The sequence below is a fragment of the Aquarana catesbeiana genome, linkage group LG02 (genome assembly GCF_042186555.1).
Source record: "Aquarana catesbeiana isolate 2022-GZ linkage group LG02, ASM4218655v1, whole genome shotgun sequence".
Classification (NCBI taxonomy): domain Eukaryota; kingdom Metazoa; phylum Chordata; class Amphibia; order Anura; family Ranidae; genus Aquarana; species Aquarana catesbeiana.
This window is the reverse complement of record NC_133325.1, coordinates 500,270,909-500,415,087: the sequence shown is the minus strand read 5'-3', so window position 1 is coordinate 500,415,087 and position 144,179 is coordinate 500,270,909. Positions and strand designations below refer to the sequence as shown.

At 44.6% G+C, this 144,179-nt stretch overlaps 1 protein-coding gene and 2 pseudogenes across 1 annotated transcript; all 3 read left to right on the top strand.

Moving 5' to 3' along the window:
* The first annotated feature begins 37,328 nt into the window (after positions 1-37,328).
* Positions 37,329-139,714, top strand: DDX20 (DEAD-box helicase 20). The gene is made up of 12 exons (XM_073615737.1): positions 37,329-37,403; positions 63,276-63,504; positions 89,071-89,165; positions 89,263-89,431; positions 107,962-108,076; positions 108,158-108,300; positions 108,379-108,517; positions 112,738-112,796; positions 120,310-120,392; positions 131,188-131,293; positions 136,171-136,272; positions 138,406-139,714. Exons 2-12 carry the CDS (start codon positions 63,321-63,323, stop codon positions 139,578-139,580), a joined length of 2,370 nt encoding a protein of 789 aa, XP_073471838.1. The 5' UTR covers positions 37,329-37,403; positions 63,276-63,320; the 3' UTR covers positions 139,581-139,714.
* LOC141130775 (5S ribosomal RNA) lies at positions 71,168-71,287 on the top strand (annotated as a pseudogene).
* Positions 103,011-103,129, top strand: LOC141131066 (5S ribosomal RNA; annotated as a pseudogene).
* Positions 139,715-144,179: the final 4,465 nt, after the last annotated feature.

Below are 144,179 nucleotides of genomic sequence, written 5' to 3'. Positions count from 1 at the left end.
ACATGTGTGAGACTTTTACCCAGCCTGACCACATACAAAGGCCCAACATTGAAGTAGCACTTTCAGACATTCTACAAGCATAAATTGCACATATCCTTTCTTAACCACCTATTACACTTTTGAAGACCCTGGAGCACCAGGACATTGGAATTATCCACAAAATAACCCCATTTTGGGAATCACACACCCCAACGTATAATCTATAAGGCATAATGAGTCTTTTGAATGGTTCATTTCTTGAGACGCTAACAAGCCAGGAAAGTACAAATACCCCCCAAATGACCCCTTTTTGGAAAGTAGACAGTCCAAGGTATTTAAAAACAGTGTAGCGCTGGATAAAAATAAGAGTTACTCTAAAAATGTGTTAAGCTCAACCGCTAATATCACCAGATGCCTAGTGAGTTAGGTATCGGCAATGAAAAATGATGATAAATACACAGTGAATAAACAACGTGACATTAAATAAATGACTAAATAAATAAATAAATAAAACAGTGCAGATAAACAATATAAGCACACCTGGTTTACTTATCAAAAACTATGTAAAAATAAAATCCATATAAGCAATAATGACCATTAATTGTGAAATTATACCCACAGGGTATATATGAAAAGAAACACAAAATATGTGAAAAAATGTTGTGAAATTGATATTAAGTTCATAAGTGTCCCAAATAAGGAATACGTGATAATTCCAAAGAAATCCAGAAGATCCACAGGGTTCAGGATTGTTTGGTACACCTCGAGTGCGGCCCGCCACCAGATGTAAGAATTAAAGGCTTACCAGAAAGCCAGCGACCACCCTTACTCAGGGGGGTCAGGTCAGGCTTAGTAGTGGAAGGTAACCAGGGATGGTAAACCTCTGGACTCACAACACACTTTGTTCATCCGACCGGTAGTCCACAGCGATAAGGGCTCCAGTGTGGAAAAAACCTGGGGTTCCTTCAACTCTCCATCCCAGGAGGCCAAAGCCACGGGTTCCAAAAAAACACAAGAGGGAACTCCAATAGTGCAGATTGAAAACGGAGATTCAATTTATTAAACTTAATATGCCAAAGCAGCACTTACAGCAAAATGACAGTAAAAAATTCCTAAATTGTTTTAAAAGCGGTTCGCGCATGCGCGATGCGTGACAACGTTGTGACTTTTACCAAGCCTGACCACATACAAAGGCCCAACATTGAAGTAGCACTTTCAGGCATTCTACAAGCATAAATTGCACATATCCTTTCTCAACCACCTATTACACTTTTGAAGACCCTGGAGCACCAGGACATTGGAATTATCCACAAAATGACCCCATTTTGGAAATCACACACCCCAACGTATAATCTATAAGGCATAATGAGTCTTTTGAATGGTTCATTTTTTTCCAGAAGGTTTTAGAAAACGTGGAAAAAAAATGAAAATGCATTTTTTTTACACAAAGTTGTCCATTTATAAGATATTCCTAACACATAGCATGTACGTAGCAAAAATGACACCCCAAAATGCATTCCTCTACTCCTCCTGAGTATGGTGATACCACATGTGTGAGACTTTTACACAGTCTGGCCACATACAAATGGTAATGAAATATGAGTGGTGTATCCGCGCAACGAAACAGAAAATTAAAAAAGTGGAGAAAATGGAAAAAAAATGGAAAAAAATGGACACAATGGAAGAAATCGCATAAAGGACTGCTGCCTCCACAGATGTGATTTCCACCTAGGTGGAAAAAACAGAAGGTAAGTGAAGGGTTAGTGTGTGGGTGTGGCGCTGTCCTAATTTATAGAAATACTTGGTAAATTGTGTGTAGCCAAATCCCATATGTAAAGTCGCATAAACCAAAATTGCAAATAAAAAATTCAACGAAAATAAAACCAAACATAAAACAGCAAAGTGACCCCCTTTGGTGTGTGTAGGTGTAACGTGGTCCTAGTGGAGAAAAAAGTGTAGAAAATGAAAAAAAATGGAAACAATGGAAGAAATCGCATAAAGGACTGCTGCCTCCACAAATGTGATTTCCACCAAGGTGGAAAAAACAGAAGGTAAGTGAAGGGTTAGTGTGTGGGTGTGGCGCAGTCCTAATTCATAGAAATACTTGGTAAATCGTGTGTAGCCAAATCCCATATGTAAAGTCGCATATAAAGTATAACCCAAAATTGCAAATAAAAAATTCAACGAAAATAAAACCAAACATAAAACAGCAAAGTGACCCCCTTTGGAGTGTGTAGATGTAACGTTGTCCTAGTTTAAAAAATACTTTGTAAATCGTGTGTAGCCAGATCCCACATGTAAAATCGCATGTAAATTATAAACAAAATATAAACAAAATCGCATATAGCAAATATAACGGCTAGGTTGGCCCCCTTTGAATTGGGGGAGGGGGAACAGGGGATGAAATCAAAAAATGACTTTAGCCAAAGCTATTCCATCCGCATAAAAACCCCATATAGTGATTGACAAACATAACATTGCTGAATGATTACATAGGTTAAATCGTGACTAGTGCTCAGTGCAGTTTAAGTGAAAAACTTGACATCTTTGTAAAACAAGGCAGGTATTTGTATTAATCTTGGTGACCAGGTGCTCGTGTCTTGTGATCATGCGGACACTCACCAGCTTCTTTAACCCCTGCGGGGGTAATGCGCAGTCACAGTGTATGCCACTGTGCGGCAATCCACAGGCTGTTTCTGGGTCACGGTGACGTTTTAGGCAGCTTCTTTACCCCCTGCGGGGGTAATGCGCAGTCACAGTGTATGCCACTGTGCGGCAATCCACAGGCTGTTTCTGGGTCATGGTAACGTTTTAGGCATAAGAGAAGAAAGAGGAGATTCCATAGCGTAAAACCATAAAACTCTCTTTATTGAATGCAGATGACAGAATGGTACTCACATTTAAGCAGTTTATAATAGGCAACCAAATGTCATCAAAACAGGAGAGCGTCAGATTTAAGTTGGTGATCCTCTGGGAGATGATGCAAAAGCATCAGAATAGGCCACGCCCTATGCGTTTCGTCATAGGGACGTCAACTGGAGCGTGCCCCTTTGCGTCACCTCCCCTCCTTTTATACTGTGCGATGTGCTGCATGCCTGCACACCGGAAACCTCCGGCGGCCATTTTCCCTTAGGTTTTTGCGCGGCCATCTTGCATGTGGCTATTGCAGACCGGAGCCATGTGTATAAACCTTTAGTGGAATATCCCTAGTGTTGTAAAAACAGGAAATGGCCCTAGTGTTGTAAAAACAGGAAATGAACCAAAGGGAAATCCGTGGCCATTTTGTGAGAGATTTTGCAGGATTGCTGCACAGTGGCATACACTGTGACTGCGCATTACCCCCGCAGGGGTTAAAGAAGCTGGTGAGTGTCCGCATGATCACAAGACACGAGCACCTGGTCACCAAGATTAATACAAATACCTGCCTTGTTTTACAAAGATGTCAAGTTTTTCACTTAAACTGCACTGAGCACTAGTCACGATTTAACCTATGTAATCATTCAGCAATGTTATGTTTGTCAATCACTATATGGGGTTTTTATGCGGATGGAATAGCTTTGGCTAAAGTCATTTTTTGATTTCATCCCCTGTTCCCCTTCCCCCTCCCCCAATTCAAAGGGGGCCAACCTAGCCGTTATATTTGCTATATGCGATTTTGTTTATATTTTGTTTATAATTTACATGCGATTTTACATGTGGTATCTGGCTACACATGATTTACAAAGTATTTTTTAAACTAGGACAACATTACACCTACACACTCCAAAGGGGGTCACTTTGCTGTTTTATGTTTGGTTTTATTTTCGTTGAATTTTGTATTTGCAATTTTGGGTTATACTTTATATGCGACTTTACATATGGGATTTGACTACACACGATTTACCAAGTATTTCTATGAATTAGGACTGCACCACACCCACACACTAACCCTTCACTTACCTTCTGTTTTTTCCACCTTGGTGGAAATCACATTTGTGGAGGCAGCAGTCCTTTATGCGATTTCTTCCATTGTTTCCATTTTTTTCATTTTCTCCACTTTTTTCTCCACTAGGACAACGTTACACCTACACACTCCAAAGGGGGTCACTTTGCTGTTTTATGTTTGGTTTTATTTTTGTTGAATTTTTTATTTGCAATTTTGGTTTATGCGACTTTACATATGGGATCTGGCTACACACAATTTACCAAGTATGTCTATAAATTAGGACAGCACCACACCCAAACACTAACCCTTCACTGGCCACATACAAAGGCCCAACATTGAAGTAGCACTTTCAGGCGTTCTACAAGCATAAATTGCACATCTCATTTCTCACCCACCTATTACATTTTTGAAGGCCCTGGAGCACCAGGACAATAGAATTGTCCACAAAATGATAACATTCTGCTACTCCTCCTTAGTATGGCGATACCACATGTTTGAGACTTGGCCACAGCCTGGCCACATACAGAGGCCCAACATCCAAGGAGCACCTCCAGGCATTCTAGCATCATTAATTACACATATCATTTTCTGACTACCAATCACATTTTTGAAGGCCCTTCATATTTCTAACACATAGCAGGTACATACCAAATAACAAAAGATTACCTGTGGTTTTAGAAGTGCAGTGGTCCACAGAGGAGAGCATCGGTCCAGGCAGCAGGCAGGAATGAGGTCAGCGACAGCAAAAGCAATCATCCAGGCAGCAGGCAGGAATACTGTCCATAGTTCGTACAGGCAGAGATACTGTCAGCACAGCCAGAGCACAGTCAGAGCACAGGTCCAGGTAGCAGGCAGAGGTGTCCCGGCAGAAATACTGTCCAAAGTCAGTAGAGGCAGCAGGCAGATATATGGTCAGCACAGCCAAAGTATTGGTCCAAACAGCAGGAAGAAATGTGGTTCATAATGTCATGGGTCATTACAGGCAGCAATATGGTCAGCACAGCCAAAGTAGTGGTCCAGGCAGCAGGATAGACCATCAAGCTTAGGGCCAGGGGGACAGGGGTAGAGGCTTCTCCCACCCAAATTGCTTTGAAGCCTCTGGGCAACCAGACCCTGTTCTGGGAGCACAGAAAATGAAAAACTGGTTTTCTCTACTCAGAACGCTATTCTGAAGCCCCTCACATATGTGAGACCCCTGTGTACTAAAGTAGATGGCCAAAAGATCAGTCCAAGTGGCAGGCAAAAACATGGTCGATTAACAAGCCAAAGTCGGTGCATGTGGAAGTCAGAAATGTGGTTTAAATCTGCAGGCAGAGGCATCGTCGGTAAACAGGTTGAGGTTGGTGCACGTGGAAGTCAGAAACGTGGTTTAAATCGGCAAGCAAAGACATCGTCGGTAAACAGGCCAGGGTCAGTTAATTAACATGGTAGCAGGCAAATGGGGAAATGGCAGTCTGTTAATAATAAGGGGAACTAATATTGGATGGATGTATGATAATTTTTGAAGCAATCTCCGATGCACAGGCCAGGTTGGGAGGGACATTGGGGACAATAATAGCTGGTATCTCTTCTTACTCCTCCTCTGCTGCATACACGGCATTTCTTTTGGCGTCTTCTTCCAGATTCTGTGGGGGGGAATGCTATAGGGAAAGTGTTGGTTGTGAAGTCGACTCTATCAGAGCGATTGCTTCCTGGAGCGGGACCTTGTTGGTAAATGAGGGCAGTGACGATATCTTCAATATACTTGAGGTAGGTGATTTGTTGGTTTTGAGTTGCTTTTTGGTAGCAGACAAACAAATTAAAAAGGGCTATGTGAAACAGGTGAAACGCACATTTCTTGTACCAATAACGGGACTTTCTGGTTGATAAATAGGGCTGTAGCATCTGATCGTTTTAATCCACCCCCCCATATACATATTGTAGTCGTGGACACATTCGGGCTTTACGATGGGGCCGTGTCTTCTTTGGATCTCCACCACAGTGTCATTGTGGATGGTGGAGAGGATGTGGACATCTTTCTTGTCCCTCCACTTCATGGCCAATACCTCCTTGTTCCTCATGAATGCCTATTCTCCGTTTTGCATTTTTTTTTGCCAACAGATTTTGTGTACTTTTTTTTTTTAAGGTACCGCAGGCCGGGGTTTTTTACTGTAAAGATGATGAAAAAGGAGCAGGCTGGTATTATAGTTGTCGACATATAAATAGTATCCTTTTTCAAACAGGGGGTACGCTAGCTCCCAGACAATTTTCCCACTGGTTCCAATATATGTGGGGCAGTCACGGGGCTGGAGCTGGGAGTCTTTACCTTCGTAGATCCGGAATGTGAAGACATATCCAGTGGCTCGATCACATAATTTATTTAATTTCAGCCCATACCTGGCTCTCTTGTTTGCTATATACTGCTTGAAGTGCAGTCGGCCAGTGAAATGTATGAGGGACTTGTCCACACAAATTTTTTTGCACTAATAAAGTTACAAAAAGTGCATAGAAACTGTGAACATAAATTAAAACAGTGTCAAATCCAGATTAAACTGGAATTCAATATAAATGAACTCAAAAATACAGTGGCATCCAGGGTTAACCACCCATGCAACCTAGAAGTCCATAAATAGGTGAACTGAATAATAGTCTTAAATAGTGGCAACTAAATAAAACCACCCATATGAAAGAAGGATCCAAGTAAATATATGATATTTCTCAGTGAAAAGCAGTCCACCACCAAGAATGGAAGGGGTTACTCCTTATCAGAAAGCCATGATCCCCCACTACAGAGGATCATAACTAGCAAAACAGCTGAAACTTGAAACTTGGAACTTGCATCGGTATCCACTACGAGGTCATCAAATCATCAAGGGTTATGATATATGTAATGATATATAACCCCAGCTGGATCCTGTAGAAATAGTCTGTGCAGGGATGCCCTTCCTTTTGCTGCTACTGAACTTCCTGGAATTGCACATGTTGTAGAGACATGAGACAGAGTCAATGTCTCTACAACATGTGCAATTCCAGGAAGTTGCAAATGTGCAATTTTAATTTATGTTCACAGTTTCTATGCACTTTTTGTAACTTTATTAGCGCGATTCTTCTGTTTTCTTATTTTTAGAGCTATATGGGTGTCATATTGTCAGAATCTCTGCTTTTTCACTATGCTATGTAATTGATACATTATCACATTATTTAGGTGTTTTATTTACAAATGTATTATTTAGCGCAGTTTTTCTCGCCTTTTTTTCTTACACAAATTTTTTGGTCTAGGATGGAAAATTCTCTAAATCGCTGGGAAAAGAAATTGATAGGGGGCGTATCTTGTACAATTTGTTGTGGTTGGGATAATCTCGGGGAGGGCACTGTGAGTTGTCACTGAAGTGGAGAAAACGCATAATCATTTCGTATCTTGTCCTCGACATGACAGCGGAATATATGGACATGTGTTGGATGGGGTTGGTGAACCAATATGCATGGACTTCTTTCTTTTTTGTAAGCCCCATATTGAAAGTAAGGCCCAAAAACAATTTAAATTCATCCAGTGTGACACATCGCCACTGGAACATGCAGGCGTAGGAAGAATTGGGGTTGGCAGCAATAAATTGGGATGCATACAAATTTGTTTGATCTACTATATTCTGCAGAAAATCTTGTGGGAAAAATAATGGAATTTAGAAAAATTTGTAGTGTCGGGCTGCAAACCTGGCTGTGCGGTGAAAGGGGGGATGATAGCGGATCCTGAGTTGGCAGGCAACCATAAGGGGTTTGCCAGGGCATCGGGAAGGTAGGACTGGGGCTGGATTCTTTGGGTTGGGCGTGTATTTCCAGTACTTGTACTGGGCTCCTCTTCCTGGGGCCTGGCGCTGCTGGTGGTGGGCAGATCTCTTGATCTTGGTCCTGATCTTGGTCCTGATCTGTCTTTTGGGAGGGACGGTTTCCTCCGCAGACTCGGACTCTGATCCACTATCCTTCACTGGCTCGTATTCCGAATCAGAATCGGATAATGGGAGCTCCCCGCTGCTCTCATCATCTGACATGGCAAGAATCTCATATGCCTCCTCAGGTGTGTAAACCCTTTGGGACATTATGGCAGTGCTTATTGGCGGGCCTCTGTAATGGTACTGCTGGTGGTAGTGGTACCGATGGAGGTATTAGTGACGGGCCAGTGTGGTGGTACAGATGGTGGTATGGGTAGTGGTGGTACCAATGGCGGTACGGTTGGTGGCTGTACCGGTGGCGGTACGTGTGGTAGTGGTACCGATGGCGGTACAGGTGGTGGTACCGATGGCGGTACGGATGGTGGTGGTGGCGGTACAGGTGGTGATGGCGGTACAGGTGGCGGTAAGGGTGGTGGTGGTACCGATGGCGGTACGGGTGGCGGTACCGGTGGCGGTATGTGTGGTAGTGGTGCCGATGGCGGTACAGGTGGTGGTACCGATGGCGGTATGGATGGTGGTGGTGGCAGTACAGGTGGTGATGGCGGTACAGTTGGCAGTACGAGTGGTGGTGGTACCGATGGCAGTACGGGTGGTGGTGGTACCGATGGCGGCACTAGTGGCAATACTGGTAGTGGCCTGTGTGGCAGTATAGATGGTGGGCCTGATGGCGGAACTAGTGGCAGTACTGGTGGTGGTATCGATGGTGGTACTGGTAGCCTGTGTGGCGGTACCGATGGCGGTGGGCCTGTGACAAATGGACTGATTGACAGATGGGCTTATTGATAGATGGGCTGATTGACAGATGGGCTGATTGACAGGTTCTCTTTATTGGGGGGGGCGTGTTGTGCACAGTAAAACAGTTAAAAAGTAAAAGATAAGACTAATCTCACTTACTGATCCCTGCTCTCTCCTCACACGATCGGTGTGTGAGAGAAGAGAGCAGGGATTAGATAGTAACTGCTGCTTTGTTGACATTTGTGACTAGCTGTGATTGGACACAGCCGGTCACGTGGTAAACAGCCAATTTCAAATTGGCTGTTTACCATGATCGGGGAAGCGCTGTGTCCGAGGGACACACACCGTCCCCAATCCCCACTCTGCACGCCTCCGGCGGCGCGCACAGAGCTCGCCCCTGTGAATCGTGTGACATGTGATCGGCTGTCATTTTGACACGGCCGATCAAGTGGTAAACAGCCAATTAAATTGGCTATTTACCGTGATTGGGGAAGCCCTGTGTCCGAGGGACACACGCCGTCCCCGATCGCCGCGCTGCGCGTCGGCATGTTATCCTGCTGGACGTCATATAATGCCCAGTCAGGATAACGCAACCACTTCCCGGACGTCAATATGCTATTGACCGGGTGGGAAGTGGTTAAGGTTAATCAAAAATATCACATTCTAAAGAGAAAGGTATAACAAGGGGGAGGTGGAGTATGGGAGAGGGAGAGATGGAGCAAAGGGGAGGAGGGGAGGTTGGGGGTAAGGAAGGAGTGTGGGGGTTCCCCCCTACTCTCACCCCCTTCTTCCTCCAACCTTCCCTTCGCTTTCCCTTTTCCTGCCTCTCTCCCTCTTCCATACCCCCCCCCTTGTTCTACCTTTCACTTTACAATGTGATATTTTTGATTAACCTTAAAGCTTAATGTCTACATTTACACTCTTGGCAACTTTTGGATATGAGGCAGATTTTGGAGGACTTGGTTCAGTTCCCCCCGTGCCTAGCAGGCTGTTTACCACCAACATCTCAGGTACTTTTTTACAGGTGATTATGTTTAGGTGATGTATTGATGAAACCTTAAAGCTTCTGCAGAAGCTGCAGAAAGGTAACTAGAGGGCTGATGGGAAGACCCTCCGGTTACTGGAGTGGCAGCCACCACCAGTGAAGGGACCTGTGTTGGTACAGCCGTACCTGGTCCCTGGGAGGGTTCCTCAGACTTTTTGTTGAGTTTTCTTCTAGGAACAGCCAATTTTCTTGTTTGTCCAGCTACATTGATGGTGATTCAGAAGCTCCAAAAATGAAAATGGAGAGCTGATGAAAAGACCCTCAGGTTACTGCAGTGGCAGCCACCACCGGTGTAGGGACCTGTGTTGGTACAGCCATACCTGGTCCCTAGGAGGGTTCCTCAGACTTTTTTGTTGAGTCTTCTTCTAGGAAAAAGCCAATTATCTTCTTTGTCCAACTACATTGATAGTTGGTGATTCAGAAGCTACAGAAAGGGAAATATAGAGCTGATGGGAAGACCCTCCAGTTACTGAAGCAGCAGCCGCCACCAGTGTAGGACCCTGTGTTGGTACAGCCATACCTGGTCCCTGGGAGGGTTCCTCAAACTTTCTATTGAGTCTTCTTCTAGGAACAGCCAATTGTCTTGTTTGTCCAGCTACATTAATGGTGATTCAGAAGCTCCAAAAACAAAAATGGAGGGCTGATACCTGTGTATTGTCTTGAGTACCTGTGTATTGTCTTGTTGAGTATAAGTGTCAGGAAGCTAGTTGTTAGGTAATTTGGACAGGGTATAATCCCCAATCCTCATTAAATTAATAGGTACAATGCGAGGCGGGTATGAAGAGGCGACTCGCTGTACATCTTGCGAAATGTATGGGTTCCTTAATCATCCGATTGAGGGTGAATACTGCTGTGCAAAATGTAAGCACATTGTTTCCCTGGAAGCCCAGGTTCTGAATCTGAGGAAGCAACTGTCAGCACTGAGAAGTCCCTCCATACTAAAGGAGAGCCAGGAATGTACACAACAGGTGCCGGCAGGGGCCAGCACAGAGGCGGGTGGAGACAAAGAGGTGCAGGCACTAGGAAAGAGTGGATAGGTTACAGTCAGGAAGGGTAGAGGGTGGAGTGCCAGGGAGGCCGATCCAGGGCTGGAGCATCCCAATAAGTATGCTCCATTGAGTGACATTGGTGAAACCAGTCAGGGACCAGCACTGCTGGAGCTGAGGGACTCTCCTAGCTGCCGGGGAAGAACTTTCCCCAGTGAGAGTGGGGGGGAAGCGAAGGGAAAGGAAAGACAGATTCTGGTGGTAGGGGACTCAATTCTTAGAAGGACACAGAATCCAATCTGTAACAAAGACCTGCAGCGCCAAACTGTATGTTGTCTACCGGGCACTCAGGTTCGGCACATCACTGATTCTGTGGACAGATTACTGGGAGGGGCTGGGGAAGACCCAGCTGTCGTGGTGCACGTTGGCACCAATGACAAAGTCAGAGGCTGATGGAGTGTCCTAAAGAACAATTTTAGGGACTTGGGAGCTAAATTGAGGAAAAGGACCTCCAAGGTAGTATTCTCAGGAATACTACCGGTACATCGAGCCAAACCATAAAAGCAGAGGGAGATTAGGGAAGTAAACAAGTGGCTGAAGAACTGGTGTAATAAGGAGGGGTTTGGGTTCCTGGAGGACTGGGCCAATTTCTCAGTTGATAAACAGTACTATAGAAGGGATGGACTGCACCTAAATGAGGAGGGTGCAGATCAGCTGGGAATGAAGATGGCCAAAAAGTTAGAGGGGTTTTTAAACTAGGCGACGGGGGGAGGGTCCACAGGTAGAGAAAGTCAGCACGGAACATATTCCAGAGGGTAGTATTGGGGGCATTAGTGATAGGTTGACCAAAGCACTTAAACCCAAGGTAAGTATAGTAGCAAGTCCTCATCCCCTGATGAAGTCACGTGCGGTGTGACGTCACGCGTAGGGACGGGACAGGCTGTACATGCTGCGAGAGGTCTACGAGCTCGCAGCCCGTTGGAGATAGGATCGTTTTTATGTTGTTCTATGTGAGTACCCTGTTTTACTTAATAAAAAGCTGCTGGTTTAAACTCTATTACACTATTGGGACTCCCCTTGTCTTTATCCTCCTTACCATCGAGGGACCTACCCCCTGTGATTAGGACCGTGAGGATAACGTTCTACATCTATAGAAGGACCACCCAAAAAAAGATCTTTGGTCAATGCGTTTGCCCCATTACCCTAAGGTAAGGGGCCACTTCTCACATATGTGTTTAGACACGAAGATGTGCACCCTGTAATCTACCTTGAGCACTGCACTGTTATTACTGCATGCTAGGACGCTGCTACCACGTTTCAAAAAGAAGGACTTTTTTGCTGATACTCTTCACACTATTATTACCGTGCATGTTAGGATATTTTAATCACGCTAGATCTAATAGCTTTTACGTTTAACACCCGCTCAATTTTGGACACTTTATTACTGTTTGTGATTACACTGTTGCACATATGTCACTTTATGTGTTGCATGGTTGATTTACATTATGAGTCACTTTTGATTGCAATATGCACGTTATTATTATTAATTGTCATTATATATTACTGTTAATTTATCTATGGACATGATGCGATTTATTCACTGATTATTTATTCGTGACAATTTTTTAAATATTTATATTATTTGCTTATCCACACTGATGAGATATAGCTATCTATTATTATTATCACACATGTTTATTATTATTTTCACTACTCAGAGCTGCTGCCTTATTTATTAAGAGTGCCTTCACGGTTGATATTATCACCTTCTAATTGGTACTATATCTCTAATTGCACACTCTTATTTTGTTATATTTGAGTTATTCAGCTAATTCACCCAGGATTAGCGCGGCACCACATAGTCTTATAATTGTCTTGTTTGTCCAACTGCATTTATAGTTGGTGATTCAGAAGCTGGAGGGGCAGCCGCCACCAGTGTAGGGACCTGTGTTGGTACAGCTATACCTGTTCTCTGGGAGAGTTCCTCAAACTTTTCGTTGAGTCTTCTAGGAACAGCCATTTGTCTTGTTTCACCAACTACATTGATAGTTGGTGATTCAGAAGCTCCAAAAATGAAAATGGTGGGCTTATGGGAAGACCCTCCGGTTACTGGAGTGGCAGCTGCCACCAGTGTAGGGACCTGTGTTGGTACAGTCGTACCTGGTCCCTGGGAGGGTTCCTCAGACTTTTTGTTGAGCTGTCTTCTAGGATCAGCCAATTGTTTTGTTTGTCCAACTACATTGATAGTTAGTGATTCAGAAGTTCCAAAAATGAAAATGGAGGGCTGATGGGAAGACCCTCCGGTTACTGGAGTGGCAGTCGCCACCAGTGTAGGGACCTGTGTTGGTACAGCCAGCCGTACCTGGTCCCTGGGAGGGTTCCTCAGACTTTTTGTTGAATCTTCTTCTAGGAAAAAGCCAATTGTCTTGTTTGTCCAACTACATTGATAGTTTGTGATTCAGAAGCTGCTGATGAGAATCTTTCAAGAGATTAATGACGTAGTGGATTCCGATGATGGCTTGAATTGAAGATTCTCTCCCTCACATTCACTAGCAAATCATCCTCTAATCCCTCCTCCTCATCACCTAGTTTAAATTTTCTTCCAACATTTTGGCCATCTTCAATCCCAAAAAAGCTGAACCCCTCCCATTTAATTGCAATCCGTCACTACTATAAAGATGGTAACTGCCTGAAAAGTCAGCCCAGTTTGCCATGAAGCCAAACCCCTCCTCCCTGCACCAGTTCCTCAGCCACTTGTTAAGTACCCTAAGCTCCTGTTGCCTCTCTGGTGTGGCTCGAGGTACCGGCAGTATTTCTGAAAATATTGCCTTGGGGGACTTTTTCTTTAATATAGCCCCTAAGTCCCTGAAATAATTTTGTAGGGTGCTTCATCTTTCTCTAACTTTGTCATTGGTACCAATGTATACCATGACAGCTGGGTCCTCTCCAGTGCCATCCAACAATCTGTCCATGCAATCTGCAATGTTCCGAACCCGAGCGCCCGGTAAACAACATACTGTTTGGTGATAATGGTCTTTGTGACAGATTTCCCTCTGTACCTTTCCAATAACTAAATCCCCTACCACTAGTGTGTGCCTATCCTTTCTTGTAAACTTGCCCCCATCTTTGTCACATTCTGGTGGAGTCTCGGTGTGAATGTCACATGCTGGTGGAGTCTTGGTGTGAACGTCACATGCTGGTGGAGTCTCAGTGTGAAAGTCACATGCTGGTGGAGTCTCAGTGTGAACGTCACATGCTGGTGAATTCTTCATGTGAATGTCACATTCTGGAGGAGTCTCATTGTGAATGTCACATTCTGGAGGAGTCTCATTATGGATGTCACATTCTGGAGGAGACTCATTGTGATCGTGAAATTCTGGAGTAGTCTCATTGTGAACATCGCATTCTGGAGGGTTCTCATTATGAACATCACATTCTGGAGGAGACTCATTGTGAACGTCATATTCTGCCAGAGTCTCAGTGGTAACGTCACAATCTGCCAGAGTCTGAGTGGGAATGTTACATTCTGCCCGAGCCTCAACAGAATCGTTGCATGCTGGAGGATTCTTGATGTGAATGACACGTGGTTGATTTAACTTTTTGGTTATTTTCTTTCCCAACAGAGCTGCACCCTGCTCATTTAAGTGCAGTCCATCCCTGCTGTAGAGCAAGTAACCAATTGAAAAGTCAGTCCAGGTCTCCATGAAGCCAAACCCCTCCTTTCTGCACCAGCTCTTCAGCCACTTGCAAAGCTCCCTAAGCTCCTGCTGCCTCCTTGGTGTGGCTTGAGGTACAGGCAGTATTTCTGAAAATGCTGCCTTGAAGGTCCTTTTCTTTAATATAGCCCCTAAGTCCCTGAAATCATTTTGTAGGGTGCTCCATTTTCTTCTAATGTTGTCATTGGTTCCCATATGTACCATGACAGCTGGGTCTTCCCCAGCCTCATCCAACAATCCACCAATGCCCGCCCGCCCCAGTGTGAAAGTAGCCAAAGTAACACTTTTGATGGACTTTTTTGGGGACCAGTGACACCAATACAGTGATCAGTGCTAAAAATATGCACTGTCACCAGTGGCGGAACTACCGCCATAGCGACCCACACGGGCTCTATGGGGCCCGCAGCCGAGTGGGACCCGGTAAGTCGGCGTGCAAGTGACTGCGGTGCGGTGGGTGAGCCGCCGAGCTGCCCATCCACTCGGTGCTCGCACAGTCACGGTGACTGTGTGAGTGGACACAGCTGGGTGGCTCGGTGGGTGAGAGAGCGGACGGGAAGCTGCCAGCTGGGAAGCTCGGTGGGTGGACTGGCCAATCAGCGGGTGGTGGAGCAGAGAGATGACATCATCTCTCACCACCCTGCACCCGCCCTGCATCCTGGCAGTTCCGCCCTCACTGCGCAGGCAGCAGAGAGATTACATCATCACTCTGCTGCCTGGCTCAGATTGGGACACAGGAAGTGACAATCCCCATTCCCCACCTTAGCAGGAAAATGACAATCCGCAACTTGTGTCAGGTGACATGGCAAGTGGACAATCCACAACTTGTGGCAGGTGATGTGGCGAGTGGACAATCCGCAACTTGTGGCAAGTGACAATCCACAACTTGTGGCAGGTGACATGGCATGTGGACAATCCGCAATGTGTGGCAGGTGACGTGGCAAGTGGACAATCCGCAATGTTTGGCAGGTGACGTGGCAAGTGGACAATCCGAAATGTGTTGCAGGTGATGTGGCAAGTGGACAATCCACAATGTGTGGCAGGTAACATGGCAAGTGGACAATCCGCAACTTGTGGCAGGTGAGGTGGCAAGTGGACAATCCACAACTTGTGGCAGGTGACGTGGCAAGTGGGCAATTTGCAACGTGTGGCAGGTGACATGGCAAGTGACAATCCGCAACTTGTGGCAAGTGACAATCTGCAACTTGTGGCAGGTGACGTGGCAAGTGGACAATCCACAACTTGTGGCAAGTGACAATCCGCAACTTGTGGCAGGTGAAATGGCGAGTGATATCCGCAACTTGTGGCAAGTGACAATTCGCAACTTGAGGCAGATGATGTGGCAAGTGACAATCTGCAACGTGCGGCAGGTGATGTGGCAAGTGACAATCATGCAGGCGACGTGCAAGTGACACGCTCAGGGCTCCCACTGATTCTGCATTATGGTGAGTTGAACTATTTCATTTTCTATAACAATCTAAAAATAGAAATAATACGCTACAATCATCCTGACACATAACAACCATGGTTCCGGGATGATTGAAGCATTAACACCAGCCATTTCCCAAATAAATTGCCACCAAAAAAACGTATTTTCTGGCAGTGCCCCTCCCGAGACTAGACTCTGGATCCGCCCCTGCGGTGAGGAATGTAAGTTTACTGTTAAGCCTCCCAGGCCCCGTGAGTCTGGCCCTGTCCCGACACACGCAGCCGCATACAGCAGGAGGCAGGAGCAGAGAGCAGAGTGGGCGGGGCAGAATGCTCGGGCGCGCCTGTGAAGGGACATTGTTTTCGGCACTGGGTCACTGTTCATCAGTGCTGTCTTATTTCTCCCCTATTTGTCTTCTATTTACACAAACAAGTTTAATCAGAACAGAAATTGGTTAGAAGGCATGGAGGTCAGCAACGTGTGTCCTTCAGGGGCTGCATACAGTATACTGCATACTTTATTGTTCGAAATTAATATAAGCTGTTTCCTGGGTACTGTGCCACATGGGTGTGGTAATCTGTTGTTCAATGGCATTAGTTAATTTTTTTTGCGGGGGGGGCTGTTTGCAGGGGTGGGGCCCATACAACATTTTGCTATGGGGCCCTGTGATTTCTAGTTACACCCCTGACTGTCACTGTACTAATGACACTGGCTGAGAAGAGGTTAATATCAGGGGTGATCAATTGGTTAAATGTGTGTCTAGTGGGTGCTTGCTAACTGTTTGGAGGTGCTGTGGGAAGACAGAGATCCGTGTTCCTGCTTAGTAGAAACACAGAATCTTTGTCTTCTCTACTAGCAGAACGGCGATCTTTCTTGTTTACATAGATCGCTGTTCCACCTCTGATAGAAGCGATCTGCAGGTCCCGGCGGACATCATGTGCGTTGGAGAGCCAGAAGTGCAGAATCATATACTTTTTTTTTGGGTAGAGGGGGGCAGGATTAGAACCCTTGTCAGGTTTTATTGCAGTCTGTGTCCCCAGTAGGGAGAGTCACCCTCTCTATTTGTCCTATTTATCATTATCATAGCAAGTGAAAGTAAAAGAAAATCCCAAATGTAGGGTTGTCACCAGAAAAGTAATAGAGGGGAAGTCTTCCAATGGGGACACTAGTTGTGGTGACCTGGGGGCCCCCCGGGGCTTTCCTTAATTTGCAGGGATTTCCTCTCACTTCCTGTTTGGTTATGGGACAGGAAGTGAAGGGCGATCTCCGCAGTGGGACACAGATGGCTAAAGATAAACTGACGGGTTATGACCGTCCCTCATTTTTACTAGGGGGCCTGCAAAGCATTACACCCGCAATGAGCAGATTGTGGGAGCAATGCCGGGCTCCTGCAGACTGTCAGTGTAAGCTATCTGCTCATACCTCATACACACTGAGAGGAAGCATCAATCACCTACCTAGAGTGTTCAACAGTGCCCTGGTAGTTCATTGAGCACTACAAGCTAACAACCGCAAAGGCTGCTGTTACTTGTAGTTCATTCATTCACAGATTTCTGAATGAATGATGCTGCCGGGTAGACAGAGCCCCTCTCGGGTGTGTCTTTTAAAATAAAATTCTGATAGTGGGTGAAGATTCCCCACTTGCTGTCACAACAGGGGATGGGAGGTATGCGGGGGGCCACTGTCACAACAGGGGATGGGAGGGGTGCGGGGGCCACTGTCACAACAGGGGATGGGAGGGGTGCGGGGGCCACTGTCACAACAGGGGATGGGAGGGGTGCGGGGGCCACTGCCACAACAGGGGAGGGGTGTGGGGGCTGCTATCACAACAGGGGATGGGAGAGGTGCGGGAGCCACTGTAACAGCAGGGGATGGGAGGGGTGCGGGGGCCACTGTCACAACAGGGGATATAACATAAAATAAATCACAAAATCAGTGTACAATGAATGACAAAAAGGAAATGAATACAAAATAAAAAACATAAAAGTTTTTGTGGACAAAAAAAACAATATAACGTCCGTGAAAAAATATAATTTCAACTGCAAAGCTCCTCTATAGAATTTGGTATAGTCCCATGTGGGGCAAATATTAGAGTGATGTCCCTTCCACAGAAGACGGGTGAAAATGCATAGGCTTCTCCATATGTCATTTGCAAATATGCATGTGAAAGAAAGGAAGATTAGGTACGCTTACCAAAAAAAGATGGACACACACGCCATATGGCTGTGGGTCAGACAGGCATTTAGACCATTCAATCCAGCAGGTCTTTATTGGAGGAAACGAATGATGTGATGTTGTACTTCAATGGTTACAACCAAGACGATGAAGGGTAGATGATACACACCAGGAATTCCAATAGACTGACGTGCCTGTCACAGGCAGGCAGCTACAGTATTTACAGTTAGTGTACTATGTCCTCTGCACAGTGTGCACCTAAAGCTACCTAAACAAAATTAGTGGTGTTCTTCTGATCCTATTAGTACAGTACTGCAGGCAGCTGCAGTATTTACAAGTTAGTGTAGTGCGTCCTCTGCACAGTGTGCACCTAAAGCTACCTGAAGAAAATTAGTGGTGTTTTTCTGATTCTATTAGTACAGTACCACAGGCAGCTGTAGTATTTACAAGTTAGTGTAGTGTGTCCTCTGCACAGTGTGCACCTAAAGCTATCTGAAGAAAATTAGTGGTGTTCTTCTGATCCTATTAATACCACAGGCAGGCAGCTACAGTATTTACAGTTAGTGTAGTGCGTCCCCTGCACAGTGTGCACCTAAAGCTACCTGGAGACAATTGCTGTTGTTCTGCTCCTATTAATACCACAGGCAGGCAACTACTGTATTTACAGTTAGGTGCACACTGTGCAGAGGACACAGTGCACTAAAGCTACCTGAATGAAATTGGTGGTGTTCTTCTAATCCTATATTAATACCACAGGCAGGCAGCTACAGTATTTACAGTTAGTGTACTGTGTCCTCTGCACAGTGTGCACCTAAAGCTACCTGAAGAAAATTGGTGGTGTTCTTCTATTCCTATATTAATACCACAGGCAGGCAGCTACAGTATTTACAGTTAGTGTACTGCGTCCTCTGCACAGTGTGCACCTAAAGCTACCTGAAGAAAATTGATATTGTTCTGCTCCTATTAATACCACAGGCAGGCAGCTACAGTATTTACAGTTAATGTACTGTGTCCTCTGCGCAGTGTGCACCTAAAGCTACCTGAATAAAATTGGTGGTGTTCTTCTGATCCTATTAATACCACAGGCAGGCAGCTACAGTATTTACAGTTAGTGTACTGCGTCCTCTGCACAGTGTGCACCTAAAGCTACCTGAAGAAAATTGATATTGTTCTGCTCCTATTAATACCACAGGCAGGCAGCTACAGTATTTACAGTTAGTGTACTGTGTCCTCTGCGCAGTGTGCACCTAAAGCTACCTGAATAAAATTGGTGGTGTTCTTCTGATCCTATTAATACCACAGGCAGGCAGCTACAGTATTTACAGTTAGTGTACTGCGTCCTCTGCACAGTGTGCACCTAAAGCTACCTGAAGACAATTGCTGTTGTTCTGTTCCTATTAATACCACAGGCAGGCAGTTACAGTATTTACAGTTAGTGTACTGCGTCCTCTGCACAGTGTGTACCTAAAGCTACCTGAAGACAATTGCTGGTGTTCTCATACTAATAGCACTACAGGCAGGCAGTTGATTCTGCTAGCTGCAGTATCAGTATATATATATACATCCCAGCTTTGTGCAGCTACATCTCACTGCAGCCCATTAGTATGTCTGGAAGGCCATCAAGGAGAGGCAGAAAGTCACAAGCCCATAAAAGAGGGCAAGCAGGCTCTGTGTCTAGAGGCAACAGTGCTGGTCATGGAGACGGTGCATCCTCATCAGCACGTGGCCGTGGGACACACTTGTCCTTTTTTTCGGCAGCTGGCCCTGTTGAGCTGCAACATGCGGAAGACTTGGTCGAGTGGATGACCAAGCCGTCCTCATCCTCCTCATCCTCTCTCACCCACGCTCAGGGTACTTTGTCTGGCAAAGCAGCTGCCAACGCAGCCTCTTCCCTCGGTTCAATGGCATCAGTCACTCCTTCCCTAGCCCCACCATGTCCTCCTGAGGAGTCCCCCGAACTGTTTGACCACAGTGTTGGGTACATGCTCCAGGAGGATGCCCAGCGTTTTGAAGGCTCCGATGTTGGTACCTAGTTGAGGAAGGCAGTAACGTGAGCCCAGAGAGAGGGGGTGCCCAAGAAGGACAGCAATTTGGCAGTCATGTTCCCCCAGCTGCAGCATACTGCCAGCTTTGCTCTAGTGATAAGGAGGGAGGGGATGAAGAGGTCACTGACCCCACATGGGTATCTGATAGGAGAGAGGAGGAGGCACATTACCAACGAGGCAGGATGCCCTCCAGGGGCCAGCTTAAGGGCAGTACACCGACTGCATCACACCTCAGAGCTCCGCATGTGCAGGGCGCTGCTGTCTCTGTGCGTTATTCCAAAAGTTCTTTGGTGTGGGCCTTTTTTGAGACGAGTGCATCAGATCCCACCGCTGCTATTTGCAACATATGTCTCAAGCGTATCTCTCTTGGCCAAAACATCTCCCGCTTGGGCACCACATGCTTGACCAGACATATGTTGACCTGCCATGCAGTTCGTTGGCAAGTGTACCTAAAAGACCCACACCAAAGAACAAAGAGGACTTCTCCTTGCTCCTCACCAGCTGGGATCTCCAACCCCACTATACCTTCAGTCCTCTCTGAGATGAATGAAGGTGTAGAATTAGGTGTATCACAGCCAAGAACTTGGGGGCAATCTGCTATCGGTACACTGACGTCAGATTGTACCAGGCAAATTTCCCTGCCCCAGCTGCTGCACTGCCAAAAGAAGTTCACTCCCAGCCATCCACATGCCCAGCGGTTGAATACTAGCTTGGCTAAATTGCTAGTACTTCAACTGCTGCCTTTTCAGTTGGAAGACTCTGCCCCCTTCTGCGAGTTTGTGGAATGTGCGGTTCCTCAGTGGCAGGTTCCCAAACGCCACTTTTTCTCACGGAAGGCGATTCCGGCTCTCTACCGGCATGTGGCAGGCAATGTCTTGGCCTCGCTGGACAGGGCGGTCAGTGGTAAGGTGCATATTACCACTGACTCATGGTCCAGCAGGCATGGACAGGGACGTTACCTGTCTTTCTCCGCGTACTGGGTGACTCTTCTGGCAGCTGGGAAGGATGCAGGACAGGGTGCAGTAGTGTTGGAGGTTGTTCTGCCACCACGCCTCCAAAATACTACTAGTGGTGATTCTGCCACACCTCTCTCCTCTACCCCCTCCTCTTCTTCTTCCTCCATGGCCTCTTCCTGTGCTGATTTGACTTCAGAACCAGCGGTGCTCCGTAGGCGTTCAAGGGGCTACGCAAGCACGCAGGCCAAAAGATGCCATGCGGTGCTTGAGCTGGTGTGCTTGGGGGACAGGAGCCACACTGGGGCAGAGATTCTGTCAGCTCTGCAGGGGCAGGTTCAGAGGTGGTTGACGCCACACTAGCTTAAGGCAGGTATGGTGGTTTGTGACAATGGCACCAACCTCCTCTCCGCCCTCTGACAGGGACAACTGACCCATGTGCCCTGTTTGGCTCACGTCCTTAACTTGGTGGTGCAGCGGTTCTTGGGCAGTTACCCGGGCTTACAGGATGTCCTGAGGCAGGCCAGAAAAGTCTGTGTGCATTTCCACAGGTCATATAATGCCAGTGCTCTGCTGGCTGACCTCCAAAAGGAATTTAACCTGCCCAAGAACCGCCTAATCTGTGACATGCCCACCAGGTGGAACTCAACGTTGGCCATGCTGCAGCGGCTGCACACACAGCAGAGGGCCATCAATGAGTACCTGTGCGACTATGGCACCAGGACAGGGTCAGGGGAGCTTGTTTTTTTTTTCCCCACGCCAGTGGGCCATGATCAGGGATGCATGCACTGTCCTGTCACCATTTGAAGAGGCCACAAGGATGGTGAGCAGTTACAGTGCCTGCATCAGTGACACTGTCCCCCTTGTCCACCTGTTGGAGCACACGCTGCATGGAATAATGGACAGGGCACTTGAGGCAGAACAGAGGCAGGAAGAGGAGGACTTCCTTAGCTCTCAAGGCCCCCTTTATCCAGACAGTGTTCCTGCGTGCCCACCGATCACACAGGAAGAGGTCGAGGAGGAGGAGGAAGAGGAGGATTGTGTCAGCATGGAGATGGAGCCTGGCACTCAGCATCAGCAGCAGTCTTTAAGGGATCATTTACAGTCCCAAGAAACCCATGGACTTGTACGTGGCTGGGAGGAGGTGGCTGCGGATCATGTCGTCCTTAGTGACCCAGAGGACTCTGGACCGAATGCCTCAGCAAACCTACGTTGCATGGCCTCCCTGATCCTGCAAAGCCTGCGGAAGGATCCTCGTATTCGTGGTATCAAGGAGAGGGATCAATACTGGCTGGCAACCCTCCTTGATCCACGTTACAAGGGTAAGGTTGCGGACCTTTTCTTGCCGTCGCAGAGGGAGCAGAGGATGAAACATCTTTGGGAGGCCTTGCAGAAAGGTATGTGCAACGCGTTCCCAGAGACTGGAAGGTTACAAACTCCTGTTCCTGGACAATGTGTTGCTGAGGCTTTGGATAGTCAAAGAAGGAGCGGTGGAGAAGGTGGCCATCTGACCAATGCGTTCAGACAATTTTTTAGTCCGCAGCCCCAAGGTATGATCGGTTCCAGCAACCATCGCCAGCCTCTGTTTTACATGGTGCAGGAATACCTAGGGGCAAGATCTGACTTGGACACCTTTCCCACCGAAAATCCTCTGGGTTACTGGGTCTTGAGGATGGATCACTGGCCAGAGCTTGCACAGTATGCAATTAAGCTACTGGCCTGTCCTGCATACAGCGTTTCTTTCGGAACGCACATTCAGTGCTGCTGGAGGTTTTGTAACTGATCACAGGGTGCGCCTTGACCACAGACTCGGTCGATCGACTGACCTTCATAAAAATGAATCAGTCTTGGATCACCACCAACTACCAAGCACCTGATGCTGATCTAACTGAATAATTTTTTTTGAAAGATCCCTTCAAGACTGCCTATGCTGATGCTGAGTGACTATCCTCTTATGCTGAGTGACTATCCTCTTCCTCCTCAATGATCATGCTGATAGCATGTAAGAATATTTTTGGTTCTGGGCGCCACCACCAGTGGCTAAGGCCCAATTTTTCCAGCCCCTGTTTAACAGGGGCGTGTAATTACAATTTTTGATGCAATATTTTGCAATGAGGGTTCGTTGCTGCACTCAACTAGAGTATTTGTGAGGGGTTGCAGTGTTGTGGCACCAGCACCAGTGCCTAAGGCCCAATTTTTCAGCCCCTGTTTAACAGGAGCATGTAATTACAATTTTTGATGCAATACTTTGTAGCAGGGCTCGTTCCTGCACTCCAACTAGAGTATCTGTGAGGGGTTGCAGTGTTGTGGCACCAGCACCAGTGCCTAAGGCCCAATTTTTCAGCCCCTGTTTAACAGGGGTGTGTGATTACAATTTTTGATGCAATATTTTGCAGGTGGGCTCATTCCTGCGCTCCAACTAGAGTATCTGTGAGGGGTTGCAGTGTTGTGGCACCAGTGCCTAAGGCCCAATTTTTTTGCCCCTGTTCAACAGGGACATGTAATTACAATTCTTGATCTAATATTTCACAGAAGGGCCCGTTTCTGCACCCACCAAGAGTAACTGTGATGACTTACAGTGTTGTGGCACCAGCACCACCACCACCACCAAAGGCCCAATTTTTCTGGCCCTGTTCAACAGGTGCATGTAATTACAATTCTTGATCTAATATTTCACAGCAGGGCCCGTTCCAGCTCCCACCAAGAGTAAATGTGAGGACTTACAGTGTTGTGGCAACACCACCACCACCACCAAAGGCCCAATTTTTCTGCCCCTGTTCAACAGGTGCATGTAATTACAATTCTTGATCTAATATTTCACAGCAGGGCCTGTTTCTGCTCCCACCAAAAGTAACTGTGAGGATTTACAGTGTTGTGGCACCAGCACCACCACCACCACCACCAAAGGCCCAATTTTTCTGACCCTGTTCAACAGGGGCATGTAATTACAGTTCTCAATCTAATATTTCTAATATTTCACAGCAGAGCCCGTTCCTGCGCCCACCAAGAGTAACTGTGAGGGCTTACAGTGTTGTGGCAACACCAACACCTAAGGCCCCAATTTCTGCAGAGTATATAGGGCAGGCCCCTACTTTCAAACATCCAACTTACAAACGACTCCTACTTGCAAACAGAAGGAGACAACAGGAAGTGAGATGAAATCTACCCCTAGGAAGGGAAATTCTCTCCTGTAAGTGTTAATATGGGAAAAACGTGTCTCCTTTCCACTGATGCTTTATCACCAATCCTTGTTTCACTAAAAACCCCAAATTGTCAAAAAAAATTGTCATTGGGACAGAAAGTGAGGTAAAATCTTCTGAAGAGGTGCACAGACAGCAAAACAAATGTCACAGGGGTGATAACCCTTCCCTATGTTTTCCAAAAAGCGTAAAAATAGATTTTTTTGGCTGGAGCTACACTTTAAAAATGTATCAGTTCAAAATTACAAACAGATTCTACTTAACAACAAACCTGCTGTTCAGAGGGCCTGGGGCCCCATACCTTTCCTTTTTTTAATTTGGGTGCGGGGTTCCCCTTAATATCCATACAAGACCCAAAGGGCCTGGTAATGGACTGGGGGGGGTACCCATGCCGTTTGTCTCACTGATTTTCATCCATATTACCGGGACCGGACATTACATTAAAGCTGTAAGCAGTTTTAAATGACTTTTATTACTTTAAAAATGTCATTTTGTGCAGGGACTGTTCTAAGCACGGGAAACACGCGCCACTTTACAGGTATACTATAGACACACCCCAGGTACGATATTTAAAGGAATATTTGATGCAATATTTTGCCCACACGGAGTTCTACAGGCGTCTCCAGAATGGCAGCTTGTGCTTGCCACCTCCAGAAGACAATGCAGAAGGACTCCCATTCGTCTTCATTGCGGATGAAGCGTTTGCGCTGGGGGACCATCTTATGCGGCCATTCCCTATGAGGACCCTCACCTCGGACCAGAGGGTTTTTATTTACCAGCTGGCCAGAGCCAGAAGAGTGGTGAAGAACACGTTTGGAATAATGGCCAGCCGGTTCCGTCTATTTCTTACACCCATACACATGGCGGAATATAAACTGAATCACATCATCCTGTGTTGCTGTGTTCTCCACAACTTTTTAAGGAGAAATTCTTGGAACTATGCTGGCTCAGTTGGGCCTGAGGCCGGAATTAATATTAATGAACCAACCCTGACGACGCTTGAAGCTGGCCGTCCTGGCTTGCCCCCCAGAGTGCCCGCGAGGTCCGTATAAGATACATGGAATACTTTGCAGGTAGGAGGGCCATCGATATGCCAGACAATGTCTGAAACATTTTTTAAATAAAAATACATTTTAAACTGAACAAATATTTGCTCTGATTTCCTGCTTGGCTTTCTTTTAGCTGTCTCCTCTGTTATCTTTTTTTAATGGTCTAATTTTTTGGGCTTTTTCTTCAACAGTGCAAATGAAATTTCTTTGATACACGAGGTGACAATCTCTTCTTTGTCTAACTATTAATTATTATGTTGTGGGTCTGCTACACACACACCCTGTTTTTATTGTGAATGTATGTAGTGCATTACTGACAAAAATAATAATAATTTTCAACACCATGCCCTAAATTTGTGGAGTCCTGAAAATGGTGTGATTGTGTAAAATTAGAAAGCACTGTTGGGTGTTATTTACCAAAGGAAAATACACTTTGCACTACAAGTGCACTTGAGACTGCACTGAAACTGCACTTGTAGTGCAAAGTGGATTTGCCTTTAGTAAATAACCACCATTGCCACTGAAAACACCAACTTTACTGCAAAAATGCTTTTGAGCATTGAAAGAAGAAGCCACACATTGTTGATTATCAATCTTTTTAATCAAAGCACAATCACATGTGCGTTTCTAAAAGGTTTTTTGAACAAACCAACATGTTTGTTGTATAACAATTTTTGGGTCACATTAAAATAAGTAGAAATTGCCTTTTATTAAGGTAAAACAGGCATGTTTAAAACCATAAAAAAATACACAACTCTGGAACTTACAAAGTTCAACTTTTCAAGAAAGTGAAGGCAATATCAGACATGAGTATTTATAAACTGTGTTTGATATTGCGTTCAGCAGATGGGGTGATGTCACCCCTGGAAAAGCCAAATTTTGAAGATGCACACAAATTGCCTAATGTCAACATGTGCTAGCTGCCATCATGGGGGATCAAGGGACGTGTTTTGTGGGTGCAACCCCTTCCTCTCAGTTACTTTATTATTGAGGAAGGGGTTGCACCCACAAAACGCGTACATTGATCTCCCGTGATGGCAGATAGCACATGTTGACACACTGTGTGCATCTTGAAAATTTGGCTTTTCTATAATATGTCAAAAATTTGTCATAAACATAACAATAATAAAGCTGCAATAAGTTAGGGATTTCTGGGTGTTTTAAATTCTCCCTAAAACATCAATGATGTTCTTCATTTTGTTTTGAACATCATTGGTTTTTTGCTTGATGTTTTCCAAATCCCTATTACACCCCATTATCTCCCCGATGAGGATCTGGGCACTTTCACTGGTGAAGTGACATTCCTCTTCCACAACATCACGATCACCTAAAATATAAAAAAAAAAAACACACCATGTATTATAAATATACAGGCATCCATCTCTTACCTGAGGCTGTGGTCGCAGACACTCACCTGTTGTGGTGACAATTTCCACAACATCTCCCTTCTTCTCCTCTGGTTGGGTTTGGGGGATTTCCCCTTCTTCCTGAGGTGGGGCGTGCTCTCCTCTGTTGAGTGGTGTCCTCTGAGTCTTTTCTCCCCTATGTGAACAAAATAGGTATACTTAGCACACAGATATTTGATGGCAGAAATAGGAATATGAAACATTGCTTGGAAGTGAGGTACAATTGTCTGTTTTGGCAGAGTTCCAAGATGAAGAAATATTGTTGTCTTTTGTCAAGCTGGAATACTTACCTGTTTTGTACAAGCTTCACAGATGGAGACACCCCTATAGTATCCACTGGAGCACCTGTGTGGGGCCCCTAATAAAAAGGGTGTTCTGGTGTCCCACACTAGTGCTCCAGCATCCAGATGTGTAAACAGCTGCTGAGTGTCCTCTCCTTACACAGAATCTAGTTTGCATTTCATTGTAGTTACAAACCCATCTAGACAACAAACTTATTTTAAGAGAAGTAGGGCATAAAAAATGTATTGCACTGCATCTTGACAAAACATGGTGTTTTATTGACTGAACGAACAAAGTTTCCTACGAACTAATAATGTGTCCACGAACATGAAAGTTGCCATTTTAAAATGTACAACACTAAAGAAAAGCACATGGAGCAGCACGAGCGTTAGAAAAATAAAGAATAGGAACACAGGACAACTACTTACTTTTTTGCAGCACTCTCCTGATCCTTCTATACTGATCGTGCTCCCTGATTTTGAGGTCTGACCACCGCTTCCTCAGTTGATCCTTGGATCGCCGTACCCCAAAATTTCTGTGTAGACTCTTCACAACTTTCGCTATGATCTTGGCCTTTCTCACATTTGGGTTGGGGTAAGGTCCATACTTCCCATCATAGTCGGCCCTTTTCAATATGTCCACCATCTCCACCATCTCTACAAAGGACATATTTGAGGCCTTAAATCATCTCCTCTAGGATTGTGACGTTTCTGGCTCCGGGCTTTCCTCCTCGTTGCTGTAATTATCACACACCTGCTCGGTCTCCGCCATGTCCTCTTCCCCACTGCGCCAAAAGAGAAGGGGCATAGACTATAAAGAACGTCAGGGGCGGGCTGAGTTTCACGCATGCGCATTATAACAATAAACCAAAGAGGAAGGCATCGCTGGATCAGTTACTGGAATTTGTGAAGCCAGTGATCCCAATGGCAGACATCCCCTATTTGAAGGCCCTAATTGGTGGCATGAGGAGCACTTATCTAAGGGAGCACAAGAAGGTCCAGGATTCCCTGAGATCAGGAGCAGCAGATGACATTTATGTCCCCAGGCTGTGGTACTATGACAGACTGCATTTTCTGGCAGGCCATACTGAACCCAGGCCAGCACTCTCCAATCTTCCTTCTATGTTTCCTTCCCCCTCAGCTGAGGCTTCTGACGCCCAGCCTGGGCCTTCCAGGCAGCAACATGTGGAGGAGCCCAGCTTGAGCCAGGTATAGCATTCTTCTAAATATTTCTGTTGGTCAAATTAATGATGTTAAATATATGTTACTTTGGATTCCTAATTTCTGATTTCACAAAGTGTTTTACATATTAATAGACAGTAGTGGCCACAAATGATTGTGACAAGAATGAAAAATGCTGGGGTCAGAATGATAGTCTTTTCTATGTATTAACATTCAATATGCAACAGTCATGAGATGAAAATTGTGTGTGATTGATGAACCAAAAACTAAAATGATGTCCCTTTTTCATACACAGGAAAGTCTCAGCCAGGAGGTGGCCAGGCCCAGTAGCCTGCCCAATACCCAGGTCCTTCCCCTCCGCCTTCAACCAAAAAGTGTCAAGAAGAGGAGTAACATGAAGGGGGCAGCAATTGGCCTATTTTGGAAGGCTACTGCGGCCCTCAGAACCTCCCACAGTGTTCAAGAGGACTTTGCATATATAACAGCCTGCAAAATGCTGGAAATGGAGGAAGGCCAACGCCTAATATGTGAGTATCTCATCTTACAAGCCCTAAATAAGGGGTTGAGGGGCCAACTCACAAGCCAAAGCCACGTTTGGGAGTTGAACCATGGTCCTCCTCCTCCTCTACCAGGTCCTCCTCCTCCTCCTGCCACACCTCCAACACCAGAGCCACAGCCTGGAAGGAAGCATCTAAGGAAGACCAGAGAGTGATGGCCTGGGTTCAGTCTGGTCTGACAAAAGATGCAGGCTCTTGTATGACCACAGCCTGGGGACAGATATGTCATCTGCTGCTGTTCATGATCTCTTGGACTTCTGGACCAGATTGTACTCCCTTATATATGGACTCCTCAGGCCACCAATTTTGCATTAAAATAGTTGATGTGTGCCCTGGGGGCCAAAGGCTTCACCAATTTCTACAGTTTCTCCAGCGTTGCTTCCCTCTTTCTTTGGTTATGACCCCTTAATAAAGGAATTTTTTTTTGTATTATACTCGCCTATGTGTTTTCCTTCAAAAAGGACAGTTTGTTTGTGAGTAGGCAGGTACATTTCAAAAATACAATGTCGAATTTACAAGAGACACCAACACCAAGCAATCTCCTTGAGATTAAATAATACATGATAATAATGGTGTTGTGGTAACTTGACACACAAAACACACCCAAAACTATTCTGGAGTAAAAAAAAAAATTAATTAAAAAAATAACAGGAGATCAGGATTTAACAAACTAAAACAAAATAATACAAAATCTAAAAACATAAAAAAAAATTCTTTTCGGGAGATGTGACTAATCAAAATATTATATTCATGAAATCATGATAAATAATAAGGGAAGAAGTTTGTGAGAACTCTGTGTGAATATGAGCAGCAAAACAACTTCATTCTTCTAGCATTTTAAAGAAGAAGAGAGTGCGCTGCATTAAACAATTTAAAACATTGCAGCGCGACGGAAGTGCTATATCCATTATGAACGCTAATTTTACCAGACCGAGCAGTTCCATCTTGGAATTTATTCTGAGCATGCGTGGCACTTTGTGCGTCGGAATTGTCCACACACGGTCGGAATTTACGCGAACGGATTTTGTTGTCGGAAAATTTTATAGCCTGCTCTCAAACTTTGTATGTCGGAAATTCCGATGGAAAAAGTCCGATGGAGCCCACACACGGTCCGAATTTCCGACAACAAGCTCCGATCGCACATTTTCCGTCGGAAAATCCGACCAAGGCAGGGATCACATGTCCCCTATGGTAGATCACATGGACCCTATGTTAGGTTCATAGTGATCTCCGACCAGGACATAGCCAGGCAGGGATCACATGTCTCCTATGGTAGATTCATAGTGATCTCCGACCAGGACATAGACAGGAATTGATCACATGGCCCCTTTGTTAGGTCCATAGTGATTTCCGACCAGGACATAGCCAGGAAGGGATCACATGGCCCCTATGGTAGGTTCATAGTAATCTCTGACCAGAACATAACCAGGCAGGGATTACATGGACGCTATGGTAGGTTCATAGTGATCCCTGACCAGGACATAGCCAGGAAGGGATCACACGGACCCAATGGTAGGTTCAAAGTGATCTCAGACCAGGACATAGACAGGAAGGGATCACATGGCCCCTATGTTAGGTCCATAGTGATTTCCGACCAGGACATAGATAGGAAGCGATCACATGGCCCCTATGGTAGGTTCATAGTAATCTCCGACAGGGATCACATGGCCCCTATGGTAGGTTCATAGTAATCTCCGACAGGGATCACATGGCCCCTATAGTAGGTTCATAGTGATCTCCAACCTGGCCATAGACAAGAAGGGATCACATGGCCCCTATGGTAGGTTCATAGTGATTTCTGACCAGGACATAGCCAGGCAGGGGTCATATGGACCCTAAGGTAGGTTCATAGTGATCTCCAACCAGGCCATGGCAAGGCAGGGATTACATGACCCCTATGGTAGGTTCATAGTAATCTAAGACCAGGACATAGCCAGGAAGGGATCACATGGCCCATATGGTAGGTTCATAGTGATCTCCTACTAGGCCATAGACAGGCAGGGATCACATGACCCCTATGGTAGGGTCATAGTGATCTCCGACCTGGCCATAGACAGGAAAGGATCACATGGCCCCTATGGTAGATTCACAGTGATTTCTGACCAGGACATAGCCCAGACATCCCAACCTGCAAAAACTAATTTCAGGGAGGTGGCGCTTCACGCCCGCAAACGCCACCCCCCGCGGCAAAATATTATTTAAATCACTTTCTCAATATTTTTTCGCAGTGCTTCTGGGGAAGTGGGTGGGGGGTTGGTGGCAGTGGATAGTGTCAGTAGTTTTTTTACTTTTAATAATTGATTTTTACATTTTAATTTGTTTTAATTTTTTTTCACAATGCTTTTTTTTATTTTTTTACACTTTTTCATTTTTTAGAATTTTTTTACAATATTTTATTTTTTATTTTTGGGGGGGCTTTGGTGAGATGTCAGGGGTCTAAACAGGCAGGACACATTCCCCAGTCCCTTTCTCAGCACTAAAGATGAATGAACAGGAGACAGAGGCTCCTGTCCATTCAAAAACTGAGCAGAGTAAACACAGTTTACACTGCTCATTTATCACAGGACACAGGAGCGATCTCGCTCACTGTGTCCAATTACTAGTCTCCCCCACAGCCAGCGGGAGAGGAGAGGAGGGGAGCCGGTTATGGGGGACGAGGGGGGGTGGAGAAGGACACGGAGGGGGATGGGGGAGGAGTACACAGAGAAGCTGGGGATGATCGGTGCGCAGCAGGAGGGACAGCCGCCACACCGATCGTTCCCGGGAGATGGGGAGGCACTTGCGGGTGTGCGGGAGCCACCTCAGAAATGCGGGAGTCTCCGGCACCTTCCGGGAGACTTGTGATGTCTGCATAGCCAGGCAGGGGTTATATGGACCCTATGGTAGGTTCATAGTGATCTCTGACCAGGCCATAGCAAGGCAGGGATCACATGACACCTATGGTAGGTTCATAGTAATCTAAGACCAGGACATAGCCAGGAAGGGATCACATGGAACCTATGGTAGGTTCATAGTGATCTCTGAATAGGCCATAGCCAGGCAGAGATCACATGACCCCTATGGTAGGTACATAGTGATCTCCAACTAGACCAAAGCCCGGAAGGGATCACATGGACCCTATGGTAGATTCATGGTGATTTCCGACCAGGTTATAGCCAGGCAGGGATCATATGGACCCTATGGTAGGTTCATAGTGATCCCTGACCAGGACATAGACAGGAAGGGATCACATGGCTCCTATGGCAGGTTCATGGTAATCTCCGACCAGGAAATAGCCAGGCAGGGATCACATGGACCCTATGGTAGGGTTCATAATGATCCCTGACCAGGACATAGCCAGGAAGGGATCACATGACCCCTATGGTAGGTTCATAGTGATCTCCAACCAGACCATAGCCAGGAAGGGATCACATGGACCCTATGGTAGGTTCATAGTGATCTCCGACCAAGACATAGACTGGAAGGGATCACTGTCCTATATATATATATATATATATATATATATATATATATATATATATATATATACCCAGATATAGAGGTGTGACATGTGTACTCTCTGTATATACTATATATCCACTGTCCTATATATCTCTATATACTATTTCCACCATATATACTCAGATATAGAGGTGTATCATGTGTAATCTCTGTATATACTATATATGCACTGTCCTATATATCTCTATATACTATATCCCCCGTATATACCCAGATATAGAGGTGTGACATGTGCACTCTCTGTATATACTATATATAGAGGTGTGACGTGTGTACTCTCTCTATATACTATATATCCACTGTTCTATATATTTATCTATATACTATATCACTGTATATACCCAGATATAGAGGTGCGACATGTGCACTCTCTGTATATACTATATATCCACTATATACCCAGATATAGAGGTGTGACGTATACTCTCTGTATATACTATATAGCCACTGTCCTATTTATCTCTATATACTATATCCACCATATATACCCAGATATAGAGGTGTTATATGTGTACTCTCTGTATATACTATATACCCCGTATATACCCAGATATAGAGGTGTGACTTGTGTACTCTCTGTATATACTATAGCCCGTATATACCCAGATATAGAGGTGTGACATGTGTACTCTCTGTATATACTATATCCTTGTATACACCCACATATTGAGGTGTGACATGTGTACTCTCTGTATATACTATATATCCACTGTCCTATATATCTCTATATACTATATCCCCCATATATACCCAGATATAGAGGTGTGACATGTGTGCTCTCTGTATATACTATATATCCACTATCCTATATACATCTCTATATACTATATCCCCTGTATATACCCAGATATAGAGGTGTGATGTGTGTACTCTCTGTATATACTATATATCCACTGTCCTATATATCTCTATATACTATATCCCCCATATATTCCCAGATATAGAGGTGTGACGTGTGTACTCTCTGTATATACTATATATCTGTATATACTATATCCCCCGTATATACCCAGATATAGAGGTGTGACATGTGTACTCTCTATATATACTATATATGCACTGTCCTATAAATATATCTATATACTATATCCCCCCATATATACCCAGATATAGAGGTGTGACATGTGTACTCTCTGTATATACTATATATTCACTATATACTATATACCCAGATATAGAGGTGTGACATGTGTATATACCCAGATATAGAGGTGTGACATGTGTACTCTCTGTATATAGTGTATATCCACTATCCTATATATCTTTATATACTATATCCCCCGTATATACCCAGATATAGAGGTGTGACATGTGTACTTTCTGTATATGCTAAATATCCACTATCCTATATATATATATATCTATATATAATATATCCCCCATATATACCCAGATATAGAGGTGTGACATGTGTACTCTGTATATACTATATATCCACTGTCCTATATACCTCCTTTATACTATATTCCCCGTATATACCCAGATATAGAGGTGTGACAGCTGTACTCTCTGTATATACTATATATCCACTATCCTATATATATCTCTATATACTATATCCCCCATATATACCCAGATATAGAGGTGTGACGTGTGTACTCTCTGTATATACTATATATCCACTGTCCTATATACCGCTATATACTATATTCCCCGTATATACCCAGATATAGAGTTGTGAGATGTGTACTCTCTGTATATATTATATATCCACTGTCCAATATATCTCTATATACTATATCCCCTGTATATACCCAGATATAGAGGTGTGACATGTGTACTCTCTGTATATACTATATATCAACTATATAGTATATACATTTTAATGAATTTCAGTGCACACAAAGATAATATAATACCCACATTTTTATTATAATTTTGGCGCCAGGTAGCTAAACATCAAAAATGTCAAGCTTGAAAATTGTGCACGCTTGTGAAATGGTGCCAAACTTTGGTATTTAACCACTTCCCGCCCGGCCTATAGCAGAATGACGGCCGGGCGGTGGTTCATTTATCCTGACTGGGCGTCATGTGACGCTCTGCATGATAACAACTGCCGCGCGCCCGTGGGGGCACGCATAACGGGGATCGGTGGTGCGGTGTGTCAGTCTGACACACCGCTACACCGATCTCGGTAAAGAGCCTCTGACGAAGGCTCTTTACCACGTGATCAGCCGTGTCCAATCATGGCTGTTCATGATGTAAACAGGAAGAGCCGTTGATTGGCTTTTCCTCACTCGCGTCTAAAAGACGCGAGTAGAGGAGAGCTGATCGGCGGCTCTCCTGACAGGGGGGTCTGTGCTGATTGTTTATCAGCACAGCCCCCCTCGGATGCCCACTTCAGACAACCAGGGAAGCCGCCAGGACCACCAGGGAAGCACATAACATGTGGATGGCCAGGTACATCCCCCATAGCCATCCACATGTGCGAACATATGCCCAATCAATGACAATCAGTGCCCACAAATGGGCACTGACTGGCAGCATTATGAAAACAAAAAAATTCAGTGATGCCCAGCAATGCCACCCATCAGTGTCATTAGTGCCCATCCGTGCCACCCATAAGTACCCATCAGTGCCACCTATGAGTGCCCATCAGTGCCACCTATCAGTGCCGCCTATCAATGCCCATCATCAGTGCCCATCAGTGCCACTTCATCGGTGCCCATCAGTGCCGCCTTATCAGTGCCAGTCAATGCAGCCATATCAGTGCCTGTCATTGAAGAAGAAAACTTACTTATTTACTAAAAATTTTAACAGAAACAAAGAAAAACTTTTTTTTTTCAAAATTTCTGGGTTTTTTTATTTGTTGCGCAAAAAATAAAAATCGCAGAGGTGATCAAATACCACCAAAAGAAAGCTCTATTTGTGGGAACAAAATGATAAAAAATTTGTTTGGGTACAGTGTAGCATGACCGCGCAATTGCCATTCAAATTGCGACAGCGCTGAAAGCTGAAAATTGGCTTGGGCAGGAAGGTGTATAAGTGCCTGGTATTGAAGTGGTTAGGAATCACCATAGGTGACGATTTATAAGCTTTTATTGGTTACCAGCTTAGAGTTACACAGGAGGTCTGGTGCTAGAATTATTGCTCTCGCTCTGACGTTCGCTGCAATACCTCACACGTGTGGTGCGACCGTGGTTTACGCATGCATATGGTACCAACATGTGCGTTCACCTTTTCATGCTACCATGGGAATGCTTTACATTTTTTATTTATATATTGGTAGGACACTGACAGATGTTTTTGTGCACTTGTACACTATGACAGATGTTGATCGTCCACCGGTGGACACTGACAGATGTTTATTTTGCAATGGAAAACTATTGCAGATGTTTTTGGGACACTTTGATAGATGTTTTGTGCACTGGTACAGATGTTCATGGAACAGTGGTGTTTGGGGATGGCTGCAGTTTGTGTGATCTGTGACAGCTCTCTATTTAAAATCATTCTTTACACAGAGAGTTGTCAGCAAAGGCTGCAGCATCCCCCACACTGAGCTTTCACTGAGCTCAGCGTGGGAGCTGACACAGAGACACTAGTTTTTGTTTACACTGTGAAGGTTGTGATTGGGCACAGCCATCACGTGATCAGGAGGGCCAATCACAGCGCCCATATCCTGATCTCTGATGGGCTGTATCCGAAGATAACAGCCATCACGAGATCGCGCTGCTACGCAGCCGTTCATTCTGCGCAACGTACAGGTACATCCACTCGGAACAGAGAAGCTCCCACCCAGCCATTTATGTACAGTGGCTGGGTGGAAAGCGGTTAAAGCACCCCTTAAAGTGGTTGTAAAGTCAGAAGGTTTTTTTTATCTAAATGCATTCTATGCATTTAGATAAAAAAACCTTCAGTGTTCAGCAGCCCCCCTAATACTTACCTGAGCCCCTGCTTGATCCAGTGGTGTCTAGGAGTGCCTTGTCCATCCGGGACTCTCGCTCCTGATTGGCTGAGACACAGCAGAGGTGCCAACGGCTCCCACTGCTGGCTATCAAAGTCAGTTAGCCAATGAGGAGAGAGGGGGTGGGGGCCGAACCATAGCTCCATGTGTGAATGGACACAGAGCTGTGGCTCGGCTTAGGTACCCCCATAGCAAGTTGCTTGCTGTGGGGGCACTATACGGGAGGGAGGAGCCAGGAGCACAGAAGTGGGACCCAAGAAGAGGAGGATCTGAACACCTGTGCAAAACCACTGCACAGATTTTTTTGTTTACCAAAAATATGTAGCAGAAAACATATGATGAAGAAATTAAATTTTTTATTGGGTATGTTTTATAGCAGAAAGTAAAAATAAAATGTTTTTTCAAAATTGTCAGTCTTTGTTTATAGTGCAAAAAATTAAAACTGCAGAGGAAAGCTCTATTTGTGGTAAAAAAAAAGACATCAATTTTATTTGGATACAACGTCGCACGACGTATAGCTAAAAATCGCCTGGTCAGGAAGAGCAGGTAAAACCTCCCGGAGCTGAAGTGGTTAAGGTACTGTAGTTTGTCGTGATCCACGGGTGTGCCCAGTTTAAAAGTGTGACATGTTCGGTATTGATTTACTCAGCGTAACATATTTTATATTTTGCCCAAAAAACAAAAATGGGTATTATATTGTGTGCACTAAAATTCATCAATGTAGCTTGTCCAAAAAAAAGAAATTGCGTTTGAAAAACCGCTGCACAAATATTGCAAGTCAAGGGGTTAAATATTTGAACCGGTCTTCACACAGCCAACCAATCACAATGCCGGTGTCTTGCCGAGAAAGTTCCCCCGGCGGATAAGGACCCCCCTGTACTGCGCAGGCGCAGCGCTTGCGCAGTACGAACGACTAGGAGCCGCCGAAAATAGCCGAAGCTGAAAAACTTCAATCAGCTGTACACAGCGCCTGCGCCCTGGGTCCAGGTTGAAGCCCCACCATCCAGGTGGACCTAGAGGGAGAATAAAAAAGTGCCGAGCGAAGCGAGGGGCCCTCTTACAGGCGCCGCTGATTTCTACTGTATTCGGCTTCGGCTATTTCTGCCGGCTCCTACTGCACAAGCGCTGCGCAGTAGAGGGGGGTCCTTATCCGCCGAGGGGAACTTTCTCGGCAGAACACCGGGATTGAGAGACACCCCGTCCCTCCTTCCTGCTCGCTGCACTCTCAAACCCTCCCTGAGTCCCATCGGCACAAGCGTAGCGCTGAGAATACGGCGCGCGCACTCTCTTTTTTTCTCTCTCCCGTCAAGCCCCGCCCACTGTGCAGTTTCACATTTGTCCTTTCCCATGCTGCACCGGTTCGCAGACTTCCGGTTCAGTGAGGAGGAGGAAGTGTAGAGCTGCTGTCAGTGGTGAGCGGGGCAGGGATGAGGGAGTAATAACTTGTGTACCGAGACAAGGAAGGTGCTTTATACTTGCAACCTGAGCAGCTCTGATGTGTGCTGAAGTATGGCACATGAGTAGATAGCTGTGTGATAAGCGATGACTGTGATACGGCTGCACGTGGCTCATGTTCTACATACAATTCCACAACGTTTTATATCTGCATGATATTCTCACTTTGTTTTCCTGAACGTGTCAGTGAACTATGTTCTATACAGGGTAGTGGAGTGATATTGGATTACCTCAACAGTAATCTTTTATCCATGAGTAGAGCCTTATAGTGGAAATACACGTTCCTGCGTGTGTTGTTTTGTGCATAGGTCACCCCTTTTTACTTGAGTGGACTGCTTTATGCCTGACTAATGCACAAAAGAAGCTCCCTTTTCAGGTGTTGACCCTGATGTATGTGTTTTTTTTTTTTTTCCCCAATGCGCTTTGCTGCGGCTGTTGTGTGATAAAATGCACATCTTTGACACCCCGTTTGGGGTGTCATTAACTCTTAATGGCACCGCAAGCATGATGTGCTCTTGCGTTTCTGCGCACAGGTTTGAAGTGAGACCTTAAAGTGATTTTATTTTTTGCGCTATAAACAAAGACTGACAATTTTGAAGAAAAAAAAAAAAACAACTTTCTGCTATAATACATATTAATGGTGCACTGAATGGAAGTTTTGGCGCTGCAACCGAAAATACAGGATGCACTTTGCCGAAAATGACAGTTTTTAAAAAATGTTAATATTTTGATATATAATTGTATTTAACTTTTTAAAATTAATATCATCAATTTAAATTAATTAATATGAATTTATTGTTGGCCATCAATGGCACCTTTTAGTGCAAGAAAAGCTCAAGAAAAGTCTCTAACCATCTCTTGTAGCATGTCTGCAATCTCTTACTTAAACACATTGCTAATAGTATTAGCAACATTTCCATTTGGTGCACCTCTAGCAGACATCATACAGGAGATGGTCAGAGACTGAAGACATGATACAAAAGATAGATGCAGCCTGTCTGAATCAGAGCGGTGATCTCCTGCTGTGTCACAGAGCTGGATTTGAATTGCCCGGGCTGCAATAACAATGCCCCGCCTCCTGTGATCACGTCACACTGATGTCCCGCAATTGGATCAGTGTGCCGTCTATCACAGGAGGCAGGACATTGTTAGCCCCGGTTCACACAGGGGCGGCACGACTTGCAGGTCGCCTCAGCGAGGCCACCTGCAAACGACTTCCGCGGCGACTTGCAAAACGACTTCTGTATAGAAGTCTATGCAAGTCGCCCCAAGTCGCCCCCAAAGTAGTACAGGAACCTTTTTCTAAGTCGGAGCGACTTGCGTCGCTCCTATTAGAACGGTTCCATTGTACAGAACGGGAGGCGACTTGAACCGGCTCTTAGTGTGGCCTGGGCAGTTCGGCTCCCTGACACAGGGAGATAGCTGCTCTGCAAGGTTAGGAGGACAGTACAGGACAGGACCTTGAGCCGCCAGGATGGTACCCGGCGGTGCGGCCACCGCGCATGCGCAATTATCTGCACTCTTTTCTTTCGGCAATATGCCGAAAACACAATTTTCGGCCGACATGTTTCGCGCGGCTCCATAGAGGCACAGGTCGGAAGTGAGCGTGCACCCTTTGTCCCCATAGCAACGGCATGCTATGGTGATACAAAAAAGAAGAGGTAGTGCCAAAATTGTTGCCAGGGACCCGAGAAGAGGAGGAAGAGTAGCGTACCAGTCTGCGCTTTGCCTACAATGGCCGCTTGTCTGCAGTACAGTGCGGGCAGGCAATTGCTAAGTGGTTAAACACTTAAGCCTTGTACACATGGTCAGATTATTGGACGAATTTTTGTCAGTTTTTGTTGGATGCTAGTCTCAAATCGAAAGTGAAGAGGGTACTAACCAGTGTTACCAACCTTCCGAGGCAAAATTTACTGGCAGGATACCAAAAATTTACAAACGGCACCAATTTTTTACTGGCACTGCAAAAAAGTACCTATAATTACAGTTTTCAGTGCTAAACAGTGCAAATATGAATATTTAAACTATAAACATATATCTAGTGCTATTAGCAATGTGTTTAAGTTTAACAAAAGTAAAAAACATATTTCTGCATTGACACGAAGGTCAGGTTACTATAACCCGGCCAGCACAGAGTTCCCCCTTACATCAGAGTCTGCAGGATTCCCTCTTGCAGTGAAATGAAACTCTTATGTAAAGGGAAATGCTGCAAATCATGATCTAAGGTGGAACTCTGATGTAGAGGGGGGCTCTGGTGACCAGAGACCACCTTATATCAGAGTCCACTTTGTTCTCTTTACATCAGAGTTCCCAATTACATCAGGATCCTCAGATTGAGTTCCTTGTTGCACTGTAAGGGGGAATCCTGCAGACTCTGATGTAAAGGGGAACGCCAGGAACTCTGATGTGGGGCGCACTCTGGTGACAAGAGACCACCTTCCGTACAGTGAATACACTAAGGTAAGGGGGTTTACTAATATAGGGGGGAAACCTTTATATCGGTGCCCCCTTACATCAGTGACTCCCCCTCAGATTGGCCTGGCGGCGCTGTCACTGACCTCCTCTCAGATGCACCGTGCAGGGCTCAGTCAAATGGCTCCAGCTTGGTGGCTCTGGGTTTTATTCTACAAGAGACGGTCAGAGACTGCGGACATGCTACAGGAGACGGTCAGAGACTGCGGACATGCTACAGGAGACGGTCAGAGACTGCGGACATGCTACAGGAGACGGTCAGAGACTGTGGACATGCTACAGGAGACGGTCAGAGACTGCGGACATGCTACAGGAGACGGTCAGAGACTGCGGACATGCTACAGGAGACGGTCAGAGACTGCGGACATGCTACAGGAGACGGTCATAGGCTGCGGACATGCTACAGGAGACGGTCATAGGCTGCGGACATGCTACAGGAGACGGTCATAGGCTGCGGACATGCTACAGGAGACGGTCATAGGCTGCGGACATGCTACAGGAGACGGTCATAGGCTGCGGACATGCTACAGGAGACGGTCATAGGCTGCGGACATGCTACAGGAGACGGTCATAGGCTGCGGACATGCTACAGGAGACGGTCATAGGCTGCGGACATGCTACAGGAGACGGTCATAGGCTGCGGACATGCTACAGGAGACGGTCATAGGCTGCGGACATGCTACAGGAGACGGTCATAGGCTGCGGACATGCTACAGGAGACGGTCATAGGCTGCGGACATGCTACAGGAGACGGTCATAGGCTGCGGACATGCTACAGGAGACGGTCATAGGCTGCGGACATGCTACAGGAGACGGTCATAGGCTGCGGACATGCTACAGGAGACGGTCATAGGCTGCGGACATGCTACAGGAGACGGTCATAGGCTGCGGACATGCTACAGGAGACGGTCATAGGCTGCGGACATGCTACAGGAGACGGTCATAGGCTGCGGACATGCTACAGGAGACGGTCATAGGCTGCGGACATGCTACAGGAGACCAAATGTGCTCACTACTTACTCAGATAAAAAAAATATATATAAATAAACACCTCAAGACCATCAAGCAGATTACATAATTATATTATCACCATACAGTACAAACACAATATACAGCAGCACTTTTTCATCAGAAAATACCAGCCAAATCATATTGCTGCTGCCTCCCCTCTCCTGGCATGCTTGGATTTGTAGTGCCACTGTGCCACAGACACATGAGTTGCTAACTCTGGGGAGGACTGACGTGGCTGTGCCTGTACTGGTGGTGAGCACTGCAGGTAATAGGAGATTGGGGAGAAAACCTCCTCCCTTTAGAAGAAAAGCAGATCTGACACACACAAAAAAACATCTGCACAGTGCACACAAGCCTGCTACAGAAGCCTGCAACACAGCCCATCCTCTGCCCCCCTCCTCCTGCCCATTAACACAAGTAAAGACACAACTGCATTTAGCTAATTGCTAGGCTAGATAAGCTTACCCCCTGCTAGGCTGAAGTCCGTCCGGGCGGGCGCTTCACTGCAGGCTCGCTCACTCCACTCCTCTCCTCCCCCACCTCCCAGCATCTCCCAGAATCAAATAAGGCGCGCTGTCGGAGGAAGGGGGAGGGTACAAGACAAGTAGCAGCAGTCACAGGGATGATCGGAGACTCTCGGCAATGCTTCGGGATGCTTCGGGACTGCACATGCGCAGTTCCGAGCCGGGACCGTCATTTTTACGGGCATGAAATTTTCTTTACGGGTTTTCACTGACATGAAAAAATAGCCCCGTTTTTACGGGCTGCCCGTAAAAACACGGGCGGTTGGCAACACTGGTACTAACCATCAGAAAATTTTCGGACAACAGAATTCAACGTCAGAAGTGACGTAAGGTGTTGAATTGTTTTGTATGTGTTCTTTCATTTCTGAGCATACCTATTCTTGCTCTTGAGATTTTTTTTTTTTTTGGCAGAAAACCATACTAATGAAAATAAAATTGGACGTTGTCATATCAGACAAAACATTTTGGTGCCTGCACATCCAGTTTTTGTCTGTTGAAAATTTTGTAATCTGCTGTCAAAAGCAGCATACTAATAATCAGGAGATCGTTCATCGGACGAAATGTAACTTCAGATTTTCTGACCGTGTACGCGCCTTTACTTTGGACTATTTTGGCGCAAACAAATTATCCAGATGTCCCTTCCCTATGGCAGAAGCTGTAATTCTCTGTAGTAGTAAAGTATTCAGCATTCTCTTCCCTGGGGTGCTCCAGTGACTTCCCCTCTGTTTACTAAACAGCGTTGCTTGCTGTGGTGCCTCTACTACTTAGAAGCCCTGCATTTTTTCAATGAATACAAGGCACTCTCTAATGGTCCAAGAGGGAGCTCATGATGTCATCCGCCGCTCCACCTCAGAACTCCTTGTATTCATTGAAACAAATATAAGGAATCTCCTGAGTGGTGAAGGTGCAGGAGACTGTATATTTAGTGCACACAAATGAAACCACTCATCCACCCACCTGAAAAGAGAAACTGAGAATTACAGCTTTGCCATCGGCCACACAGTTGTGGCATAAGTATAACTCAGTTGGGCCAAGTCAGAGGAAAGTAAGTGTTTTTCAAGAGGTTTTAACCCAAAAAAAAGAGATTCTGTTCCCTTCTAGCAGGTTAAACCGCATAGTGCTTATGTCTAATCTGTCCCTTTCTATGCTGTAAAAAACCTGGTTGATCCTGTCTGTTCTTGTGGCCCCCTATGTAAACTGACCACGGTAATCATGGCTGCTGATCCATGATACGGTGGTCAGTTTATGTGCCTCCATCATCCCACTGCTCTCCTCTAGCCCCCGACCCCCCCCCCCCCCCCCCCCCCGTCAGCCACTCTGTTCTACCAGGCTATACTACAAAGTGTAAATGTATGCCTCTGCCTTATTTCAGATTGTTTCTGTTCGGTCATGTGACTTCTGTCCGCTCTCCTCCCCTGATCTAAGGGTCACAGCAGGAGGGGCTGAGCCGACAGCACACGTATTCATGTGACTTCCCGGGTGACGTCAGTGGGGGATCTTAGATCGGGGGAGGAAAGTGGCCGAAGGTCTTGTGACTAAACAGGAACGTTCTGAAATAAGGTATAAGAGGCATCATTTTATACAAAAATTTACACAGTGTTTTAGAGCTGAACTATTAATTGTTAAAAATTGTGATCTCGATTCAACCCCCCCTGACAATCTCTATTGCAGAGTTTGCCAATTCTTTCATATAACAAGTGGAGAGACTTATCTGCACACTCAGCTGTCAAAAGAAAACATCCTGGCAGTCCCAAGTTTTTAACATGGAACATTGTAACTAACTCTTCCTTCTTAGATCAAAGGGATAAACTTCTGTGTGTAAAGAAAAAATCCAGGCAGTCTGCCAAGTTTTTAACAACATGTAAATGCAGGAAGTTTAACCACTTAAAGTCTAAATCTTTTTCTGACACTTGTTAAGTTAAAATCAATATTTTTTGCTAGAAAATTACTTGGAACCCCCAAACATTATATATCTTTTAGCAGAGACCCTAGGGAATAAAATGTCAATTGCTGCAATATTTTATGTCGCACTGTATTTGCCCAGCCGTCTTTCAAACGCAATTTTTTGGGAAAAAATACACTTCAAAGAATAAAAAAAAAAAAACGAAACAGTAAAGTTTGCCCAATTTTTTTGTTTTAATGTGAAAGATGATGTTACGCTGTAAGAATTGTGAGAGAATCGTGATCTATCTTTTAAGCAAAAAAATTGTGATTCTTATTTTTTCTTATATCGTGCAGCTCTACAGTGTCTTATGGCTTGGTAGAACAGAGGGGCTGGCAGTAATCATTCTTTGACTTTACAACTACTTTAAAGTTATGTGATTTCTGGAGTTATTTTATTAAAGCCCAACTCCAGCTTGAGACAAGGTTACATTACAGTTGCTTAGACCTTTTTCACGCTGCGGCAGTTTTCAGGCGTTTTAGCACTAGAAAAAGCACCTGAAAACTGCTTCCCATGCCACCCGAGTGCTTTCACACCCGGGCGGTGCGCTTGCAGGACGTTAGAAAAAGTCCTGCAAGCAGCATCATTGGGACGGTTTGCAATGAATATGCAGCGCTTCCGGAAGCGCCGCACCACAAGCATTTTTAACCCCTACTTTGAGGTCAAAAGTGCTGCTTAAACAGCGGTAAAGCGACGCTAAAATGAGCAGCGCTTTACTGCTAACGCACGGGCAGCCCCAGTGGGAAAAGGGGTCCTAGTGGTTAGCACTTCTGTCTTTTAGCACTAGGGTCCTGGGTTCAAATCCCCCAAGAAAAGGAGAAGAAACTACAGCATGGAATTTGCATGTTCTGCCTGTACTTGTGTGGGTTTCCACCAGATATTCTGTTTTTCTCCTCTACTCATGCTGGTGCGTTAATGGCTCCTGTCCTAATTGGTACACTTACATGTGTATATGCATGTGAAATGGGGACCTTAGATTACAATCCCCTTGAGTGTAGGGAAGGATGTAAATGTACAATATGTAAAGTGCTGCGTAATTTGTTGGCCCTGTATAAAATACCTGTAGTGAATAAAAAAACAAGTCACCTGCTCCCCAGCTGAAAATAAAAAGGCAGCTCTAGCTTTTATGCGCACCTCTTCTGTAGAGCAATTCAATTCATTTACAATCATTGGTGTTCCTGGGGGGTGGGGAAATAGTGCCCCATCATTTGTAGTCCGGGGGGATAGTGCCCCATCATTGGTGTTCCTGGGGAGGAAATGGTGCCCCATCAATGGTGTTTCTGGGGAGGGGTAATAGTGCCCCATGATTGGTGTTTCTGGAGGAGAGTGGGAATAATACCCCATCATTGGTGTTCCTGGGGGGAAAATAGTGCCCCATAATTGGTTTTCCTGGGGGGGGGGAATATTGCCCCATCATTGGTGTTCCTGGGGGGAAATAGTGCCTCATCAATGGTGTTTCTGGGGGGTGGGAATAGTGCCTCATTATTGGTGTTCCTGGGGGGGGGATAGTGCCCCATCATTGGTGTTCTTTAGGGAGGGGGGATAGTGCCCCATCATTGGTGTTCTTTAGGGAGGGGGGATAGTGCCCCATCATTGGTGTTCTTTAGGGAGGGGGGATAGTGCCCCATCATTGGTGTTCTTTAGGGAGGGGGGATAGTGCCCCATCATTGGTGTTCTTTAGGGAGGGGGGATAGTGCCCCATCATTGGTGTTCTTTAGGGAGGGGGGATAGTGCCCCATCATTGGTGTTCCTGGGGGAGGGGGGATAGTGCCCCATCAATGGTGTTCTTTGGGGAGGGGGGATAGTGCCCCATCATTGGTGTTCCTGGGGGAGGGGGGATAGTGCCCCATCATTGGTGTTCCTGGGGGAGGGGGTATAATGCCCCATCATTGGTGTTGGGGGGGTGGTGCCCCATCATTGGTGTTCCTGGAGGGGAATGATGCCCCATCATTGGTGTTCCTGGAGGGGAATGGTGCCCCATCATTGGTGTTCCTGGGAGGGGGGGAATAGTGCCCCATCATTAGTGTTCCGGGGGGAAATAGTGCCCCATCATTGGTGTTCCTGGGGGGAATAATGCCCCATCATTGGTGTTCCTGGGGGGGAATAATGCCCCATCATTGGTGTTCCTGGGGGGAGGGAATAGTGCCCCATCATTGGTGTTCCTGGGGGGAGGGAATAGTGCCCCATCATTGGTGTTCCTGGGGGGGAATAATGCCCCATCATTGGTGTTCCTGGGGGGGAATAATGCCCCATCATTGGTGTTCCTGGGGGGGAATAATGCCCCATCATTGGTGTTCCTGGGGGGGAATAATGCCCCATCATTGGTGTTCCTGGGGGGGAATAATGCCCCATCATTGGTGTTCCTGGGGGGGAATAATGCCCCATCATTGGTGTTCCTGGGGGGAGGGAATAGTGCCCCATCATTGGTGTTCCTGGGGGGAGGGAATAGTGCCCCATCATTGGTGTTCCTGGGGGGAGGGAATAGTGCCCCATCATTGGTGTTCTGGGGGGAATAGTGCCCCATCGGTGTTCTGGGGGGAATAGTGCCCCATCATTGGTTTTCCTGGGGGGAAATAGTGCCCCATAATTGGCGTTTCTGGGGGGGGGGAGAATAGTGACCAATCATTGGTGTTCCTGGGCGGGAAATAGTGACCAATCATTGGTGTTCCTGGGCGGGAAATAGTGACCCATCATTGGTGTTCCTGGGCGGGAAATAGTGACCCATCATTGGTGTTTCCGGGGGGAGGGGAAATAGTGCCCCATCATTGGTGTTCTTGGGGAGGAATAGTGCTCCATCATTGGTTTTCCTGGGGGGGAATTAGTGCCCCATCATTGGTGTTCCTGGGCGGGAAATAGTGCCCCATCATTGGTGTTCCTGTGGGGGGGAAATAGTGCCCCATCATTGGTGTTCCTGGGGGGGGGAAATAGTGCCCCATCATTGGTGTTCCTGGGGGGGGAAATAGTGCCCCATCATTGGTGTTCCTGGGGGGGGGGGGAAATAGTGCCCCATCATTGATGTTCCTGGGGGGAAATAGTGCCCTATTATTGGTGTTCCGGGGTGGGGGGGATAGTGCCTCATTATTTGTGGTCCGGGGTGGGGGGGGATAGTGCCCCATTATTCGTGTTCGCGCGCGGGGGATAGGGCCCAGTTATTGGTGTTCCCGGGAGGGATAGTGCCCCATCATTGGTGTTCAGGGGGGAATCGTGCCCCATCATTGGTGTTCCTGGGGGGGTGGGGAAATAGTGCCCCATCATTGGTGTTCCTGGGGGGGTGGGGAAATAGTGCCCCATCATTGGTGTTCCTGGGGGGGTGGGGAAATAGTGCCCCATCATTGGTGTTCCTGGGGGGGTGGGGAAATAGTGCCCCATCATTGGTGTTCCTGGGGGGTGGGGAAATAGTGCCCCATCATTGGTGTTCCTGGGGGGTGGGGAAATAGTGCCCCATCATTGGTGTTCCTGGGGGGCGGGGAAATAGTGCCCCATCATTGGTGTTCTTGGGAGGAGGGGAATAGTGCCCCATCATTGGTGTTCCTGGGGGGGAATAATGCCCCATCATTGGTGTTCCTGGGGGGGAATAATGCCCCATCATTGGTGTTCCTGGGGGGGAATAATGCCCCATCATTGGTGTTCCTGGGGGGGAATAATGCCCCATCATTGGTGTTCCTGGGGGGGAATAATGCCCCATCATTGGTGTTCCTGGGGGGGAATAATGCCCCATCATTGGTGTTCCTGGGGGGGAATAATGCCCCATCATTGGTGTTCCTGGGGGGGAATAATGCCCCATCATTGGTGTTCCTGGGGGGAGGGAATAGTGCCCCATCATTGGTGTTCCTGGGGGGAGGGAATAGTGCCCCATCATTGGTGTTCTGGGGGGAATAGTGCCCCATCGGTGTTCTGGGGGGAATAGTGCCCCATCATTGGTGTTCTGGGGGGAATAGTGCCCCATCGGTGTTCTGGGGGGAATAGTGCCCCATCATTGGTTTTCCTGGGGGGAAATAGTGCCCCATAATTGGCGTTTCTGGGGGGGGGAGAATAGTGCCCCATCATTGGTGTTCCTGGGCGGGAAATAGTGACCAATCATTGGTGTTCCTGGGCGGGAAATAGTGACCCATCATTGGTGTTCCTGGGCGGGAAATAGTGACCCATCATTGGTGTTTCCGGGGGGAGGGGAAATAGTGCCCCATCATTGGTGTTCTTGGGGAGGAATAGTGCTCCATCATTGGTTTTCCTGGGGGGGAATTAGTGCCCCATCATTGGTGTTCCTGGGCGGGAAATAGTGCCCCATCATTGGTGTTCCTGTGGGGGGGAAATAGTGCCCCATCATTGGTGTTCCTGGGGGGGGGAAATAGTGCCCCATCATTGGTGTTCCTGGGGGGGGAAATAGTGCCCCATCATTGGTGTTCCTGGGGGGGGGGGGAAATAGTGCCCCATCATTGATGTTCCTGGGGGGAAATAGTGCCCTATTATTGGTGTTCCGGGGTGGGGGGGATAGTGCCTCATTATTTGTGGTCCGGGGTGGGGGGGGATAGTGCCCCATTATTCGTGTTCGCGCGCGGGGGATAGGGCCCAGTTATTGGTGTTCCCGGGAGGGATAGTGCCCCATCATTGGTGTTCAGGGGGGAATCGTGCCCCATCATTGGTGTTCCTGGGGGGGTGGGGAAATAGTGCCCCATCATTGGTGTTCCTGGGGGGGTGGGGAAATAGTGCCCCATCATTGGTGTTCCTGGGGGGGTGGGGAAATAGTGCCCCATCATTGGTGTTCCTGGGGGGGTGGGGAAATAGTGCCCCATCATTGGTGTTCCTGGGGGGTGGGGAAATAGTGCCCCATCATTGGTGTTCCTGGGGGCGGGGAAATAGTGCCCCATCATTGGTGTTCTTGGGAGGAGGGGAATAGTGCCCCATCATTGGTGTTCCTTAGAGGGGGGGGATAGTGCCCCATCGGTGTTCCTGGGAGGGGGGATAGTGCCCCATCATTGGTGTTCCTGGGAGGGGGGAATAGTGCCCCATCATTGGTGTTCCTGGGAGGGGGGAGAGTGCCGCACCATTGGTGTTCCCGGGAAGGGGAAGAGTGCCGCCCCATTGGTGTTCCCGGGAGGGGGAAGAGTGCCGCCCCATTGGTGTTCCCGGGAAGGGGAAGAGTGCCGCCCCATTGGTGTTCCCGGGAAGGGGAAGAGTGCCGCCCCATTGGTGTTCCCGGGAAGGGGAAGAGTGCCGCCCCATTGGTGTTCCCGGGAAGGGGAAGAGTGCCGCCCCATTGGTGTTCCCGGGAAGGGGAAGAGTGCCGCCCCATTGGTGTTCCCGGGAAGGGGAAAAGTGCCGCCCCATTGGTGTTCCCGGGAGGGGGAAGAGTGCCGCCCCATTGGTGTTCCCGGGAAGGGGAAGAGTGCCGCCCCATTGGTGTTCCCGGGAAGGGGAAGAGTGCCGCCCCATTGGTGTTCCCGGGAAGGGGAAGAGTGCCGCCCCATTGGTGTTCCCGGGAAGGGGAAGAGTGCCGCCCCATTGGTGTTCCCGGGAAGGGGAAGAGTGCCGCCCCATTGGTGTTCCCGGGAAGGGGAAAAGTGCCGCCCCATTGGTGTTCCCGGGAAGGGGAAGAGTGCCGCCCCATTGGTGTTCCCGGGAAGGGGAAGAGTGCCGCCCCATTGGTGTTCCCGGGAAGGGGAAGAGTGCCGCCCCATTGGTGTTCCCGGGAAGGGGAAGAGTGCCGCCCCATTGGTGTTCCCGGGAAGGGGAAGAGTGCCGCCCCATTGGTGTTCCCGGGAGGGGGAAGAGTGCCGCCCCATTGGTGTTTTTTCATTATTATTTTAAAGTGGATGTAAACCCAATGTCATCCTTTCTAAACTACAGCCATAGGGGTTATCTATAAGGATATACATGCCTCCTGCATGTATCTTTACCTGTCAAATATCTCCCCTCTGTCTGTTATTAGACCTGAAAAACTGCATATTCTGTGGGTGGGTCTGTTGTCTGGAGCTCGGTGGGTGGAGTCGTGATGTCAGTAGACTCCCCGCCCACCTCTACACTCCCCTTGTCAATATGCATTTTCTCCTGTGTATTTCTAACACTGAACTTCTGCTATGATCTCTAACATCCAGTGAAAAGACAGGAAAGTAACCACATGACTTCAGCATGCCAAATCATGCTGAGGTGTGGAACAGCCAATCCTTGCAGAGCTGTTGAAGAAAGGAGTGGGGGTGGGAATTAAAAAATAATGTCTTAGGCTAGTGCAGGTGATATATAAATCACCTGTCACTCACAGCAAGGGGGAGGATTTGACAAAGTTTTTCTCTGTCAAGATTTATCAATAAAAGAGGATTGCTCAGAGCTGGATTAACTCTTTGTGGCAAGACTGGGCTAAAACGATAGGAAATCTTATACTCTACATTATGACATCAAAAAAAAAAAAAATTCGGGTTTACATCCACTTTAAATAAACAAAAAAATGGCATATTACGTTTTTTTATCTTTTTTTATTTTGTCCGATATATCGATCAAAACAATAATCAGACAACTAATCGATTATGAAAATAAGGATGTAAAGCCAGCCATACGTGAATCAAAATTTGTCTGGTTCAGCGCGGACCGGAAGAATTTCGATTCATGTATGGGCGGAAAGGTTGTACAGAAGTAAATTTACTGATTGACTGCTGTACAGCCATCCTGTCTGATTTTTCCCGCCCAATCAGTGCCGCTGGCTATTGCCGGCAGCCCTGATCAATGTGCTCTGGCGGCAGGGAAGTCTCTTCCACTGTCAGAATCCGTGAGAAGAATTTGCCCATCCACATCGAATGTGTCGATGGAGGAATCAAGTCAGTTCAATTCACCCAACCTTCTGATGGAAATAATAAACTGACCCATCTGTAGACTGCCTAAGGGAAAGTATAAAAAAAAAAATTGGTACATAGACCGCAAGTAGGAGGCTCTTCCCCACAGATCCTCAGGGTACTTGGTAATACTTGGTATTCCTAGCCGAAAACTTCTTGTGTTTATTTTGCACATTTTTGTGCATACGGACATAAACTTGTGAAATAAATTCTAGCTCTCAGAATGGGGTTTTAACTTCTTCAAATAAACATTTATGTATGTATGTGCGTATTTGCGTGCATTCATGCGTACATGTGTAAAATACTGACTGGCAAAACAGATTTCTGTGTTTTTTTTTTTTTAACTCCTCTATACACAGTGCAAGTTTATGCACCTGTGTGTACAGGCACATTGCAAACAATGAGTTGCATTTAGATCAGTAAAAAAATAAAATCTGTATCCTAAAAATGCTAAGTTTATTTGCAGGAAAGTGCAAGCAGCCTTAGGTCACTTTCACACTGAGTCTTTTTTCAGGCGCTTTTGGGCTGAAAATAGCACCTGTAATGCACCTGAAAAACGCCTCCCCTGCAGCCCCAGTGTGATAGCCTGAGTGCTTTCACACTAGAGCGGTGCGTTTGCAGGACGGGGAAAAAAAGTCCTGCAAGCAGCATCTTTGGGCCGTTGCGAGAGCAGTGAACACACCGCTCCTAAAATGCCCCTGTCATTGAAATCAATCGCCAGTGCTTCGGCAGCGACGCTTTGAACCCTTTTTCGGCCGCTAGCGGGGGATAAAAGCGCCCCACTAGTGGCCAAAAAGTGCAGCTAAATCTAGCGGCGCTTTACCGCTAATGCCCCCCCGCCCCAGTGTGAAAGTAGCCTTAGTGTTTCCTCCAGCATTGCAAGAGCACTGCAGGAACTGTGTGGGAGCTGTACTTTTTCAGACTTGTCCAGATTGTGTGGTTCCTTTACCTTATGCTTCGATAGGCAGGGGTGTTTCTGATCTTCCACCCTTCTTCCATGCTTGGGAAGAGCCGGGTACTGCCAGGTGAGTCCTGCCCTGTTTTTTACAGTGGTATATAAAAGAACCACTCCCCTTTTTAAAATCACATTTTGTTGCTTCGCAGCCTGAAATTACGACAGACGCAGTTCAGGATCAATATCTGATCTGATCAGATCTATACTAGCGTCCCCAGCAGTTTAGGGTTCCCAAAAACGCAGTGTTAGTGGGATCAGCCCAGATACCTGCTAGCACCTGCGTTTTGTCCCTCCGCCCGGCCCACCCAAGTGCAGTATCGATCGATCACTGTCACTTACAAAACACTAAACGCATAACTGCAGCGTTTGCAGAGTCAGGCCTGATCCCTGCGATCGCTAACAGTTTTTTTGGAAGCTTTTTATTGAACTGGCAAGCACCAGCGGCCTAGTACACTCCGGTCGTAGTCAAACCAGCGCTGCAGTAACACTTGGTGACATGGCGAGTCCCATAAGTGCAGTTCAAGCTGGTGAGGTGGCAAGCACAAGTAGTGTCCCGCTGCCACCAAAAAGACAAACACAGGCCCGTCATGCCCATAGTGCCCTTCCTGCTGCATTCGCCAATCCTAATTGGGAACACACCGCTTCTGCAGCGCCCGTACTTCCCCCATTCACATCCCCAACCAAATGCAGTCGGCTGCATGAGAGGCATTTTTATGTCCTCCCGAGTACCCCTACCCAACGAACCCCCCCAAAAAGATGTCGTGTCTGCAGCAAGCGCGGATATAGGCGTGACACCCTCTATTATTGTCCCTCCTGTCCTGACAATCCTGGTCTTTGCATTGGTGAATGTTTTGAACGCTACCATGCACTAGTTATTAGCATAGGGTACAGCATTGCACAGACTAGGCACACTTTCACAGGGTCTCCCAAGATGCCATCGCATTTTGAGAGACCCGAACCTGGAACCGGTTACAGTTATAAAAGTTAGTTACAAAAAAAGTGTAAAAAAAATATATATATATATAAAATAAAAAAAAATAGTTGTCGTTTTATTGTTCTCTCTCTCTCTATTGTTCTGCTCTTTTTTTACTGTATTCTATTCTGCAATGTTTTATTGTTATTGTTATTATGTTTTATCATGTTTGTTTTTCAGGTATGTAATTATTTATACTTTACTGTTTACTGTGCTTTATTGTTAACCATTGTTAACCATTTTTTTGTCTTCAGGTACGCCATTCACGACTTTGAATGGTTATACCAGAATGATGCCTGCAGGTTTAGGTATCATCTTGGTATCATTCTTTTCAGCCAGCGGTCGGCTTTCATGTAAAAGCAATCCTAGTGGCTAATTAGCCTCTAGACTGCTTTTACAAGCCGTGGGAGGGAATGCCCCCCCCACACCGTCTTCCGTGTTTTTCTCTGGCTCTCCTGTCTCAACAGGGAACCTGAGAATGCAGCCGGTGATTCAGCCAGCTGACCATAGAGCTGATCAGAGACCAGAGTGGCTCCAAACATCTCTGTGGCCTAAGAAACCGGAAGCTACGATCATTTTATGACTTAGATTTCGCCGGATGTAAATAGCGCCATTGGGAAATTGGGGAAGCATTTTATCACACCGATCTTGGTGTCATCAGATGCTTTGAGGGCAGAGGAGAGATCTAGGGTCTAATAGACCCCAATTTTTTCAAAAAAGAGTACCTGTCACTACCTATTGCTATCATAGGGGATATTTGCATTCCCCGAGATGACAATAAAAATGATTAAAAAAAAAAAAAAATTAAAGGAACAGTTTAAAAATAAGATAAAAAAGCAAAAAAATAATAAAGGGAAAAAAAAAAAAAAAAAAAAAAGCACCCCTGTCGCCCCCTGCTCTCCGGCTAAGGCGAACGCAAACGGCGGTCTGTCGTCAAACGTAAACAGCAATTGCACCATGCATGTGAGGTATCGCCGCGAAGGTCAGATCGAGGGCAGTAATTTTTGCAGTAGACCTCCTCTGTAAATCTAAAGTGGTAACCTGTAAAGGCTTTTAAAGGCTTTTAAAAATGCATTTATTTTGTTGCCACTGCACGTTTGTGCACAATTTTAAAGCATGTCATGTTTGGTATCCATGTACTCGGCCTAAGATCATCTTTTTTATTTCATCAAACATTTGGGCAATATAGTGTGTTTTAGTGCATTAAAATTTAAAAAAGTGTGTTTTTTCCCCAAAAAATGCGTTTGAAAAATCTCTGCGCAAATACTGTGTGAAAAAAAAAAATGAAACACCCACCATTTTAATCTGTAGGGCATTTGCTTTAAAAAAATATATAATGTTTGGGGGTTCAAAGTAATTTTTTTGCAAAAAAAAATAACTTTTTCATGTAAACAATGAGTGTCAGAAAGGGCTTTGTCTTCAAGTGGTTAGAAGAGTTGGTGATGTGTGACATAAGCTTCTAAATGTTGTGCATAAAATGCCAGGACAGTTCAAAACCCCCCCAAATGACCCCATTTTGGAAAGTAGACACCCCAAGCTATTTGCTGAGAGGCATGTCGAGTCCATGGAATATTTTATATTGCGACACAAGTTGCGGGAAAGAGACAAATTTTTTTTTTTTTTTTTGCACAAAGTTGTCACTAAATGATATATTGCTCAAACATGCCATGGGAATATGTGAAATTACACCCCAAAATACATTCTGCTGCTTCTCCTGAGTACGGGGATACCACATGTGTGAGACTTTTTGGGAGCCTAGCTGCGTACGGGACCCCGAAAACCAAGCACCGCCTTCAGGCTTTCTAAGGGCGTGAATTTTTGATTTCACTCTTCACTGCCTATCACAGTTTCGGAGGCCATGGAAAGCCCAGGTGGCACAAAACCCCCCCAAATGACCCAATTTTGGAAAGTAGACACCCAAAGCTATTTGCTGAGAGTTATAGTGAGTATTTTGCAGACCTCACTTTTTGTCACAAAGTTTTGAAAATTGAAAAAAGAAAAAAAAAAAAGTTTTTTCTTGTCTTTTTTCATTTTCAAAAACAAATGAGAGCTGCAAAATACTCACCATGCCTCTCAGCAAATAGCTTGGGGTGTCTACCTTCCAAAATGGGGTCATTTGGGGGGGGGGGTTTGTGCCACCTGGGCATTCCATGGCCTCCGAAACTGTGATAGGCAGTGAAGAGTGAAATCAAAAATTTTCACCCTTGGAAATCCTGAAGGCGGTGCTTGGTTTTCGGGGCCCCGTACGCGGCTAGGCTCCCAAAAAGTCCCACACATGTGGTATCCCCATACTCAGGAGAAGCAGCTAAATGTATTTTGGGGTGCAATTCCACATATGCCCATGCCCTGTGTGAGCAATATATCATTTAGTGACAACTTTGTGCAAAAAAAAAAAGTGTCACTTTCCCGCAACTTGTGTCAAAATATAAAATATTCCATGGACTCAATATGCCTCTCAGCAAATAGCTTGGGGTGTCTACTTTCCAAAATGGGGTCATTTGGGGGGGTTTTGTGCCACCTGGGCATTCCATGGCCTCTGAAACTGTGATAGGCAGTGAAGAGTGAAATCAAAAATTTACACCCTTAGAAATCCTGAAGGCGGTGCTTGGTTTTCGGGGCCCCGTACGCGGCTAAGCTCCCAAAAAGTCCCACACATGTGGTATCCCCATACTCAGGAGAAGCAGCTGAATGTATTTTGGGGTGCAATTCCACATAGGCCCATGGCCTGTGTGAGCAATATATCATTTAGTGACAACTTTTTGTAAATATTTTTTTTTTTTTTTGTCATTATTCAATCACTTGGGACAAAAAAAATAAATATTCAATGGGTTCAACATGCCTCTCAGCAATTTCCTTGGGGTGTCTACTTTCCAAAATGGGGTCATTTGGGGGGGGTTTGTACTGCCCTGCCATTTTAGCACCTCAAGAAATGACATAGGCAGTCATAAATTAAAGGCTGTGTAAATTACAGAAAATGTACCCTAGTTTGTAGACGCTATAACTTTTGCGCAAACCAATAAATATATGCTTATTGACATTTTTTTTACCAAAGACATGTGGCCGAATACATTTTGGCCTAAATGTATGACTAAAATTTAGTTTATTGGATTTTTTTTTTTATAACAAAAAGTAGAAAATATCATTTTTTTTCAAAATTTTCGGTCTTTTTCCGTTTATAGCGCAAAAAATAAAAACTGCAGAGGTGATCAAATACCATCAAAAGAAAGCTCTATTTGTGGGAAGAAAAGGACGCAAATTTCGTTTAGGTACAGCATTGCATGACCGTGCAATTAGCAGTTAAAGCGACGCAGTGCCAAATTGGAAAAAGACCTCTGGTCCTTAGGCAGCATAATGGTCCGGGGCTCAAGTGGTTAACGCAGCCTGAAAAGAACTTTCCTGGAGCATTTCAGTCCCTGGTAGAGCAACTGAAGCAAACAATCAACTATGAGTGGCAAGGCGCTGTCAAAAGATCTCCAGGATAAAGTTATGGAAAGGCAGGAGATAAAAAAAAAAAAAAAAAAAAATTCACAGGCTTTATCAATGCCTAGAAACAGTGAATAATTTTATTGTAAAGGTAAGGGATTGTAAAGGTAACATGTCTATATTTACCTGCTACCTGCTCTTTGCAATGGAATTGAACAGAGCGGCCATGAACCGCCTCTATTCAGGCCCCCCACCGGCAGTCCTGGCCCCTTCCCTCTGTCCAGTGCCCCCATGATTCCATCCCATTAATCTGCTTCCCTTGGGGGTACTCGCGCATGCTCTTATTCGAGTTCCGCTGCTGCGTCCATTGACACAAACAGCAGGACTCTGCCCCCCCCCCCCCCCCCCAAACCCCCCCCCCCCCCACCCTCGCCACTGGCTTTGATGGACAACACTGGGAGCCAATGGCTCCCGGTGCCCCAGCAGAGCCAACCAGACTTGAAAGTGAGGGGAAAATAAACCTGCAGACATACACGGCGCTGGATCGAATGAGGGCTCAGGTAATTTATAGAAGAAGTATAGCCAAAACTCGTTCCGCTGTACTTCTCCTATGGTTCACAGGAGTTCAATTCGTTTTGCACTCCTGTGACACGTTTTCAGCAGAGAGTGGGTTAAAAACACAGATTTTCAGTCTAGACACCGCATCATCTCGACCACTGGATCCGCCAGGTGCCTGGACTGATGCCCATCTCATCCTCTCAGCGAGCCGCTCAGGGCCTGAGAAAGACGCTCCGCCCCCTCCACAGCTCGGCACTCCAACGAGCAAGGAGGGAGCAGAGAGCTGTGACTGTCTGCTCACGGAGCTCTGAAAACCAAGCGATCGGAGGAGTTTGTTCACTCGGCTCTCAGTGTAGAGGGTCGTGGGACAGATCGGACTAATGCTGCATCCACCTAAGTAAGTATGATTGGTGGAAAAAATATTTCTTTATCGTACATCATGGGACACAGAGCCTAAGTAATTAATGGGTTATAGGCCACCTTCAGGTGATGAACACTGGTATACCCAATACAGGAAGTTCACTCCCCTATATAACCCCTCCTCCTTCCAGGAGTACCTCAGTTTTTTCGCCAGTGTCTAAGGTGTTGGTCACGAGTGAAGATGTGCTCTGAGGAGCTCCAGGAGGGATCCATGCTGGATTTAAAAAAACCTCCACAAGCGGATCCATCTACGCCACTGATGCCACAGGATGGTACGTGGGCCTCGCATAGAAAAACAAGGTTTTGCCTGTAACGCCTCTCTTTGAGGGCTGGACCGTAGGAACCAGGACTCTTTTTGGTCTTGCTACATTACCTAAAGTTGTCCTGAGGGGTGCTATACATGTCCAAAGGAGTGGAACCCCTATTAAGGGACCTGGTCTTTGAAGGTTTACTAACGCTGCCCGCTGTGATGGGTGAAGTTTGGATCTGTCTGTTTTCAACAGTATCCTGCAGTGAGGAAAAGGTAAGAGAAAAGCTTAGGAACTGTGAAGTCCACCTATGCCTTTTCTTCCATTTGTAACATCGTAATGCCTTAAAGTCTCCTCTAGAGGGAGTAAGGATACGCATACCCTTTTCAGCTGCTCTGTGTCCAGCTACAACAGTGGTATTTCCTAGTAGCAGGAGGGGGTTCTTTATTATTCCTCTCCCCTCAGTGGTGGAAACTGAGGGGCTGGGGGTACATGTACAGTGCAAGCTACATTACATCCTATCTGTAATCAGTTTGAGCAGTGTTACATGACTCAGTGTGACAGCACTAAAGGTTGATTCACACTTGTAGTAAGCTTCAACCCCCCCCCCCGCCTGCCCCCCCTCCCCCCGAGGGGTGCGGGGCGGCTTCCTTAGAAAAACATTTTATGTTTACTTGCCTTTTATCTAATGCAAGGAAGCCAGCTTTTTTCATGTAATGAGAAGACAGAAACGCCACATGGCGGTTGCAGCCTCCTCTCCTCCTTCGGGTCTGTATCTTAGACCCGAATGCTGTGCCGTCCGCGCGGGCTGAGGTTCACTTTTTGAAAAGAGGAAGAGGGCGGGTCGATGAAAGGGGCGTGGCTAAGGCAGTCAGTGCCGTGTGCGGACTCGGCTTCCTCGTGGAAGCGCACAGGCAATCAGGTTTACACCTGAGAGGTCTTAAAAGGCTGACGCTGTTGTCACTAAATGTCTCTACCAGAGCAGCTGAATGAAGAGTCTGCCACAGGACACAGAACCGCTGGAGCACGTGAGGGGTATACACAGGCATTTCCAGTACAGGAAAATACATTGTTGTTTAACATCAGATTAATCTTTATGCTGCCATTGTTTTTTCTTACTATTGCTCAGAAAATAGTACATTTTTATTATAGTGCCTCTGCTTTTGTGCCTAGCACTATGGCTTCCAAGGTTACCACAAAGGCACCAAAAGTTCCACCCCCAGGCGCTGGGAACTCCAGTCATGCCTCCACACTGTCATCCTCCCCGGAGATACTAGATATGGCAAGCCAGAGTGAGTCTGTGGAACCGATTGGTGGTGCAACTGCTTCTCACACTTCAGCCCCTGTATACGTGACTGAAGATGCATCTTCCTCTGTCCTGCAGGGCCTAGAAGGAAGATTAGCAGCTTTAATCGCATCCTCTATCCAAGTGGACAGGAAGCGTGCTAGATCCCCCTCCCCTATTTCAGACCCCTTACCAAGGGAACAATGGGGACAGGATGAGGTATTACCCTCAGGCGATCGAGAGAAAAAACAAGCTCATTATTCCTATGCGGAGGAAAGAACAGTTGATGATTCAGCTTCGCAATCTGAGGTGCAAATCCTTACGGAAATGGTTCGTTCCACTTTCATGCTACCCCTAACAAAGTCAGCTGAAAATCCGGTTTCTTCCTTGTGTTCTTTAAAACCTTTACAGCCTTTTTATGCGTTTCCTGTCCATGCTTTACTAGAAAAGCTTATTTATGCTGAATGGGATCATCCGGATAAGCATTTTCTCGCTCCAAAGAGATTCTCAGTTCTCTGTCCCATGGAGGAGAAATTCACCAAAAAGTGGAAGGTTCCAGCAGTCGACGCTGCGATTTCCTGTGTGAATAAAAATTTAACTTGTCCAGTAGACAATGCACAAATGCTTGGAATTCCTGTTAAAATCTTCTTTTTCCTTGGCAGGGACTGTTACTCAGCCTGCAGTCGCAACAGTAGGCATCTGTCAGTCCCTAAAGGACCAGTTCACAGATGCTCTTAAAGAGCTCCCTACACAACAGGCCCGTGAGTTGGTCGAACTACCAAAGGCATTATGTTTTGCCATAGACGCTATGAAGGACTCTATTCACCAGGCGTCTCGCCTTGCGCTTGTACTAGTACACATGCGTAGGACCCTTTGGTTAAAAAATTGGTCAGCCGAAGCTCCTTGCTAAAAGCTTCTGGCTAGTTTCCCCTTTCATAGGGAGCGACTATTTGGCGATAATTTGGATAAATACATCCAAAGTATTTCTAGTGGGAAGAGTACTCTCTTGCCAGTCAAAAGAAAGTATAAACATCCTTAATTTAAACAGACTTGTTCTCCTGTGCCAGGGGCATCCGCCTCTAGGCAGTGGTGACGTTCTCCGCCATCAGACTCTAGAGGAAAACCTCAGGGTCAGGCCCAGGCTCAAAGGAAGACCTAGGGCCGTAAATCTGCAAAACAGAATACTAAAGCCTCATCATGAAAACGCGTCCCCCCCTCACCAGAGTGGGGGGAAGACTTCTGTATTACTCAGAAGTCTGACAAAGGGAAATTCAGGACAGATGGGTCATCTTCACGGTGTCTCTAGGATACAAACTTGAATTTCGGGAGTTTCCACCGTCTAGTTTTTTTAGATCAAACGTTCCTAAAGTGAAAAAGCAAACTCTGTTTCAAGCATTAGGCCGATTATTGGTTCAGGGGGGTGATCATACAGATCCCCACAGAAGAGCAAGGTTTGGGGTTTTATTCAAACCTGTTTACGGTACCAAAACCAAATGTGGATGTCAGACCCATTCTAGATCCAAGGAATCTAAATCAGTTCCTGAAGATCCGCACCTTTCGCATGGAGTCGATCAGGTCAGTAGTTTCCATCCACAAAGAAAGAGAACTTCTGGCATTCATCGACATCAGGGACGCATATCTGCATTTCCCTATATTTCCTGCTCACCAAAGGTTTCTGCGGTTCGAAGTAGAACAGATCTTTCAGTTTGTAACCTTGTCCTTCAGGCAATCTACAGCACCCCGGGTGTTCACAAAAGTACTGGCCTCACCTCTAGCCAGGCTAAGGGCACAGGGCATAACAGTCTTGGCATCCCTAGACGATCTATTGTTAATAGACCAGTCAGTGGCTCACTTGGAGCAAAGTGTACGCATTACAACCAGTTACCTGGAAAGTCTGGGTTGGATTGTCAACCTAGAGAAGTCTTCCTTAAAACCACTAAGAAAGCTGGAGTATTTGGGCTTGATTATAGACACAGCCCAGAAGAAGATGTTCTTGCCTGTGGCAAAGATCAGCTCCATACAAGAGCTGGTGCGGACGGTCAGGTCAAAAAAAAATCCCTCAATTCGCCTTTGCATGAGGTTGTTAGGAAAGATGGTGGCTTCATTTGAAGCAGTTCCCTATGCCCAGTTCCATTCAAGACTATTACAAAACAGTATCCTGTCTGCTTGGAACAAAACAATCTAAGCTTTGGACTTGCCAATGCGGCTGTCCCCAATAGTGTCTCAAAGTCTCAGTTGGTTACTAACCCAGAATCTGCTGAAAGGAAAATCCTTCAGTCCAATTATCTGGAAAGTAGTAATGACAGATGCCAACCTTTCAGGCTGGGGAACAGTACTAGAGAAGACGACTGTCCAGGGACTGGTCAAAAACCGAAAGAGCTTTGCCCATCAACATCCTTGATTCGGGCAGTGCGCCTGGCTCTGAAAACCTGGACTTCCAGGTTAAGGGATTGTCCTGTCAGGACCCAATCCGACAATGCCACGGCTGTGGCCTATATCAATCACCAAGGGGGGCACCAAGAGTCTCTCAGCGCAGAGAGAGGTGAACCATATTCTAACTTGGGAAGAAAGGAATGTTCTGTGCCTATCGATAGTCTTCATTCCGGGAGTAGAGAATTGGCAGGCGGACTACTTAAGTTGCCAGCAGTTATGTTTCCTGGTGTGAATCCAAGGGTTGGCACCCTTGGAGATATATCATAGGCAGAATTCTTGCCTTTCTACAATTAGGTGTAGAGATGAAGTTGGCCATGTGTACTATTAAGGGCCAAATCTCAGCCTTATCGATTTTATTTCAAAGACCGCTTGCTACGCATTCTTTAGTCCGGAATTTTATGCAAGGGGTTAATCCACCAGTTAAATCACCCTTGAGCCCTTGGGACTTGAACTTAGTTTTGTCAGTGTTGCAAAAACAGCCATTTGAACCGATACAGCATATTCCCTTAGTCCTTTTGACAAGGAAGCTGGTATTTATGGTTGCTATATCCTCAGCAAGGAGGGTTTCGGAATTGGCTGTTCTTTCTCGTAAAGAGCCATATTTGATTATTCATGAAGACAGAGTGGTGTTACGCCCTCATCTGGGCTTTTTGCCAAAGGTGGTTTCAGGTTTTCACCTGAACCAAGATATTGTCCTGCCATCGTTTTTTCCAAAACCATGTTCCAGGGAAGAAAAGTCACTACATTGTCTTGATGTGGTGAGAGCAGTGAAGATCTATTTAAAGGCAACTGCTCAGATTCATAAGACTGATATCTTATTTATTCTGCCAGAGGGTCCTAAGAAAGGACAGGCAGCGTTGAAATCCACTGTCAAGTGGATTCGACAAGTTAAGGCGCACTCTACCAGGTCGGTTAGTGCTTCTTGGGCAGTGTGTCACCAGGCCTCCATGGCTCAGATCTGCAAGGCCGCAACTTGGTCTTCAGTGCATACATTCACAAAATGTTATCAGGTGGCTGTAAGCAGGTATGAGGATATCGCCTTCGGGTACAGTGTGCTGCAGGCAGCAGTATAAGTCCTCAGATCTGGGGGTGCCCTACGGGTTGTCTCTCCCTCCCCTCAAATAGCATTGCTATGTGTTGTCCCATTAAGTAATTACTTAGGCTCAGTGTCCTATGATGTACGATAAAGAAAATAGGATTTTTAGAACAGCTTACCTGTAAAATCCTTTTCTTGGAGTACATCATGGGACACAGAGGTCCCTCCCCTCTTTTATGGGGTTTAAGTATATTGCTTTGCTACAAAAACTGAGGTACTCCTGGAAGGAGGAGGGGTTATATAGGGGAGTGAACTTCCTGTATTGGGTATACCAGTGTCAACACCTGCTATACCCAGTATGCCCATAACCCATTAAGTAATTACTTAGGCTCTGTGTCCCATGATGTACTCCAAGAAAAGTATTTTACAGTTAAGCTGTTATAAAAATCCTATTTTACATCTCTTTTTAAGGGGGGCTAAGGGGGTGATTTGAATTATCTGTGCTCAACACCAAAGGATATGTCTGGTGGAAATCCAATACAGCTCACCATCCAAATAACATCATTCCTAGAGTAAAGCATGGAGGTAGAAATATCCTGTTATGGGGATGCTGCTTTGCAGCAGGGACTGGAGCATTTGTCAGAATAGAAGGGAAATGGAGGGGGCAAAATACTGTCAAGTTCTTGAGGAAAATCTGCTGCCCTCTGCCAGAAAGTTGTCAATGGGAAGAAGGTTTACCTTCCAACATGACAATAACCCAAAGCAAGGCAAAAATGACCACACAGTGGTTGAAGGAGTAAATGGTCAATGACCTTGCATACCCTAGTCCGAGCTCAGACTTAAATATAGACATCAGCAGACTTGCTTGGCCTCTTTCACGCTAGGCTTAAACACCAGTTTTACTGGTGTTTAGCTTTTTTTTTTTTTTTTTGCCTCTAAATACCTAGCTTATGTAGCCCTGCACACACAGGTGTTTACAGGTGTATTAGAAGAGGAGCATTTGGAGGCTGAAGATAAAAAAAACACCCCATCACCAGTAGTGCGTTCAGTAGAGGAGGGTTTTGGGCAGAGCAAACGGAGCAGCATATGCAACTTAATGCATTCTAATGGACAGAATAAATGAGTATTCTGGTCAATAGAAAGCGCTAACAAGCATAAACATGTGCAATATGCAACTTCTACGGCATTTTTTAAACAACGTTCCTCCTGCAAGGAGAAAAGGCGTTCAGAGGAGCTGAGCAAACACATTGAGGTTTATTTACTAAAAGCAAATCCACATTGCACTACAAGTGCACTTGTAAGTGCAGTCGCTGTAGATATGAGGGGAAGCTCTGCTGATTTTATCATCCAATCATGTACAAGCAAAAATGCTGTTTTTTTATTTTCCTTGCATGTCCCCCTCAGATCTACAGCGACTGCACTTCCAATTGCACTTGCAGTGCAAAGTGGATTTGCCTTTAGTAAATAACACCAATAGTGTACCTGAGGCCTTATTTTGTCCTTTATTGGATGTATCTGGCAAAATTATAGTTGCTTTTAAAGTTACAAAAAAGTAAACTTGAAAATCTTGCATTTTACTTTGGTTGAAAATAAGTCTTATTAAAACAGTTGCAAAGTCACAAATGATTGGTCTACTACGTTTTTATTTTTCATATTAGAATTTTGTATTCTCAAGCTAAGTTTATTTCCATTGCTCATATATAATAACTGTTAACCATTCTATTTTAGGCTGTGAATTCAAAAGTTGTACCTTACCATCCCTGTAAAAGAAACATGGCTGCACATTCATTGGGCTCTCGGCCAAGAACAGAAGATGTGCTCCAAGCTACAGGGGAAGCTCAGGATTTTAAAACTCTGCTATTGTCGCAGCCTGTACTTGAAGGCTTGGAGGCTGCAGGATTCACCAAACCATCTCCAGTACAGAGCAAAGCTATACCACTTGGGAGATGTGGACTAGGTAAGTTGATAAATGAAAGCTTTGAGATATACAAACATGAACAAATGTGTTGGTACGTTTCCATTAAAAAAAAAAAAAAAAAAAAAAAAAAAGAAAACCCTCAATTTTTATTGAAACAACTTAAAACTGGTCAAAGTAATTACTATTGTGTATTCCATTTTCAAAACAAATCAGACTTTACCTTTAATTAAATAGAATATTTTAAAAGTAAAACAAATAAAATTGGCTTTGACAAAAGTGATAGGAGACCCATAAGGCCTGTTTCACACTGGCTTCATCTTGTATAAGAGCAGTGTGAGCAGCACGTTTGATAAAGCATTTTGCAGAGCTTTCAGCGAGCTCTTTTGTAAATGTTGAACACGGATCCCAATGGGATAGCTTATTGCCACTTTAAACAAGCTGCTAGCAGGATTCAGCACTTCTTGAAGTTTGCTTGAAAGCCTGCTAGCAGTTTTCTTAAAGTGGCAATCAACACTCCCATTAGGATCTGTGTTCATTTACAAACTGGAGCTGAATGGTACTTTACAAGCTTCATAAAAGCTTGCTGTTCACACTGTTCTTATACAAGTGCAAGCCTGTATGAAACAGGCCTAACCTAATCCAACCAATTGCTGCAAACAAGTGATATCTGTAGCTGTCGGTGAGATTTATGCACCTGCCAATAGGTAGTTTGTCCGACTCTTCTTTAGCAAACTGCTCCTGCTATCTTAGGTTTCAATAGGATCCAGATTTGGGCTCAAAGGAGGCCACTTTAGAATAGACCAATGTTTTGTTCTTAGTCATTCTTGGGTGCTTTTAACTGTTTATTTTTGGTCATTATCCTGCAGAAGGTCCTGCGACTGAGGCAGAGCATTCTGACACTTGACAATACGTTTGCTCTTGAATTCCTTGATAGTCTTGAGATTTCATTCTAGGCATTCTATGCCAGATGTAGCTGATGTAGCTATCTGTGAATATAGAGATGATGTGACTTTCCAATAACTTTTTCTTTCAAGTCCACTGTCACTCAAAATCTGACAGTTGACGCAGTCAGACCCTGACATACAGTACTTTGTACCTGGAGTTCAGCTTATATCTTATTAGAAGTTTTCTGTCTATCATTCACTATCCTTCTGTACAAAGTGGTTGTAAAGGCTGAAGGTTTTTTTTTACCTTCATGCATCCTATGCAGGTTGGTTAGTAGGTTGGCTACACTTTCTGCATGGGTCAGCTGCTCGTTTTTTTTAGGGGTGAGCACAAAGTTCATAATCGCCTGATCCGCCGATCCTGCAGAAGACCGCGCTCCCTCACAAGTCCTGCAGTGGACTGATCATGTCTATGGAGTGTGCTAAAGTCAAGAGCAATCCATTTTCTCAAGTTGTCTTCCAGGCTGGCACCCTGAGAGATGACTGGTCCCACCTGACAGGAAACACAATAAAGAAAGAGGTCAAAAACCCAAAGCCGAGGGCTGGAGGTCTTCCCCTGGGAGCCGAACCGCAGGCTTGGGAAGCCTCTGGGTCTGGTAGGGCTTACCCTTCCTGGGGGGGAGGGGGGGTGTTCCCCGTTTTCTGCGCAGCAGAATTTGGAAGAGCCCCCCTGAGAAATGAAGGACCCTGGGCACAGCGGGGCACCCAGAACTTCAGGAACCATGTTTCTTGCTCATTTCTCCTTAGCTGACGGGGTTGTCAGTTTGCAGGAGGCTGGCGGTCAGGTCTCCCATGGGGCACGCTGTGCGCGGCTGGCCCCAACTCTTGTGACTCCAGGGTTGCGCTGTGTGTGGCTGGTAGGGAGCAGTGAGCGGTAACTATTGCTGGTGCTGAGGAGAGGAGGTGAGCACCATTATCCTAGAAAAGAAATTATGCGACTTCCCCCCCCTTACACCGGAAATGACGTCGCCACCTCATTCAGTGGGGCACTTTCAGTCAGTAAGGCTTCAAGAAAATGTCAGTGGTGGCGCGGCGGTGTCTCGCACTCAGGAACGGCGACTGGACTGCGGTGGAGCAGGTGTCCACATCCTGCTCTCACCAGAGACATCAGGCACGGAGGTGTGCGCTGGTATGGAGCGAGAAGAGGGGCCCGTAATGGCCACAGCAATGGAGGAGACCACGGGGCGAGTCTACCCAGCTGGAGGGGGGGGGAGGTGCCTCCAACCATTGCAGGTTATAGCAGATGGGGAGGATGATACTAATTGCTGTACGTCTTTTTGCAGAGACAGAGGCTGCTGCCCAGGGAGTTGCCATTAGACCTAAATCTAAGCCCCTTTTCTATTCCAAGAGATGTTGTTACTGACAAATTGTCAAAGATATCATTTTGAGAGAATGGAAGGAGCCTAAGATAAAGCTCTTGAAGTTCAAAAGCTGGAAACTGAGGCGTCCCTTTTGAGGAGGAGCCATTTTATTTACTTATTTTTTAAGACCCCCAGGCTGGATGCTTCTCTAGCACAGGTGTCCAAACACTCTGACCTCTCCTTCAAGGATGCAGGCAACATCAGGGACCAAATGAACCGCCAGTCCAAGACTCTCCTGCGCAGGGCCTGGGAGGCCAATACAGTGACCATGAGTCCAGCCCTGGCGTCGACTTGCGTGGCCAGGAATGCAGACATGTGGTTGACAAAGTTAATAGATCATATGTCATGTACTTCCAAGTCCAAACAGGTCATAGACTCCTTGGATTGAAAGGGCGGTGGCCTACTTAGCAGACGCTGCTGTTGAAACAGTGCGTACAGCCACAAAGTCTGCTGCCCTTCTAAACTCTGCCAGGAGGGCCTTGTGGGTTAAGACCTGGGATGGGGATCACACGTCAAAGACACGGTTGTGTGGTCTGCCATTCGAGGGCTCCCTGCTCTTTGGCACAGGTTTAGACCAGGCCATATCTAGGTCTACGGAGAAGGGTAAGAAGTGTCCAGTGAACCTAAAAAAGATAAGGGAACATTTTTTCAAGGTCCCCTGGTTAGTAACCGGTTCAGGAATAAGAAGAAAGGCAATAAATGTGGCGTCGGCAGGGACAGGCAAAAGGGATGTCTCCTCTTTTTCCGGTCCAAATGACGCCTGCAACTGATAAGAGGGCAACAAGTTTGAGCTTCTCTCCGTACCCCCTTCAAGTTTCCTTCTCACCAGACTACCCAAAGACCAACAGAAAGCGGCAGGCCTCCTAGAGGGCATCAGGCAGCTGGCAGAGCAGGGGGTCATATTGTCGGTTCCAGCGAAACAACGCGGACGGGGGTTTTATTTCCACATTTTTGTGGTCCCAAAGCCTTCCGTCTTATAATAAACTTAAAAAGACTAAACCGGTTCCTACGGTACAATAAATTCCATATAGAAAGTGTGGTATACTGTCAGGAAGCATCTCTTGAAGGAGGTCTTCATGGTCACAATAGACCTAAAGGATGCATACCTTCATGTCCCCATTTGACCGGCACATCAGGACTTGCTACGCTTTACGGTTCTCACGAAACTGGGCGTCCAGCACAGGCAGTTTTGTGCCCTGCTATTTTGATTGGCGGCCAGCCCCCGAGTTTTCACAAAGATTCTCTCTGAGGTGATTTCTCAACTCCATCTCCAAGGGATTGCGCTGATCCCCCTATCTGGATGACCTATTGGTCTGCAACCAGTCTCGGGATCTCCTGCTTTCCGACCTGGTCAAGATAGTAAGTACCATGGAGTCCCTGGGTTGATCAGCCAGGAAAAATTCTTGCTGGTTCCATCTCAGACCAAGGTCTATCTAGGGTTCCTAGTGGATTTAGTGTCACAGAAGTTGGTACTGCCCCAACAGAAGGTAGAGGGCCTGATAGGAGCAGTTTCAACCCTCCTAGAACCCAGAAAGGTCTCCCTAAGGAACGTTATGAGAGTGCTAGGGGTAATGACAGCTTGCATTCCTGCGGTACCCTGGGCCCAGCTTCACTCCAGGACTCTCCAGGGATTCCTGCTCTCCTCCAGGGATGGAAAAAGGGGAACTTTAGATGGGAGGGTTTCCATTCCAGGGGAGGTAAGAGTCCACTACAGTGGTGGCTCAATCCTCAGAGGTCGGGGGGGGTCACCTTTTGGACCCAGCTTCAACCTCTCAAGGTGACAACTGATGCGAGCGCCTGGGTTTGGGGGGCCCATCTAGAAGAACTAGGGCATCTGGAACCAGATTCAGAGGGGCTCTTCCTCCAACTTCAGGGAACTCCGAACGCTCTTAGGGCTTCCCTGACCGCCAGAAGAGAGGATCAAGGGAAGAGAGCTAAAGATCCTTTCCAACAATGCGACGACGGTGGCTTTCTTGAATTGCCAGGAGGAACCAGGTCTGACACTCCTTATGGGCTTAATTCAGTAACTCCTAGAGTGGGCGGAACAGAGAATCCCCTCAATCTTGGCAGTTCACATAAGAGGGGTCTACAATGTAATAGCGGACTATCTCAGCCGGCAGCCGATTCACCAGGGGGAGTGGGAGCAAAATCCCGAGGTGGGGTCTGAGAAGGGGTCTGAGGGGGTGGACGCATTAGCCCAGGGGTGGGAGTTTGGCCTGGCCTATGCCTTTCCCCCCTTAGCTCTGATCTTGAGAATAATACAGAAGCTGAGACAGTCAGGCGGCAGAGTAATTCTGGTCGCACCCTGGTGGCCCAAGAGGACCTGGTTCCCTGCTCTGGGAAATTGGACGGTATCCTCCCCGCATCACTTACCTGAAATGGCAGGAGCTTCTTTTACAGGGTCCAGTTTGCCACCGAACCCCAGTTTCCTCAAACGAACAGCTTGGCTCTTGAAAGGGAGAGCCTGCGAAAAAAGGGTTGTTCTGAGAGTAATCGAGACCCTTTTACTGAGCAGGAAGCCGATTACCAGACAAATTTTATGCCAAGGTCTGGGACGTCTTTTCTTGTTTGTGTCAGACAAATGGGGCCTCCCAACAGGTTATCCCTGCAATCCTGGACTTCCTCCAGGAGGGCGTTGATCAAGGCCTAGCGACTAAGACACTCAGGGTCCAGGTAGTAGCTCTATCCAGCTTTTTGGACAGGAGGCTGGTTTTGAACCCCCTGATCAAAAGATTTTTGTCAAATAGGGAGAGGTTGCCCCGGTGCAAATGAGAACATTTCCTCCGTGGGATCTCTCACTAGTTTTGGAGGCTCTAACTAGAATGCCTTGTGAGCCGTTGGCTCAAGTTACTTTCCTTTAAGACCACCTTCCTTCTGGCCATTACAACGGCCAGGAGGGTAGGCGATCTGCGGGCTTTGTCAATGAAAGCCCTTTTCTTAATCGTACATCACGGGAAACAGAGCCATAGTAATTACTATGTGGGTTATAGGCCACCTTCAGGTGATGGACACTGGCACACCCTAAGACAGGAAGTTGCCTCCCTATATAACCCCTCCCACTACCGGGAGTACCTCAGTTTTTTTCGCCAGTGTCTAAGGTGTTGGTCACGAGTAAAGGTGCTGTGCTGAGCTCCACTGGAGCAATCCTTGCTGGAGCCAGCTATGCAGTCGGATCCATTCAAAGTGTCTTTCTAGGCCGAATTGAACGGTACCCAGGCCTCGTGGCAAGAGAAACGAGGTTTAGCCCGTACCGCTTCTCTTTCTTTAGAGCTGGACCCCGGGATCCAGTGCTTTTTGTTTTTTCAGCCATAAGTTTTTTTCTGGCGTGGTGCTATTGCAGGTCCAGGAGTGCGGATCTCCCGATAAAAAGGGGCTCCAGTTCCTGAAGGTTTTGTAAACTGAGCCCACCGTGAGGGGTGAAGATTGGGTCTGTTGGTTTTACCACAGAAATCCCTGCGGCGGGAAAGGTAAGTGGAGATTTCTAAGGAATTTTAAAATTTCTTATGAAATGTCTCCTTTAAAAAGTAAATGTTGTCATGCCTAAAAGTCACCACTGGGGGCTGTATAGAGCACGTACCTGGTCATGCTTTCTCAGATCATGCTGTGTCAGCAGTAGCTGCAGCTTCCCCCCCGCTAGCAGTCGCAGGACTCCGGTACGATGTTGGGGGGGGGGATTTTTCTCTAAAAACACCCCCCACCCGGACAAAAGCTCTTCCCCTTTCTCTGAGTAAGAAGGGGAGGGAGAAGCCAGAACGATTGGCGTATTCCGCTCCATTCTCCACCGCTTCTGTACGGCGGTTTGTCACAGCCCTCCTGCTCGCTGCCCTCCCCCCACACACACGCCGATCCTATCGGATCGGATGCTCGCGCGGTGTGCAGCAACGTCCAGCACAGGGGTGTTTTTAAAAGGCTCCATTTTTTGCTGACTGCAGCTCTCGGAGGGACGCAAAAGCTAAAAAGGGGCATGTAAGTGGTGACACAGGCATTCCTTTGGCACATTTACTGAAGCATTAGGGTGAGCGTTAATAGCAGTGACAGTTGCTGGACTATTTGCTCAAGCAGTGAATGCGATTTCTTCTGGTAGTACCTCTGCATTTGTGCATTGGGCTATGGTAAGGGGGGGTAGAAACACCCTAAAAAGGGCTCAAAAGGGACTCATTCAAGCTCTAAACAGCCTAAACTCATATCTTCAATGGCATCTTCCCCTGAGAGGGGGTGGCCGGTCAGAGTGAGCCTTTAGGGCTATCAGATATTGCAATTGTTTTCAATACTGCAGCCCCGTCTATATTAAGGAGAGGGTTTTTTGCTCAAGCCATAATAGGATTGGCTAGCGGCTTTAATCGCATCCCAGAATAGGATAAAATGCGACAGGTCCCTTTCCATTACCCAGAACCCTCAAACTGAGGATCTGGGGGCGGGAGAAGATGAATTTCCCTCAGGGGACCGCGGAGAGGCTGATGCCTCCTCTTCTGAGGGGTCAAATCCACAGGGATCAGCTGAAATATTGATGGTGCATTTTTGCTACCCTTCATTGAGTCGGTTGATATGCCCACATTTTGTTTGGGTTCACTAAAGCCTCCCCAAGCTGCGCATGCTTTTCCTGTCCATTCATTGCTGGAGAGGCTTATGTATTCTGAGTGGGATCACCCAGATAAGCATTTTTTTCCTCCTATAACACTTTATCCTATAGAGGAAAAATTCACTAAGAAGTGGGAGATCCCAGCAATTGTCGCTGCTATATCCTCTATGAATGAAAGTTTGACTTGTCCGTTAGACAGTGCTCATATGCTTAGGGAACCAACGGGCTAAGAAGTTGGAATTCCAATTATAAAAAAAAAAGAGAAACTTTTTCTCTGACTCAACCTGCGCTAACAGCAATTGATGTGTGTCAGTCATTGAGAGACCAGTTTAAACAGGTGCTCAAGGTTATTCCTGATCAGCAGGCCAGGATTTAACTGAGTTACCAGCGGCATTATGTTTAGCAATAGATGCCATGGGAGATTCTAGTCTTCAAGCCTCGCGCCTTACGTTTGGGCTGGTGCATAGGCATAGAATCTTGTGGTTGAAAGCTTGGTCAGCCAAAGTGTCATGCAAAGCTCCTGGCTAGTTTTCCTTTTCGGTGAACAGCTGTTTGGGGATGATTTGGATAAATACATCCAAAAAATTTCTAGTGGAAAAAGTACCCTTTTGCTTGTTAGGAAGAGGAGTAATCATATTTCATTTAAACAAACTCCTTCTCCAGTGTCAGGAGCATCTGCCCCCAGGCAGTCACGACTGCCTCCACCGTCAAGTTCAAGAGGGGAACTGGAGCCTTCTTATGAGGGGGCGCCCCCGCTCGCTCGAAGTGGGGGGAAGACTTCTGCAGTTCTCACGGGTCTGGTAGGAAGAGTGTCGGGAACCTACGGCCACATCACCCTGAAAGCGCCCGATCTTGTCTGATCTCAGAGGCTAAGCAGGGTCGGGCCTGGTCAGTACCTGGATTGGGGGACCACCTGGGAATACCAGGTGCTGTAGGCTGCAGATGGGTGACTTCCTCAATAACTCTAGGGTACAAGCTTGAGTTTCAAAAGTCCCTGTCTCCTCATTTTCTCAGATTCCAGAGGAAAAGAAGTCTCTTTCAAGCATTGGACCATCTTTTGTCTCAAAAAATTGATCTCAGTGGTTCTCATGCAAGAGCAGGTATTGGGGTTTTATTTAAACCTTTTCATGGTACCAAAACCAAAGGGGTATGTCAGACCCATTCTAGATCTCAAAGATCTAGACCGGTTTCTGAATATCTGCTCTTCTCGCATGGAGTCAATCCTATCAGTGGTCTCCGTCCTACAAGGTGGAGAACTTCTGGTGTCAATAGACATCAGGAATGCATGCCTCCATGTACCTATATTTCCTGCTCACCAGAAATATCTGTTTCGAGGTAGAAAATCTTCGTTTTCAGTTTGTAGCTCTGCCTTTCGGTCTAGCTACTGCATCTTGAGTATTTACAAAAGGCCTGGCCCCTCCTGTAGCCGGATTAAGGGCCCAAGGTATAACAATTATAGCTTACCTAGACGATCTGCTCTTGATAGACCAGTCGGTAGCCCGCTTAGACCAAAGTATGATCCACAGTCGACTACCTGGAATACCTAGGTTGGATTCTCAACCTAGAGAAATCTTCCTTAAATCCATCAAGGAGATTTAAGTACTTGGGTCTGATCATAGATACAGGAGAGGGTATTCTTGCCCCAGGCAAAGATCAGGGCCATAAAGGAACGGATTCATGTGGTCAAGGCAAAGAAGAATCCTTCTATTCGACTTTGCATGAAAGGTGGTGGCTTCTTTCGAGGCCGTTCCTTATGTTTCATTTGAGGCTGCTGCAAAACAGTATCTTATCGGCTTGGAACGAGAAGATCCAAGCTCTAGATTTCCCAATGTATCTGTCTCCACATTGCGCCAAAGCCTCAGTTGGTGGTTGATAACAAAGAATCTGCAGAAGGGAAAATCTTTCCTACCAGTTACCTGGAAGATGCTAACAATGACCTTGCCCATCAACATTCTAGAGATCTGGGCAGCGCGATTGGCCCTGAGGGCCTGGACGTTCAGGTTACGGAATTGTCCTGTCAGGATCCAATCCGACAATGCCACAGCAGTGCCCTATATCAATCGCCAAGGGGGGCACAAGAAGTCGTGCTTTATGCATTTCCTCCTATTCTGCCTCCACGACTGCTTCGCAGGATCAAGCAGGAAGAGAAATCGTGATTCTTGTGGCCCAGAAGATCTTGGTATGCAGAGATCATAAAGATGGCGGTAGGGGATTCATGGACCCTACCAACACGTCCAGACCTTCTCTCGCAAGATCCGGTATTCCATCCTACCTTACAAATGCTAAATTTAACGGTTTGGCTATTGAGACGCTCATTTAGCTATTGAGACGCTCATTCTGAAGAAGCGTGGGCTGTCAGGTCCAGTGGTATTTACCTTGGTTAATTCAGAGAACCTGGTTTCCAGAATCATAGATTATGGAGCCTGGAAAGCATATGTCTCTTGGTGTGAATCCAGGGGTTGGCACCCCAGGAAGTATGTCATAGGTAGAATTCTTGACTTCTGTAGATGGGGTTAGAAATGAAGCTGGCCTTGTGTACTATCAAAGGCCAGGTTTTGGTCTTATCGGTATTATTTCAACAACCAGTTGCTTCGCATTCTTTGGTTTGGCTTAATCCTCAGGTTAAGTCCCCCCTGAACCCTTGGGACTTGAGTTCTGTCGGCATTGCTGAAACAGCCTTTTGAGCCGATACAGCCTATTCCATTGGTCCTTTTGACAAGGAAACCAATTTTCTGGTAGCCATATCTTCTGCAAGAAGGGTATCAGAGTTGGCTGCTCTTTCTGGTAAAGTACCATATTTGATTATTCACAAGGATAAGGTAGTATTGCGTCCTCATCCTAACTTTCTACCGAAGGTAGTGTCTAGTTTTTATCCGAACCAGGATATTGTTCTACCTTCATTTTTCCCAGAACCCTGTTCTTCAGAAGGGAAATTACTACATTCTCTTGATGTGGTAAGAGCACTCAAGGTCTACTTGAAGGCGACTGCTCAGATTCGAAAACGGAAGTTTTGTTGTGTTGCCTGAAGGTCCAATAAAAAGGACAGGTAGCATCGAAATCTACTATTTCTAAATGGATTCAGCAACTAACTGTTCAGGCTTATGGTTTAAAGAGGAGGATTCCACCCTCTCAAATCAAAAGCACATTCCATTAGGACTGTTAGTGCTTCGTGGTAGTGCATCACCAAGCTTCCATGGTTCAAATCTGCAAGGCTTCAACTTGGTCTTCAGTCCATACGTTTACCAGATTTTATCAGTTGAATGTAAAAAGGCACGAGGATATCGTCTTTGGGCATAGTGTGCCGCAGGCAGCATTATAAATCCTCTAGTCTCATGTTGCCCTAATTCTCCCTCCCCTCAGTTGGCATTGCTCTGGGACATCCCGCATAGTAATTACTATGGCTCTGTGTCAACGATTAAGAAAATAGGATTTTTATAACGGCTTACCTGTAAAATCCTTTTCTTTGAAGTACATCACGGGACACAGAGGTCCCTCCCTTCTTTCTGGTATACACGTGTATTGCTTTGCTACAAAAACAGGTACTCCCAGTAGTGGGAGGGGTTATATAGGGAGTGGACTTCCTGTCTTAGAGTGTACCAGTGTCCATCACCTAAAGGTGGCCTATAACCCACAGAGTAATTACTATGGCAGGTAAGCCATTTTTCTTATTTGAGGACAGGGTTATTCTCAGGCAGGATCCCCTGTGTCTTCCTAAAGTGGCCTCATGTTTTCACAGGTCACAGGAGATTGTCCTTCCTTCTGTGTTAACCCTCAAAATGAGAGGGAAAGATCTTCTCATTTATTGGATGTCAGACAGTGTCTGTTACTTTATTTAGACAGGATGAGGGAATTTAGAAAGTCCAATCACCTGTTAGTCAGTTTTTGCGACCAGAACAGAGGTGAGCAGGTATCAAAAACAACCATAGCAAGGTGAATTAGGCAGACCATTACCGTAGCCTATGAACAAGCAGCTAAAGCAGTCCCCGCTAACCTTAAGGCTCACCCTACACCAGGGGTGTCAAACTCAAATTCATCGCGGGCCCCATTAGCAGTTTGTTTGCCCTCAAAGAGCCGGTTGTATCTGTAGGACTATGGGACGCGCCAAGTACAGAGTGCTGGGTTCAGGAGTATGCCATGCGCAGTGTGCAACATCTCGTTTCCACCCCTCTTGGGTTCTGGCCCTATATGTCTTATTTCACCATCACTTCCAAATCGTCAGCACAAAGTGAATCGCAATTTTGCTTTTGAAAGCCTGCTAGCTATAAACGCATTAAAATATTTTGTTCGCGAACAAAAGTCCTGGATGGCTTAACTCCAGTGTAAAAATGGATATAAAAGCAAAGGAGAAGGCCTGCAAAAAATACATGGTTGAGGGATCATCATCAGCATTCAGACTTTATAAAGAATGCAACAAGAAATGTAAGGGTGCAATAAGGATGGCTAAGATAAAATATGAAAGAAACACTGGAGGAGAGCAAAAAAAATTTTGCTCTCTAATTTTTACTGACCTTCTACTGACTGGAATGGTATCAGCTGATTGGAGAAAAGCCAATGTAGCACCAATATTTAAAAAGGGCCCAAAATACATCCCTGGGAATTACAGACCAGTTAGCCTAACATCAATAGTATGTAAAATCTTGGAAGGGATGATAAGGGACTATATACAAGATTTTAGTAATGAGAACGGTATCATTAGCAGTAATCAGCATGGATTCATGAAGAATCGTTCTTGCCAAACCAATCTACTAACCTTCTATGAGGAGGTGAGTTGCCAGCTAGATAAAGGAAGGCCCGTAGATGTGGTGTATCTGGATTTTGCTAAAGGATTTGACACAGTTCCCTATAAACGTTTACTGTACAAAATAAGGTTTGTTGGCATGGACCATAGGGTGAGTATGTGGATTGAAAACTGGCTACGAGGGCAAGTTCAGAGGGTGGTGATAAATGGGGAGTACTCTGAATGGTCAGGGGTGGGTAGTGGGGTCCCCCAGGGTTCTGTGCTGGGACCAATCCTATTTAATTTGTTCATAAACGACCTGGAGGATGGGGTAAACAGTTCATTCTGTGTATTTGTGGGCAATAACTTCTCCGCAGGACATGGAAACCTTGCAAAAAGATTTGAACAAATTAATGGGGTGGGCAATTACATGACAAATGAGGTTCAATGTAGAAAAATGTAAAATAATGCATTTGGGTGGCAAAAATATGAATGTAATCTACTCACTGAGGGGAGAACCTCTGGGAGAATCTAGGATGGAAAAGGACCTGGGGGTCCTAGTAGATGACAGGCTAAGCAATGGCAGGCAATGCCAAGCTGCTGCTAATAAAGCAAACAGAATATTGGCATGCATTAAAAAGGGGATCAACTCCAGAGATAAAACAATAATTCTCCCACTCTACAAGACTCTGGTCCGGCCGCACCTAGAGTATGCTGTCCAGTTCTGGGCACCAGTCCTCGGGAAGGATGTACAAAGAAGGGCAACAAAGTTAATAAAGGGTCTGGAGGATATTAGTTATGAGGAAAGGTTGCGAGCACTGAACTTATTCTCCCTGGAGAAGAGACGCTTGAGAGGGGATATGATTTCATTATACAAATACCGTACTGGTGACCCCACAATAGGAATAAAACTTTTTTGCAGAAGAGAGTTTAACAAGACTCGTGGCCACTCATTAAAATTAGAAGAAAAGAGGTTTAACCTTAAACTACGTAGAGGGTTCTTTACTGTAAGAGCAGCAAGGATGTGGAATTCCCTTCCACAGGTGGTGGTCTCAGCGGGGGGCATTGATAGTTTCAGGAAACTATTAGATGAGCACCTGAATGGCCGCAACATACAGGGATATACAATGTAATACTGACATAGAATCACACACCTAGGTTGGACTTGTATCTTTTTTCAACCTCACCTACTATGTAACTATGTAATGTGGGCAAGCCAGAACACTTTCCTGAGGCACTACAGGGTGGAACTGCTGTCACCTCAGGATCTGGCATTCGATGGGTCCTACGGGCTGTTGTCCTGCCCTAAGGTGGTAGGCCTGAGCTACTTGCTCTTCTCTCAGGGTGCCGTCCTGGAAGACGACTTGAGAAAACGATCAGTTACACTTACCGGTCATGGTGTTTCTGGGAAGTCTTCCAGGACGGCAGGCCGACTTCCTACCTGTCTTTTGTTTGTGTATGAACATTTGAGGTGTTTCACTCTTGTGCACTGGTGTGGGTCAATACTTTTCCCAACTGAGGAGCACAGGGAGGGCGATGTTTTTGACCTCTTACTTGATTGTGTTTGCTGTCAGGTGGGACCAGTCATCTTTCATGATGCCATCCTGGAAGACTTCCCAGAAACACTGTTACCGGTAAGTGTAACTGGTCATTTTCAAGACCGTGGAGCACAAGGGATGCTGAACCGGTCTTATGTGGGCAGGATCAGTGGGTCAGGTATGTATATCTCTAGAACAAAACGAGCAGTTAACCCATGTAGTGTGAGCACAGCCCCACTGCACAGGGAAAAAATGTTGCCTGGAAGATGCCCTTTCAAAGTGCAAATTATTTTGCAAAGTGAACAGCCTGTTTTGGCTTTTATAATTCAACATCATAGCCTTTACCTTTTGACGCGCCAGTCTTACATTTCCTTTCTGATTTCCACAAACAAGTCTCTCCTTTTGTGCCTTCTCTGCTCCATGTTCAGTGTAGTGCACACGATGATGCCAAACATCTCCATTTAAGTAGGCTGATTACCAGGATTGAAAATGTGTGTTAATAACAGAAAACAGTTTGAAATATCACTATGATCCAATCGTTTTCAAAGTCTTCTAGGGGTACTTGTTTAGGCCATGATAGAATATCTTTTGATAATAAGCAATAATTTATCTCTATTCACATTTTCTCTGCTCTACTCTGACATACCAAAGGCATGCAGGTATGCTTGAGACATTGTTGCTTTAAAGTGGATGTAAACACAAAAACATTTTTTTATCATACCGTAGAGTATAAGATTTGCTATCATTTGAGCCCAGTCTTGCCACACAGAGTTAATCCATCTCTGAGCAATCCCCTTTTGTTGAGTGAGACAATTCTTGACAAACGGAGAAAAACTTTGTCAAATACTCCCCCTTGCTGTGAGTGACAGGTGATTTACATCTCGTGCATTAGCCTAAGAGACATGCAGTTTTTTTAAATTCCCTCCCCCACTCCTTTCTTCAGCAGCTCTGCAAGGATTGGCTGTTCCACACCTCACCATGATTTGGCATGCTGAAGTCATGTGGTTACTTTCCTGTCTTTTCACTGGATGTTAGAGATCATAGCAGAAGTTCAGCAGAAGTTCAGTGTTAAAAATACACAGAGAAAATGCATATTGACAAGGGGAGTGTAGAGGTGGGCGGGGAGTCTACTGACATCACAACTCCACCCACCGAGCTCCAGACAACAGACCCACCCACAGAATATGCAGTTTTTCGGGTCTAATAACAGACAGAGGGGAGACGTTTGACAGGTAAGGATACATGCAGGAGGCATGTATATCCTTATAGATTATCCCTATGGCAGTAGTTTAGAAAGGATGACATTGGGTTTACATCCACTTTAATTTAATCTTGTTTTAGGTGGAATAAGCTATAAGGGTATAAAAAAAAACATATCCATGTCTTTTTATAGGCTCTGTGAGTGCCTAAAACTACATTGTGCACATTTCCCACCAGTTATTCAGTAATGGAAGAATTGGGTAGAATGTAGGCAACTGCTTAAGTACCAATAGCAGCTCTTGCCCGCAGTTCAGTGGACCCTGTGCTACCTTAAGCACTTATGTGGTTTAAGTAGTTGTCCAAAAAACAGTTTTTCTCCAAGCGTCTTCCAGGACAGCCCATGAGACCTTGGGCTCCTCCTACCAGGACAGGAAACACGTCACCCCCACCAGATAAAAGGGCGGTCCTCCAGGCCCATGTCAGTTATTTGTTTCTCCTCCGGACGGGGGGTAACATGTTCATGGAACCTGCTCCCATAGGCCTTATAAGCAGGGGCTTTGTATGGTCTTTTTTTCTGGGGCATATCACTTACCTCTTCCTCTGCCAGAAGCAGCACACCGCTGGGGAGGTTGGCTGTGTTGCTGTTCTCTGTCCTCAGTGCCTGGAGAGGGCCAGGACCGGTGTGAGGTCGTGCCCCTAGCGCAGTGCATTGCACTCTAGCTCAGCTGAGCTTCGGTTGTCCTTCCCTGCCGACAGCCTGGCTGATCTGAGCAAGGAATGGAGGAAGCCGCAGCGTTCGAGGGGGCGGAGCTATTGCGCTCCAAGCTGGCCCACAGGAAGTGCCTGGAGAGGGTTACTTCCGGGGCATATGACATCATCATCGGGCGCCGGAGACGAGGTTCCAGTCTTCATAAACGGCGCGAACAGAGAACGCTGGCTGCTGGTGTTTCTTGGTGTTAAGCAGCCAGGCTGTGGATGACCAAGAGGGGCAGAATGGATCCTCCTGCAGTACCTGCACAGGCAGCGGATGCAGTTCCCAACACCAGCACCTCACAGGTAAGCCTGGGGTGTTCTGTCACCACCTTACTATCCCTGTGAGTGTTCCCTCCCCCTCCCCCCTCTGTAGTAGTGGGTGTAAGGGGACACATTTCCTCCCTCCTGCATGTGGTGTTACGGAGTGATTGTGTGGCTTTAATTACATTGTGGGTCATTTATTTTGTCTTGCAGACCAAGACTCAGGACAAGGCCCAAGCGCAGCCACTTAAAAGGAAATGTGCGGTTTGCGCAAACAAATTGAGCTCCTCATGGAGCAAAGCAGTTTGTCGCACCTGTATAGAAGGCCTAGTAAAGGATGACCCGGTTGCCTCTTGCCAGAAGATGCTTACTTCTGTAAGGGATGAGCTTGCGTCCACCTTCAGTTCCTTTAGAAAGCTTATTGACAAGCTCCAGACTCCAGCAGAGAGTCTGTCTTCACTGAAGGCGTCAGTAAGCACTCCGCAGCAGGCAGAGAGTGAAGACTCTGAGGCTGAGGTCAGATCTACCCGTTCTTCTCTGGAAGAATCAGGGTCAGATACAGAGCCCAGAGATAGAGAATCCACTCGAGGCTCAAGATTTAAGTTATCTGTTGAGGATGTAGATGACTTATTAAAGGCTATCTATACTACCCTTGAATTAAAAGAGGAAGAGGTTCAGTTATCCAAACATGATCTTATGTATAAAGGATTACATAAGAGAAAATCAAGAGTGTTTCCAGTTCATAGTTCTTTGGTTGATACTATTAAACTGGAATGGGATAATCCTGAGAGAAAACCACTCTTCTCCAATAACCTAAAAAGGAGATTTCCTTTTGAGGAGGACACTGCGCAGCCATGGAATAAGAATCCCAAGTTAGACGCACCTCTTTCAAAAGTTTCAAAAAACTCGGACCTGGCGTTTGATATGGGTAAGCTTAAGGATCCGATGGACAAGAGGGGGGATATCCTTCTCCACAGAGCCTGGGACTCAGCAGTTGGAAACCTGAAACCAGCTTTGGCTTCCACTTGTGTGGCCAGAAATCTGGAGGTTTGGTTGACTCAGATTCAGTCACATCTGTCAGCAGGTACCTCCAGAGAGCAAATTTTAAAGTCTTTTCCTCTCCTATTTCAGGCAGTGGGTTTTTTGGCAGATTCTTCCGCTGAGTCGGTAAGAATGTCAGCCAGGACTTCGGCTCTAGTGAACTCGGCCAGGAGAAGCCTTTGGCTTAAGACCTGGTCAGGGGACTCGGCCTCCAAGTTGCGCCTTTGTGGCCTTCCTTTAACTGGCGATCATTTATTTGGCCCAGGTCTACAGGAGGCACTGGAACGCACGTCTGATAAGAAAAAGGCGTTTCCAGAGAAAAAGAGAGTTCAGACAGCCAGAAAATTTTTTCGTGGCCAAAACAGGCAACAGAGTCCTAGAGAAAAGGACAGCAGGCCGAAAAAGCATTGGACTGGGCACAAAGGCAGAGGCAAAGGGGGAGTGCTATTTAACCCTCCTCAACAGCCCGCCAAGCCGCAGTGACTTGTGTTCCCCGGTGGGAGGGAGATTGAGGGCCTTCATCCCACAGTGGGCAGCAGTCACTCTGAGCCCCTTCGTCCTAGACCTAGTGACCAACGGGTACAGGCTGGAGTTTGTTCACCAACCACCAGAACGTTTGTTGGTCACATTTCCTCCACAAGATCGGGAGAAAGCAAGGGCTCTGGGTCTCCAGATCGGAGACTTATTAGATCAAAAAGTCCTGATTCCTGTTCCTCGATCGGAGCGGGGCAAGGGATTCTATTCCCATGTATTTGTGGTCAGAAAGCCAGCAGGAAAGTTTCGACTTATCCTGAATCTCCGGACCTTAAACAAGTCCATCAGATACAAGCATTTCCGTATGGAGACGGTTTTTACAATCAAAAACCTACTATACCCAAACTGCTTTATGGCCACGTTGGACTTAAGGAATGCTTATCTTCACATCCCTATCCATCCAGCCTTCCAAAAGTTTTTGAGATTGGCAGTGAAGACGGGTATGGGGACCCGACATTTTCAATTTCAGGCCCTCCCCTTCGGTCTTTCCTCAGCCCCACGCATCTTTACGAAGGTGTTGGGGGAAGTGCTGGCTCCTCTAAGATTAAAGGCAATAACGGTTATCCCTTACTTAGACGACCTCCTGATAGTGGCAAAATCATACCAAAGGCTGTTGGAAGATCTCCAGGCTGTACAGGACTTCTTACAGTTCCTAGGCTGGCTAATAAACAAAGAAAAATCGTCCTTGATTCCGGCCCAGAAAGTAACTTATCTGGGTTACGATTTTTGAACCAAAGAGTTTTTCTTCCTCAGGAGAAGATTACCAAAGTGTTCCAGACTATGTCAACATTGCAGACCAACCAGTCGGTCTCTCTGAGACAGGTGTCGAGGGCAGTGGGTCTTATGACCTCATGTTTTCCCGCAGTACCATGGGCGAGACTCCGTCAGCGTCCGTTACAAAGGTTTCTTTTAAGAAACTGGGACGGGGACGTAAGGTCCCTGGAGTCAAGGATCTGGCTTCCCGACAGGATAAAAAGAAGCCTGTGGTGGTGGAGAGCTGGTCAGCACCTAGCAGGAGGTCTCCCATGGTCCTTTCCCATTTCCCGAAGGATTACCACGGATGCGAGTTCCTGGGGATGGGGGGCCCACCTCAGCAATGCAGTAGCACAAGGAGAGTGGTCCCCAGAGGAGGCAAGGGCCTCATCCAATCAAAGAGAGCTGCTTGCAGTCCAGAGAGCCCTCCAGTCTTTTCAGATGGAGATCAGGGGTCACAACCTCCAAATCCTGTCAGACAATATAGCGACAGTATATCACTAGCCTCCATTTCTGCTGTACACCTGAAGGGGAAAAACAATTGCCTGGCAGATTATCTCAGCCGTCACAGGATAGACCGAGACAACTGGTCCCTTCATCCTGAAGTCTTTGCAGACCTCACCAAGAGATGGGGTTATCCGGTAGCGGATTTGTTCGCAAACCGAAACAACCGCAAGACGGAGATATTCTTTTCCATGAACCCGGCAGACCAAGCCTTGGGGATCGATGCTCTGGCGAACCCGTGGCCTCCAGGCCTATGTTATGCCTTTCCGCCAATCAGGCTGATTCCAGAAGTCCTCCGGAAGTTTCGGCTGGAAGAGACAGATCTGATTCTAATTGCCCCGTTTTGGCCCAAGAGGCCATGGTTTTCCCTGCTACAGTCTCTGGTTTCAGAGCCTCCGTGGAGTCTTCCGAAAAGGGAAGACCTATTATTGCAGGGTCCAGTATCACACCCTCAGGTGGTTTCCTTAAACTTGACGGCCTGGTATCTGAAGAAAAGATACTGAGCGCCCAAGGGTTCTCTGACAAAGTAGTCAGGACTCTCGTTAATTGCAGGAAGCCAGTTACTAGAGCCATATATTCCAAAGTTTGGAAAAGGTTTAACTCATGGTTATCTGAAAATGATAGATTAACTCATGATATTCCGTCTATTTTGGAATTTTTCCAAGAGGGTGTCGACAAAGGTCTTTCTGTTAGTACCTTAAAGGTACAGGCGGCAGCTATTAGTGTGTTCCTCCAGTTTTCTCTCCTGGAAAATCCCACTATAGCCAGATTTTTCAAATCTATCTCTAGGGCCAGACCAGTAGTAGTGAGAAGTTGTCCAACGTGGGATCTGTCCCTAGTACTTCAAACTCTGGTAGAATTTCCGTTTGAACCTCTGGAAAGTATGTCAGTTAAATTACTTACATTAAAAACTGTGTTCCTTATAGCTGTTACCTCAGCTCGTAGGGTAAGTGAGTTGCAGGCCCTATCAGTTAGGGAGCCCTTCCTCACGATTTTTGAGGATCGAGTTGTGTTACGAACCGATCCAGGTTTTTTGCCCAAGGTGGCAAGTACATTCCACCGATCTCAAAACATGGTATTGCCAACCTTTTGTAGTTCGCCACAGGGCGACTTAGAAAGAAAATTTAGTTTTCTAGATGTAAGAAGGATTCTCTTGGTCTATCTTGAGGTCACGAAGACCTTTAGGAAAACTGATGCCTTGTTTGTCCTCTTTTCTGGAGTTCACAAGGGGAATAGTGCATCTAAAGCCACATTGACTAGATGGATAAAGCAAGCCATCTTGGAAGCTTACAAAATTAGGGAGGTCCCTACACCTCTTGTTACTGCGCACTCAACTAGAGCCTTGTCTACGTCTTGGGCTGAGAGGGCTGGTGCCTCACCGGAACAAATTTGCAGGGCTGCCACTTGGTCCAGTTACTCGACCTTCATTAAACATTATCGCCTGGATCTCCTATCAGCTCAGGAGCAGGCGTTTGGTCGTAAGGTCCTTCAGGCAGTTGTCCCTCCCTAGACTGGTAAGTTCTGGCTCATCGTCTCATGGGCTGTCCTGGAAGACGCTTGGAGAAAAGCTGAGTTAGACTTACCGGTAACTCCTTTTCTGAGAGTCTTCCAGGACAGCCGGATTCCCACCCGGTATTGTCTGAAGTTATGTGTATTATGCATATGTTTTGCAGGGTCCTACGGTTCTTGAGAATACTGACATGGGCCTGGAAGACCGCCCTTTTATCTGGTGGGGGTGACGTGTTTCCTGTCCTGGTAGGAGGAGCCCAAGGTCTCATGGGCTGTCCTGGAAGACTCTCAGAAAAGGAGTTACCGGTAAGTCTAACTCAGCTTTTATGCCACACTTTTTTTTTTTCCTCTTTTTTTGGTTAATTAAAATTGCTCCCTGTCCTCGGGTACCTGAATATCTGAAATACTGGATATTTCTTGGGGCTCTAGCATTGGTGGAGAACAGGGAAGGTAACTACTAGGATGCTTATTGTGCCTACTATAAAGTTAACTTTCTCACCTCGTCTTTCAGGACAGCACCTGGAGAGAGCGCAGCTCCACACATTTTCCCAGGAAACACTGCAGTCAGTTTCTTTAAAGACCAATCACTTCCACAATGGCCTCAGTTGTACGGTTTCCTTTGCCATGGTGGAAGCGCTGCAGGGAACCAAGTGTGTGCTACACTCTCTCCAGGTGGGGGTAGTATGGGGCATACTAGGGTGTTTCATTTTTCCAAAGATGTAATTTTCATATGACTTTGCTTACACCCCGAGTCTCAGTGATGTAAAAGATATATATGCCAAATTTCAAGAAGATTGGATAATATTTAGGGGTTGCATACATTGATCACTTTTATCAAAGCAAAGTCTGTGGGCTTCACTTGGTAAGGAGTCATATACAACAATGCTGAACGAAGAAGGTCCCGTTCAAGGCTTTCTAGAAGGAGTGAAAATGGTTAACTACATCCAAAAAGGCCTCAAAGATGGAAGTCATCCAAGAGTAGACTACAAAGAGTTATTACAACTGTCACTCCTGTACCTAGGAAGTTGGTCTAAAAACGACTTCAGTTTCAGGATCCCAGGGGCACTGCATCAAGCAAAGTGGATGGCAAAGGCAATATATGTACTTAAAATTGTCCTCTAAACGAAACGGTTGAATATTCCTCAACAACAATTGGAAGGAATGAAAGGGGTTGCACATTTTGTCAGCCTCATATATGTTCGCTTTTGGCATGAAGCAATTGTAAGTCAATGGGCTCCAAAGAATGATTTGGTTATGCTACAGCTTTTGAGCACTTACCCAGATGCAGACGTCAAAAAATGTGCTCTCACAGTTGCTAAGAGACACCTTTTGGTATCTGTCAGAAACAAACGTAGGATTGGCTTTTTTGGACGAATGTATTACTCAGGCTGTTAAGGAAAATATGACTAAAAATTTAGAAACCAAACCTGCAAAGAAAAAGGAAGTGAAACGATTAGAGGGTAAAAACATGGTTTTTGAAAGAAAAAATCTGAGCCATTTCGTTAATAATAAAACAGACGTTCTTTGAATTGTTTGGGATCCACGACGTGACAGAATACTGCAGTGATTCTCTAAGAAGCCATGTGAACGCTCTTAAGGTTGTCAATGATACCGCAGAAAGAGGAATTGCTCTGATAAAAAAGTAGAACGAATCGGTCAAGGATGAACAACAAAAACTATTCTTGTTGAGAGTAGTCGAGCATCACAGAAAAGTTGTCACCAAGCGAACAAAACAAGGGATTGCATCGTTCAAAGTTGATTAATATAACACATGTTTTGCCTATCATATTACCTATTAATCTTAGTGTATAGTTTTAATAGTATTTTAAGTTTGTGGTTTCTAGTTTTCCCAATAAAATTAACATTGAAAAATCGTATTTTTTGCCTACTTTTACAAAACCGATCAAAGTGTGCAACCTCTAAATATTATCCAATCTTCTTGAAATTTAGCATATATATCTTTTACATCACTCAGACTAGGGGCGTAAGCAAAGTCTGCAAAATTTTTAGTTTATTTTTTTCCATTTGAAAATGAAACACCCTAGGGCATACCTGTGGTGTAGTCTGTGGTACAGGCCAGCCCAGCATCCCCCCCTCACGGGAGGGAGGTGTTCCGGTGTCTCTTCCTCTTCATACCTGGCAAGGGTTCAGGCTGCTGGGGGTCCCCGCTCTCTTCAGACCGGTAAATGCAGGCTGGAAGGAGTGATGACGAGCTGCACAGCTGTGAGAGCAGCGTCTCCCCTGTTTTCAGCCTCCATGCTGAAAACCGCTCCATGGTCCCGGATGGTGAGTGTGTAATTTCCAGCTGGGGGCTGGACTTCCGACTGTGTGCGTGGCTTCCGGTTCCGGCTGCTGGAACGCAGGGGGAGGAGGCGGCCTTAGCTGGTGTAATTTCTGGTCCTCGCAGCTGCGAAAGGACAGGGAAAATCAAATTAAAAAGCAGCCGGACGCCACTAGGACCTCTGCAGCATGGATCCAGAGGAACAAGCGGCGGTAGCAGGAGCCACTAACACCAGCCAGACCAAGGTAAGCAGGGGCAAAGGTCCTGTAGATTATCTTGAGTTTTCCCTTTCTTACTCCCCTGGGGGGAAGGAAGGGAGCCTGCATCACCCTCCTTGGACTATAGCACTAAGACCTGTGAACTCATTCAACAGAAAGTGATCATAAGTGCCCCGTGACCCCCCCCCCCCCCCCCGAAGAACAAGGACGAGGGTGCTATTCACACATATTCCTAGTAAGGAAACCGTCAGGGAAATTCCGATTCATTTTGAACCTGAAGATATTAAACAAATCCATCCGATACAAGAAGTTCAGGGTGGACACAATTTTTTCAGTAAAGAGTCTTCTGATGCCAGGCTGTTTTTTGGCGTCCATAGATCTGAGGGATGCGTACCTTCATGTACCTATAGCGCCAGCATCACAGAAATAACTACGTTTAAGATGGGAGGGTTAATCTCACATCTTAATCAGGACAGCCATGTCAGTACTAGGTCTCCTCACAGCATCAATACCAGCAGTGCAATGGGCAGATCTCCAGCAGGCAATTCTGAGGAATTGGTCCTATGGGGAGTCTCTGGAGAGGTTGATCAAGATGCCCCCTCAGGTTCAAAGAAAGCTGTGGCGGTGGAGGAGACAGTCAAACTTGCACAAGGGCCTACTCTGGACTTTTCCTGTAGAAAGGAGGTTGACAACAGACGCAAGCTTTTGGGGCGCCCATCTGGAAGGACAGATGGCCCAAGGAGCATGGACAAACGAAGAGGCCATAAGATCCTCCAATTGGAGGGATTTAAGTGCCATTCTTCTGGGACTATGGGCCTTCAAGGATCAAGTCCGAGGTCACCACATTCAGGTGTTGTCTGACAACGCCACAGCAGTGGTCTACATAACAAGACAGGGAGGCACAAGAAGCAGAATGTTGCTGTTCTCTGCCCTTAAGATTCTGTCCTGGGCAGAAGGCAACCTAGCATCCCTGACGGCAGTACACCTAAAGGGAGATCTGAAACTAGTATCAGGTTTTCTAAGCATGGAAAGAGTACTGGAATCAGAGTGGTGTCTGAATTCAGAAGTATTCCAGATGCTGATAGGAAAATGGGGAGCCCCCGGATCGACCTGTTTGCATTCCAGGCCAACGCAAAGGTGGAGGTTTATTCCTCCCTGAACAGGCGAGATCAAGTGGATGGACTGGATGCACTAGCGCAACCGTGGACCTTCCGCTTGTGCTACGCCTTTCCCCCTTTCCAGATGATCCCGTTGGTACTCAAACTGCAAAGGGAGGCTACAAGCATGATCTTAGTGACTCCATTTTGGCCCAAGAGGTCATGGTTTTCAACCGTACAGAAGATGGCAGTGGAACCTCACTGGTTTCTTCTATTATGAAGAGACCTTCTTACTCAGGGGCCCATTCAACATCCCAATATCGAGCATGACAGATTGACAGCCTGGTTACTGCGGAGCAAATCCTAAAAAGAAAGGGCTTGTCTAATAAGCTGGTCTCAACCCTATTAAAAAGCCGAAAGAAGGTCACTAGGGCAATTTACTTTAAAACATGGAAATGTATCAATTCCTGGTGTGCGACTAAGGTTTTTTCGCCACAGGAAGTTATTTCTGTTCTAGAATTCCTTCATGAGGGAATTGAGAGAGGGTTGGTGGCTAGTACTTGAAAGGTCCAAGTGGCCCCTCTATCGGTATTCCTGGAGAGTCAGTAATCTCAGGATCCGCTTATTAAGGTTTTTTTTCTTTAAGGCATTGGCCAGAGCTTGGCCAGTACCTTTTTAAGTCTTTTCCGAAATGGGACTTATCGGTGGTATTACAGGGTTTGACGAAAAAAACCCTTTGAACCTCCGGAAGAAGCAACAATCAAATTTTGGTCACTCAAATTAGCACTATTAGTGGCGGTTACGTCAGCTAGGAGGTGAGCGAACTGCAAGCCCTCTCTATCATTAAACCATTATTTTCTGTTTCCGGATCAGGTAGTGCTAAGTACTGACCCAGGTTTTCTACCAAAGGTTTCAACAGTATTTCATAGATCGCAGGAGATAGTTCTCCCAACCTTTTGCCCTACACCATCCAGCACTAAGGAAAGAGCTTTTCATAGGCAGGATGTAAGATGTATACTGCACTCAGTCATAGGAGAATTCAGAAGATAAAATTCACTGTTTATATTATTCTCAGGCCCACGTAAAGGGTACGGTGCTTCTAAAAACACCATAGGAAGATGGCTGCGAATGGCCATCAATGAAGCCTACAAACCTTCAGAGGTAGATCCTCCCGCAGGGGTAGTAGCCCATTCAACCCGGGCAGTAGCAACGTCCTGGGCGGAACGAGCAGGGGCTTCACCAGGACGGATCTGCAAGGCAGCTACATGGACAAGTTTTTCCACCTGTACCCGCCACTACAGGTTGGACTTGCTCTCAGCATCAGAGCATTCATTCGGCAGGAAAGTCTTGCAAGCAGTGGTCCAAACCTAGAGTAAAGTACTCTCTTACCTCCCAGGTGCTGTCCTGAAAGACGAGGTGAGAAAACCTTAGTTAGATGTAACAGTATTTCTATGAGTCTTTCAGGACAGCACCAATGACTCGCCCTAATTGTGTTAAAAAATGTGGTGTTATTGCTATGTTCTGCTTATCTAATTTCAGCATGGCTGAAGGTACTCTATAAACAACTGAGGCCATGGTGGAAGTGACCGGTCTTTAAAGAAACTGACTGCAGTGTTTCCTGGGAAAATGAGTGGAGCTGCGCTCTCTCCAGTTGCTGTCCTGAAAGACTCGTAGAAATACAGTTACCGGTAAGTCTAAGTAAGGTTTTTTCTTTTATGAGCAACATAGAAGTTTACTTGGACAAAAATTTCAAACTAGAGTTAAAAGTGCACAGTTCATAGGGCTCCTTCATATGGGGGATCTGGGGCTGAAAAGGCTGCTGCATTGAGAGGTGGCAGCACTTGGTGCTATGGGCGCATGCAGACTGGATAATTAGCTGCAATTAGAAAAGCTGTCCATGGAAGCAAAGGGGTTGATTTACTAAAACTGTTGAGTGCAAAATCCGGGGAAGCTGTGCATGGTAGCCAATCGGCTTCGAGCTTTGACAAAAGCTGGAAGCTGATTGGTTCCTATGCACAGCTGCACCAGATTTTGCACGCTCCAGTTTTAGTAAATCAACCCCAAAATGCCTGCATCTGGGGCTGATTAGATCCTAAACGCATGTAATTAATCAGATGAGCAGTTACATGCAAACATCAGCAGCGCCTGTCATTTTTACAGGTTTCTGACAGTTTTTTCACACACACTGCATGCATGCCTATTAGCAAGAGTCAGTGATTTTCACCAGTAACCACACCAGACTGCTCATCTGAGTGAGCCCCTAATCTGAATGGTATTACTAATACTGTTTTTTTATTTTGTTTACTAAATTGTAGATTTGATAGTACAGGCCAAGTCGGGGACAGGAAAAACATGCGTCTTCTCAACGGTGGCTTTAGATTCTCTGATTATGGAAAATACTGCTACCCAGGTATGCTTTTCCTGCATTTCTATCTTATATGGTGTATGTTGATTTGTATCTGTATTTTAGTTACATTTATTTAATAAGGATGTCCTTTGTTTTTTAGATCCTAATTTTGGCACCTACAAGGGAAATTGCAGTTCAGATCCATTCAGTGATTATTACTATAGGTAGCCGCATGGAAGGACTGGAGTGTCATGTCTTTATAGGAGGGACTCCACTGCCTCAGGACAAAGCAAAGCTGAAGAAGTGCCACATAGCTGTAGGCTCCCCTGGTATTGAATTTTTAAAATATACAAAAGATTACTCTGATTCAATGTTTATAGTTGTGTATGCATTTCTAAAATGCTATATCTACAAAGTCCCCCCGTTTTTATTCTATTCTATTTTAATTATTTGTCTTCATCAAAGACAAGTCAACATGTGGTCAGCACTTCTGCCTTTCAGCACTTGAGGATCTTGCTCCTTGTCAGGACACTGTCTGCATGGAGTTTGCATATGCTCCATGTCCTTGCATGGGTTTCCCCTCTGGGCTCCAGTTTCCTCCCACCCTCCAAAGCCTTGCTGGAAGGTAAATTGGCTTCTGTCTCAACTGGCCCTATATTACATAGTTACATAGTAGGCGAGGTTGAAAAAAGACACCAATGTGTGTGATTTTATGTCAGTATTATATTGTATATCCCTGTATGTTGTGGTAGTTCAGGTGCCTATCTAATAGTTTTTTTAAATTATCGATGCCCCCTGCTGAAACCAGAGAATTCCACATCCTTACCGCTCTTACAGGAAAAATTAGAAGAAAGATCTTGCGAGCCACAAACGGACCAATGCCTGTAGAATAAAGATGATGATAATAACCAGCTGCAAGCGCAGATCACGTTTCATAACCGTGCAGTAGTGAAATAAATAAATAAATGCGTTGCGCTAGAAAAAATAAAAATAAATATATATCCAAAGTGTATAATTCAAATATAAATCTATAGGTGACAAATACAAAAATAAATACCAATAAATAATGAACAATAATTCATAAGTGACAGTCCGTGATAAAAAAATAATAAAGTGCACAGTGCATAAATAATAATGCTGCACATACATATACTGCAGAAGTGCACAATATTTCCACACAAAAAATGTGTAAATGAAAGTTCATATGGATGTAAAATATCAAATATATAACACAGTGTCCATCAGTGGTGTCATCCAGCATGCTCATCCAATGTGTGTAACTGCAAAACCATGCTTCGGTGCACTCCAGTGACCCCCTAAAAGCTTATGCGCTCACCTCAGAGCGTGTGACACAGTAACTAAACTATGTCTAAACACGCTTTGGAGCCACCCCTGGGCTCTGTAATGAAGTGCAGGTGCCGATCTCCAGCTGGTTCAGTCAGTACCGCTTTCCTTTTCAATCTGCAGCTGCTGTGATTTTCCATAAGATTCAGTTCAATATGGCAACCTGGAAGATCTTTGTCCTCCAGAAATGTAGTTTCCTGCTTGTGTAATTGGCTTACTGTTTTTTCCCCAGACGCCTGCAGTATGAGTCAAATTTTAGGCATCCCCTTTTTAATGGCAGCTTCTCGTTCCTCTCTCCAGTCATGCATGACTGGAGAGAGGAACTGTGTGGTCTGGTGATTCGCCGGTCTGGCGATTTCTTGACTGAGTTCCTTATAGTGGATGTAAACCTGAAAAAAATGTTTTTAATTAAGGCTTGTACAGTATAGGATTTCATGTCATCTCTGCCCAGCCTTGCCACGAAGAGTTAATCCAGCTCTGAGCAATCCTCCTCTTATCTTTTTTTTTTTTAGTGAGATAAAAACACAGAGAAATACCAGTCAGTCTATATTTTCTTCTGCAAACATCACCTGAATAATGAAGTCATCATCTCCAGCCTGCACCACAATGTCTTTTCCCATCCCCACCTTTTAACCAAATCATAGCGGTCTAATCATGACCCAAACATCTCTATGCTGTCATAACCCATATCCATCCACATGATACAGGACTTGATCATAGAGTGTGCGGACATGATACAGCCGCTGCAAATGTGGGCATGGCCTAAATTGTATAGCGGTACCCCCGTAGAGGCTGCTAAGTATAATGGTCCGTCTGACGCCCTGCCCAGCCAGGCAGACACTTTTTTTTTTTTCATTCCTCAGAGACAATAAAGCAGTCCTTGCATTTTGTTTTTGTTTTATTGAGGGGAACTTGGATAGGGATGGGGACTCATGAGATGCCCAGGTGATCAAACATTGGAACTTGGGACTCTATATACATCCTGTATATACATCACTCCATTTCTCCTTCTGCACATCACTTCCTTTCTTCTGTGTGTCGCTCCATACTCTTCCAGTAAAGCGATTCCTCTTTCGTTCTCCAGACTAGCTAGCACTGTAGGCCTGACACTGACTCAGCCAGGCCGAAAGCAAATGCCCTTTACAGGCAGGGACCGCGGGCCCCTTTGGTGTAGCAAGAAGAAAATAGTAAATTCTGGTAGTAGCTGTCCCACATGTGGCTACTGATCCCAGTCAGCCCTCTTCAGGCCCTGCCAGCCCTCCTGGCTGCAGCTGCCCACAACACCACAGTCCTCTCCTCTGGTTCTGCACCCATCTCCGACTGCACTCTCCCAGTCCTTTCAGGTGTGCCTCCCCAGTCCTCCCGACTGCATGGCACTCACCAGCCCTCTTGGCTGCAACCGATGGTTCCTCTCCCTGGAGACTTGCCCGGCAGTACTCTCTCCTGCTTTCCTCTCCTGCTCCCCCTGTGCCTCCTTCCAGGACACCTCTACGTTTTCTTGGAGAGCCCGGTCCACACCCGAGCCCAGACCCAAGGTCACCCCCCCCCCCCCCCCAAGACTGGAGAGCTCCCTCCAAGGCTCCGACAGCCTCAGTACTCTATCTCCAACTCCTCCACCCAACAACTTCTCCCAAACTGGGATGGGTATTTGAGAAGGCCTGCCCCCTGCCAATTCCAAGTTGGGGATTGGTCAGGGCTCCTCAGAATACCCCAGGCAGCTCCACATCCCCTCTTTCCAGAACCTTCTAGAGACCTCTGGAAAGAAGAGGGAGATCTTGGTGATGCTGCCTGTGAGTCACTCGGTTTCTACCCTAAGCCGCTCCCAGCCCAGATCAAACAAAAACAGACGGGCCTGGCTGCCAGCCAGGCCGGCCTAAATTTACCTACACTAACAACTCTCACTCTAGAACCTACACTACTAGGCGCTACAATTTGCGTAAAATATTGGCCATTGACTTAAAGAGGTGTGGTTTAATATAATCTGAGATGACTTACATAGTGCAGAATGTGGTAATGTTAAATAGGGAATATACAGTGCAGAGTGGATGGTGGTGGGTAGTATATGCAGGAGAGGAGTGTGGAGTGTATGGAGGTGGGTAGTATGTGCAGGGGAGGAATGCAACGTGTACAGTGGTGGATAGTATGTGCAGGATGGTGTCAGTAGGTTGTTTTTTTTTTTTTGTTTTTTTTTGTTTTTTTTTTCAAAATGCTTTTTTGGGACCAGTGGATGTTGTTGGTAGAGCAATGGACAGTGTCAGATTTCTTTATTTTTTTTTTTTTATTTTTTTTTGTACATTGATTTTTTTTTCACAGTGCTTTTGGGAAAGGGGATGGGGCAGTGGACAGTGTTAGTAGTTTTGTAAAAAGAAAAATGCATAGAAAAAAAATTTTTTATTTCACAATCCTTTTTGGGGGTGGGGGTTTGGGGCTTTGGACCTTGTCGGTATGGGGGGCGGTTGTGGTGTTTGTGTGTGTGTTTGTGGTTTTTTTATCAGGCCCCTGATATCGCTCATTTGAGACAGAGAAAGGGGCCGAGGACACGGATTCCCCAGTCCTTTTCTCTGCATTGAAGATGAGGAGACAGAGGCTCCTCTCCATTCATAAACTGAAGCAGAGTAACACACAGGTTACTCTGCTCAGTTATCACAGGACACCAACACTACTGTGTCCCATTTCTTCTGACAAATTCCCCCAGCCCATGGGAGAGGAGGAAAGCCGGCTGCAGAGGATAAGGGGGGTGGAGGGGGAAGACACAGCGGGCGGATGAGGAAGACACGGAGGGGGACCAGAGAAGAAGGGAGGGGTGGAGGAGAACACTGGCGCTGGAGGAGGAATAAGACACGGGGGACAGTCCGGGATGATCTGTGCAGCGGGGGACGACAGCTGAGCACCGATTTTCCTGCATGACTTTTCAGGTGAAAGCCGCGGGAAGAAGAGAAGGAGAAGCAGATGATGAAAAGCCATGCAGGGAGATCAGTGCTCACAGCTGTCTACGCTGCACTGATCATCCCTGATTGTCACTGGACATCCATGTGTGCAGAAGTGACAGGGGGCCGTGAGTGCGCTCTGCTTTTACCCAGAACGTGCTCTGCCTCTCTTATGCGCACTCTGGCCAAGGGGAGTGTAGAGGTGGGCGGGGAGTCTGCTGGTGTCACGACTCCACCCACCGAATGCCAGATAACAGATCCACCCACTGAATCTGGAGGTTTTGTGGGCTCCAAAAAAAGGGGAGATATTTGAAAGGTAAGGATACATGCAGGAGGCATGTATATCCTTATAGTTCAGCACTATGGCAGTACTTTATAATTGATGAGAGTGGGTTTACATCCACTTTAAGGACCCTCGGGTGCAAGCCGTCTGGTCCCGGTGCCTTATTAATGTAAGTGAGGGACTTCTCAGTGTTGACAGTTGCTTCCCTAGATTCAGAACCTGGGCTTCCAGGGAAACAATGTGCTTATGTTTTGCACAGCAGTATTCACCCTCGATCAGATGATCAAGGAACGCATACATGCTGCAAGATGTACACTGATTCGCATCTCCACACCCACCGGGCATCGTACCTACTAATTTAATGGGGATTGGGGGTTATACCCTGTGCAAATTAACTAGCTTCCTGACACTAATACTCAACAATACACAGGTACTCTACAATACACAGCCACTCACAGCTCACAGCACTCACAATACTCTAAATACACAGGTACTCAGTACACACTCACACACCCAAGCAGTCACACACACAACACACGCTGTTCCCGGACACCACGCTGCTCCGCTCTGCTCAGCTCCTCTGCCCCTCTGCTGATTTGGATTTCGCGCCAACGCAACAGCACCACCTGAGCGAGCCCATGATGGCGGTCTCACCATCTTGTCAAACAGCAGATAATGTGCTTTGAGTCCCCACAGAGAAAGGCTCTACAGAAATATAAATAATAAAAAAAAACTAATAACTTTGGTGGATTAGTGTGGATAACAATTCGCCACAAGTTCTATTGAGGTGCGTTAAAGGCAGAGAAGTTCAAGCTCAGTCGTTTCTTAAAAGCTGCATTTTTCCCTTAACGTCTTTCAGGACAGTACCTGAGAGAGTGACTCCTCCCCTTGCCAATGGGAAACACATCTTCCACCAAATTTAAAAGGAGGCTCCTTTCCACACATTGCCAGTTTTTGTGTTTCCTCCGGAGGGAACACTTCGTGGGAAGTCAGGGCTCTTAGGTGCTGTCCTGAAAGCCCAGGTTTCCTGCCCCACCAATATTTTGTTTTCGTACCTCTCGAGAGTTGTTCCTCCCATTCCACAGCTATCGTCAGGTGCTACTGGCTGGGCTCCTTCTCCCTTTCCATTTGGGCTCAGAGACAGTCAAGGTTGCTGTGGGCTTCACTCCTAGGCGGTGGCGAAGCACAGGTGGTCACCGTTATTTCTTTTTTTTTCTCGATCCTCCACCTGTTTCCTGTGACACCGCCGCCGTCTTGGGGATGGCATGCTGTGCTCCATCCGCCGGAAGTGAGGCTACCGGAGGGGGTGGCGCCCACGGAGCAGGCATACGGCGTCCTTTCCGCCGGAAATCGCAGGGGGAGAAGGGAGGAACGGGGCTGGTGCTTATTTTCCGGTCCGGCGCAGTGGCGTATTGGAGTCTGGAACCGACGTCCAGCCACACACAGCAACGCAGAGCTCCTTGATGGAATCTATGGCGGCAGCGAGTGGGACAGGCACCAGTAAGGCCCAGGTAAGGGGTAGTTGTATACTGTCCTCCTTTTACTTGGGCACATGAGGCGGCTTTGGTTATCACTGTGCGCCTGTGGCGAGCCTCCTTGTAAAAAGGACAGGTGGTCTCACTGGGATGGTTTCTTTTTTCCTTGTTTTGTCTCATGGCAGGCCAAGAGCTCAGATCCAGTGGCAAAAAGGAAATGCCCTTCATGTAAGGCAAAAATACCTGAAGGATGGACGAAGACTTTGTCAAACCTGTATTGATTCGCTAGTTAAAGGATGATGCGACTATTCAATATTTTCGCTCTTCTCTAGCAAAACCCTTCCCTGAGTCAGCCAACTACCTCACAGTCCTCTCAGGGCTCACTAATAGTCCCGACGGTGGAGACTGGGGCATCTCTTACCCAAGAGGGAGCATTCCCCCTCCCAGTCTAGAGAAGAATCGGAGGAGGAAGGAGAAAATTTACCTTCAAAATATAAGTTGTCTTTAGCACAGGTAGATGACCTGTTAAAAGCAATCTATACCACACTGGGTCTGGAAGAGGAAATAAAGGAGTTCTCTGCATGACAAAATGTATGCAGGGTTCAGCGAACGAAAAAATCGCAACTTCCCGGTACACTCAGTTATTTCTGAGGCTATTAAAGAGTGGGCAGAGCCAGAGAAAACATTTCTTTCCTAAAGCCTTAAAAGGGCGTTTTCCTTTTGATGAGGACCCAGCGGCAGTTTGGAATAAAAATCCCAAACTAGATGCCGCTTTCTCCCAAGTCTCGAGAGCAACAGATTTGACTTTTGAGGATATGGGGGTATTAAAAGATCCCGTGGATAAAAGGATGGATCAGCTGCTTAAGAGGGCTTGGCAATCCGTCATGGGTAATCTCAAACCTGCCATGGCGACTATGGTTGTCTGCAGGAACATGGAATTTTGGTTGAGCCAACTTAAGGCCCATATTTTGGCAGACTCACCAAAACAAGAAATTTTGGATTCTTTCTCGACCCTGTCAGCCGCTGTAGCCTTTATTTTTGATGCCTCAGCGGAATCAATTAAAATGACAGCAAGATCTGCAGCCTTAACTAACTCAGCCAGAAGTCTCTTTGGTTGAAAACTTGGCCGGGGACGCAGCATCCAAAAATAAGCTGCATGGGATACCGTTCCTGGGGGACTTACTTTTTGGACCTGACTTGGATGCAGTCATAGATAGGACAGCTGATAAAAAGAAGTCATTCTCTATCAAAAAGAAAAAACAGCCTGTTAAGCATTTTTTTCGTTCCCAAAGGGCTCAAGAGCAAAGTACCAAACCCCAGGAGAAAAGAAAAAATTGGTCGTCGCAGAAGGGAAAAGGAAAGGAAAATGTCCTTTTCCATCCTCCTGCATCCTCCAGCAAAACTCAATGACTCGTACCTCCCAGTAGGGGGAAGGCTTCAAAGTTTCCTCCCCCTTTGGGCCAGAATGACAAAAAGTCAATATATTTTGGACATGCTGTCCCAAGGTTACAGAATAGAGTTTTCGGATTGTCCTCCAGAAAGATACTTTGTGACAAACCTACCAAGGGATTTAACAAAGACCCTGGCTATGAAGAACCTTTTTAAAGGATCTGATGCACCAAAGAGTTGTGATACCAGTATCTCCAGAGGAACAAGGTCAAGGCTTTTATTCCCACATATTTCTGAGAAAAAAACCATCCGGAAACTTCCGTTTAATTCTCAACCTGAAACCATTAAACAAGTCAGTCCTATACAAGAAAAATTGTATGGATTCAATATTCATGGTCAAGAATATGCTGACCAAAGAATGCTTTATGGCATCAATTGACCTGAGAGATGCTTATCTTCATATTCCTGTAGCGCCTCAGTCCCAGAAATTCCTGAGGTTTGCGGTGAATATGGGCAAGGAGATTACACATCTACAGTTCAGTTCAGTAAGTTCCTTCGGTCTGTCATCAGCTCTGCGTATTTTTACGAAAATAATGGCGGAAGCCCTCGCCCCTCTTCGTCTCCAGGGGATTGCGGTAATCCCATATCTGGACGACCTCCTCTTTGCCCCATCCAGGGAGAAGTTGCAGGGGGATCTGGACAGAGCCTGCAGTCATTTGGAGTCTCTGGGGTGGATAGTGAATATTCAAAAATCAAATTTTTTCAGCTCAGCAAGTACTTTTTTTTGGGATACCTGTTGATAAATTCAGTAGAACAAAAGTTTTTTTCTCCCAGAAGAAAAAAAAAAGATCAAGGTACAGAGCATAGTTACGACACTTCAAACAAATCATCAGATTTCAGTTTGAAGGGTTATGTCAGCTTTGGGAACATTAACCTCTTCTATGGGAAGGCTGCATATCAGGCCTCTCCAGAGGTTCCTTCTAAGAACATGGAACCACAGGACAGAGAGTCTAGATGCAAAGATAAAGATCCCCACCAAACGTACACTTTGGTGGTGGAAAAGTCATGTAGTACTACAAAGGGGCCTTCTCTGGTCCTTTCCGACCGAAAAAGTGGTGACAACAGACGCCAGTATGCGGGGATGGGGGCTTACATAGGTCAGGATTTGGCACAGGGAACATGGTCCCAGGCTGAGGCCGAAAAATCCTCGAATTGGAGAGAGCTAAAAGCGGTCGCCCTAGCATTGGCTGTCTTCTCTGCAAGCCTCCTAGGATTCCATGTCCAGATTTTGTCGGACAATGCCACTACCGTAGCCTACCTGAACAAACAGGGAGGCACAAGAAGCAGAGCTCTTCACTTGCTGTCAATGGAGATTCTGGAGTGGGTGGAAAACCATTAACTGTCTTTATCTGCAGTCCACCTCAAAGGCACGTTAAACGAAGTGGTGGATTATTTGAGCAGACAGAGGGTTCAGGAAGCAGAGTGGAGCCTGAACTCGGAAGTGTTTGCATTGATCACCAGGGCTTCCACAAATAGACCTGTTTGCTTCAAGGCAAAACGCGCAGCTCCCACAATTTTTCTCCCTTCAGAGAGACGGCGGCTCTCAGGGGATAGACGCTCTGGCACATCCGTGGAATTTTCGCCTGGGGTATGCGTTCTCCCTTTCCAGTTGATTCCACTGGTGTTGAGAAAGATACAAAAGGAGAGAGTATAAATAATCTTGATTACCCCATTTTGGCCAAAGAAAGCTTGGTTTTCCACAGTTCTGCAGTTGGCAATCAAGCCATGTTGGCAACTTCCGCTCAGTAAGGATTTGCTGATACAGGGGCCAGTACGTCATCCGGATGTAGCCAGGTTAAAACTCACTGCCTGGTATCTGAAGAGCAATTGTTAAGAAGCAAAGGTTTTTCAGAACAATTAACCACGTTACTTTCCAGTAGGAAAAAGGTAACTAGAGCTATTTACGCTAAAGTATGGAAGGTCTATGTTTCTTGCTGTCATTCAGAACATAGGGATTTAAAAAACATAGTCTCAGTATTGGAGTTTTTAAAAAAAAGTGGCCGCATTAGGAGTTTATCTGGAGAGATCTTTATCTTCAGAAACTCTGATCATGAGATTTTTCAGGGCACTTTCCCTGAAGCATTTTCCAAAATGGGATCTTTCGGTGGTTCTGCAAGCACTCGCAAAAGAACCTTTTGCCATATCTCTAAAGAATTTAACTTTGAAAACTATTTTTCTTATCGCAATTATGTCAGCAAGAAGGATTAGTGAACTTCACACCCTATCAGTAAAAGAACTTTTTCCATTTTTTCAGATGGGATTGTACTTAAAGTAGATCCAGGGTTTTTGCCAAAAGTGGCTAGTTTTCGTAACAGATCTCAGGAGATTATCCTTCCAACCTTTTGTTCCAACCCTTCGGGACATTGTATTCAGCTTGGGTTGCCTCCAAGACTGGGCTACAAATATGTTCATCTCCATTACATGGGGGATGGGTAGTTTACAGAGAAATTATAAGATTTCTTGCTTTCTGTGCAACTAATGCCTGGTATATATGATGAGATTATCTGACGAATAATCCCGCGTGTGTGTGTGTTTTTTTTTGTTTTTTGGGTTTTTTTTGCATGCTTGTCTTGAAAATGAAGAGTTTACTAAAGTGATAAATTATGGTACGACAGAATAAAGATTTGGACATGATGTAATGTATTGTATTTTCCAATGACAACGGTACTGATTAAATGAAAATCTTACCATCTGGTATCGAACGAGAGAAAATTTCTTTCAAACGGATAATACAGGATGAACTGTCGGGATCGGCTCTCAAAAGCTGTGTACGAATGATCAGATTAGCGTACAATCGATTTGAAATCTATTTTCTTTAATCATACATCACGGGACACACAGCCATAGTAATTACTATGTGGGTTATAGTCCACCTTCAGGTGCTGGACACTGGCACACCCTAAACAGGAAGTTGCCTCCCTATATAACCCTTCCCATACCGGGAGTATCTCCGTTTTTTCGCCAGTGTCTGAGGTGTTGGTCACGAGTTTAGATGTGCTGTGCTGAGCTCCACTGGAGCAATCCTTGCTGGGGCTAGCTATGCAGCCAGATTCAAAGTGTCTTTTTTTGGGCCAAATTGAATGGTACCTGGTAGAGCTGCACAATTAATCGTTAAAACATCGCAATCTCGATTCAACACCCCTGACAATCTCTATTGCAGAGTTTCCCGATTCTTTTATGTAACAAGTATAGAGAGTTCTCTGCTCACTCTGGCAGTCTGCCAAATTTTTAACAACATTGTAACTCTTCTGTCTTAGATCAAAGGGATAAAACTTCTGTTTGAATATGCAGGAAGTTTAACCAAGTCTAAACCTTTTTCTGACACTTGTTTCTTACAGTTAAAATCAGGTTTTTTTTGCTAGAAAATGACCCCCAAATATTATATATATATTTTTTAGCAGAGACCCTAGGGAATAAAATGGCGATTGTTGCAATATTTTATGTCACACTGTATTTGCACAGTGGTATTTCAAACGCAATTTTTTGGGAAAAAATACACTTTAATGAATAAAAAAAACAAAACAGTAAAGTTAGCCCAATTATTTTGTTTAATTTGAAAGATGATGTTACGCCGTGAGAATCGTGATCTATCTTCTAAGCAAAAAAATCGCGATTCTCATTTTAGCCAGAATCGTGCAGCTCTAGTACCTGGGCCTCGTGTCCGAAGAAACAAGGTCTTTGCTTGTAGACGCTTCTCTTTTTAGAGAGCTGGACCCCGGGATCCAGTACTTTGGTATTTTAAGCCATAAAGTTTTACTGGCGGGGTGCTATTACAGGTCCAGGATTGTGGGTTCCCTGAGGGTCCCGGTTCCTGAAGGTTTGTTAACGGAACCCACCGTGAAGGGTGAAGATTGGGTCTGTTGGTTTTGCCACAAAAAACCATGCGACGGGAAAGGTAAGTGGAGTTTTTCTAAGGAATTTTTAAATTTTCTTATGAAATGTCTCCTTTAAAAAAAGTAAATGTTGTCATGCCTAAGTGTCACCACTGGGGGCTGTATGGAGCATGTACCTTCTCATGCTTTTCTCAGAGATCACGCTGTGTCACAGAAGCAGCAGGCTTTTTTCCTCCGACTAGCAGGCAGACCTCCGGTAAATTTGGGGGGGTTTACTTCCACCAGACACCCCCCCACCTGGGCTGAACTCTCCCCCTCTTCATGAGGCTGAGCATTGAGGGAGAGCTAAAAAGAAGATCGGCGATGCCACTTTCTTTCACCGCCCCTACACGGCAGCGGCTTTCAGGTCTCCTCCACGCCATCCCTCCTTCACACACAAGCCTATACCGTGGATCGGAGGCCCACGCTCGAGCGGGAAAACTCTTTTTTGAAAGAGAAAGGAGAGGGGCGCGATCTGACCGAGGGGGCGGGGCTTAACGCGGTGTTGGCGTCCTCTAACACGGGAGTGGGGTTTTAAAAAAGAAAACTCCATTTGTGCTGGCTGCAAAAATTGTTGGAGGAACACGAGCAAAGAGGGGCATGAAAGAGGTTGGTGACACAGGCATTTCCTATTTGACACATTTACTATTTGCATCAGGCTGAGCATTAATAGCAGCGGCAGTGGCTGACTATTGCTGAAGCAGTGGATGCGATTTCTTCTGGTGGTACCTCTGCTTTGTGCATTGGGCTAAGGTCAGAAGGGGGGGTTGAAACACCCCCAAAAAAGAGCTAAAAGGGCCTCCCTCAAGCTCTGGAAAGCCTACTCATCTCTACAAATGGCATCCTCCTCCGAGAGGGGGTGGCTGGTCAGAGTGAGCATCGAGCCATGAAATGTTTGCAGTTGTTTTCAACACTGCAGCCCCTGTTTGTTATTAAAAAGTTTTTTCCTCAGCCAGGATAGGATTGAAAAAAAAAGAAAAAGGTTAGCAGCTTTAATCGCATCCCAGTGTGGGACTAAATGCGACAGGTTCTCTTCCATTAACCAGGACCTGCAAACTGAGGTACTAGGGGCAGGAGAAGATGAATTCCCTCGGGGACCGTGGTGAGGCTGATGACTCCTCTTCTGAGGTGTCAAATGCAGGAGGATCAGCATTCAAAATCTGTAAGATTGATGGTTCAATTTCTTGCTGAATAGTCTGCTCCACATTTATGTCCCCTTAGCTGAGTGTTTGGGTTCGCTAAAGCCTCCTCAAGCTGTGCATGCCTTTTCCTGTCCATTCATTGCTGGAAAAGTTTTTTTTGTATCTGAGTGGATCACTCAGATGAGCATTTTATTCCCTCCTAAAAAGTTTCCACACTTTATCCTATGGTGGAAAAAATTCACTAAGTAGGGTATACCAGCAAATAACGCTGCTATATCTCTGTGAGTAAGAGTTTGACTTGTCCGGCAGACAATTCTCAAATGCTTAGGGATCCAACGGATAAAAAGTTGGAATTCCTATTAAAAAAAAAAACACTTTTTTCTCTGGCAGATTGAGTGTCTCAGCCTGCGCTGACAGTAATTGCTTAATCGTTGAGAGATCAGTTTAAACAGGTGTTCAAGTTATCCTGCTCAACAGGCCCAGGATCTGGCAGCTTTATGTTTGCAATAGTTGCTATGAGAGATTCTATCCTTCAGGCCCTTGTGCCCTTCGCTAAGCGTCATGCAAGAAGCTCCTGGCTAGTCTTCTTCCTTTTTGCGGTGAAACAGCTATTTGGGGATGTTTTGGATAATACATCCAAAGAAATTCTAGTGGAAAAAGTACCCCTTTTGCCATTTAAGAAAGGAGTAAATGTATTTTCATTTTAAAGCTCCTTCTCCTGTGCCAGGGGCATCAGCCTCCAGGCAGTCACGACGGCTTCTGCCGTCAGGTTCAAAAGGAAATCCTCAGAGTTAACCCCAGGGACATCAAAGTCGACAATCGACATCAAATATGCATACCTCCATATGCCTATTTCCTCGCTTACTAGTAAGATCTACTTTTCAAGGTGGAAAATCTTCAGTTTCAGTGTGTAGCTCTGCTTTTCGGTCTAGCTACTGCACCTTGAGTGTTTACAAAGGTTCTGGCCCCTCTTCTAGCCAGATTAAGGGCCCAAGGTATAACAAATATGGTTTACCTGGACGTTCTGTTCTTCATAGACCAGTCAGTAGCCCGCTTAGACCAAAGTATGGTCACCACATTCAGCTACCTGGAATATCTAGGTCGGATTCTCAACCTAGAAGAAATCTTCTTTAAAACCATGAAGAAGGCTAAAATACTTGGGTCTGATCATAGATACACCCAGAAAAGGGTATTCTTGCCCCAGGCAAAGATCAGCGCCATAAAGGAACTGATTCAGGTGGTCGAAGCAAGATGAATTCTTCTATCAAGCTTTGCAGGAGGTTGTTGGGAATGATGGTGGCTTCATTCGAGGCTATTCTTTATGCTCAGTTTCATTTGAGACTGCTGCAAAACAGTATCCTATTGGCTTGGAACAAAGGGTTCAAGCTCTAGATTCCCAATGTGTCTGATTGCAAAGCCTACGGCCACATCACCCTGAAAGCCCCCGATCTCGTCGGATCTTGGAGGCTAAGCAGGGTCAGGCCTGGTTAGTGCCTGGATGGGAGACCACCTGAAAATTCCAGGTGCTGTAGCCTGGGTGCGCCGGAGCCTCAGTTTATGGTTGATAACCAAATATCTGCATAGGGGAAAATCCTTCTTTCAGTTACCTGGGAAATGGTAACAACATATGCCAACCTTTTTTTTTTGGGTTGGGGAGCAGTCCTGGAAGAGGCATTCTTGTGGCTCCCAGCGTGCCCAGGAAATCTTGGTATGCAGAGATCGTAAAGATGGAGGCCAGACCTTCTCTTGCAAGGTCCAGTGCTCCATCCTACTTTACAAACGCGAAATTTAACGGTTTGGCTATTGAGACCCACACTCGGAAGAAGCGTGGGCTGTCAGGTTCAGTGGTTTCTACCTTGGTTAATGCAAGGGAGCCGGCCTCCATAATTAAATATTATGGAGTATGGGAAGCATATGTCTCCTGGTGTGAAACCAGGAGTTGCACTCCAGGAAATAGGTCAAAGGTAGAATCCTTGACTTTCTGCAGATGGGGTGAGAAATAAAGCTGGCCTTGAGTGCTTTCTAAGGACAGGTCTCGGCCTTATCGGTATTATTTCAATGACCACTTGCTTCGCATTCTTTGGTTCGTAACTTTATTCAGGGGGTAACAGGGTTTAATCTCCGGTTAGGTCACCCCTAAACCCTTGGGACTTGAATTTAGTTTTGTCAGCATTACAAAACAGCCTTTTTTTGGGCTGATACGACATATTCCCTTGGTCCTTTTTGACAAGGAAACTATTTTTTCTGGTAACCATATCTGCTGCAAGAAGGGTATCAGAATTGGCTGCTCTTTCTTGTAAAGAGCCATATTATTATTTTCAAGGATAAGGTACAACCCCTGGCAAAAATTATGGAATCACCAGTCCCTGAGGATGTTCCTTCAGTTGTTTATTGTTGTAGAAAAAAAGCAGATCACAGACATGGCCAAAAACTAAAGGCATTTCAAATGACAACTTTCTGGCTTTAAGAAACACTAAAAGAAATCAAGAAAAATAATTGTGGTGGCAAGTAACAGTTAGATTTATAGAACAAGCACAGGGAATAAATTATGGAATCACTCAATTCTGAGGAAAAAATTATGGAATCATGAAAAACAAACAAACAAAATAACACTCCAACATATCACTAGTACTTTAGTAGTGGATATATAGAATCTAGGGATGGGACTTTGAAGGCACAACAATATCAAACTACAAAAAGATAAGTACTTTGTTGCACCACCTTTGGCTTTTATAACTGCTTGCAGTCTCTGAGGCATTGACTTAATGAGTGATAAACAGTACTCTTCATCAATCTGGCTCCAGCCTTCTCTGATTGCTGTTGCCAAATCATCTTTGCAGGTTGCAGCCTTGTCATGGACCATTTTCTTTAACTTCCACCACAGATTTTCAATTGGATTGAGATCCGGACTGTTTGCAGGCCATGACATTGGCCTTATGTGTCTTTCTTCAAGGAATTTTTTCACAGTTTTTGCTCTATGGTAAGATGCATTATCATCTTGATAAATGATTTCATCATCCCCAAACATCCTTTCAATAGATGGGATAAGAAAAGTGTCCAAAATTTCAATGTAAACCTGTGCATTTATTGAAGATTTAATGACAGCCATCTCCCCAGTGCCTTTACCTGACATGCAGCCCCATATCATAATTGACTGTGGAAATTTGCATGTTTTCTTCAGACAGTCGTCTGCATAAATCTCATTGGAACAGCACCAAACAAAAGTTCCAGCATCATCACCTTGCCCAATGCAGATTCGAGATTCATCACTGAATATGACTTTCATACAATCATCCACAGTCCACGATTGCCTTTCCTTAGCCCATTGTAACCTTGTTTTTTTGTGTTTAGGTGTTAGAGATGGCTTTCTTTTAGCTTTTCTGTATGTAAATCCCATTTCCTTTAGGCGGTTTCTTACAGTTCGGTCACAGATGTTGACTCCAGTTTCCTCCCATTTGTTCCTCATTTGTTTTGTTGTACATTTTCTGTTTTCAAGGCATATTGCTTTAAGTTTTCTGTCTTGACGCTTTGATGTCTGCCTTGGTCTACCAGTATGCGTGCCTTTAACCACCTTCCCATGTTGTTTGTATTTGGTCCATGTTTTAGACACAGCCGACTGTGAACCAACATCTTGTGCAACATTGCGTGATGATTTACCCTCTTTACCTACATACTAACAAGCAGATTTAATCTGATGCAGGTGTTAGTGTTTGTAATGAAAATTTACAGGGTGATTCCATATATTTTTCCTCAGAATTGAGTGATTCCATAATTTATTCCCTGTACTTGTTCTATAAATCTAACTGTTACTGGCAACCACAATTATTTTTCTTGATTTCTTTTAGTTTTTCTTAAAGCCAGAAAGTTGCCATTTGAAATGCCTTTAGTTTTTGGCCATGTCTGTGATCTGCTTTTTTTCTACAACAATAAACAACTGAAGGAACATCCTCAGGGACTGGTGATTCCATAATTTTTGCCAGGGGTTGTAGTATTGCGTTCTCAGTCTGTCTTTTTACCGAAGGTAGTATAAGGTTTTTATCTAAACCAGGATATTGTTCTGCCTTCATTTTTTTTTCCCAGAACCCTGTTCCATGGAAAAAAAAAAAAATCAGTTCATTCTCTTGAATGTGGTGAGAGCAGTCAGTCTACTTAAAGGCGACTGCTCAGATTCGGAAAATGGATGTTTTGTTAGTGTTGCCTGAAGGTCCTTTAAAGAGGAAAGGCAGCATCGAAATCTACTATTTCTAAATGGATTCGACAAGTAACCGTTCAAGCTTATGGTTTAAAGAGGTAGTTTCTACCCTCTAAAATCAAAGCGCACTCCTCTAGGGCTGTTAGTGCTTCCTGGGCAGTGCATCACCAAGTCTCCATGGCTCAAATCTGCAAGGCCGCAACTTGGTCTTCAATCCATGCATTTACCAGATTCTATCAGGTGGATGTAAAAAGACATGAGGATGTTGCCTTTTGGTTGCAGTGTACTGCAGGCAGCAGTATAAGTTCTCTGATCTCATGGTGCTCTACTTTTGTTGTCTCCCTCCCCTCAGTTGGCATTGCTCTGGGACATCCCACATAGTAATTACTATGGCTCTGTGTCCCGTGATGTACGAATAAAGAAAATAGGATTTTTATAAACGCTTACCTGTAAAATCCTTTTCTTTTTGAAGTACATCGCGGGACACAGAGGTCCCACCCCTCTTTCTAGTATACACGTGTATTGCTTTGCTACAAAACTGAGATACTCCCGGTATGGGAGGGGTTATATAGGGAGGCAACTTCCTGTTTAGGGTGTGCCAGTGTCCAGCACCTGAAGGTGGACTATAACCCACATAGTAATTACTATGGCTCTGTCCCTTGATTTTACAGGTAAGCTGTTATAAAAATCCCATTTTTTTCATATGATTTTCTGATCATATGTACGGGCCTTAAGCCAGCCATAGACGGTACAGATTTCTTACCTGCAATCATGGGCTGCGGGAAAGAAATTCACTTGATCACCCCATCAACACAGACAGCGCTGATGGGAATCCCTCCTGCTGAGACATTGTATTCTCCTGGCGGGGGGACAGTGATAGCTAGTGGATAATCACAAGTAAAATCCAACAGGCTGGTTGTACCTTGGTACATTCAGCCTGCCCATGTGTAGTTCAAATCTCGGCTGTTTCCTGCTGAACTGCCAAGATTCAAACCATTTGTGGCTGGCCTAACAAGACGCGACAAGGGCACTGCATTTCTGGCAACTGAATATTTATTTTCTGTACTTTCTAAAAATGTTTTTAACATGAAAAATCTAATGTGACCACATCCAAGGACTGGTAAACTGCAATATATGACGTTTTTGTTCTTTGTTATTGCTCAAGTATAGAAAACGAATTGGTGTTTGTCAAATTAGTTGTTGAGTTTAAAGTGAATCTGCTACATGCTAATGTGTGTATTTTTTTCCACTTGTGGCTCCTTTAGAGAATAACACTAAAAAAAATTTTGTTTATTGAACTGCCTCTAAATTTATTGTCATATTTGTGAATTTTGGCACGTGCTAAACTGAAATTTATACTTAAAGCAAAAACAGAAATACCCTGCGCTAGCCAAACCAAACTTTGGGTACAAAAACAATCTTAATAAAAAGTAAACAGATAGATGTTGCTGCCCTGTCATGTGTTCTCACACCACAAAAAAAGTAAAAATAAATCAAAGTACAGACCAACAATATAAACAGCTCAATAAAATGTGCAATGAAACTAAATTAATTACACCATAAATTAAACAAGCCTCGTAAAGCAAAGTCCATTTAGTAATCTCAAAAAGTCTTTCATCAAATGTATTTTATCTTTCTGATTCCTTTCTAATTCATATACATTTTTCATATATGATCCTCAATATATTTTAGTCTGTGCTCCACCACTAGTGAAAATTGGATACGGATTTCCCCGCATCCAGTTTGCATAGCAGGAGTTTGTGACCGGTGCTCTATGGAGCCAGTTCCCACATCTCCGCAGCGGCACCGGAGCCCTGTGTGTCTCTTGGTCCGTTTCAGGCTGAAATTGGACCTGAATCGGTGAATGGAGACACACCGGACTCCTGCTGTGAGCCGCTGCATGTTCTACTGTAAACCCAGCCTAAAACTACTCACAAAACCAGTGCACTCAAAAATCCAGCACACAAGATGAATTGCCTTTTTTATTTAGCGTGATGTGCTACATCTTAAATCCAACCATAGATGGATGAGCTGCACTTTGGAATTATTTTTACTTGAAATAGATTCTTGGGTTATGTAACTACTTCTCTTGAATTCCCTGTACTAATAAAGTCAAACTTTATGCTGGCAATAGGGTCTTGCATGAAAGTGTCTTTTTTCTTTTTCTTGTTGCAGGCAGAATAAAACAATTGATAGAAATTGGCTTCCTTAACACAGCCAGTATTCGTCTTTTCATTCTTGATGAAGCAGATAAACTTCTAGAAGTAGGGAGCTTCCAGGAACAAATTAAGTAGGAACTGTACAATTTATAAATTTGCGTTTAACATACAAGTGAAATTATTTTTTTTTAATTAATGTTTTCTTTTATTAGTTGGATTTATTCATCACTTCCGGCTAACAAGCAAATGCTAGCGGTTTCAGCAACATACCCAGAATCCTTAGCAAGAGCACTAACAACGTACATGCGGGAGCCAATGTTTGTCAGATTGAATGCAGCTGACCCTAGTCTTCTTGGTATGTTAAATAGCAAAGACTGAACTGAAACTAATGTGTATTGGTGTCTGATTTGTGTCCTTTATTGCTCTGGTTTAGGGTTAAAGCAATATTATAAGGTGGTAAATTCATACCCACTTCCACACAAGACCTTTGAAGAGAAAGTACAACATTTGCAAGAACTGTTCAGCAGAATTCCTTTTAACCAAGCTTTAGTGTTCTCTAATCTTCATAGCAGGTAACTTTTAATGTTTTTCTCTGTCAATATCAGTGAACAAGACACCGTCTACCAAAGCATTAAGAAGAGGTGTCTCTTTGTGACACTCGGGTTGATTTACTGAAGGAAAATCCACTTTGCACTGCAAGTGCAGTCGCTGTAGATCTGAGGGGGGCATGCAAGGAAAATTTAAAAAACAGCATTTTTGCTTGCACATGATTAGATGATGGAAATAAGCAGAGCTTCCCCTCATTTCAGATCTTCCCCTCAGATCTACAGCGACTGCATTTCCAAGTGCAGGCTGAGTGTGATGTCACTTCTTTCCCTCAGTCATTGAAGGGCTCTGATTAAAAAAGGTGCTGACTTGGAAACGAGCCAGCCAGTTTGGACCCCAGCAAGGTCCCCCTGAACTCTGTAGTGTACTCAGCCTAGGTCTTTATGGTTACAGATCGAGCATTGTTTACATGTTTGAGTATATTTTATAACATATTTCCTAACAAATGTTGTAGAATAATGCACTAGGCTGGTGCTCCCCCTGTCTGTTTTTTGTAGTGGCTTTAGGACATCCCCAGGCCTAGAGGGCAGCAAAGCTTGAAGTTACATAAAAGCTATCACATTTTAATGTGCAGGATGCATTTTTTTATGTTATTTTTTGCACACTCATTAAAATGCAGTATTCCAGCCACTGGGGGACTTGCCATCCAGGTGTGGGACATGCTGACTAATATTTAGGAATGCAGACAGGTAGCTGCTAGACTCAAACCGTGTACAGTGACCTGGAATACCAGAGGCAGAAAAAAACAGCAGCATTTTAGATGGCGATCTCTCTGTGAGGTGTATATTCATCAGGGAAGAGGAAGAGGCAGCACTTTAGAAATCATCTTAAACTTAAGAAAAAAACATTTAGAGGAAAAGCCAGAAAAAATGATATATAGAGTGTGTACCAAGAGGGAATACATAAAATATCTCATATGTGAAAGATCAGTAATAGCACAAATATTTCCATTAAAAACGAAACAATAGTATAAAAAAAAAAGAGATTAAAGCAAGGATATTTTTCAGGTACTCTTCTACTGGTGTGTATTACCAAGTTCCTACTACTCCCTTCACTAACACAGGTCTGACCACTCAGGCTACTATTTTTCAAGACCCTGAACCTTATGTCCACCCTATTGCCATTTCCTTGCACGCCCCCATGTTGTGCATTGCAACTCAGAGGATCAGCTTTTTGGACTCTTGTTCTCAGAACTCTTTGCAAGGTCCTGACACCTGTAAGCCATGGCCAGATGGTACCTCTCAGGTGTCTAGTGTTGGTAGCAGTGTTTGCCCTTGGGTGAGGGTGTTCATTTCAGGTCCTCCCTAAGGAAGTCCACATCCTGTGGATCAATGCACCTTCCCCTCCTGTCCTTTCCCTTTAGGGGCCATTAGGGAATTGTGGGAACCGCTCTTGTTCTGGTCTCTTCTTCTCTCAGTGACTCTGTCTACTTCAAGTTCCCCCCCTTGGTATCTGAGAGCCTGGATTTGAGTTGAGATATCTGGAAGGTCTCTATAGGCCAAGAAATCACGCATTGCCTAAGTATTGTAATACCCTCACCTCTAGGAGGGAGAGGTTTGTGCACCTAAGTGCTCCCCTTTGCCTGCATGGCTGGAAGACCCAGATAGAGGACCCCATTTTCTATTATACTATCAGCAGATTGCACACATCTCCTGCTGCATATACACCCTATTGTGGATAGAGTACATGTAGAGTAACTTAAATTATATAACGCCTCATGCACACATGTGGAGGACAAGGGTCAATTAGCATGTGACTCCTTATGAAACAACATTAGGGGATATGCCAGGCCTTGCTGCCCTCTAACAACTCGGGTACTCTGGCTAACAACTGCAAAAGAACAAACAGAGTGTGCACCAGCCCAGTGCATTATCTCAATGGTACTTTAATTATAAAACAAAGGTTAAAAACATTCTCACAAACAATGAAGATATACAAGATGTCAAGTCACTGTCTTGTGGCACAGTGGATAGTGGGACCCAGAGTAGTCCATCACCAAGACGTTGTCCGGGATCCAGGACTGGCTTATGTGTTTTCAAGGGTAAACACTCTTTCCCATCGCCTGTATGGCTGGAAGACCCCATCAACAGAGGACCCTGTTTTCTACTGTATTATCAGCAGATGGCACATGTCTCCAGCTGCATAAACCCTCTATTGGGGATAGAGTACATGTAGAGGCCTTTGCAGAACCTGATCTCCTGGATCTAAGCCTCCTTCTGTGGCCTATCTTCAGCCTCTGAGGAGGTTTCTCCTAAATCCTTCTCTGGTTCTAACTCTTACAGGTGAGCATTAACTGTTCACCTATGGTTTTTCTTTCCCTCTCAGCACAGCTGTGGATGTTTCATTGGACCGGGAAGGGCCAGATGTCACTTATAACATGTTCTGTTTTGGGTTAGGCAGGTCATGCCGAGCTTTCTCTGTCACACCACAAAGATAGTTTTGGGTGTTTTGATGGATGAGTTTTGCTCATCCTCCTCCTTTTTTAGTGTTTTATGTTCACCAGTCTGGGAAAATAGTATACCTTTGCAACTGCCTATACTTTTTAAGGACACCTCCTGTGCACCCTACCTCCCTTCGCCAAACTGGCTTCAGGTTTTTTACCCCTGGGTTGTTGCGATACTCGGGTCCTTTTGACTCTAACTTTGAGGATTTTTTTGTTTATCTGATGCTGCATGGTTTCTCTGACCAAGCAATCTCATTCCTATCTGGGGGTTTTCCGACGACCTTTTATTTGTAGACTGACTCCTCTTGTGAGACTGTTTTGTTCATTGTTCCCACTGGGGACCCGTTTTTTTTTTTTAATGTGTTGTATTGTTGGGCACCTCTCATCCGAGGGGATATAGAAAGGAAAAAATGCCTCCATATGGTGTAGGTCAAAAAGGTGGGTTTTATTGAAAAAACCAACATTCATACCTGAGGTTAAAAACCTGATCACAGAGTAAAAGCAATGTGGGGAGTGAAAAGCCAAGACCGACGCGTTTTGTACCAATGGACTTCAACTGGGGCAATTGAAGTCCATTGGGATGAAACGCGTTTTGATCACGTTTTTAATTTTTTGTATGAATGTTTTTTTTTTTTTTTTTTTTTCAATGATACCTACTTTTTTGACCTACACCATATGGAGGCATTTTTTCTTTCTATATGCCCACGGATAAGCATTTTTGGCTTTCCAGTCTGGCTGCTTAACATCTGAGTTCCAGCCTTATGGTTCCCTGCACGATTTCTTGGATTCCCTAGATCATCTTTGGAAGTCTGCTGATTGGGCTATCCTCGCTTGATTGACTCGTTGTTGCTGACACTCGAGTGCATACTCCTTTCTTGGGTGGAGGACACATGATGCTCTACATGCCTGCTTAAGGTCTTTGTACCCCACTTCTGAGCAACAACTTTTTTTGTGGTGGACTCTATATATGTTTACCATAGGATTGTTTCACCTTTGGGACTTTTTCACTTGTGTTTCTACCCATTATATATTTGCTTTGTCTCATATTCACTATATTTAAGATTAATTTTTATCACAAAGTTTTTATTATTTGCACATAACATTTGGTACATTGTTATTATTCATTGCTTCATATTTTTAGCGCTACATTTTTCGCCAATCTTTTACATAGAATTTTCATCACATTCTTATGTAGCAGCTGTTCATTCCTCCTCACACATTGGATTAGAGCAGTAATATCCCTCATCCACATTCTATTTCATAGGGACAGGCTTAAAAAGAATAGCAGATTAGCGTTACTGGGGTATCTTTGTATCTTCTGCTCGCCTACAGAATCAATATGCTTCCCATCCTATAAGTCTACACATACTTATTTGCTTCTTCTTTCTCTTCATGGTATACTCTATCACCAACAAAGATAGATCCTCTCTTATTGGCCATTGGTGCGTAGGCATGCACACCTCCGTTTCTTGTCTTTCTAGTATAATTTACTTGCCAGCTTAAGAGAATTTTGTAAATTATAGTAGGCAATTTGTTTAGTAGTAATTTTATGTATTTTACACTACAGTGATCCGGACGTAGCATAAACCTCACTAGAGTAACTTCTCTGCCTGGAGTTTGCTGTGAAGCATAAAAAGAGATTTGATGGTAGATTACATTGAACAGCATTGGTGGATATTGTCTATTGAGTAATTTTTACTGACATAAGTGTGAAATTGAAAATCACTTTGTTATATTTTACAGAGCTCAACATTTGGCAGATATTCTCACAGCCAAAGGTTTCCCAGCTGTGTGTATATCAGGTAACACTGGGTTATTTATTTTGCCTTTATCTGAGTTAATAGTTTTTCTGTTTCAGCTGCTGTCCAATATGTGTAAGAGCACCTTTTAACTCATGGGATGCATTCTACCAGTATGTTTATAGTTTTGCTATCAAATCACTTAAAATGTGAGCATAGCCATACAATCAAAACTGTAGAATTTCAGTTATTCAATCTCGGAATATTTTTTTTGCTACATTTTTGATTATATTGAACTGCTTTTTTTGGACTACTGAAAACATGCACTACTCCTCCTAATGAGGTCTAGGTTCATCACCTTAATAGACAGCGAAAACCAGTTAGGCTTACCGGTAACTAATTTTCTGGGAGTCTTCCAGGACAGTCTGTGAGACAGAGTCCCCCCTCTGAGACAGGAAACATGTTGGTCCAAATTCTTTAAAAGGTAGTCATCCAGTTCTCCCCTTCAGTGTTTAAATGGATAAACATAAAATTGCGCATTGGAAAATGGGTGAGCAGCCAACAACTCCACTAGACACAAAGTGAATCATCAAATATAAAAATTAATAGTGTAGCGCTCAAAGGCAGTGAAATAAAACCACTGTGACAATTGATATGAAGATAATGACATAGCATATCAGTCCATCTTGATTAAATAGAAAATTACAGTGTGAATAAGCATCAACCCAAGTGTATAATCTAAAATGATAAATCTTGAAAAACTGCTTGATCATGAAGTGCAGTCAAGGAAAGTAAGGTTGGCACGCTTACCAGATGGGGTGGACATGTGTACCATACAGCACATGGGTCAAACAGGCATAATGAGGACTTGGCCTCAATCTAGTAATCTGTGAATGGAACGGTAGATGGACCTCAAGAATGGATGATGGATGATCGCACTTCAGACAGACGAGTGCCAAAGCATGCAGCAATTGTTAAATAATTCCATTGGCATTAAACATGAAAAACAAATGGATCCATATAGCGTAATACCGTAAGGTCTTTTATTTTAAAAAAAGAGGGGTTTGAGCGCTACACTATTTTAATATTTGGTGATCCCCTTCAGTATTATCAAGAACCGCAGGAAGGCACTAAACACAACACAAGGGCATAACAACACAACCAAATTATCAGAGAAATAAACCAGGGTGGGAAATCCGGCTGTCCTGGAAGACTCCCAGAAAATAAGTTATCAGTAAGCCTAACTCTGGTTTACTACACTCGTCTTTCAGGACAGCCTCTGAGATGATCAAGAAACTTACCCCCCCCCCGGGCGGGACCACTGCCTGGAGGACCTTTTGTCCAAATGCCTGCTCCTTACTTGAAAGCAAATCCACATGATAATGCTTCACAAATGTGGAATAGCTGGGCCACGTGGCCGCCTTACAGATATCCTCTGGCACTGGCTGTCTTTGCCCACAAAGCTGATAGGGCTCTGGACAAGTATGCATTGACGAGAGCAGTGGAATCTTCGCTAAATTTAAATGACTCTGTAATTGCCAATTCGATTCACCTAGCAACTGAAGATTTGGATGCGTCGTAACCCTTACATGCACCTGAAAAATGAGTAAACAAGGAATCTCTTAAGGTAAGCCAAAAGGCTCCTTCTAACATCTAACAATCTAAACTTTTTCTCCCTCTCACTAGACGGGGAAGAACAAAAAGTCGGTAGGATGATTTTTTGCACCCTATGTAAAAAGGAGAAAACTTTGGGAAGAAATCCTAGGTCTGTTTTAAAAACAACCCTGTCTTCAAAAATTAACAAAAAAGGATCTCGAATGGAAAGCGCTTGCATTTCACTCACCCTCCAAGTGGAGGTGATTGCCACCAAAAATACTGTCTTTAAGGTTGGCAACTTAACGGAAGACTTTTCCAGGGGTTCAAAGGGATGAGAATTATTGCCCCAAGGACAGGTCCCAGGATGGACAAGCCTGTACCCTTGCTGGCTTAGATTTGGAGAGGGCCCTGAAAAAATTCACTACAAACGATTCCTGCTGGAGAGAGACCTGAAAGAAAACACTATGAGCTGAGGATTGCACCTTTGGAAGGTACTCCTCAAAAGACCCTGATCTGCCCCAGCTTGGCAGAAATCCAAGACTGCCGGGATATCCGAAGGGCCCTGATCCTTCCTTGAGGTTTGTCTTTTCTGACAAACTTCTGAACTGCTGGCAGCAGCTTTACTGGGGGAAACTCATAACAGAGATTGAACTCCCCAAGCGTTCGTGAAGGCAACTATTGCCAAGTCCCCAATCCTGGGAATGCAGGGAAAAGAACAGGGCAACCTTGCTGTTGCCCTCTGCGGCAAAGAGGTCAACTTCTGGCATGCCCCATTCCTGCTCAATGCTCTCAAACTCCTTGGTTGAATGATCACTCGTCCTTTACCTGATGCTAGCTGAGGAAGTCCGCTAGAGGATTTTGTGACCCCCCCCCCTTAAGTGGATGGCTGAATTTGAGGCCGGGTTCTGCTCGGCCCACCCAAAAATATTGCCTGGAATCAACTGGAGGGATAGACTCCTTGTTCCCCCTTGCTTGTTGATGTACACAACTGCTGTCACATTGTCTGAGTGAACTTGGAGATGGTGATCCTCCAAGAGCAATTAGAAGGCCCCCAATGCTTTCTGGATCGCCAGCAGATCCCTCTGATTCAAAGCCATTTGGGCTTCCATTGAAGACCAAGACCCCTGGGCCAAATTGCAACCTAGGTGGGCTCTCCACCTGAATGAACTGGCATTGATCGTGACAATCAGCGGGTTTGGCGTGGCTCACTTCACACCCCCACAAGATTGTGGTGCCACCACCCCAACGATCTTTTGATCCTAATAAATAGATGGATTGTGAAGTCCAGCATATTCCTGCTCTCATTTCATCTCCGTAGAAGACAATTCTGCAGTGGGCACAGGTGAAACCTTGCCCATGGTCTCTTATAGAGACGTTAATGTTGGTCTGTAGACCTGCCACTGACTGGTCAATTTCCCGAATTTTCTCCTCCGGCAGAAAGATTTTCCTCTCCACCGAGGAAATTTCATAGCCTAGGTACATTACTCTCTGCTCGGGGACAAGTTGAGACTTGTCTTTGTTGATAAGCCACCTGAAATTCTGTGCAACTTATAGATCTGCCGCCAGTTCTGGCAATGACAAGGAAATCATCCAGGTAGGGGACAACAGTGATGGCCTTTATTCTTCAAGGAGCCAAGGATTCCGCAAGAACTTTCGGTGACAAGGCAAGGCCAAGAGGGAGATCCTGACACTGGAAGTGGCGAACCTCCGTACCGATTCTGACGGCCAACCTGAGGTTCCTCTGCAACCCAGGGTGTATAGAGATGTGAAGGAACGCATCCCTCAAATCCACCGTCTCCATAAAGAACTCTGGAAAAAGGATGTTGCTGAAAAGATCAACTCCATTCTGAAATGCTTATACCTCGGAAACCTGTTGAGTGGGCGAAGGTTTAAAATATGGTTAAATTTGCCTTCACTACAAACATGTGGGAATAAAATCCCTGACCTTGCTTGCGTTGGGGTACCTGCGAGAGAACCCATTGATCCAATAGATCTCCTACCAGGAGACAAAAAGCTCCTGCCTTCTCCCGATCCTACGGCAAAGAAGTCACCAGAAATTTGAAGGGGGGCTGTAGTCGAACTCCAACCTATAGCCTTTTCTTATTTTATCTAGGATGTACAGACTTGAGGTAACAGAAGTCCGCTGTGGGTGAAAGGTCCCCAATCTTCCCCCCACTGGGACACAGGAGTCATTGGGACTTTGTAGGGGCTTGCGGAGGATTGAATAGAATGCCTCCTCTGCTCCTGCCCTTATGGCCCCGACCAGTGATTCTTTGGATGGCTAAACTTGCCCTGCTGCTTGTGGCCATGAAAAAACTTCCTGGAGCCAGACTTTTTCTTACTCTCCGGGAAGGCTTTCTTCTCATCTTGGGTGCATTCTAGGGCTTCCTGCAGCCCGGGCCCAAACGGATGATTCCCGGAAAAGGGTAAACTCCAAAGCCTCAGCTTGGACGCCAAATCGCCCATACATGTCTTCAACCACAAGGCTCTCCATGTGGAATTCACCAGAGCAGAGAATCTGGCTGCCAGCTTAACAGATTCAGCTGAAGCATCTGCCAGGAATCCAACTGCTCTGAAAAGCAATGGAAAAGATTTTAGAATCTGTTGCCTGGACATGCCTGCTGAGAGATGTCTGTGACTGCGTCAACCAGCAATCTAAGTTCCTGGCTTCGCAGGTGGCTGCTAAGGCCGGCTTCATTTTAAAGTGGTTGTAAACCCTCCCTCCTGACTTTTAACTATAGGTAAGCCTAGAATAAGGCATACCTATAGGTAGTGGAAATATCTCCTAAACTTGCGCCGGTGATGTAATCGGAGCATGCGCTGTGAAGAAATGGACCTGCGTGCCGTTTCTTCCAGCGTGTGCTGTTACTGATTGCTCCCGCGCGCATGTGCGGGAGTGATATCATGCGGCTCCGGCTGGTCACAGAGCCGGAGTCAGTGGACCCTGGAAGGAAGAGGGGCGAAGATGGACGCAGCCTGCACAGGGGACAGCGATGAATTCGTTTGCAGGTCAGTGTCAGATAATGCCATTATGCTTTTAATTTGCAGGAAGCAAAAGAGGAAGTAAAACCCATCAAAACTTCCCCCTTCTTATCCATGGGGCCTTTGAGAGACCCCATGTCGTTCCACGTTGAGCCCCATCCTCCTCAAAAGGAAACCTTCTCCTAAGGCTGCCTGAGAAAAAAATTTTTTCTTTCAGGGTTTTCTCCCACTCAAATTTAGTAGTATCCACCAAGGTACTATGCACTGGAAATAAGCTGGATTTTTTTGCGTTCAACCCCTGGTACATGAGGTCATGCTTGGACAAATGTTTCCCTCTCCTCTTAAATTTCTAAGGTGTCATAGATGGCCTTGAGAAGGTCATCCACATTATCCAGCGTCAGTCTATACCTAGACCTCCTGAAGGAGTAACCCTCTTTCTTTCTTTGACCCCAAATCTATCTGAGAGGAGGCATGTGACCTAGGATCCGTCCCTGTCTCCTCACCTCCCCCCTTCCTGGCTGGGCTCGGACAGAGCTGGCTTGTTGAAGGTTAGGATTATGAGGGGGGCTCTGAATCTACCTCCCAAGCTTGATAAATAAGATGCAATCTCATTTTTAACCGACGATTGAATCTTGTGACATGCTGGCACTGACTCATCTTTAACCAGGATATTGACACCCAGGGCAAAGAGGTTTCTCTCAAGATGAGCCTAACTTTGCTGCACATACAGCACACTTCCTTCTGGGAGCCTGCACTTGGGCCTTGTCCTGAGGTTTAACCTAAAAGCAAAACAAATAAATAGTCCCCAAAGTCAAAGTCAGGCTTCTGATAAACCAGGCCACCACTATGCTGGGACTAGAGAAGGAAAGTGCCCTTCCCCTCACCTGTGGCTTCCTCCAAGGCCCCCATGGACTAGGAAAAAAAACACCCAGGGTTAGCAAGCGAGAGCACTCCCCAAGCTTACCTGAGAGGTGTCGTTGCCCGGGGAACCAGAGTCCACCGCCTGAGAAGCTGCAGTGTGCTCCATCCTTGTTCCTAGGTGTGCTGCCACAGCCTCTGCCAGATTTTTCACTCGCCTCTGGGATGCCTGTACTGCTGCGCCAATTAAGACTGGAACCACCGTCTCCGGCACCCTCTATTGAGGTCACTCCGTTGGAAGACTGCCCCTGCAGATTCCAGAACCAGCCTGGAGCACAGCCTACCCCGCCCCGGAAGCTGAGTGCTGACCTTTCCTCCCCACCTAGCGGGAAAAGCTGAGCCAGCGAGCAGCACTGGGGGCTCTGCCATGCCCCACAGAGGTCCTCTCTCTCGAGCACAGGCAGCGGCAAGGAGCGCAACCTCTCCACCATAAACAGGGGGGATCGCGGCAGGCCAGAAGGTACTCTCCAGGAAGCGTACACTACAGAACAGCCCTGAGACATAGAGCTCCCAAAGCAGGTTCGTGAACATGCTTCCTTCCCGTCCGGAGGAAACCCTAAAACTGCGGGGGAGACCTGGAAGAATACCTTTTTAAAGAGTTTGGGCAAACGTGTTTCCTGCCCTGGAGGGGGAAGCTCTACATCTCTCAGGCTGTCACTGAAGACAAGTGGAGAAAAATTGTTTTGATTGGGTAGAATGGAATATGTATGGGCAGTACGCTGAGATTTGGTATAGGGTCACTTTTTATTACATGGACAATGCTGCTATATTTGTAACTCTGGGACAGGGTGTGAAGTGCCTGTACAGTTTCCTAGAGGGCAATAGACATTTTCTGCAGGCCTGTTTGCCTTGTCCTTGGAGTCATTTCCTGCCCTACATAGCCTACATAGTTTGAACAGTGGGCGTAAAAGGTTTGTAAATAGGGGCTTTCGAGGAGGACTTGATACAGTGATGCTTGTCTGTATCTATATTAAGTCAGCTCTTCCATGGAAGCAGCTTCAAAGATAGTTGACATCTTTTGGGTATTCTCAAGTATTACAATCTGGAAATATTCCTGCTTGTAAAGGAGGAATTCAAAACACAATGTACACTTTTTAGAGTATTGTTTGTCCCACAATTTTAACGTTTCTAAATGTTCCCTTTTTAACATGGCAAATCTTTACTTTTTGAGTTCAGGTCCACTTCAAAGAAATTGAAAAACAGTTGATTTGTAGAAAAATTCCTCCAAGGACTTCAGATGCAGAAAACTTTCTAAGGGCCAGTTCACACCAGTTGCAGTCCAGTGGGGTTTTTTCTGCATCAAAAACGCATGTAAAGTAGATTTTATGGTTGTCAATGTTATAGTTCACAGCAGTGCTTGCAGTTAGTGCTTTCCAGAAAAAAAAGTAGGAAATGCTGCATTTTTCCTGGACTGGACTGTACTGTAACGCTGTAAAAAGCACTGGAACGCACCAGAACGCATCTAAACGCGTCAAAAACGCTCATGCAGAAATGCATCTGGAACGTGTCTGGACTGCGTTTCTATGGTGTGAACTGGCCCGAAGTAAAATTTTGCATATACTGCATAGAATTAACTCCATTCTGTCACAAGTGTTAAAAAGAAAATTCTTTCATTCAAGTGGTTTGGCACTCTCATCTGACCCAATCATTCTGATACAAAGTTATAACTGTTTTGAATGGGAATGACTGGTTGTTGAGTTTGGGTCAATCTCTGACTTTGTTGGATATGATTGAAAATATGAATATATCTAGGTATACCAAATGTTGTGTGGAGTGTTTTTGGGGTTTTTTTTTTTTTTTTTTTTGTTTTTTTTAATATACTTTGTACTGTCGAAGTGAGATTTTAGTAAGGTGAAAACTTTTACCCTCCTAGTATTAATACTTGAACTGACTCCATTAAAAAGCACTTTCCTTCTGTAAAATAATGAGAGCTTAAGTTGTTCTTTCATTCTAGTGCAATCATTATGTGACTGTTGATGGATTTTTAGCTGTATCATCCTGCTTATTAAAAAAAAAAAAAAAAAAGGCAGATACCTGTGAAAGTCTGTGGTTAAATTAATAATTTTTTTTTCTCTGCCAGGTAGCATGAACCAAAACCAAAGACTTGATGCAATGGCCAAACTTAAGCAGTATCACTGTCGTGTTTTGATTTCAACTGATCTTGTAAGTAGTTTGACTGGTTTACAGAAGGTACTTTTTTTTTTTCTTCTTTTTCCTTTTTTTTTTAAATAACAGAAATGTCTATATTTAACAGAGCGGCCACGAACCCCTTCTATTCGGGTCTCCCCCGGTGCCTTCTCTCTGTCCAGTGCCCCAGGTCAACCCGCTTCCCATGGGGGCACTCGTGCATGCTTGCACCTGAGCCCTGCTGCTGCGTTCATTGAGCGGGACTTGGACCCACCCCCTCCTCCCTCGTCACTGGCTTTAAAGAAAAAAAAATCACTTTAGAGCTCCTATATGAGGTGAAACAGACTTTCTATTCCCCACCCCTAGAAACCCAATGTTTTCCTATTCCTGTTGCCAGGGCAGGTTAGGACACATAAGGGAGACGCTACTTAATGAGAGAAAATGCAGCCTTTTTTTTATTTCTCTCTTTGACATTTCATACTTGAGGCCTTTTGAAATAATGTGAACATTACACTGCAGAATGTGCCATAAATGAGTTCCACAGAATTTTAAGGTTGATACTAAACTCTAGGCATGTTTTTAAAAAAACGCAGTTCAGTAATGGTTACATTAAAAACAGTTACTTTGTATGTAAACGTAACTACCTGAACCTGTCTTGGCATCAGTCTCTTGTAATTTTCAATGCAGCAGAACTCTGATTTGGATAGGTGGGAATTTTGGCCAGTCAGGCTGATTAGAAACATACAGAACATTAGAAGAGAGATGACTTCCCTCATCTGCTAGTGCTAATTTACTCTCCATTTATAGGCTTGCCCTTCTGTGCAAGAAATAGTCTGTCATGTGGCATCTCAGCCATTTAGGAAGTGTCTTGTATTTTTAGCAATGAATACAAGGCATTCTCTGATTGGTGGAGCTAGTGACGATTTTGTACAGGCCACCAATGTAAAAAGCAGAATAATCTATAATCTGCCCCAAAGAAGCTCTTTTTTTTTTTTTTTTTTTTTTTTTGGAGCTTAGGGCATTTTTCAGATGTTTTACTTCAAGTGACAAAACGCACAGATGCGAACAGGTGCCATTGAAATAAATGGGATTTTGCTTGTTGGGCGTTTTTTCGGGCATTTTACGAGCTGAAAATGCTCAGGTGTGAATACACCCTTAAAGACCGCATTCTAACAGGGGCTTTCCCTTCACTTAAAAAAAAAAAAAAAATGTCAACTGCCATCCTGCCTCTGGGTCAAGAAGTGGAGTAAAAATCTGATTCCAAAAAAAGGGTCAGGAGATGTTTAAATAGACGTGAAGATGTGCGAGGGGGCGTGACCGGTTGTAAAGAGGGTGTGATGTTTAGCGGTGGGGAGTGAGAGGATGCTGTGTGACCTCCCCCCACCCCCCCTGTAAGGTACATCTATGGCTGGTGGAAGGTGTTAGGGGAGAGAGAGCCGAGGTCGGGAGGCTGAGCAAGCTCTGCAAGCTAACTCTTTGTGCGGAGCCGTGGGAAGTTCCTGGCAGACTCTGGTGACATTCCGGAGCATAGCGAGAGCCGCACGAGTGATTTCGATTCCAAAGTGTCCCAAAGAACCCCGGAGTTCCCCGTGCTGCCCCGAGTCAATCCGAGCCAGCTGTGAGCGGCCAGGAATGACGTCAGATGCCGGGTACTGATTGTGAGGGGATCCACATACGGATACAGCGGGCAGTAATTTCGCCTAGAGGAAGGCAGCGGTGGCCCCCCCAAAGGGGGCTGTGAGTGAAGGAGCTTCCCTCTCATTACTGGGTACAAATATAAAGCTACTAGAGGAAAGAGGGGACCAGACCGAGAAACGAGAGAGACAAGTACAGGCTGCTGGCTGTGTCCTCCACTCATCCACTTACTACTGGGTCAAGAGCTGCAGATGATCCAGGACTATCCAGGAAGATCAGAATTGGGATGTGTCACAGTTTGGCAAATACTTTGTTGGAATTGCTGAGGGATATATGCTGCCGAGTAGTATTTTTTTTTTTTTTTTGCAGAGTGCTAGCATTGGGCTTTCAAGCATAGGCTCTTAAGAAATCTTGCAAGTTTTCTGTAAAGTTCAGTGCTCAAGCTGCCCATTCACTGAATCTTGCTGAAGCTTCTGTCATTTCTAAAGGCATAGTATCTTGATAGAATTAAGGGCAAAAGGGATTGATACAGGTTTCTTTATTTCCTTTTTTTTTTTTTTTTTTTTTTGCCAGATAATTTTTTATTTTTTTTCCTCTATGGATATAGTAAAATAAGCAGTATCTAGATAAATATCAAAAGGCTGCCTCTGAAGCTGCACTCGCTGAGGTCAACTGGGGAGGTACCTATAATTTCCCTCAATTAAATTTCCCTTTAATTACTGCAACGGTAAAGGTGTAACTGTAAAGTCTCTTGCTAAAGTATATAAGATGCAGAGCTTACGCTCAGCCAAGGAAAAGGCTACACAACAAACGTTTGCAGCAGCAGCGAAATTGGAGCAATTTGCTCACGCCCCCGCCTCGACCCCACCAAAGAAAGGATCACAGACTAAATCACAGCAAGGAGGCGCACTGGATAGAAGAAGTCAGGGCCAGACTCAGACCTTGACCCAGCTATCTACTGCGACAATGCCAGCCGTGTCAACCAAAATACACAGTAATAAGGGACAGGGGCCTAATGATCAAAATGTGTCGGTAGACGTAACAATTGAACCTACTTTACCAACATTGCCCCCAGTGAAAGAGCCAACCTTAACGGACGTATTTCTGGCAGTGAATGTGTGCAGCAGCTCACTTAAAGAGGTCTGTGAACAGATGAAGGGAGTAAAAAAGGATCTGATATTGGTTAGACAGGACTTACAGAAAACGGCAGAAAGAACTACGGTCCTAGAAGGAAGGGTCAGCCAGTTAGATGATATTTCCCCATTTTTGAAGGATATGAAAAGGATGAAGGAACAGATATCCATGCAGGCTTCAAAAATGGAGGAAATGGAGAATAGGAGCCAAAGGGACAATGTGAGGTTGGTGGGTTTGCCTGAAAAAAGTGAGGGTTCTAGCCCCACAGAGTTCTTGGAAAAGTGGCTGGTCGAGCTTTTTGGAAGAGAATCTTTCTCATTAATGTTTTCAATTGTAAGAGTACACAGAGTCCCTTTTAGGGCCCCGCCAGCAGGTGGATATCCTAGAGCATTACTAATGAAGTTTCTTAATTATAAGGACAAAGTGAGGTTGCTGCAAAAAACAAGAGAGGCGGGAAATATCTTCTTCAATGGTGTTAAAATAATGTTTTATTCTGACTTCTCGACAGAGGTGCAGAGACGTAGAGTGGAGTTCATACAGCCCAAACGCTCTCTACAAAAATATAAGTTGTCATATGCCCTTCTCTACCCTGCTAGGCTACGTGTAACAGCTCTGGGGGGGACTCAGATTTTTGATTCCCCATCAGGGGTGAAGTGGCTAGAGGAAAACAAGAAAAAATTTTAAATATTTTGTATAGGAGAAGGAGTGGTGAAATGGGTATTTGATATAATAGGAGGTATTGTTTGTCCAAGGGGTTTTTTTTTTTTTTTTTGGTGGAGGGGAGGGGGTAGTTAAGCACAGCTGTTGTATGAGGCGTGGTGAGTGGGAATGAGTTATGTGCGTAAATGTGTAGAACAGGTAGGATGGGATCTGGTCACCTTACAAACCCCAGGGGTTTACCTGGTTAGGCGGGGGGAGGGGGGAAGGGAGGGCTTTTCAGTTAGGGGAGCGGAGGAGGGAGACACTATAGGCATTGCTGAGACACTGATAATAGGGAAGGTTGGTTTAAAAACAACAAGTAGGAATATTAGAACACTGAAGGGGATCATTTTTGTTGGATCTAGGAGTATACACAAATTCAGGATTATAGGAAAATATTTGAAACCTACACTGGTTATGTTGGACACACCATTTAAAGTTATTTTTGATTTTGGAAATGGAGGGGCCAGGGAATGCCCGATTTAAAATATTATATAGAATAGGGGTATTCATTTGCCCACACTATTTAAAGGCACCACGGTTTTTAGTAGGAGAAGTGATTTGGAATCCACGTGTCAAAATATTGCATAGTAGAGGGGTGTTAAGGTATTATATTTTTAATGAATTTGGTTTCTTTTTCTTTGTGATGGATATACCTTTTAGATTAGTACTTGTCTTCCTCTGGTATTTAGATGCAAGCTAAAATGTTAAAAATAGGATCCTGGAATGTCAGGGGATTAGGTACTCCGCTCAAAAAGATGGCAGTTCTGTCCACAATGGAGAGCTGTGGCGTGGAACTGATCTGCCTGCAGGAAACTCATTTAACTAAAAACTCACTTCACCAATTAAAGTCAAAGAAATATCACCGTCAATTCCATGCGGTTCACTCCTTCTATAGTAGAGGGGTAAGTATTATGGTGAAAACAGGGGTGAACTTTTCCTGCAGGCAGTTCTGTATTGATGAATTGGGCCGTTATATTTTTCTTTATTGCTCAATTGATAGTAGCATGTACGTAGTGGCAAATATATATATTCTTCCCCCTTTTAATTTGGATGTAATGTTTAGATTGAACGAATTTCTGCTAGATAAAGAAGGGGTGCCGATTTATAGTAGTGGGCGATTTCAATGAGATACTGAATAGAAGGCTGGATAGATTTCCCATACGGTCTCTTATAGAGCCTAAGGTGAAGAGCCGCCTGCGGCAGTTCCTGGATGAAGTGGGGCTAGTAGACCTTGGAGGGTGAGGAACCCGGAAGCCTTGCAATATTCATGCTATTCTGCCTCGCACTCCGTGCTATCTAGAATAGACCTGGTTCTGGGAAATAATAGAGCATTACAGATCACCGATAGAATTTCATATTTGCCAAGAGGTATATCGGATCACTCTCTGGTTGTGGTGACATTGAAATTAGGTGGGAATAAACTCCGGAAGGAGTGGAAAATTAACCCGTACTGGTTTGAATTAATCAAAGAAACGAACGGGGTTCTCCCTAAATTGAGTGATTTTATAGAAATCAATGAAGGAACAGTGCCACCTATAGTGCTGTGGGACGCCCTGAAGGCCTTCCTTAGGGGGGTACTAATTCAGCAGGTGGCCAGATTTAATAAAGAGGCTAGGAACGGGGAAGAAAAAATTCAGAAAGAGGTGTTTGAGGCAGAAAGCAATGATATGATGGATCCGACCCCTGAGAGGGAAAAAACATGGCTAGACAAACTGCAAGACTACAAGGTTGTTGTCATGCAGAAAGCGGAGACTAGGTGCCTCTTACAGTGACAGGTCTCTTGGGTTGAGGGCGAAAGAGTGGGAAAGTTGCTGGCGCAGTTGGTAAAGTCCAGTTCTCCCCCATCGACTGTTCGTGCTGTTAGGTCCCCAGGTGGAGATATATTAGCAAAGACTTCAAAGATAGTGCAAGTATTCAGGGATTCCTATAGAAATCTTTATTCTACTCAGAAAAAAGGTATGGACAGGGTGATGGAGAAGTTTTTGGAGGGCCTGGCAATACCGATCATCTCGCAAGCAGAAAGGGACTTTTTGGAAATGCCAATTACACTTGTAGAACTCCAGCAAGCAATAGCCACTATGGCAAACCAAAAATCCCCTGGCCCTGATGGGCTCCCGATTGAGGCCTATAAACAGTATGGCAAAGTATTAATTCCAGAGCTGCTAAAATCCCTGGGAGGGGCGATTAGGGGGGGCCACTTGCCAGTGTCAATGTTGGAGGCAACTATCATAGTAATTCAGAAAGAGGGGAAGGATCCCCTTGATGTGTCCGCCTATAGGCCAGTTTCTCTTGTGCTCTGATGCCAAGATCTTGGCTAAGGTTTTGGCATCTAGACTAAATAAAGTTATCTCTAAGCTGGTCCATATAGATCAAGCGGGTTTTATTGCCAATAGATCCGCAAGCTTGAATATTAGAAGGGCCTTCTTAAACTTACAGTCCCCAACGGATAATGAAGATTCAAGAGCGATATTGACGTTAGATCTGGCGAGTGCTGAAGAAATTTGGCTTTGGCCCCACTTTTATTGAATGGATTAAAATGCTTTATGATAGACCCAAGGCAAGATTAAAAGGTAACAACGATTGGTTTGAACTAGAGAGGGGAACCAGACAGGGGTGCCCACTATCCCCCCTGCTCTTTGCTTTGGAACCCCTGGCTATTTCTATAAGAGCGAGTTCTGAGATAATCGGTTTCCAGAGAAGGACGGGTGAGGACAAAATTGCGCTGTACGCGGACAATATCTTGCTTTTTTGGGGAGATACGAGCAAATCACTGTTAAAGGCAATGAGAATGGTGGAGGAGTTCGGCAACTTTTCAGGACTCGAGATAAATTGGGAAAAGTCCGAGTTATTAACCATAGACCCCAAAGATTTGATAACAGTGCAAGAAATGCGCCAGTTGGTAATAGTGGACGCATTGAAATACCTGGGAATCGTCATGACAAGGGATCCTAACCAATACATTAGTAAAAACCTTCTCCCACTCTTGTCGAAATTTAAAAAAAAGATAGGGATATGGAAACGTTTTCCTTTATCAGTGGCGGGAAGATGTAGATTGATCAAAAATTATTTGGCTGCCACAATTGTTGTATGTTTTGCATAATTCTCCTGTGTGGATATGCAAGAAGTGGTTCAACAAAATCGAGAGCCTGTTTAGGGAACTAATATGGAAAGGGAAACAAGCCAGAATACGTCTACGGGTACTTCAGCTCCCGCTACCGGAGGGTGGTTTTGCTCTCCCTCATCCTCAGCGTTACTTTTTATCATCTCAACTGCAGCATTTAACGGGGTGCGGAGTCCCGGAAGGGGGTACCCCAAATGGTAGAATCGTATTAATGGGCGCCTCACATAACACATTAATAGAAGCCCTAGAAGCAAACTCGTTTTACGATACTTATCCAACAATCATAATGTTAACTAAAGTATGGAAAACAGTCAAGAACCAGATGAGATACAATGGGTGTAATGAATATACTCCCATTTGGAATAACCGAAATTTGCAGGAAATCCATAAGATAGGAAAAGTAAGAGAGTGGGAAGATCGAGGTATTAAAAAGTTGAGACAATTGTATAGCGGTAATACTCTGCAGAAATTTTCAGAGTTGGAAAGTGAATTTAACCTGTCGCCGGGCTCCTTTTATGCCTACCTTCAGTTAGAACATGCTCTTAAAGCTCAATTTAAGAACTATAGTTTAGTATGGAATGAAACGCCCCTACTTCATAGTATATTTCAGGTAGCCCCGACTAAGGGGTTAATATCCAAGATTTATAATTAACTGAGCAAAGAAGCCAATAGTGAAGACTTACTCCATGATGTAAAAGTCAGGTGGGAAGAGGATGTGGGGGTCTATAACACAGGCTCAGTGGAAGAGAAGCTTAGAGATGGGATCGTTGATATCAGTCCCCCCCCCCCCCGCAGAAAATATCACACTTGATGGTGTTAAACAGAGCTTATTACACACCTAAACGTCTCTTTTAGATTGGAAGAAGATCTGATGATAGTTGTCCTAGATGCCGGGGGACGGGGGAACTCATTCACATGAGGTGGAGATGTCCCAAGCTGTTTCGTTACTGGGAGGGGTTGATTGATAGTTTGAAAGATATATTTTGGATTATACTGGAGAAAGAGGCTAAGGTATGCATCTTGGGGTATAGGCGGACACGGGAAGAGGAAGAGCACTACACTGGCAATTCTGAGAGGTCTATTCCAAGCAAGGAAAACTATCGCATTAAGATGACAATCAAAGGAACCCCCCACAGTAAGAGATTGGATTGTTACATTAAATGAAACCCTTTGTAGGGAAAGAACAGAGTATATTAAGAGAGGTAATCTTAAGGAATTCGATAAAATGTGGAGACCATGGCTGGAGAAGGTAGGAGGCTCTTAATACGAAGTAAAGAATATAACAGAGTGGGGTTTAATAATAAAAGTCCTAGGCAGCCAGGGATCTGGTCTACCAGTATATAATTTTATTGGGTGCTTGTTTCTATCTGACAAATAATAGTTAATAGAAGCTGTGTTTGTTAACCAAATGTGTTGAAAGTCTAACACGGAGTACTCTATGTAGGGGAGGGGGATGTTGGGAGGGGGGGTGAGAGGGTAAGGGGAAAGAGTGATGGAATTAATTATGTATATATATCAATCTGGATAATATTGAAAATGGCTGTAGGAGCGGGCGCGGGAAGTTCTTTAGTTTTTCTTATTATTGGCCTTGGACTTAATATACAGTACCCGCATCGCGCCTCTATAGGTCCATATTAATTGGTAGTGAATCAATGTTTAATTTATGACCCTGTGTAATTTCAGCTCAAAGCTCAGGAAATATCTAGCGGGGCAGGGAACGGGGGGGGGAGATAAGAAAATTTTGCCGCAATGATGTGAATCTAAGAAGTAGTCTGTAAATGAACGTCAAGCTGAATAAGTTTCCAGATACTGTTCTCTGATGTGGTAAAAAAAAAAAAAGACGTAAACTGACGAAAAATTTTGTTCGTTTTCGTTTCATTTGTGTTTTGTTTTTTGTTTTTTTGTTATTTTTCATTTTTCCGGTCATTTGTTATGATCGGAAATCGTTATTTTATTATTGTTATTTTATTTGTTATGTTCCATTCGTTTAGATGTGTTATTTGTTATTTTGTTAATTCATAAAAATCCGAAATTCGAAAATAAAAACGAAAATCCGAAATAACTAATAATAAAGAACTATTAAATTATAGGTATTGCAATTTTCTTTCAAATTTTGATGTTAGTGAACGTAACAAATACGAATTTTTCCGAAGTTACGAATGATCCGAATTAACGAATGCCGCATCTAAATGAATGGAACATAACAAATTAATAATAAACATTTTTTATTTGTTACATTCTATTCGTTTAGATGCAGCATTCGTTATTTTGGATAATTTGGAACTTCGGATAAATTCGTATTCGTTCCATTCACTAATGGCCAAATTTGAAAGGACTATCCAATGCCTATAATTTTAATAATTAGTAATAGTTATTCGTATATTTAATTTTTGGGTTTTCGAATTTTTGTTCTTTTGAATTTTCCAATTTCAGATTTTCAGATTTTTGGACTTTCGAAATTTCGGAAAAATTTGTTAAACAGGTTTTCGTTTATTGGAATATTTCCGAATTAACTCATTTGTCGAATTTAGTCCAAAAAGGACTTCGAAACGCATTGCACATGTCTAATGTTGAAGTTACACTGTTATGCCCCATACACACGGTTGGATTTTTCGACGAAAAATGTGCGATCGGAGCTTGTTGTCGGAAATTCCGATCGTGTGTGGGCTCCATCACACATTTTCCATTGGTATTTCCGACACACAAAGTTTGAGAGCTTGCTATAAAATTTTCCGACAACAAAATCCGTTGTCGGAAATTCCGATCGTGTGTACACAAATCCGACGCACAAAGTGCCACGCATGCTCAGAATAAATTAAGAGGCAAAAGCTCTTGGCTACTGCCCCGTTTATAGTCCCGACTTACGTGTTTTAAGTCACCGCGTTCAGAACGATTTTCCGACAACTTTGTGTGACTGTGTGTATGCAAAACAAGTTTGAGCCAACATCCGTCGGAAAAAATAAATGGATTTTGTTGTCGGAATGTCCGATCAATGTCCGACTGTGTGTACAGGGCATAAGGTTCTGGCATGCATCTTCGTTTTACATTATTAACAGACTGCTAAACTAAAAAAAAAGGCAGTTTTCAATTAGGCTTGGCCTGACAGGTTTTTACCAGGCTTTCAACTTGCTGTCTGTTTGTAATACTGCTTCTCTAAAGCTATAGAGATTTATCTCATATCTATTAGACTCCTAGAATAGCTTATGGATGCCTTAAGGAAGTTAACCAGGATTAGGCCATTTTTCTCACTACTGTCTATTCATGTTGGCCCCTGTCAAATTAATTGAAACAGAGCATATTTGCTTGTAATAAAACCATGCCATGCAACAGGGCAGCCAATCTTTACAGCACTCTGGTGTTTGAGGTAAATACTTCAGTGGGGTATGAGATTGTAATCTTTTTATTTTTTATTTATTTCAGGTACTTGTATAGCGCTGTCAATTTACGCATCGCTTTATATATACATTGTACATTCACATCAGTCCCTACCCTCAAGGAGCTTGCAATCTAAGGTCCCTAACTCACATTCATACATACTAGGGACAATTTAGACAGGATCCAATTAACCTACCAGCATATCTTTGGAGTGTGGGAGGAAACCGGAGTACCCGGAGGAAACCCACGCAGGCACAGGGAGAACATGCAAACTCCAGGCAGGTAGTGTCGTGGTTGGGATTCCAACCAGCGACCCTTCTTACTGCTAGGCAAAAGTGCTATCCACTACACCACTGTGCCGCCAAATTATCTTGTTCATTTATGTAAATTATGGATCATTGGACCATTAAGTGGTGTGTTGAAGATCTGATCTGGGCCTGATCACCTTTCTTCACTGTAATGCCTTAAGTTTAATATGTCTTCTGCTGTATACCTTTGTTCACTCATATACTTGATATATCATATTTTTTTTTTTTTTTACCAATCTGAAGAACCGGCTTTCTTCCAACTCAGATTTCTGATGATATGAAGCTTTTCTTTGCCTTTTCAGTATATCAGTTCAACTTTTAATCCTGTCAGTGAAAACTACAAGCAATAAAAGCAAAAAAAAAAGAGAAAAAAAAAAAAACTTTTCAGTGTGCATTACACTTACATTATGACTTGGACATAGTTGATTCTCAGAAGTAATTTAATAATAGACAGATTTTTCATAGTCAAAAATAGTTGTCAGCATTTCTGTATTAGCAAGTGTATATGATAGTTGCCAATTTAATTTTTTTTTTCTTTTTAATCTATATTTTTAAGACTTCACGTGGAATTGATGCAGAGAAGGTGAATTTAGTTGTAAACTTGGATGTGCCGCATGACTGGGAGACATACATGCATCGAATTGGCAGAGCTGGAAGATTTGGTAAACTACATCAGCAGCAAACCTGATTTTAAGACCTGACTATTTGTTTAAACCTAACTATATTGGACCTGACCATATCAATATGCTATATGCAGAGCAGGATGCCTTCTAAGTACCTTAACACTGGAACTTCCACTTATCCGTCTTCTTCCCCTCTCCCCTCCCATCAGGTGCAATATTTGGCAGGGAGGGAAGAATGGGTACTTGTTTTGAACAGGTACCGGTCCCCACTACTGGAAGACGGGGCCGAGGCCCGGTCTCTCGTAAGTTCGGCCCCTTCCTTCTTTCTCCGTCACTGGACCAGTTAATGCATTGTTTTTCACACATGCTCAGTAGGGAACCGGCTGTGAAGCCGAAAAGCTTCACTACTGGGTACCTTTTACCAGGAATAGCGACAGCTGATCCGAAGATAGGCTGGGGTGCCGACATCACAGGTTCCCTGGACAGGTAAGTGTCCATATATTAAAATTCAGCAGCTGCAGTATTTGTAGCTGCTGACTTTTAATTTTTTGTAGGGGTGGGGGGGTGGTCGGACTTGACCACCTCTTTAAGAAGTGCTTACGTTTTTTCTTTAATCATACATCACGGTACACAGAGCCATGGTAATTACTATGTGGGTTATAGTCCACCTTCAGGTGTTGGACACTGGCACACCCTAAACAGGAAGTTACCTCCCTGTATAACCCCTCCCATACCGGGAGCATCTGTTTTTTCGCCAGTGTCTAAGGTGTTGATCACGAGTGAAGATGTGCTGTGCTGAGCTCCTCTGGAGCAATCCTTGCTGGGGCTAGCTATGCAGCCGGATCCATTCAAAGTGTCTTTTAGGCAAATTGAATGGTGCCCGGGCCTTGTATCCGAAGAAATGAGGTTTTGCTTGTAAACGCTTGTCTTTTTAGAGAGCTGGACCTTGGGATCCAGTACTTTTGGTATTAAGGCCATAAAGTTTTAGGTCCAGGGTTGTGGGTTCCCCGAGGGTCCCCGGTTCCTGAAGGTTTAACGGAACCCACTGTGAAGGGTGAAGATTGGGTCTGTTGGTTTTACCACAGAAAAACCTGCAGGAGAGCAGTAGAGTGTTAGACCGTGTTAGTTATTAATGCATAAAGTGTGATAACTTTTCTTGGCTGACGTAAGTTATTAAAGATGCAAGCTTTCGGGATAACTTTTTACACATTGATCTCTGACAAAGGGATCTAAGTTAACTTGACAGCTTGCATCTTTAATAACTTGTTCGCTAATGAACGCCAAACTCTCTCTCTCTCATTTTTATATATATATAATTTAACCACTTCTGCTCTGGAAGGTTTTAACCACTTCCTGACCAGGTCATTTTTTGTGATACGGCACTGCGTTGCTTTAACTGACAATTGTGCGTCGTGCAATGATGTACCCGAATAAAATTGATGTCCTTTTTTTTCCCACAAATAGCTTTCTTTTGGTGGTATTTGATCACCTATGTATTTTCTATTTTTTGCACTATAAACAAAAAAGACAGACAATTTTGAATAAAAAACAATATTTTTTTACTTTAAAAAAATGGAAAAAACAAATTTCTTCATCAGTTTAGGCCAATATATATTCTGCTACATATTTTTGGTAACAAAAATCCCAATAAGTGTATATTGATTGGTTTGCGCAAAAGTCATTGCTTCTACAAACTATGGGATAGATTTAGATTTATGTTTTTTTGTTTTTTTTAGCAGGATTGCAGCGACACTAAGTGACCCTTTTTGAGGACCAGTGACACCCATACAGTGATCAGTGCTAAAAAAAAAAAAAAAAATAAAAAAAACACAAAAATGCACTGTCACAGTATAAATGACACAGGAAGGGGTTAACACCATGGGCGATCAAAGGGTTAAGTGTAACCCTGGCAGGTGCCTACTAATTGTGTGTGAGGACAGATACACAGGAGGAAAATAGATCTGTGTTTCAGCTGAAACACAAGATCTCTATTTTGCTCCCTGACAGATCAGTGGTCTGCCTTGTTTACGTCTGTCCACTGGACGATTGGCGGGTTGCGGCGGCCATTATGGCTGCCTGACACGCTGATTTGGCTCCTGCTGTGTCCAATCGCAGTGGGTGCGCCCTACACCGCGTGCACAAAATTACGTACAGGTACGTGATTTTGCACAGCCGGGCAGCCCTGTTGCACATTATATATTTGGTGGGCGACCTTGGAAGGGGTTAAAGAGGCACTTGGGGGTCTTGAAGCAGAGATTTAAAACATGGAGGTGAACAGCGTAATAAACCCGAAGTCCCACCCACTAACAACATCCCATAGTGATGACATCACAGTGCAAAGGTAAAAAGACACATACAGGGTAGAGGTCAAAGAAAGGTCCCAAAAGTAACAAATCCTGTTAGTCCACTAAAATACAGCATCCTAGCTGAATAAATAAAATAACAAGTGATGTGCTAGGACAACATAATGATTAAGTGCCGCAGATAAAAAGTTACAAAATAGCCACATAAAAACATTGAATAAGGCCAAACATCCCACATGCGCCATAAATAAACAAACGTGAGAATATGAATAGCAGCCTAGACAGGACATGTATATTAGATCGACCGAAGACTTTGACTGTGCACAAAGTTTGGAATACACAGAACTGTTTGTAATGGGAATCAGTACCACGCTGCCATATAGAAGAAACTTGAGGGCCTCAGACAGACATATGAACAGTTGCAGATGATGAATGGTGGTGAGAACCCCAAAGCTTACACCACTGGAAAAATAGTGCACTATCCCAGACAAAAGGAAAGTACAAACAATAGAGCAGACAGCGCCATGGACCATGATTCAAAATGGGTAACAGGCTGTAAGGAGGAAGACCTTCTGCACCAGGAAAAAAAAAAATGTAGTAAGTCATGCAGTGCTCATCTGGAAACCATAAAACTGAGATACATCACACTATGCAGAAAATTAATTAAACATTGTAAAAAGCATTCATAGGTAGTTCATCAAGTTCCTTAGGAGACCATGTTTGTTTTTCATGGATCCTTTGGCTTTCCCTTTGTAACAGCTGGTGAGCATATGACAACATGTGATAGGCTATCTGGACAATGGTAAGAACTAGATTCCTAGGAGTGAGAGCCAGGTAGATGGTTTTTGTCTTTCCAGCTTTGTCCCCTTTGAAAACAAATGACCCACAGGAATAGACCACGTTCTTCACTGTAGTACTCTCTCCTGAGTAAAAAGGTTTGGTTTGTAGGAGTATGTTCTGGGTACACAATAGGGACTCCCTAGCATTTGCGACCAGGGCTGCAACTAACTATTATTTTCATAATCGATTAGTTGGCCGATTGTTTCAATTAATCTGCTAAAAAGTGCAGTGTATAATTTTGGTTATTATGTAAAGTTTAAAGAAAGACAATTTATTCTTGAATATCTAAATACAAATAACCATGTGTTCAGGGAACAAAATATCTAATCCACTCTGAGAATAATAGAAGAGTTATATATTATTGGAGGTTTAATCTGGTACATATCAGACACGGAGATCAAAATTTTTATGTAAAGAATTTTTTTTTTTTTTTTTTTAAAGACCCAAAACACTGTTTTTTAGATTTTCAGACAGGATTGTGATATAATAATATACATGACAGACTCATAGGCAGGTAGCTTGATGCAAGTTACCTGAGCCTGCTGACCGCTCACTTTCTTTATCCTTTTAAAATCTTGTTTTAAGAACATTTGTTTGATTTTCTAATCATTAGTAGGGTCAAATCAATGTTCATTTTCAAGCACAGTGATGGGAAAATTCAAAGAAGCAGAATAAAAAACTTTTCTCGGTCAAACAAGTTTTCAGATATTTGTATGTGGTTTTTGTTTAGAAATTACATTCATTTTAAAACTGAATGTTAAAAGCAAGTGAAATTTTCTAACAACATTCATCCATTCATCGAATGTACAAAGAATTTTCAAAAATTTGTACAAATATTCTCGTCCAAAAATCGATACATAAGACATTTAGTAGCAGCAGCATGCTTTATCTGTCATGAAGGGTTTAAAAAAACAAAAAATAGCTCTTTGTAGTACAAAAACAGCAGATAATCACTACTATGATGTATTCATTTATACGGTGAAAGTAATAATAAATATACAGGATATTTTAACTGGGAGTCGCACATGAAGCTACATGAAGGGTGGTGGGGAGATATAAATCTTTTATATTTAAATATAATACTAAATGCTCAGGCTTTTTTTCATGGATATAATTTTAGTTGACAACTATTTTCATAATCGATTATGTCTATTTGTTGTTTCAACCCTATTTAACCTGTGTTCAATCTCATAGCAGCTGAACTACAGCTTGCCCAAATGATGGGAGTTGTTCCTTTTGTACCTTGAGCATCTGGAAGTCTACAGACTAGTGTGTGTGAGGAGGAGGGGGCAATGCATGCATGGAGCATAGTGTTTTTGTCAGTTGGCTTACGTTATAGCAATGTCCGCAAGATTATGTTGTCATCAATATGACTGTTTTATAAATATTAAGGTCCAGGAAATCAATGTCAGTATCTGAAGCTGTGAGACTTAGTTATGTTTTTTTTCTTCTTTAGTACACTATCATGATTTGTTCTTTTTTGGGACCTTTCATTGACCTCTACTCCTGTATGTGATTTTTTTTTTTTTTACCTTTGCACTGTGTGATGTCATTACTAGGGGGTTGTTGGTTGGTGAGACTTTGGTTTTACTAGTCTGTTCATCTCTGATTTAGAAAGACAGACTGAGCTCCTTTGAAACATTGACAATAATATGCTACTTTGATTTATCTCAGCTTCAAGACCAGCGAGTGCCTCCATACCGGTTCTGGATTTGTATGGTGCATAGCCTAAAGCACAGCATGTTATGTATAATCGTTTGTGTGCTCCTCCAGGTACCCATGGTCTATCTATTTCTTACTGTTGTCGAGGAGAAGAAGAAAATCTAATGATGTCTATAGCTCAAAAGTGCAATCTCCGCCTGCTTCCTCTTCCTGGTAAAAGTTTTTTGCTGATTTCATTGACTTGAATAAATTATATTTGGAAAGGAAAATGTGTCAGCTGTGAAGCACAGGACGATTTGGAAATAAATATATATACACACATATACATACACACACACAGTGGGGATGGAAAGTATTCAGACCCCCTTAAATTTTTCACTCTTTGTTATATTGCAGCCATTTGCTAAAATCATTTAAGTTCATTTTTTTCCTCATTAATGTACACACAGCACCCCATATTGACAGAAGAACACAGAATTGTTGACATTTTTGCAGATTTATTAAAAAAGAAAAAACTGAAATATCACATGGTCCTAAGTATTCAGACCCTTTACTGATTGGACTTGATTAGGAAAGCCACACACCTGTTTATATAAGACCTCACAGTGCATGTCAGAGCAAATGAGAATCATGAGGTCAAAGGAACTTCCTGAAGAGCTCAGAGACAGAATTGTGGCAAGGCACAGATCTGGCCAAGGTTACAAAAAAATTCTGCTGCTCTTAAGGTTCCTAAGAGCACAGTGGCCTCCATAATCCTTAAATGGAAGACGTTTAGGATGACCAGAACCCTTCCTAGAGCTGGCCGTCCGGCCAAACTGAGCTATTGGGGGAGAAGAGCCTTGATGAGAGAAGTAAAGAAGAACCCAAAGATTACTGTGGCTGAGCTCCAGAGATGCAGTCTGGAGATGGGAGAAAGTTGTAGAAAGTCAACCATCACTGCAGCCCTCCACCAGTCGGGAAGCCTCTCCTCAGTGCAAGACACATGAAAGCCCGCATGGAGTTTTTCCAAAAAAAAAAACACCTGAAGGACTCCAAGATGGTGAGAAATAAGATTCTTTGGTCTGATGAGACCAAGATAGAACTTTTTGGCCTTAATTCTAAGCAGTATGTGTGGATAAAACCAGGCACTGCTCATCACCTGTCCAATACAGTCCCAACAGTGAAGCATGGTGGTGGCAGCATCATGCTGTGGGGGGTGTTTCTCAGCTGCAGGGACAGGATGACTAGTTGCAATCGAGGGAAAGATAAATGCGGCCAAGTACAGGGATATCCTGGACGAAAACCTTCTCCAGAGTGCTCAGGACCTTAAACTGGGCCGAAGGTTTACTTTCCCCCAAGACAATGACCCTAAGCACACAGCTAAAATAACGGAGTGGCTTCACAACAACTCTGTGACTGTTCTCGAATGGCCTAGCCAGAGCCCCGACTTAAACCCAATTGAGCATCTGTGGAGAGACCTAAAAATGGCTGTCCACCAACGTTTACCATCCAACCTGACAGAACTGGAGAGGATCTGCAAGGAGGAATGGCAGAGGATCCCCAAATCCAGGTGTGAAAAACTTGTTGCATCTTTCCCAAAAAGACTCATGGCTGTATTAGATCAAAAGGGTGCTTTTACTAAATACTGAGCAAAGGGTCTGAATACTTAGGACCATGTGATAGTTCAGTTTTTCTTTTTTAATAACTCTGCAAAAATGTCAACAATTCTGTGTTTTTCTGTCAATATGAGGGGGAAAAATGAACTTAAATGGTTTTAGCAAATGGCTGCAATATAACAAAGAGTGAAAAATGTAAGGGGGTCTGAATACTTTCCGCCCCCACTGTATGCTAACGCATACGCTGAACACCTCCCATAATTCAGAGGTCCTTCTTTTTTTTTTTTTTTTTTTGTAAGAAGCCTGTGCACTAGGTGATGTGGGAACACTAAAGTGTTGTGACTGAAATGGATTTTCTCAGATGACTTTGTTTAGAATGGACTATTCGTGGTCACACTGGACTGATTCATAAATGATCATGGTTCATTATTTCTCGCACATTTTTTGAATCAATTTGACATCTAGCTCAATATTCATTATTAACACTTAATATTGTATATGCTCTTAAAGGGATAGTGCACCTATTTTTCACGTATTCTTTATCTTGTATTCAGACATTTTGAGTGCTGCTTTTTCTGAACTTTTACACTAAACGCAAAGTTTATTTTATTTTTATACATTTAAAAATACTTCCCTTAGGAGCTATCCTTAATTTCTCCAGTGTAAACTAATTGTGAACAGATCCATACACTTTGCTTAGGGGCCATACTCAATTTCACTTAAGTGTAACATAAATAATCTTCTTGTACAGATCCAATTCCTGATGGCTTGATGGAGGAGGCCTGTGACTGGGATATTGAAGTGACTCCAGTGAAGGTTACATCTGACCATTTAACTGCATATAAAAGTACACCTTCAGAAGCCAGAGAAGATAATGTGGTAAAAACTAATCTTGATAGAAATCCTTATTCCGAACACTCCATGAACAAAGCTGTTTCAAAAGCTGTTCAACGTAAGCCTAAAAAGGCTGTCAAAAAGAAAAATACAGAGGGAGCCAGTTCAGAGGGACTGCCAAATCTAGAGACTTCTAGTTTACCTAAAAAACCGAAAGATACCGGCAAGCCTACAGAAACACTGGATAATGTGGCAATTGACACCGTAGTTCAGGACAACCTTGAAAGTTCATTACCTAAAATCCCAAGCTTATCATCTTTCAAGCGTCCTGTGGTTTGCACATCATCCTTTGCTGAACTTGTTGAAGACTATGAGAGGTTTATTAAAGAAGGACTTGAAAAACACGTAGAAGTCATACGTGTGTACACAGGTAGTGGAAGCCATATAAACACCCAAACAGCTGAAACCCTTGAAAAAGAAAGTAATGTGGTGGTGCAATCAGACACTGCTAGTATCTCTGAAATACATGACTGTAGTGGGAATTCAGATGAGAAGATTGAAAGTAGTTCATCCAGTTCTTTATCAGAGAGTGACAGTGATAGTGAAGAATCTACTTTTTCACAAGGGAATTTGAGGTCTATGGAACTTTCAAGTTCTTGCCCAGACCTCCTAATTGAAAGGACAGATGAAGCCAATGTTAGCAAATTAAATGTAAAAGGTTTGAACATGTCATTAGAGGAGGTGCAGCTGTCAAGCTTAGTCAGAGCTAAAGCTCATTGTTCTGTTGAGGAGCCTGTTTTCAGTAATGTAATAAAGCCTAGAAAACGGGGCAAAAAAGTAACCCATATTTCGAGAAGAGAGCTTTGCGAGGAAATTCGAGATGATATGTACCAGGTGGACTATGGAAATCCATCTGGGTTTCCATATGGCAAGATGAACTATTCTGATTATTGGCGATCCTATTATCAAGCATGGCAATCATACCACTCTGCGATTTCTAGTTCCTATTACAGGAAATTGTACAAATGCTCCAACTGGATGTCTGCATATCACATGCACTCTGTCTACCTTCATGAAATGCTAAAGCCATAATTACTCTTCTTGTTGCCGAAGTAAACAAACCATTTTTATAATGGACAATTTTTTTCCTCGCTACAGTTCAACAGTTAATATTTTGTACACAGAATATGTATATATATTTTTGCTCAATAAATCTTGTCTATTCACATGTGCATGATTAGGCTCATAGTTAAATGTATTTAAAGGTTAAAGTTGGAAAACTTAGGTCTGCTTTACAAGATATTCAGCATTAAATATATAGGCATTATATAGCAATGAAACTCCGCTGTCCCATGCTTTCAAACGCCCTTAAATGCAGATTATGTACAGTCACAAACATCTCAGCTCTGTAGTTTCAAGGTCCTCTTGGGTACAAGGCAGCAGTTTGGCACTAAGGAACCGTCTCTATGCTAAGATGATTTTTTTTTTTCTTACACTATGTGCTAAACATGCATGTATAATTTCTGAACTGTATCACCACCTACAGTATATTTCATATAATGTTTCTCCAGCAATAGACCTAAGGCTTTCTGCCATGCACATCTGTCTCGTCCACTATCCATTTGTCTTTCAAAATGAGTTACATTTACAGATTTACAGTCTTCTGTTCTAAAAGTTACTTCAAACATTTATAATAATGATTGTTTACTGTAACATCTTTTCTGTGTAGCCAGTCCTTGGGTCTGGCATTGCTTTAAAGTCTGAGGTGTGGGATCACCAATATGTAGAAAAACTTTGACAAAGTCACTCTTGCTTTCCAAGTACACTTTCACTTTGCCGAGCCTGGTTTGATTCTTAATCCTATGGGCAAAGAATAATTAGATTTTGTGATGATGGTGTTAAATATTTTTAGTTTTATTTTTAGGTTCTTTTAGCTCATCTCCATTTTAAGCATTCAAAATTTCTTTACTCCTAAAATAACATTTCTTTCTTGCCCATTGAGGGACATGGAAAGCATTCTACCTTTTGGGTTATACTGACACCTTCAGGAGGATATGACCCAGTATAACTACCAGCATTCCTTGATTTTTTTTTTTTTTAATGCTGTCCTAGGAAAATGGGACTGTTTTCTTCAGCTCTAACCAATACCAACTTTTATTAGCAAAAGACATGTAGATGAAAGTTACTGCTCCTAGCCTGCATGAAGATCCCCCTGGAACTCCAGGTGCCAATCAAAGGGAAAAAAATACTCAAAAACACCGCGCTTACTCTGTAGTAGCAGCTCACACACAAAATAAGGAAATTTGTAAACAGTATGGGTATATATAGTGTAGCGCTAGTTTAGATCACAAGAAGATGTTAAAATGACAAAAAAACAGATGTATTCAACCGTTTGTTCGGATTACATTACATTCAGAATAGTACCGAGAAAGACCTCAATAAGTATCTGTTTGCATAAAAAATCTGAGAATCAATAGAGAGTCCTAAGCAGGTGGTAATGTCCAAACACCGCGTAGATGAATTGAAAGAGGCAACACACAATACTAAGATCAGGAAAAATAAATGTAATATGTAATATTACATTATGTACATTATATTATGTAATATTCTCCATATTAAAAAGCGCTTATAATAAAAATAATGGCAGGCAGTGGAGTCTTCCGACGCGTTTCGTCTACTCAGACTTCCTCTGGGGCGCTTTTTAATATGGAGAATGTAAGTGTTTTTCCTTAATAAATTTTACGTTAAGAAAACGGTATTATACTATGTGGCCCCTTTTCTTACCTTTTATGAGCCACCACGAAATTGGGTTATACATGAAGGAATTCTGTCGGGAGCCCTAGAAACGGCATCTGGATTCCACATTGTTCCATCGGGAGATCCCACTTCATTGCCCGGTGGCAACACAAGTATTTCTGACTCAGGGGATATATGTCTCTGTGAGTCCAACGGTTCCGGTAAGCCTGCATTGCTTCCATATGGGGGATTCTATCATTGTGTATTACCTCTTCTTGATTTATCTACGCAGTGTATAGACACCACCACTTGTTTGAGACTCTATTTGGTCCCCAGAAGTTTTCATACAACAGATATTTATTGAAATCCTTCTCAGTACCATTTTGAATATATGTTATGAACAAAATGGAGGGATACATTTATTTTTCCTGATCTTAGTATTGTGTGTTGCCTCTTTCAATTCATCTACGCGGTGTTTGGACATTACCACCTGCTTAGGACTCTCTATTGATTCTCAGATTTTTTAAGCCAATCAAAGGAAGCTCAACCATGTTCCATGAACTCAAGAGATGGGGCCCTTTCACACTGATGTGTTTTTGCTGTGCTTGTACCTTGCAAGAAAAATGCAAAAAAATAATGACTCCAGTCATTGGCAGGTGAGCATATCATGGAGGAATCCATCTTCTATTACTTTCAATATGAATGAGGCCATTTTGTCTCTTCTTGATGTGGTACCCACCATTCTGAAACTAGAGGATCAGACTGTTCTACCCGTGCTGCTTCCAGTCTTGTCTTTTAGGGCCCCTAAGGCTGAAAATACTGTTCCATTGTATGTGATGTTCCAACTCTTTCGCTACAGAGATTGGAATCATCCTAACAAGCTATTTTCTCCTCCCAAATGCTTAATAACCTTGTATCCATCCGTTGTGGATTTTGTGCAAAAGCGACCTATCCCATGTGTGTATTCATTAGTGTCACACCCTAATAAGACGACTACCTTCTTGATGGAGGATAAAGAATATTGTTCTCACTGGCAGTTCTCTCGCATACAGAATGTATGGGAGCAAATGGCTTTAAACTTTGCGACGGTTTGCTGTAGGCTTCCTGGTTTATCACCTACATGAGTCTTCTGTCCGTTCACATATGTAAGATGCTCCAGAACCTGAATTAAGATGGACGCAGTCTCTTTGGATCTACTCTCCAGGCCATTATCAAGGATGTTACTGGTGGCAAGAGCACACATCTTCCTCCTCAAAAGAAACTTAAGGAACAGACTCCAAATACTTTTCTCTCGTCTGGTAAGAAAATGTCCCCTTTTAATTTCTCCACTTCTGTGCACTCTGTCAAGACCTCCTAACTTGGCTCCTAAACCACCTGCAAGGTCTGGGGCTCAGACAAGTCGACTTTCACATAAGGGTATGCCCTTATCTTACAACAGGGTGCTTGTTAACATTTGTGGACATTTAGAAAGCTTGCCTATCAGATTAGGTACAGAAGGTGGTATTCCAGTGGTACAAACTTCGCTCTTTGCCCCCCCCCCCCAATTCTTACCTGGCCCACAGTTCCTGTGGCAGGATAGTTTTTAAGGATTCTACTTCAACCTGTTTATTGTTCCTAAAGGGGTTTCCAGCCCGTCTTGGATCTCAAAGCTCTGAATGTCTTAATTTGAGTTGGGAAATCAAGGACAAACTGGAAACGTTTCAAGATACAGGAATGCTTTAGCAGAAGCAGTGGATGCTTAGGGATTAGTACACCCTGAAAGTTCTTCCTCCTCATTTTATAGGATCAAGATGCTCTGGAATTGCCCAGGTGGATGTGGTATGTCTGCCTTGCAAGACATCTGGCACTCACTATGTGGTCTCTACCAGGTTTTCTGTCTCAAGGTCTGATTTACTTTTCTGCTTCAGTTTGATCTCTGAACCAGTGATTCTTATAATATTACAAGCTAGGAAGTCTATTTCCTGCAAGATCTATCATCTGGCGTGAAAGGCAAACTTCACTTTGAGTCTTAGGGCTTCCACCCTAGAAGTTTTTCTGTAGGACAAATCTGCTCCTACCACTGGCTTCACTCCTCAATTCAGATTTTGAACAGGGAGTATCCCATGTAACTCCCCCCGTTTTGTACCTCTGTGACCCCATGCTATTTAAATCTGGTTCTCTCTGAGCTTTAGAAACAGCTATTTGAAACTGTTAGACATTTATCAGTTTCTCACCCACAAGGTGCTGTTTTCTGTCGTCCTCACATCAGCAAGGCGAGGCCTATACTGGCGATCCTATCCTGTAAGGAACCTTTTCTGTTTTTTTTTCATAGGCACATGGTGATGTTTGAGAACAAGGACTTCCTTTCTTGCCTAGGGTAGCTCTTCAATACCTCTGTCCAGCTCCAGTTCACCAAAAGAAAATCTGCTCTCATTTTGTGTGGGTGAGGTTTGGGCTTTAAAAGTCTCTCAGCCACTGCTTCTATCAGGTTTATGTTACGGCCTTATCTGATACCCACTTGGGTCCTTCGCGTAGCTCTTTGAACTACAGGCAGCTCCCAGTTCTCTGTTTTCTTGGGTCTGTTGGCATTTGTTTGCTGTGTTGCCTACTCAGTTGGATTGCTTATAGATGCCCCGAAGGTGAAAGACTACCTTTGTGCTTCAATGGACCAGAAAGAAAAATGTTCTGTTTACCATAAAATCCTTTTCTTTTGAGTCTATTGAGGAACACAAGCCCCACCTCCCCTGTTTTTTATGATCATTTATTCTCTTGATACTGCTTTACAAAAACTGAGACATGCTTGTAGGTTATTCTGGGCTGGCCTACAGATTTTTCTTTGTGTGCCAAGCCACCTCGTTGGCAGTATGGACCAAAGGTGAAATACTTTTTCTTCAATAGACGAAAATTGTTTTGCAAAATCCTGTTTTATGAAACCATGCGTTTTCATCCAAGTATAAGTTGTGGAACAGATTTTTA

Excerpts from the sequence above, each read along its gene's own strand:
- DDX20 (XM_073615737.1), top strand. The coding sequence starts at position 63,321 with ATGGCTGCACATTCATTGGGCTCTCGGCCAAGAACAGAAGATGTGCTC. Across the intron at positions 89,166-89,262 it reads TGGAAAATACTGCTACCCAG|ATCCTAATTTTGGCACCTAC; the intron begins GTATGCTTTTCC and ends TTTGTTTTTTAG. Across the intron at positions 89,432-107,961 it reads CATAGCTGTAGGCTCCCCTG|GCAGAATAAAACAATTGATA; the intron begins GTATTGAATTTT and ends TTCTTGTTGCAG.